Source organism: Malus sylvestris, chromosome 3, assembly GCF_916048215.2.
Source record: "Malus sylvestris chromosome 3, drMalSylv7.2, whole genome shotgun sequence".
Taxonomy (NCBI): domain Eukaryota; kingdom Viridiplantae; phylum Streptophyta; class Magnoliopsida; order Rosales; family Rosaceae; genus Malus; species Malus sylvestris.
In genome coordinates this window covers 5,715,192-5,842,897 of record NC_062262.1, presented here as the reverse complement: position 1 = coordinate 5,842,897, position 127,706 = coordinate 5,715,192, and the positions used below count along the sequence as shown (strand labels likewise).

At 37.0% G+C, this 127,706-nt stretch overlaps 9 protein-coding genes, 4 long non-coding RNA genes and 3 pseudogenes across 15 annotated transcripts; 8 read left to right on the top strand and 8 right to left on the bottom strand.

Moving 5' to 3' along the window:
• Positions 1-6,183: 6,183 nt before the first annotated feature.
• LOC126616181 (uncharacterized) lies at positions 6,184-7,524 on the top strand. The gene is made up of 2 exons (XR_007621053.1): positions 6,184-7,219; positions 7,331-7,524. It is a non-coding gene; the product is annotated as an uncharacterized LOC126616181 (long non-coding RNA).
• Positions 7,525-8,231: 707 nt separating this feature from the next.
• On the top strand, positions 8,232-9,925 carry LOC126617051 (inositol 3-kinase-like). Its single transcript, XM_050285122.1, has 2 exons — positions 8,232-9,277; positions 9,386-9,925. The coding sequence occupies exons 1-2, from the start codon at positions 8,420-8,422 to the stop codon at positions 9,680-9,682; spliced, it is 1,155 nt and encodes a 384-aa protein (XP_050141079.1). The 5' UTR covers positions 8,232-8,419; the 3' UTR covers positions 9,683-9,925.
• Positions 9,926-11,947: 2,022 nt separating this feature from the next.
• On the top strand, positions 11,948-18,068 carry LOC126615364 (SMR domain-containing protein At5g58720-like). The gene is made up of 11 exons (XM_050283189.1): positions 11,948-12,793; positions 12,912-12,937; positions 13,201-13,314; positions 14,804-14,865; positions 15,563-15,795; positions 16,044-16,120; positions 16,192-16,248; positions 16,641-16,708; positions 16,802-16,908; positions 17,005-17,075; positions 17,568-18,068. Exons 1-11 carry the CDS (start codon positions 12,226-12,228, stop codon positions 17,688-17,690), a joined length of 1,506 nt encoding a protein of 501 aa, XP_050139146.1. The 5' UTR covers positions 11,948-12,225; the 3' UTR covers positions 17,691-18,068.
• An 11,717-nt stretch (positions 18,069-29,785) lies between these two features.
• On the bottom strand, positions 29,786-31,371 carry LOC126617430 (2-oxoglutarate-dependent dioxygenase AOP2-like). The gene is made up of 3 exons (XM_050285498.1): positions 30,899-31,371; positions 30,456-30,789; positions 29,786-30,330 (listed from the first exon to the last, which is right to left on the bottom strand). Exons 1-3 carry the CDS (start codon positions 31,354-31,356, stop codon positions 30,088-30,090), a joined length of 1,035 nt encoding a protein of 344 aa, XP_050141455.1. The 5' UTR covers positions 31,357-31,371; the 3' UTR covers positions 29,786-30,087.
• A 10,655-nt stretch (positions 31,372-42,026) lies between these two features.
• LOC126617433 (protein DMP7-like) lies at positions 42,027-43,805 on the bottom strand. The gene is made up of 2 exons (XM_050285500.1): positions 43,392-43,805; positions 42,027-42,882 (listed from the first exon to the last, which is right to left on the bottom strand). The coding sequence occupies exon 2, from the start codon at positions 42,796-42,798 to the stop codon at positions 42,151-42,153; it is 648 nt and encodes a 215-aa protein (XP_050141457.1). The 5' UTR covers positions 42,799-42,882; positions 43,392-43,805; the 3' UTR covers positions 42,027-42,150.
• Positions 43,806-45,744: 1,939 nt separating this feature from the next.
• On the bottom strand, positions 45,745-51,597 carry LOC126617425 (mitogen-activated protein kinase kinase kinase 3-like). Its single transcript, XM_050285494.1, has 12 exons — positions 51,230-51,597; positions 50,454-50,932; positions 49,518-49,835; positions 49,154-49,241; positions 48,923-48,985; positions 48,552-48,712; positions 48,193-48,268; positions 47,484-47,543; positions 47,264-47,371; positions 46,921-47,157; positions 46,304-46,407; positions 45,745-46,213 (listed from the first exon to the last, which is right to left on the bottom strand). Exons 2-12 carry the CDS (start codon positions 50,894-50,896, stop codon positions 45,949-45,951), a joined length of 1,923 nt encoding a protein of 640 aa, XP_050141451.1. The 5' UTR covers positions 50,897-50,932; positions 51,230-51,597; the 3' UTR covers positions 45,745-45,948.
• Positions 51,598-52,428: 831 nt separating this feature from the next.
• On the bottom strand, positions 52,429-54,873 carry LOC126617434 (peptidyl-prolyl cis-trans isomerase CYP19-4-like). The gene is made up of 7 exons (XM_050285501.1): positions 54,630-54,873; positions 54,454-54,532; positions 54,065-54,112; positions 53,933-53,956; positions 53,478-53,660; positions 53,270-53,345; positions 52,429-52,768 (listed from the first exon to the last, which is right to left on the bottom strand). Exons 1-7 carry the CDS (start codon positions 54,693-54,695, stop codon positions 52,630-52,632), a joined length of 615 nt encoding a protein of 204 aa, XP_050141458.1. The 5' UTR covers positions 54,696-54,873; the 3' UTR covers positions 52,429-52,629.
• A 1,669-nt stretch (positions 54,874-56,542) lies between these two features.
• On the top strand, positions 56,543-60,131 carry LOC126617429 (E3 ubiquitin-protein ligase APD2-like). 2 transcript variants are annotated; one of them, XM_050285496.1, is made up of 11 exons: positions 56,543-56,678; positions 56,793-57,046; positions 57,721-57,827; positions 57,912-58,037; positions 58,166-58,262; positions 58,678-58,752; positions 58,840-58,922; positions 59,021-59,167; positions 59,276-59,348; positions 59,435-59,780; positions 59,940-60,131. In XM_050285496.1, the coding sequence occupies exons 2-11, from the start codon at positions 56,794-56,796 to the stop codon at positions 60,013-60,015; spliced, it is 1,383 nt and encodes a 460-aa protein (XP_050141453.1). In that variant the 5' UTR covers positions 56,543-56,678; position 56,793; the 3' UTR covers positions 60,016-60,131. The 2 variants fall into 2 exon arrangements, with proteins under 2 accessions (XP_050141453.1, XP_050141454.1); XM_050285497.1 differs by lacking the exons at positions 56,543-56,678; positions 59,021-59,167; positions 59,276-59,348 and having other exon boundaries at positions 56,708-57,046; positions 59,488-59,780.
• Positions 60,132-61,949: 1,818 nt separating this feature from the next.
• LOC126617426 (uncharacterized) lies at positions 61,950-64,803 on the top strand. Its single transcript, XM_050285495.1, has 6 exons — positions 61,950-62,115; positions 62,202-62,782; positions 63,163-63,352; positions 63,452-63,516; positions 63,977-64,187; positions 64,356-64,803. The coding sequence occupies exons 1-6, from the start codon at positions 62,026-62,028 to the stop codon at positions 64,692-64,694; spliced, it is 1,476 nt and encodes a 491-aa protein (XP_050141452.1). The 5' UTR covers positions 61,950-62,025; the 3' UTR covers positions 64,695-64,803.
• Positions 64,804-66,678: 1,875 nt separating this feature from the next.
• LOC126617432 (probable pyridoxal 5'-phosphate synthase subunit PDX1) lies at positions 66,679-67,765 on the top strand (annotated as a pseudogene).
• Positions 67,766-72,137: 4,372 nt separating this feature from the next.
• LOC126617424 (beta-glucosidase 13-like) lies at positions 72,138-99,538 on the bottom strand. Of its 2 annotated transcripts, XM_050285492.1 has the most exons (13): positions 98,587-99,512; positions 98,395-98,464; positions 98,191-98,249; positions 97,968-98,043; positions 97,722-97,799; positions 97,501-97,588; positions 97,101-97,356; positions 96,885-97,000; positions 96,567-96,784; positions 96,444-96,475; positions 96,251-96,353; positions 95,923-96,031; positions 95,528-95,824 (listed from the first exon to the last, which is right to left on the bottom strand). In XM_050285492.1, exons 1-13 carry the CDS (start codon positions 99,163-99,165, stop codon positions 95,659-95,661), a joined length of 1,950 nt encoding a protein of 649 aa, XP_050141449.1. In that variant the 5' UTR covers positions 99,166-99,512; the 3' UTR covers positions 95,528-95,658. The 2 variants fall into 2 exon arrangements, with proteins under 2 accessions (XP_050141450.1, XP_050141449.1); XM_050285493.1 differs by lacking the exons at positions 95,528-95,824; positions 95,923-96,031; positions 96,251-96,353; positions 96,444-96,475 and adding exons at positions 72,138-72,500; positions 86,106-86,208; positions 86,299-86,330 and having other exon boundaries at positions 98,587-99,538.
• Positions 80,236-83,033, bottom strand: LOC126617437 (uncharacterized). The gene is made up of 2 exons (XR_007621359.1): positions 81,543-83,033; positions 80,236-81,470 (listed from the first exon to the last, which is right to left on the bottom strand). It is a non-coding gene; the product is annotated as an uncharacterized LOC126617437 (long non-coding RNA).
• A 550-nt stretch (positions 99,539-100,088) lies between the features above and the next one.
• Positions 100,089-101,190, bottom strand: LOC126617436 (uncharacterized). The gene is made up of 3 exons (XR_007621358.1): positions 100,922-101,190; positions 100,564-100,789; positions 100,089-100,418 (listed from the first exon to the last, which is right to left on the bottom strand). It is a non-coding gene; the product is annotated as an uncharacterized LOC126617436 (long non-coding RNA).
• A 2,266-nt stretch (positions 101,191-103,456) lies between these two features.
• Positions 103,457-119,766, bottom strand: LOC126617435 (beta-glucosidase 13-like; annotated as a pseudogene).
• LOC126617438 (uncharacterized) lies at positions 104,275-105,203 on the top strand. The gene is made up of 3 exons (XR_007621360.1): positions 104,275-104,348; positions 104,893-105,019; positions 105,104-105,203. It is a non-coding gene; the product is annotated as an uncharacterized LOC126617438 (long non-coding RNA).
• Positions 112,906-114,199, top strand: LOC126617431 (probable pyridoxal 5'-phosphate synthase subunit PDX1; annotated as a pseudogene).
• Positions 119,767-127,706: the final 7,940 nt, after the last annotated feature.

Below are 127,706 nucleotides of genomic sequence, written 5' to 3'. Positions count from 1 at the left end.
CCCTGTGGCTTTGTCCTGAATCCAAAAGGAAAAAGCATCGAAGATCAACCAACAGTTATTATCCAAGCAGATCTTATGAACAGATAATAAATTTTGGGACAATTTTGGCACATATAGAACAGAATTAAGCCGAATAGGCTGCATTGGAGTTCGAAGAAGAGTGGAACCAACGTGAGAGATAGCTAAACCTTCACCATTTGCAGTCTGAATAGTCTCATTAGACGGATATGGAGTGGACAAGGAAAGATTTCCCAAGTCTGAAGTCATATAATTATTTGCACCTGAATCAGTAAGCCAAATTTGCTGCTGTGGAGGAGGAGATGGCACTGAGAAAGAAGGATGAGGACCATTGAGTGTTGCAGCATGCATAGCACTCATTTGAGGATTGGCATTCTTTTGAAAACATGTTTCTGCAGTATGATTGGAGTTTCCACAAATAAAGCAGCCTGAGGGACCACTTGTATTTCGAAATCTACAGGTATCAGCCATATGGTTGTGCTTCCCACAGATTTGGCAACCTTGTGAAACATTCATGTTTCGAAAACGACATGTAGAAGCCAAATGATTTGACTTCCCACATATTTGACAAAGTTGAGGCTGAAACCCATAAATCTGTGTTCTTGGCAGAGAAACACCAAGAATGCCAGGTGCAGGATTTGAAGAAAAGTTCTTTTGATTACCATATCTCGGATTGAAATTAGAACCAAAACGATTTCTGCCTTTACCATTGTGATTAAAAGACCTGTATGCATTTGTATTGGAACTAGGATGATTTCCACCAGAACCTGAAAAAGACTGATTCTTGGACACCAAGTCATTGTTCTGTGCCATTAGTGCAGACAAAATAGGTGATGCAGGAATGGTTTCAATCAATGCTTCTTCAGCCAACAATTGAGAACGAAGATCTTTCAACGATATCACAGTTTCACGACCCCGAATCACAGATCTTATAGTATTAAAGTCAGCAGGCAGACCATTCAATGTAAGAATCACCATATCATCATCATCAAAGAATACACCAGCAGCAGATAGTAAATCCCGTGCTTCTTTAATCTTCTGCAAATACACAGTGATAGAATCATTACCCTTCTTTATATTTTGCAGTTCAGATTTGAGTTGAAAGATACTGGTTCTGGTGATAGTTGAGAACTGTTCTTTAAGCCTAGTCCACAATTCTTTGGAACTGGTACTACCAATCGCATAAGAAATCCCAGCAGGAGACAAGGTTGCAGTGATCAACTGCATTAATGCTTTATCATGCATCTTCCATACTCTGTAATCATCCGATTGAACTCGGGTAGTAGAACCCCCAGATAATTCTTGGCAAAATTGGTCAGGACAAGGAATCGAGCCATCAACAAAACCAATTATACTATGGCCTTCAAGCAGGAGCTCCATCTGAAAATGCAAAGCCAAATAATTTGTTTCATCCAACTTCACATTAACTGAACTTGAGACCGACGAGATCAAAGAAGCAATCGGAGACTGAAGAATCTGTAACTGAGAAGCAGTCACCATTGTTACCAATTAGGAGAAAAATCCCAAGAAATCTTGACAGATGAATAACCACAAACACTTGGTGGGTGTACTTTGATAGAGAACGAATCAAAGGAAGAAGAAGACTAAACCAGCCCAAATTTTAACACAAGAAATCACAGCAAGAAGAAGAAGTAATAGGGTAGAAGCGGAAGCAACCATAACCAAGATCGAAATCCGTCAAGCTTTCATGCTTGTTCCGGCTCTGATACCATGTAAACCACTGTGTATGTTGTTGAAGAACGAATATGCAGGAAGAAAGACAGAGAGAAATGTAGAAGAATAAGAGAGTAAGAGAGTTTAGATAGTAGAGAGAGAATCAAGAATTGTATTTTCTTTCTTGTTAGTTACAACTCACTATTACAACATGTATTTATTTGTATTGGTAGCTTACACTCTAAGCCACACAATAACCACCTTAACTAACTCTTATATCACAGCTATAGAATCTTAGTACACCTATCAATAAGTACATGTTTGATATGACTGATTACCTATGACAAATTATGAATACTTATGATATGTTATGATCACGTCAATTGCAAATACTATGTTGATTATCGTATAACGTCTTGCTTGTGGTTTAGTGGATTCATCTTAAGTTTAATGAATTTTGCTAACCTGGGCTTGATAAACGTCCTATTTTTTTATAAGTCAGAAATAGGACATGTTGAAAACGCAAGAAACATGAAAGGAAAACCATTCATGTCACTAACCTAGGCTTGATAAACATCCTTTTTTTTTTAGAGACTTTCGTAACTACAAACCTTATGTAATTGATTTCTTGTAGTTCGGAATAGATTGTATATGCTGCAATTTTTCACGTTATTGGCACATCAAATAAATTTATAGTAAAGCGTTAAAGGTGATACCACGTTGCTGGAATTCTGTAAACCTCAGCAGCAAAGTCTGTTTGTGATAATATTTTGATGTACTTCTGCAACTCCTAAATTCATGAAATTTTATTATGATATTTGTTAATATGTTTATTTTAAATCTGGAAATTTTCATGAGCAGTGGTTTGAAAATGAATTATTGGTGAAGTTTTAATCTCGGGAATGTACTGCAGAATTTATGCGACTTCTGCAGCACATTCCATTTTGATTTTATTTTTAGCCCACTTGTAGAATCGAACAAATTATGGAATTTTGGATGACAGTAAATTTATATGTCTACTTCATTTCTGGAAAATTTCATGCACATTGGAGAAAAATTGAATTTTTGGTGAATTATTTAGTCTCCGGTATGTACTGCAGAATTTTGCCGTTTCTGCAGCACATCCCATTTCGTATTTTCTTTTAGTACACTTGTAAAGTGTCAAAAATTATGAAATATTGGGAATTAACAGATTTGTATGTTTACTTATTGTCTGAAAATTTTCATGTATATCGGATGAACAATGGATATTTGATGAATTTTAATCTTAGGTATGTACTGCAGATTTTCTGTAGTTTCTGCAGCACCTCTCTTTTAAAATTCATTTTTGGCTAGCTTATAAAATTTTAAAAATCATGAAATTTTGCAAAACAGTAGTCATATATGTCTAGTTCATACCTAAAAATTTTCATGACAATCTAAAGAGAATTGAGTTTTTAGTGAATTTGCAAACTAAAGTGGTATTGCTGAATTTTTGGTACTTCAAAAACTAGTTATGTTATGCAATATTGTTTTCACTAATTTGTGCATATCCAATAGTACCAATTGTTTGACATGTTTATTTGCTCTAATATGTCCTGGTTTTCAATGCAAATTCTCAATTCTAATGACTTTTATTAGTAAACACTGATTAAATTTTGGTTGAAAAGTCTATTGGTTTATTTTGCTCAAACCAATGTTTTGTTTGGTCATTAATTTTGATTATGATGATCATTGTCTTTTGAGACAAAAATTGAAAAGTGGCATCAGTTTACTAATTGATCATTTGGGTCCTTGTCAAATAACTAAATAACCATGTTTCCTCTTTTGAGAACTCTATTGTTCAATGTCAAACAACGACATACTTTTTGTGTGTGATTAAATCTTTTGAGAATCATTGAATATCCAACAAAATGGTTATTTAATATTGTTCTAAAAGATTATTTTGAAAAATCAGAATTCTAATTTATATGGTGAATAATTTTTGTCCCAATGGGAATTTCAAGAAATCACTCACCTATTATAAATTAGTATTATAGCAAATCATAAAATACTTTTAACATATGTTCATCTGGCCAAAGCTGTTGAAGCTATATGTATTTTGTGTATTTTATGTTTTGGCTAGCTATGCAAGTATTTTCTTTGCATGATTAGTTTCTGCCCAAAGGTGTAACAATCATGCAATTTGCGTTTGGTTTGATCCTCCACAACTCGACTACTTCCATGATGAATCTTGCAGAATCGAGAATGAGTAGGTAAATTTACCAATCTTTTGTCTTAATTTTCTCTGACTTCTAAATTGGATTAAAATTATTGTTGAAAAATTTATGTTATTGAGATATCTAAGTGTTTATTTTAATCGAATTTGTTTTAGAATTAAAACATAAATTTTGAGTTTGGATTCTCTTATTAGGTTTCATTTTAATTTATGACCTAATCTTTAACACATATGTAAGTCTTCTCTGTTACACTAAAATAAAATAAAATTTGTAGTAATTGCATAAGTTTTTATGGAACTTTTAATTTGAACCTATTAAAAAAAAAATATATATATATATATATATATATATGTATTTGATCTTTATTGATTCAACTAGCCTATATTTTGTTATATGAAAACCACTTTCTCTAGTGTTTAATCTTGCAATTTTGAGTATTTGCCCAAGTGGGAGAAATAATGTATTATGGGCTTCACACTCATCAATTTTGCATGCTTTTAATGGTCATAGTTTGGTAGATAAAACCTACATTATCATACTTGTTTATATTTTATATATGCAACTAATCTTGCAAGAAATTCAAGAAGGGTTAATGAGTATATTCTGCTTAAAAGTGTTTTACTTATTAATTCTTGTTTGTTGTTCAAGAAATTGGACTTGTGATTTATATGTTATTAAGGAATAATTAATCTACTTAAAAGTGTTTTCTTATTCAGTACAACTATAAATCAATGTATAGTGAAACATGGAATTGACAAGATTGTATATACTTCATCTGCTCAAAAGTGTTGAAGTTTTCTATTTCTGTCCAAAGATGATTCTGGAATTATATGCTTTTGATGCGATAAGACAACATTTAGTTAAAGTTTTCTATTTCTGTCAAATGTTAGATGAACAAAACTAACCAAATGATTTTGTATAGTTTTTCAGTCATAAGAGTCACATCCTTACAGATATCTAGAATAAAGATGTTGAGCTCACAAATTTTATGTTCTAGATCCCATGACTAATGTTTTGCCAATGGGAGTACGTGAAAGGTATATGTTTCATTTTGTAGACATTTACAAAGTTTTGTTTTACTCTCTTAATCAGTGAGAGTAATACTAATTTATCTATATAATTTTGTCTTTGTTAATCAGTGGGAGTAAAAAATTACCTTTTGTATTGAAAATTTGAAGTCTTAGTGGCTGATACTTTAAGAGTAAATTTGATTTAAATTTTGTTCATAAGTTTTAATAAGAGGTTATGATTTTGTAAACAGTATGTCGTATTTTACTTGTTCTCTTATTATATTCGAAATTGACAGAAAAGTTAGATTTTGTTACCAACGCTGTTGAGTTCTTTTGTGAACTACTTTTGTACTGAAATATATTTTTCATATTTTTAGTTCGACTATTGTGAGCTAATGTTTTGACTATTAGCTCTTGACACCATGACTTTGTTAGCAACAAAGTGCTTTAAGTTGAATGTGTATGTGGTCTTGGAGTGCAAGGAACAAACCAAGTTGTTTTTTGTTTTCTTTGGTTCTGCATTCGATTCAAAGTGATAGGTTGCTGGGAAAGGTTATTGCATACTTATGAAGACTCAGTGATCACCATGAGTTCTTATTTTGTTAGGATGAATCATTGACATTCAAGTGGGAGAATGTAAGATTGTGAATGACAATGAATGTTGTATTGGATCATTCTGTTGTTAGCCACTTGTCTATCAAGTTGTTAGCAACCAAAGTGATATGATAGTCCTAACATAATAAGGATTATGGAGTCTTATCCCTTGCAATTAACCTAGAGGAAATCTGAGATATTTTATTACGAAGATGTAGAATCATGGTGGGACTTAAACACTAGAGAGATAGGGTCAATCTTCACAGCCAATGATAGGTCGGGTGTGTTAAAAACCCTAACGATATAAATACCATGGTTAAGTCCCTGCTTCCATACGCTTGTACTCTCAATCACGCCAAACCCTATTCACGGTAGAGAGACATTTTGAAGTACTGGAAGTAGAAGACAACCTGTGAACTCAAGCCACCATGTCTCCAATCGGTGCAGGTTAGTATCATTCATCTTCTTCTTGTAATTATCATGATGCATGTTAAATTGTGATCCTAGAACCATGTTGTATTAGTCCACCTTACAATGCAAACTTAATATTTTATAAAAACATGCAATTTGAGAAGGGGTCCACTAACAAATATTCCGCTATTGGGGAACCGCTCGAACAAGGGAGGACTGGGTCGCTTCCAACCAACGCACCTAAACACAAATAGAGACCATTTAATAAAACTCAACTAAAACATTAGAATTTGGGAAAATGAACAGCGGATTCGGATTTGGCACGTCGAAAAACCTAAGGAGGGACCTAAGGTTTCCCTCACGCACCACCACGGGGCTGCGGCCCTAGAGGCCATGTACCATTGCACGCACCGCCACGCGTCGAGATGAGTAAAAAATTTAGTGGGAAACTACGAACGATCCCAGGCGCCTATCGGCCAATGATATGGAGCACTTTTCAGAGTCTCTTTTAAGATTATTTTTTGAGTCCTCAGTATAAAGCAAGTAAGAGACCATAATTCTATACACTTTGCCAGGGCAATATGTCAGTGACAAAGCTTTATTGTACTTTTCGACGATTGGCGAGATATGTTCCCTCTGTTTATGGGCACCCACAAGAAATGATGAACCAACTTGAGATTGCTTTGAGTATAATTCCTATGAGAGTATGATCAGAGCAGCTTTGAGAGTGAAGCAGTCACTTTCGAATCGCAGCAATCAGAATCCGCTTCGGAAGTCAGTTTACTCGAGGTCGAGGTTGATCTCGAAGCACCAGGGAATGTTATTCATCTTCTACTATTGGCCCTAGACACTCACTTTCAAGAGTCGTGGTCAGGGTTTAGGATCTTATAGTGAAAGATCGGGTAATGAGTCGTCGAGACAGTATTTTAGTCATTTCACACCAGCCGCTTCGATTTGTATGCGTTGTGGTAGATGTCATTAGGGAGATTGTGTTGTAGGGAGTGATTCATGCTTTAGGTGTGGAGGCACTGGACACTATGCTCGTGATTGTCTTATTGGTCGACCAGCAGAGTATTGTATCTGGTTCGGGTTATGGAGGAGGTAGTAGCTCGGGTACTTAGAATCAAAGCCAAGAACATCATGAGAGTTCATAAATAGCTTATAGCAGTCATGCTCAAGGTAACCGCGCAGGCCGGGGTAATCAAGGTATTTGCACTTGAGGAGGCCGTAGTAGTAGTTCGGGACAGCAAGTTGCAGGACATATTAATGCTATGACACATTAGGAGGCAGAGCAATACCCCAAATTGATCACTGGTATGTTATTGCTTTTGATCGTTGGGCTTATGTTTTAATTGATCCGGGGGCTACATTTTCATTATATTTAAACTTACATATTTTAATTGCTTCGTCATCTTCGGGTGTCAGCCGGCACATGCCCACCCTAGTGTCTAAAGGATATCAAAATCGGGTCGTGTCAGGTTCCAAAATAAAGATGAACTGGTCAGGTTTCAAAATCATGTACCTTTCTATAAAGCGACCACAGAAACAAAAATGTAACACCGTTTCTTTGAATCAATTTAAAAGAGTGGCCTGAAAAGGATGTAGGCCGCTTTATTTTATTTGGGTCTTGCAATTTGTAATATAATATGCCATTTTAGAGGGTTGTAAATGAAATGGAATCACATTCCCAGGCATCGCCATTGGACAATAGCTATTTTTATTTTATTTCGATCAAGTGATCTTGGAGGAGTGGGGAATAGAACTTGAAACGTTGGGTGTACGGGGTCAATGCTCGTAACCAACTGTGTTATAAGCCGTGTGTTGTTGGATAGTAGCGGTTAGCAGTGGTGCGTTTGTAGAAGTACAACAAAAACCTGATGGATATTCTGTTGTGTCAACAGCTTTAGGGTAGTGAATTGCGGAACTTCACACTTTCATTTACTCCATATGCATTCCTCTCCTTGTTCATATGCTTTGACTCTCCTTGTTCATTTTTATTGAGATATTTTAGATTCGACTCTCGCTAGGAGAATTTGAATCACATTATTTCACTCACACTCTGGAGAAATTTTTTATTATGATGAAAACATAGGTGGTACATTATGTGTTTTTATATAAGTAATTGAAAATTGTATTATTTAAGTTATTAACCTTTTAACACACATATTTCACCATTAATATAATGAGATGTATCATTTCATGTTCTAATCGTACTAAAAAAATCTCTCTCTACTTCGTGTAAATAATATCGTTTGTTAAAAAATAATTATAGTGACAATTCCCAATGGTCCTCCCCTTTCCGCAAACCAAAGTAGCAAAGACGGAGGGCCGTCAGCAGCGGTCAGCCTCCCGCAATCTCATCCTCATGCAGTATAAATCTTTACGACACCTGCACATGCAAAAATCCAAAACTTTGTCTTCTTTCCCGTCATCTCTTTATTCTCTCTCTCTCACCCATGATCCCTAAACCCACCTGCGGATCACACAATCGAATCCAAACCCGCCAAACCCCACATGGGTCGAGGCCCGAATCAACCCAATTCAGCTCCCCGGGTCCTAATCGCCGGCAACTACTGCCACGACGTTTTATTCAAAGACGGCGTCGTTTTGGCCGAGACTCCCGGCGGGGCCGCCTCCTTCATCTCCAATGTCTTCGATGGAGTTTCCGTTCCCTACAATTTGGTGTCCAAAGTCGGGTCGGACTTCGCTTACTCGGTCCCGCGTGACCCGATTGTTGTACCCGATTGCAATACCACTCTCTTCCACGCGCATTTTGATTCCGGCGTCGGCGGTGACGAACGGCGTGACCGGGTTCTGCAACGGGTAAGAGCTTGCGGCCCGATTAGGCCCTCGGATCTCCCCGGATACAGATTTGATTTCGGAATGGCTGTCGGTGTTGGCGGCGAGATCACCGTTGAGACGGTGGAGAAGTTGGTTGAGACTTGCAGCACTGTGTTTGTGGACATTCAGGCTCTGATTCGAGCTTTCGACGGAGTCGACGGGACCGTGAAGCTTGTGGGTTTGAAGGAGAGTGGCTTCTTCCACCTCTTGCCTCGAATTGGGTTTTTGAAGGCTTCGGCGGAGGAGGCGTTCTTTATGGAGGTGGAGGAGGTGAGGAAGCTCTGCTGTGTTGTGGTGACGAACGGGAGGCGTGGGTGTAAAGTTTATTGGGGAGACGGCGAGGTGGAAGTTGGGCCTTTTCCGACGCACCAGGTTGATCCGACGGGCGCAGGAGACAGTTTCCTTGGTGGGTTTGTTGCCGGACTTGTTAATGGCTTGACTGTGCCTGATGCTGCATTGCTCGGCAACCTTTTCGGGTCACTGACTGTTGGGCATATTGGATTGCCCAAGTTTGATTCCAAGTTATTGCAGGTTTGTCTCTCATTTTTCATTGCCATTGTTGTTGCTTCGGTTTTGGATTGCAGAGGACGTCTTGTTTAACAAATATCTAATTGTAGTCTCTCACCTGATGGCTTGCAGAGAGTTCGTGAAGAGGTGCAGAGGAGAAAAATGCAGTGCGGTAATTGCCGCGAAAGAAAAGATGACAGGTTTAGGTTTGTGAACATAGCAGGACATGAGCAATTTCATGCATCTCTAGGGGCAGCTAAGCAGACAACAAAGTGCCTTGCTCAGGAACCTCAATGGGATCTGCCAAGTTCTCCTCCCAAGTCAATGGAACGGGGTGTCCTCCCTCAATACGCGACACAGCCTAAATTGTTACCGGTCTCTGTCAATGAAGAACCAGTTCAAATCGTTGACACTGCCGGTAAACCATGATTCTCGACAGTGTAGCAGTAAGTTTCTTCATCCATAACCTTATGCTGGATCACGTAATAATGTAATGTAGAAATCTATTTGCATAGGGTAGGCGGAATTGCATCATGTCGAACCCAGATGCGTGTATCTTTACTTTTTAGATCGATGTACAGTAGAACCCCAATGCAAAAAAAAATACAAAAAAATAATAATAATAAATAAAGGGAAAAGAAGAAGTTGCTTTCTCTAAGAGAATTTTACTTCGAGTAGCAATTAGTCATGAATTTGGTGGTTTTCTTTCCAAATATCGGATCCCCTTAGAGTATCAACATGCGAGTATTTTATTTCGATTGAGAAATGGCGGAAGGTGCAAATGACCTTTTATTACAATGGTAGAAAATAGTTGAGCTCTTATATGACGATGTGGATTCGAACCCATCGATCGCTAATTTAACAAAATTTATCGTTGGACAAAAAAACAAAGATGCGGAAGGTGTAAATTGGGCCGGGCCTATCCGAGCATTATACGGGCCTGTTGGATGGAATTGTAGCCCATTAAGCTGTAGTCAGTTTGGGTTTTGGTTCATCATATAGTGCCAGCAGAATCCCATTACTGTTTAATCATGGCCGATGGTTTCATTTGATTTATTTAATTCGATGGTTAAAAATAAAAACGTGTGTGAGAAGTTACAAATAGTGAAAATCACATCTAACTGGTGATGAACATTCACTTTTGCATATGAAGTTATCAGTCATGCATTTGACAGGTGTCCATCCACTTGAATCAAAACTTTACACAACGGAAAAGATGCATAAACCAACGTTCAACATCAGCAGCCAACGCCACCACTAGTGTCTCTGCTTTTGTAAAGTTAATACAAAAGAAATATGCTTTTTAAAGTTTACCTAATCTAAAATTCTGGTCAAAAGGGCAATCAATATAAAGAAAATATGGTCCCAGACTCAACGGCCTCTATTTATCTCACTTACTAAGACTTAATTACTGTAGTCCCTTGAAAGATATTTTGTTCAACTTTGCCCTCTCTAAATTATTTTTTGGTCTCTAACTTTATCTGCTGCTGTTAAAGTCGTTAACTAATCCAATAAATGTGTTAATGTGACCAGAGTTTTGAAATTGATATCGCAAAAGTGCATAGAATGTTGAAGCTAATCTTGTAAAGGCGCATGACTTTGAAACTGATTTTTTAAAATTGAAGAATTAATTTTTACAAATTTAAAATCAGTTGAAAATTTTGTACACAGTGAAATTTTAGAATTTTAATTTACTTGTTTTTTAAGGAGGATTCTCTCTTATTATATCTCCTCCTATTGAATGGTTACGTTTAAGTCACATCAATATTTTATATTGAATTTTTTTTTATAAAAACAATAAGATAAAAAAACAAAGTGTGAGAGGATAGTGTTCGATTCTCATCAGCTCCCTAATAATAACACTTTTTTTTAACCAACTATATTATCTACACTTTAGGGAAAATGGTGGACTTAGACTCATAATGAGTTAGCAATAATGTGGTTCAAACTAGCATTTGCCGAGAATTGAACCTAACACCTCTCATGTACAAGTGAAAAAGAATACCACTGGACCGTAATACTAAATGACACTTAACCTAACATTTCTATCGTTTAACCAAAAAAAAAGAAGTTACTTAATATTACGGTCTAGTGGTATTCTTTTTCACTTGTACCTGAGAGGTTTCATGTTCGATTCTCGCCAAAAACGAATTTGAACCACATTATTATTAACCCATTGTGAAACTAAGCTCAATCTCTTCATCTTATAAATAATATCATTTGTTCAAAAAACAAAGGAAAAGAAAAGGAATGAGAATATAAAAATAAAGGAAAAGGAATGAGAATCAATAAAAAAAGAGAGGAGGAAAATGAATGAAAATAAGAAGGGAGAGAATCTTACTAATTTGTTTTTGATATGCCCGGCCCCACAGATTCCCCGATAATGGACAAGGATTGTTTGCCCTCCTAGTTGTGGTGCTCTTCTATGCCCTCCCTATTTTGTGCGATCACAGTTAAGCCACGTCAACATTTTATATTAATTTTTTAATGAGATAATAAGATAAAAAACAATAAAAATATAAAATATTAACGTAACTTATCCGTGATTGCACAAAATATGAGAGAATGGAAGAGCACCACAACTAAGAGGGCAGACAATCCTTATCCAATTGGGATAAGTCGGATTATTTTCCTTTTGGTTCAGGGAAGTTTAAAACAGCTGTCCCCCAATACCAAAAAAAAAACAAACAAAAATATCCTTGTCAACCATTCGCCAACCCCACCCCCACAACTACCACCTCCATCTGATATTTTGAGAAATCCCCGAATTAGCCATATCCGCTTCTCTAATTCTCCAATTCTGCCCCCGCTCCGCCTCCGCAATCTAGGGTTTCTGATCTTATTCCTTGCCCACCGGCCGGTCTCAGAAACCCTAATCCTTGGATTTTCGCGTTAGGGTTTTATATCATCAGTCTCCAATCGTCGGCATCGTGACGGATTCTAGTCAAACCCTAGCTGTTTCAGCAGCGGCGATGAAGCACACAAGGAGGATAAAGAAGAGGAAGAGCTCGGCGAATCCGACGCGGGTCGCCAAGGAAGACGAAGAACAGAAGGTAATCCGCGCACTTACGGAAGTTTTCTCGTCGGTATCGCTTGACGATGCCATTTATGCGTATCGCGAAGCCGATGGCGACGCGAACAAGGCCGCGGAGATTTTGGAACGGGCGGTGGCTGAAACCGAAAGTTCTGAAGAGCCGTTCACGAGCTCTACAACGAGTGGTGGATCGGACGCGGGCTCGAGCTCGGGTTCGGGTTCGTCGGAAGGGTTCGAGTCCGGTTGTATTCAGAATTTGGTGAGCGAGAAGGGTTTTAGGGGTAAGCAGAAGAGGGTTGTGGCGGCCGCCGGAACGGTATCGACGGTTTTGGGTAAGGAGTACGTGAGCTCGATTCCCAGGAGGGGTCCAACGTTGTCAGAGATGTCGAAGCGGAAGGGTTTTGGTAATGGAGGTGCTGCAGGGGAAGAGGAAGCTGAGCAGTTTCTTTGTTCTATGCTTGGAGATGAGTCTGATCTGAGCTTGGCGGTTGTTAGAGACGTCCTTTGTAAGTATCCTCTGTTTGTTTTTATGTTTATGGTAGCGGAAGCGATGAATTAAGGATGAAATATCTTTTAGTCGTGGAAATAGGGTTTCTTGTATGACCTGAAATTTTGCTTTTGCAGGTCAGTGTGAGTATGATGTTGAAAAGGTATTAGGAGCGTTGCGAGTTAGAAAAGTTTTCATCTTTTCTGTTCTCTTCTAAGTGCTGCCTTATGCCAAGGAAGATGAGTTAGTTGTGGCTAGCTTGTATAGAGTTTCTATTATGTTTCCGTCAGTGTTTAAGATGATTGCAGAACAGTCATCAGGTGTCACGGGCATTTTAGAAACTTGGTCCGAGCTAAAAGAGAACCCATAATTACACCTATAGGTTGTTGCTGTTGTAATCTGATGATTATTTATGTGCTTCTTCAGGCCTTGGATGCATTGCTTGAGGTTTCTTCTTCGTATGAACAGTCCTGTAGTAGGTCTGACTATAGTATGTTTTTTAAGGAAGATAGTAGACACCCCTTCGAACAGTCTGATGCTGTAAGTATGCTTTTTGTGTTCTTAAATGTGTGAAGATATTTGGTAAACATAATAGCGAAGGTTGTGCTCTTAGTTGTTTTCAGTGTGTGGAACATTATTTGATAGCTCTCATGCATGGTTAACCTCACATGTTTATGGTGGCATTCTCTGATTTGTTGTTACGGTGTGAGTTTATAGGTTTGTGCTTTGATGCAGGACAACCTCAATTTTGGGAGGATGTCAGTCTAGTTTGAGTCTTGTTGAATTTATGAGTTGTAAAAAGAAAGCACAGCAGATATTTGAAAGAAAGATAAAGGAAGATTATAAGGATTGAAACTACTAAGTCAGTAGTGCTGACTTCGCACCTGTAGGGTTTCTAGGAATCACTCCTAGAGGCCGTAGGCATCACACCTAGGGTTAGGTTGCATCATACAAACCTAGAGAGAAGCAAAGCTCCAGCAATTCTATTAGATCTTTAAATCTTTCGCCAGAGAGTTGGATGTAATTTATAAAGACGTAAACCTAAAATCCTTAAAGAAGAAGGAAATAATCCTTGTAGAACAAGGAAAGTAAAAGACTAATGGGCCTGCTGGAACCGGCATCCTGTATTTTTAAAACCCTAGACAGTAAAAGACTAAAACTCACTTTGCCCACATGACAGACTTTAGGGCGGCCTTCACTCTTGTTCTTCATTGCTTATGGTAGTTGTGTTTTATTGATACCATATTTTGTTTCGTATTCGGGAGCATCTCTATTTGCTTTCTTGTACTTAGTTTATTTTTTTTCTAAGAATCTGTTCTTATCAGTCCCTCACCAGAAGTTACTAGACGGGCCTGTGGAAGAACAAATACTCCACTGAATGTTCTGCTCTGCTTGGCCTCGCTTCTTTGCAAGTGGGGGATTGAGTTTCTGGAGGCTGGGATTGTTTCAACTCAATTCAAGTATACCTGACTAGTGCGATGTCACTTAGAATTTTAAACTATCAGATCATTTCTGGACTTTTTGGTGTATATTGCATTTTTAAATTGCAGCAAGCAACACCACCTCCTCCCTCCTGTCTCTCAAACACACACATACACATGCATACACACAATGTACATACAGACTGACAAATAGAAAGTTAGGTTGGGGGTTTGACAGATCAGGATGGGTCTCTTGGTTTAGTTTTGACTCTTTTAAATCAGTCGTGCTGCCCTGGATTCATTACACTTTTAAAACAGTTGAAGAGGACTTAGTTATTACCACTTTTCTTTTTTGATAGGACGTAGACGTTACCCTGGTTTTCCAGAGGGTTGTCTTATTGAAATTGAGATGTGTTTCTGTTGTTGTCCGTAAGAGATTAGTATGTGGCTTGACGCGCTGGCTTATGAAGGATAGTCACTGGCAGTGTAGTTCATGTTATTTTTTATGAATTGTTATTTGTACATATTTTGGCCCCTAAAACGTTTGTCTACTTGTTAAAATTTCTTTCCCTCATTACATATGTATTGATGGCATAATTTTGTGACAGCTGACAGATAGGGCATCTGATTGCACTTCTCATTCATCTGAATATGAGCAGGATAATATATGGTATGCTGGATACACTTGCAGGCAAATTATTCTAATTGACTCTTCTTTTTACCTCTATTTATTCTTGATGAATGCTTAAACCTTACACTGTAATTTATAACCCTAGCTGTTGTTTATTCTATTTTAAAGGAAAGATGTAAGCTTTGAGTATGCTTAAAGCTTATCAAAATGTAGTACTTTCGTGGTGTTCTACGGTCATGTTGTAGTGTGTGGCCATATAGGATTTTGATGGTTAGGAACAATGTTTAATATGTTAACCAGCCATCTTGCATCAGGATGTGCACTGTAATATTATGTTCAAACATTAAGAGCCATGCATTTAGTTAGCATATGATGTTAGCTTATCATGAGAACCTTTGGACAAGCGGATTATGTTATTGGAGAATTCACTCATTTTGGTTCCTTTGAGGTATTTCCCGGAGATACAGTTGATATTGTCCAAAACTAGATGTCCAATTGTTTTTAATCTGGATGGTCATAATTTGTTCTTCAGTCAATCCATTTTGTTTGTGCTAATTATGTCAGTAAGTATTTCATTCACCATTTAAATGCTATTATGCAGCTTTTAGCCAAATATGGCACAATTTAGACTTTTCGTAGTCCCTTTTGTAGGCCAGAATTTTCAGCTCAATTTCTTTGGTTCATTGCTTTGAGGATGTTAAAAATTTAGAACCTGATGGTGTTTTCTTTGTTTTAGGAATTATGGGAAGGTACTCACTAATTCTGAAGCTCATTCTCCTGTTAGCCCCAAAAGTACTCCGGCAGAGCTCCCTCAAAAGGTGTTGGAATCTTTGTTTAACATCTCCAAGAGTCCCGAATATGAACCAAAAACCATGAATTGGAAGAATGTTGCAACTAAATTGCAGTCATTGGCACCTGGGTATAATGTTTGCACTTCTAGTGCAGCAGAAGCACAGCAGGACACTTATGGTACTAAACTTTCGATCTCCTCACGCTTCTTTGCAGTTGCATCTTGTCCTGTGCTAGGGGTTAATTTCATTTTATATTAATGGTTTATTTATTTTCAGAATGAATGTTTTGATTTATTTATTGAATGTATCCTATTGTTTCTTGGAATGAACTGTTATCTATCCCAAAAGTATATAAAGTTCTCTATCTACCCAGCTATAGCAATGTCTTTATCTTTGTTGTCCTCAATTTTTTTGTCTTAAATGTAGTTAAAGGAGATGAATATCATGCGTTCAGAGGAACTGCAAAGGAGCACTGGGATTCAGTGAGGTCCTATTATCAGAAAGTAAGAGTTTTAACACCTTACTTTCAGTGGTTATTTTAGTAACTTACTGATGATGGAACATTTTTTTGCAGGCTGCAACGGCATATTCAAGAGGAGCACGGGAACATGCAGGTTACCTCGCTGAGCAGGTTTGGGCTTCTCTAAGAGCATAACATTGTTTTTGTTGTTTGGGAAGTGTGCTTTCTTTGTATTGAAAAATATGATGTGCTTTGAGGCATGCATGTCAACTTTTGCCATTGATGGTGGAGTGTCTGGCCAGTGTGTTTTCTAGATTTGTGGACTTTCCATCCAACAAAGCAGCATTGGTTTCCCTCTATCAATTTCCTTATCTACTCAATGGTGTAGGATAAAACAATATCCTAGGTTGATGCCCCTTTGAGTATTAGTCTAAGGTTCTATTTCCAAGAGGGCAAAAGCCTCACGGACAAGTGTTTTGTAATGTATTTAGTTATATTTTATAGAAAAGGAGTTGAATTCAAGTTGAGTTATAAATGTTACCTCTTATCTTTTGATTTGCTAGGGGAGGATACAAACTAAATTGGCACAAGTGGCTGACGAAAGGGCAAGCCAGGAAATCTTTAAAGCTAGGTTGGTGCAATACTGGCTTGAAAATATTAGTTGTCTTATTCAACTCTCACATTTCGTGTTTGTAGACAAACTAACTAATGCTCTAATCTGCAGAAACAAGGGCATAGAAAATGTGATAACAATTGATTTGCATGGGCAACATGTCAAACAAGCCATGAAACTTTTAAAAATCCATCTACTGTTTGGGACGTATGCACAATGTAAGTGTTAACAATTTTCTTTTTGCTTTCCCTTTGAACAAATTTATTCTGCAATTTTATTTAGCATGGTCAATTTACTTGCTTGCTCTGGTGCAGCGGTTCAATTCCTCAGGGTTATCACAGGGTACGGGTCACATGATTATGGAAAGTCAAAGCTGAAGCAATCGGTAGGGGTTTCAAATTCTCTGTGGCATGAATTTCTTAGGGAAATAGTGGGGTGCTTGGTAATGCATATTAAAATTTCATACCGGTGCCCGTCTGTGCAAATAAAATGTCTCTTACTTTATGATGGTGCTTTTTTGTATGTTGCTAGTGTAGTTTTTGGTGTTATTTCACTCGATTGCATATTGATTAGGGATTCTTTTTGAAGCGGTTGAACGCTAACAACGGTTTTCTTTTTGGGAAGTTTGAGTTTTCATAACAATTATCCAGAGTTTGTTTTTTCTTTTCTTCCGCTGCCAATATGTGGGTATATAGCATAATAAATGAATGTAACGATCAATGAATTTTACCTTGCCATCTTTTTATGCAATGATTGTAAGAAGAAATGTTAGAACTATCCAAAGTATATCTTGGTTTCTTTAATTGGATTATTTGATCTCTTATCCTTATAAGTATAAGCTTCGTTCAATACTTTTCTTGCTGCTTGCATTGTACAGGTCATTGAACTTGTTGAGAATGAAGGTATTCAATGGAGCGAAGAGAATCGAGGAGCAGTATTAATTAAGCTAGGTTCACATAGAGAGTTCAGCTTTCTGGATGCGGAGAGTGATCCCGACTAACCTCCTTTAGCATGGTTACCAGGCATGATCCCTTTTCATAGTTACTGAATTAAATTACCTCAAAAACTAGTTTGTAAAACCCACCACAGGTTGTGTTTGTGGTCAATGTTGTTGTCAGTCAATAGGGAGGTAAAGTGTAGTCGCCTTAATGTTGTGTTGGAGGCCAGGTTAACAGATGTCCATATTCATCTCTTTTCTCTAGGTCGCTAAATTATTTAGACGCCTTCATTGAAGAAACTAGCTCAGCTCAAGTTGCTCGTTGTACTTACTGTGTGTAGGGCATGTATATAACTTGAGAAAACTGTATAAATTTAACCGAGTTGACAATGACCTGAAACTGAAACAGTTTGATCATAACATGCATTGTCGTTTGATACTTTTTCCTGGTTCCTGTTTTGCATGCTCGTAAGTTATGTTTTCGCGCCTCATATACAATTAAGACAGGCTCTTCACATGCCAATTTCAGTATTTTAGATAGAATTTGATGGATTTGGCAGACAGGAGGTAAAACAGAACACTTAAAACATGGTTTAGAGGGAGCCATCCAACCGTGTTACATGTTGTCTACGGCAGCAAGAAATACAATAGGCAGAGTATTCCCTATCGGGTCTTCCTATCCTTCCTGCTGCTACTCTGGCTAGACGGAGCTTGTGAGCAAGAGTTCTCCCCCGGAAAGCGGCTTTCTATTCTATGTTAGAGTCAAAATGTGTTGGAATCGAAGTGAAATTCGTGAACTAACTTCACAATATAACGATGATTTGTAAGCCTGGTGTTATTGACGCTAAAGGTAAGTTCCTCTTTCGAGTCTTTCCTCTTCTTCCTCAAATTCACATGAAGCCCCAATTTTTGGTTTACCCAATTCTCGAGGATTAACGTTCATTAACCTTTAGGTTTAATATTAAAAGTTGAGACTAAACTATAAAAGCACGTTCATTTATTTTGGGGTGTGATGCTCACACATCTTATTTTACTTCTCACGCATCTTTTTAATTTTCGGTTGTCGGATCGTATGAATTAAAGAAAATCAACTGACATAAATGATCAAGAGGTGTGTGAGAAGTAAAGTATGGTGTGTGGATAGCACACCCCATTTATTTTTCATGCTTGATATTAAATCGAATAATGTATTCTCTTTTTTAGTTAGAAAAAATGAAATTTTAACGAAAAACTCTTGGTATTGTTCATTTTTACACTAAAAAGTTAATCATGGTACAATTCATTTTACCCTTTATTTTGTTTTTATCGTTAAAACTTAAAGTTTCGAGTCATTTTTATTGTTTTTTCTTTAAAAAAATTGGAAAGAAGAATGCAATAACTTTATTAGGACATTTGGTATACGAAGTTTTTTTTTATTTCAGAGTCATACATGAAGTCTTAATTTTGGAACAATCTTATACATCCGTTAAGCTGACTATTAAGTTAGTCGTTAACTGGTGATGTAATGCTCACGTGAATATTAAAAACTTAAATAATTTTGTTTTTTTTTTTGAACAAAAAAACTAAAAAAGTGAAAAAAGAAATTTTCCCCAACCCATTCCTCCTGTTGCACTCCCTTGCTCCTCTTACAGCACAAACCCAGCAACAACTGCGTCCTCACTGTTGTATTTGAACAAATTCTGGGTCGTCGATCGGGAGGTCCAGATGGTGGGTGGGTAGGCCAATTGTTGAACTGAAGGTTTTCAACAAAAGGTGTCTGAGAGACTTCAAGGACGAAGACAGAGAAGGACTGGAAGGGAGGGGAGGTGAAGAGGGTGGAGAGGGATGACTTATTGACCACAAAGAGTCGAGCTTGTAGATGTGGGGACCTCGGTGGGGTGGGCTAGGCGGAATCTAGGGCTGGGGTAGGTGGCGGTGGCAATGTCTTGCCCGTTCCCACCTTTGCCGTGTTTGACATTCTTACAATTCGCCGGAACCGAAGCCTTTACGTCTCTCCAACCGGAGTACAATTATTGACAGCCGCACGATTTGTCTTCCGTATTCTCCAACCTCGCTCAAATTTGCAGACTCACTTTCGCTCGAGCTCCGACGAATAGATCACCACAACTACGCCTCTCCTGTTCTCAACTCAGCCAGTTGCTACTCCTCTCCATCGTCGGAATCGCCATGATGAATGCCAGAGAAGGGGAAGAAAGAAAGGTTCTGCAAAAACCCAAGGAGAAGCACCCATCCCTACGGCATTTTTTATTTGTTTTTTCTTTAATTTTTAAATTTTAGTTTTAATTTTTTTAATATCATGTAGGCCCATATTAACACGTGGTACGTAGGCATTGTCCACTTGGACGTTACATCATTAGTTAATAGCTGACTTAACAATTAACCTAACAGATGCATGAGACTGTTCCAAAATTAAGACTTGAGGTGTGACTCTGGGATGAAAAAAGCTCTATGTACCAAATGTTGAAAATCACGAAACTTCAAGGTAATAAATTGATATTAACCAAACTTAATTTATTGAGTAGTGAAAGAAAATATCACATATTCCATGCAGTGTAGAGAAGCTGCAGCAAGAAGCCACCAACAAAGATATGGTCGGTGGTTTCCAATTCCATGGAGTAATTTTGTGCGATATAAACACAAGAAGTTAAACAATAATGGCAGTAGACAAGATCCTTCCCCAATAATTGGGGCTGGAGTACCATTAATAGTGGAAAAAAAAAACTTTTGTAAGGCTGGTTTAAGTGGTGAGATATGTCGAGAATCAAATTACTTTTAGCAAGGTCATCTGTATTTATTTTGACCCAAGGAATGAATGGGGATGGCAAAAAACAGGAACTCTAGAAGGAGCTTTATAGGACTCAACCGAAATTTCAGGAGACTAAAAGTTTCTTATCCAAAAGATGTATTTATCGATTCCTCCTTCCCGCCTTCCGAAAACTTGTTAAGAGCTATCAATTTCTCCATTAAATTTTAATTTTAGCTGATTAACTCCCTGGATTTTAATAATCGGCAATTTCCTCCCCGCCGTTAGATTTTGGAAATTCTCATCCAATTTTGCATCTATCTTGGCATATGCATAGCACATGGCAATAGTCAGAGGGCAAAAGGGTAATTTTATCCCTAAATATGGACAACATATTGGTTTTTTTTCTTCTTCTCTTCTGTTAATTCACTTCGCACACTTTTGTTTGAATTTTATCCCTAATGTGGACAACTATGAATCTTCTCCATGGTCTTGCATTTTCAGCAATATGTTGGTGTTGTGATGCCATTTTGTTAGTCTTTTTTGTGACTTGATTCATATAACCGTCTTGATTCACCTATTTCATTTCAAGACCCAAATTCAAATAAGAAAAGTAATTACTCATCTCAACAAATTCATTACTGGAAATTGGCCAATTATAAACATATAGTGGACAATCAGCTAAAGTTAAAGTTCAAGGGGGAATTAGTTAATTATAAAAGTTCAAGGATGTAATCAGCTAAACTAAAGTTCAAGGCAGAAAATTGTCAATTATAAGGCCATCTCTATCCGAAAGAGCTAAATATAACTTCATGCAGAATTATAGCCCTACGAAAGTTTATTTTTGAATGAACAATATCAGGTCATACTCATATATCATCTCCAATTGCATGAGATAACCATAGCCCCCTCAATAATTTATTAATTTTAAGTTTATACTTTAAAATTATTGGTTAATTTAGTTAAACTATTTTTAGATGATTTCAAATCTAGCCGTTGAATTTTAATCAATTATTGCAACTGATGAATATTGCCCAAAAAAGAGACTAAGACCTAGTTTGGGAGTGAGGTGCTTAAAAAAAAGCACCTATGAAAAAAAGCTGTGAGGGTTTTAGGTGTTTGGTAAACTGAAAAAAAAGGGCTTATTTTGGAAGCTGCTGTGAGAATAAGCTGAAATCAAAGGAAAAAGCTGAAGCTGCCATTTGTAGCTTTGGAAAACTGGTTTTTTTTCAAAGCACACGGAGCTACAGTGCTCCTTTAATGAAAAGACCCACTATCAGACTACTTTTTTTTCCAAAAGCTTTTTTACAAAAAAGTTTACCAAACGCTCTGCTGATTTATTTTACAGCCGCTTATTCTCACAGCACAGCCGCTTATTCTCAAAACAGCTTTTTTTCAAAGCACAGCAATACCAAACCAGCCCTAAGAGGGGGGGTTACATTTGGCCAACTTGATGCCCTTTTGGCCAACTAATGGCCTGCTGGGCTTTATAGAATTATAGCCCAACCATTGGTTGGATATGAGTTTTTGGGCAAATTAGGTTATTTTTTAGCTTTTAAACCTTTAACCCTCTTCATTAGAGATGGCCTAAAAGTTAAAAGGGGTAATTGGCTGAACTTAGGAAATTGCAAGGTCCTTGAACTCCAAGGCTAGAGTAGAATGACAAAGGCGTGAAAAGGAAGGAGGCTTACTTTCTAAATTACCATAAATAAGAAAAACCCTGATGCTTGCCAGACATTGTAAAGTTGTGGAGAAAACCGCTTTGATATAAAAACAAGCCATAGATCCGAGAAGGAACCTGTATGTAGAAAATTATCTTTCATGATAGTTTCTATATAGTCTTTGGTCAATAAGACAATTGAGCATTGGAAAAAAAAAAAAGAAAAAAAAAAGATAGTTGAGCACATAATGCCATGGTAGGACTGCGGCGAGGAGGCAGATTGTCTGCCCTCCTGTTTGGGTGCCCTTCCCATCCCCTTTTATTTGTGCGGTCACGGTTAAGCTACGTCAACATTTTATATTGATTTTTTTATAAAGATAATAAGACAAACAACAATAAGAATTTAAAATGTTGACATGATTTAACTGTGACCGCACAAATAAAAGGGGATGGGAAGGGCACCCAAACAGGAGGGCAGACAATCTGCCTCCCTGCAACGAGGGTGCCGGTGGTGTTGACACAAACATCCTCAAGAACTTCGTAGAGGATGATGATAAACCTACATTTCCTCCAGGTCAGCACACCACTCCATGTCAGCAATCCATGCAGTTCGATCTACCTGAGTCGTGTACTGCTAAGCCATGTGCTGCTGACTTGACCTGAGTCATGTGCTGCTAAGCCATGTGCTGCTGACTTGAAATGATTACTCTAAATGGAAGCCATGAGACCTTGTCGAAGATGCTGATGAAGATGGACAGAAGAATATTGTATAAACTCACACAGCTAGACAAACACTTTCGGGTAGTTGTTTATTGCATGCGTGAGCTTTATTATTGCATGCGTGTATGTAAATCTTGTATAAAGAACATGCTGCTGTTGAAGAGCAGTAAGGATTGAATTCAATTGAGATGAGTTTATGAAATCAGTCTCTATAAACCTAGTTTAAATTCTTTCATGGTATCAAAGAGCTGAAAGTCTTACGACACAATCTTTTTTTTCCATGGCTTCTCAATTTACTTCTCTTACCCTCCCAAATGCCTCCCATTTTCTCACCATCAAACTTGATCGTACCAACTACCCCCTTTGGCAAGCTCAAATGCTTCCACTTCTTCGTAGCCGAAACCTTGTTTCCTTTATCGAAGGAACCAGTCCATGTCCCTCTGCATTCTTGAAAGATGCGGATGGTAACCTCACTGACGCAGTCAATCCTGCGTTTGAAATCTGGGTTCAACAAGATGCCACAGTCCTGTCGTGGATTAACTCCTCTGTTCACCCCACTATTCTTGCTGCCTTAATTGGGAAAACTAGCTCCCATTCTGCCTGGACGACCTTACGTGAACGCTATGTTTCGCAGTCCACCGGTCGTCTCCTTCAGCTTCGTAGTGAGCTGATGAATACTCATCGAGGTGACTCTTCCATTTCTGAATTCTTGGATAAGATTAATTGTCTTGCAGATACTCTCTCTCTCTCTGGTGCTCCCGTTTCAGATTCGGACATTGTTGCCATCATTCTTAATAATGTTGGTCCTGCTTATGAAAGCACGGTTGCCTCCGCCCAAGCCCGTCACGAGGCGATTACGTACAGTGCTTTGGAAGCACTCCTTCTTGGGGCTGAACGCCGCCAGAAAATGCATTCTGCTTTCACTGCAGATACCGGCCCTACTGCATTTGTAGCCACCCGTAATGGTGGTCGTCCATCTCCTCCCTTTAGAGGCCGTGGCTCCTCCTCCGGGCTTCGAGGTCGTGGCAATGGCAATCGTAGCTCATTTTCCCGTCACGGATCATCCCATGGCTCTCCATCTCGCCAACATGATGGCCTCCTTGGTCCTGCTCCCTCTCAGACCTCATTTCCTAATGGCAGGATTCAATGCCAAATTTGTACTCGCTATGGCCATTCCGCAATTGACTGCTACAACCGTCTTAACATGTCCTATGAAGGGCGCGTTCCAGCACCAAAGCTTCAGGCTTATGCTGGCAGTGCTCCCACCATCCAGAATTGGCTTTTCGATTCTGGAGCCAATGCCCACATAACTAATGATCCTGCTCAGGTGACGAATGCTCGACCATATCATGGTACTGATCAAGTGAATGGCGTCATTGGAGGAACAGGTTTGAACATCTCTCATGTTGGTAACACTTGCATTCGTACACCCCAAGCCCTTTTTCAGCTTCCAAACACATTACTTTGCCCTAATGCATCCACTAATATCATTTCCATTCATCGCTTCACCACTGATAATAATTGTTCTCTAACTTTATTCCCACACGCCTATCGTGTTCAGGACCTTCACACGGGGAAGATGCTTTTCCACGGCCGGAGTAACAATGGATTCTACCCCTTCTCAACAGTTTCATCATGCACTAAAGGAGTCTCTGCATTCATAGGTGCTAGGGTGTCCAATTCCATTTGGCACTCTAGATTAGGTCATCCATCTTTTCATGTTTTGCAAAGTTTAATTTCTAGCAATAAGTTGCCTATCAATGGCGTTGTAACAAGAGCATTTTGTCAGTCCTGCCCTCTGGGCAAAAGTCACAAGTTACCTTTTCGTTTATCTAATTCAAAATCGTCATTTCCTTTGCAATTGGTCCATTCAGATGTATGGACTTCTCCTACTGTTTCAATTAATGGTTTTAAATACTATGTAGTTTTTATCGATGATTTCTCTCGATATTCTTGGTTGTATCCATTAAAATTCAAATCTGATGTCTTTTCTACATTTGTTGCTTTCAAGAAATTAGTTGAAAATATGTTTAATACCACCATTAAATCTTTTCAAACTGACGGGGGAGGTGAGTATCTTAGTAACAATTTCAAAGCTTTCTTGACTCATCATGGTATTCATCATCGCTTATCTTGCCCACATCATCCTGAACAAAATGGAATTTCAGAGCGTAAACATCGTCATCTTGTTGAAACTGGCCTCACTCTTCTTGCTCATTCCTCATTTCCCACATCCTTTTGGGATGATGCATTTCATACCGCCAATTATTTGATAAATCGTTTACCCACTAAGGTTTTACATAATGACTCTCCCTTTCAAAAACTCTTTCACAAATCTCCTCAATATGATTTCCTAAAGGTTTTTGGGTGTGCATGTTTTCCTTATTTTCGACCCTATAATAGTAATAAACTTCAGTTTCGTTCCAAACGTTGTGTTTTTCTTGGCTACTCTTTAAATCACCAAGGTTATAAATGTCTTGACATGTCTACAGGAAATTTTTTTGTGTCTCGTCATGTTGTATTTGATGAAACTTGTTTCCCATATAAAGAATCCATTACTCCCGTGTCTCCATCACCAACCATTTCCACCGACACTATGACATTAGACATAGGTCCATCCCTCCCATACCGCCCACAGTCACCTCCCATCCCTCCTAACCCTACTCCACCACCTCTACCCTCAACCGTCACTCCCACGCCTACCCCTCCCTTAATATTACCTATCCCTACTCCCCCTATATCCACTCCTCTAGCACCCACGAATGCAAGTCACATTCCTTCTACATCCTCTTCTTCTCAGAGGATCCTTCCACCTACTCATTCTATGACCACACGTGCCAAGGATGGGATTCACAAACCTAATCCCAAATATGCATTTACTTCTACTGTCACTAATCTTGTGCTTGAGCCTACTTGTTTTACCCAGGCTAACAAATCTCCAGAATGGCGCCAGGCCATGGCAGAAGAGTTTACTGCCCTCTTACGCACTGGAACATGGTCATTGGTTCCCTTTGTTCCCTCCATGAATGTGCTTCCCAACAAATGGGTATATCGGATCAAACGACATTCTGATGGTTCAATACAGCGGTATAAGGCTCGATTAGTCGCCAATGGCTATCACCAACAAGATGGTATTGATTATGACGAGACGTTCAGTCCGGTAGTTACTCATGCAACCATTCGTCTCGTCCTCTCAGTTGCTCTTCACTTCAACTGGCCTATCACACAACTTGATGTTCAGAATGCTTTCTTACATGGTTCTTTAGCAGAGGTTGTTTATATGCGGCAGCCTGTAGGATTTGTGGACTCTCAGTTTCCAAATCATGTCTGTCGCTTGCACAAATCACTATATGGTCTCAAACAGGCACCCCGTGCCTGGTTTCAATGTTTCTCCCACCATCTTGAAGATCTAGGGTTTCAGGCATCCCTCGCAGATTCGTCGTTGTTCACATATTTTAATGGGTCCACTGTCATTTACTTATTGATCTACGTTGATGACATCCTTGTTACGGGTAATAACCCTTCTCATATCTCTCAGCTTATTCAACAACTTGGTCAAAAGTTCTCCATGAAGGACTTAGGTCCTTTGCATTATTTTCTGGGCATGGAAATTCAGCGGACACCCACTGCCATGTATCTTACTCAATCCAAGTACATCCTGGACCTTCTCAAAAAGACAAATATGTGTGATGCAAAACCTCTCACCACTCCCGCTACCACTGGACGCAAGTTAAGTCTCTATGAAGGTGAACCTTTATCTGATGGCACACTTTTTCGGAGTATCGTTGGCGCTCTCCAATACCTTCTCTTCACGAGACCGGATATTGCTTTCGCCGTCAATCAGGTCTGTCAATATATGCATTCTCCCACCACTACTCACTGGACTGCTGTAAAACGCATACTTCGATACTTGAAAGCCACTCCTGATCACGGCATTGTTTATAAACCTAGCTCTCTCACCCTCACTGCCTTTGCTGATGCCGATTATGCCGGGGATCCTGACGATCGGCGCTCAACTGGGGGTTATTGCATTTTTCTGGGTCATAATCTCGTCTCTTGGAGCTCCAAGAAACAGCGTGGAGTGTCTCGATCCAGCACTGAGGCCGAGTACAGACAGCTGGCTTATACGGCAGCCACTTTATCTTGGTTCCGCCATATCTTTCGTGACCTGCACCTTTCTCTTTCTCCACCACGGTTGTGGTGCGACAATATCAGTGCCCTTGCTGTTGCCTCTAATCCTGTATATCAGGCGCGAATGCGACACGTTGAAGTTGACTACCACTACGTTCGCGAAAAGGTCGTCCGCAAAGAACTACAAGTTGGCTATGTTGCCACTGCTGATCAAATTGCAGACTTTCTCACCAAAGGTCTATCCTCTCCTCGTTTCCGTTATCTACTCTCCAAGCTTCCCGTGCGTCCACGCCCGCTTCGCTTGCGGGGGCGTGATAAACCTACATTTCCTCCAGGTCAGCACACCACTCCATGTCAGCAATCCATGCAGTTCGATCTACCTGAGTCATGTACTGCTAAGCCATGTGCTGCTGACTTGACCTGAGTCATGTGCTGCTAAGCCATGTGCTGCTGACTTGAAATGATTACTCTAAATGGAAGCCATGAGACCTTGTCGAAGATGCTGATGAAGATGGACAGAAGAATATTGTATAAACTCACACAGCTAGACAAACACTTTCGGGTAGTTGTTTATTGCATGCGTGAGCTTTATTATTGCATGCGTGTATGTAAATCTTGTATAAAGAGCATGCTGCTGTTGAAGAGCAGTAAGGATTGAATTCAATTGAGATGAGTTTATGAAATCAGTCTCTATAAACCTAGTTTAAATTCTTTCAGATGACAGTCTTCAGATTCTGATCAAGTTTATATGCCAATTTGTGAGCTCTGGTTACTAAACTTATGAATTCTTAATTACTTCTTAAGCATGAGCATTGTGAATATTGTTTTTCTTGGGGAATTAAAGGGTTGAATGGAGTGAAGTCAGTGGAGTGTGAGTTTTATGGGGGAGTTAAACCTGCATTTAGATGTTTGGAACTTCAGAGGTTCGACCACATGCGGGAGTGGCAAGAGTGGTCTTCCGAACAAGATCATGGGGATTTTCCTAATCTTCCTGATCTAACGAGGATAATACCGTTAGACTACTTCCCAAGGCTGGAACGGCGACGTTGTATAATGTGGATGTGAATATGGAATCCCTTGCTTGTTCGCAAGAATGCAATAAATTCCGTATTGAACTCTCCTATCCCTCCTTGAGTTGCAAATATCATTGCCTAATCTGGTATGTTTTGCATTTGCCTAGGTGAAGGTACAAATAATATTTGCACGAGAGGCCGATGAAAAGGCAAGCCAGGAAATCTTTAAGCTGGGTTGGCTTGAACACATTCATTGTCTGTTCTAATTTTTTACCTAATGCTGTTATTGTTGGTGTTAAAACTTGGACGGGGTTTAGACTGTGTTCAACACTTATTTTCTCTGAGTGTTGCTTTCAGTCTCGGCGTCAAGGGATGACTCAAGAGAAAGAGAGAATAACTATGCCACTGTTGGAGGCTGCCAACAAACAGTGTTTGTATTCGAGTGTGTGTGTGTGTGAAAGTTGCGGGTAAATCTAACTTCTTAACCAAATGATTATGCACCGAGTGGGATGTTGGTTAAGTTAAATTCTTTTATGTGTCTCAAGTGAATGAGGACTTAAAATTCAGTGTAACTTCGTGTATGCTTGCAAAAAGTAAATGAAATCAAAATATGAACTAAAACGAGAAACAAAATGTAACCATTTCATTGTGAAATCAAGATTACAAAAGTAAAATTTAGGCCGAGCCGAGCTACACAACTTGAAATGTAAATTGACTGGAAATGTAAAGAAAGTTGTAAAACTCTAGCAGAATTCAAACCATGAAGGGCGAGATAATGCTAGAAAAGTCTACCGAGATCACTGGTGTCAAATTGGACTTAGTACAAAACATGCGCCTCATAGAGGAAATCAGGGTGGTTGGAATTGCAGATCAACTGAATCATACCTTGGAGTGCCAAAGCTGTAAAGGTTTAGATCTCATGAATCATAGGTAGTGTTTGCTTCAAAGGAAGAATTTTAGATTGTAGCTGAAGAGCTAAGAGAATTTTGCTGAAGACCAATTGAGTATGTGTTAAAAAGTAGTGGGGTTGATCTTAGAGATTGAATTTGATAAAGGTCTTGACCTTGAAGGTCTTTGGCTCTATTTATAGGCAGGGGAGAAGAAGCAACCTCGATCATATTGCTAAGTTGGAGCAGGGGTGGATCAATCATCTGTCGTTGATAATGATTGTAATTCTTGTTAGGTGGCCTACAACTGCGTCTTCTGGTGGTTTGCAGGATCGTAGTAGTAACCTCATTGTGGCGAATGACGTGTGCATATGCATTTAAGGGAGCGAGATATTCTCCGGCTCTAATCGTTTGTACGACATATGCACTTCAGATGAATTTTTGTGTGATTGTTTGAGCCCTAATTTGGACATCGAAGTTGGTGTACCGAGGTCGTGCAAATTTTGTGTAAATACAAATGGATGGGCTCCATAGCAGACCTTATCTTTATTTATGGCCCAAACAGTGATCTGCAAAAACAAGAGCATAGAGATTGCAATAATTATTGATATGCACGTGCACCATGTCGAACAAGAGGGATCCCTGTTTTTCTAAAAATATAGGAACATCCTCCTGATCGTTGAATTGATTTTAATGAAATTGTGTGGTTGAGATTAAATCACAAACCACATAATCTCAACCACACAATTTCATTAAAATCAAATCCAAATATCAAGTTGGTGTCTCCATTTTTTTAGAAAAATGAAGATCCCTCTTGTTAAAAGGATTCCTCTCTATATATATATATATATATATATATATATGAAGTTATGTTTCGCTCAATACTTTTCTTACTGTTGGGTGTTGAAGGTACCTTGGATGACTGACAGGAGTTGGAGATGGGAGGGTTAGATGCCGTAAAGTGGATGAGACGTGAGAAAAAAAAATTGAGAGAACACATCGGAAAAAACAACACAACTTTATTTATTCAACAACGAAGAAGAAAAGAAATCACACATTACATTCAATAGTGAAGCTGCAGAAGAAGCCTCTGGTACCTCTACCAAGACAAGGATCTAAAAACATTGATGCATAAGGATTGAGAGATTTTTCAGTGCGTGGAAACACAGAGGGTACATCAATGTCATTACATAAATGGTAGAACATTTGAGAAATAAAACTTCATTCCGCTTATACAATGAAATGTAATATACCATTCCGTATTTTGTACACATTAAAAAATTTCTCGTGAGGATCAAAAGAGATCTCAAATACCACAGTAGGCTTTGATAGGATGCTTAATTTTCTGTGCCTCCTCAGTTTGAAAGAAACGAAGGTAATCAAATTGATCAAATGGCTTATATCGTAAGGGGTGTTTGTCATCAACTAGCTCTTCAGGTACTTGCACAATCCCATTTTTATATGAGAATAATGCCACCGAATATCTTGTTTTCTCCTCTTTCATGATGACTTGATGCTCACTTGCGTATACCCTGTCGTTACTCCATGCCTACCAAATGAAAGTAGAAAAAAAAGTTCATGTGCGTTTGCGCCTGGCACCTGAATTCTGTAAATTACTATAGTTTATAAAAATATAAGATAGAATTATATGATATGCGAAAGTGATCCACGTACCATGAGTACATCGGCTGCAAATACTATAAAAGATGAAGGTGAAGAAGGTGCATAATCAATCCGTTGGCCAGCCCTTGTTTTGATCTGCAAACCATTGACCTCATTTTGATGCAGTATGGTTGTGAAACCCTTGTCTGTGTGAGGAAAGAGTCTCACGTCACTCTTATCCGTCTGCTGTATGGCCTGTATTTGATATTCAATGCATCTAAGCTGGTAAGTGGTTGATGCCTTGTGAGAGTCATAGAGCCTCTGCACCCCATAAATATCAAATACCATTCTTGTCACCATTTGATCCAATTCTATCAACATCCTTGAGAAGGAATGAACACTTTCACTGGTTCAAAGAACAAAGAGTTGCGCAATGTTAGGCACTATGTATACCAATGTTGAAATTTAGTTACCAGTAAAAGAAAAAGGAAATTTAGGAGTGAGAAACAAAATACCGAAAACGTTCATTTCCTGCAGGCCACATGATACTAGTGAACTTTTGAACTCCTTCTACAGTTTCTGGATTCTCAATGCCAGTGGAAAAATCGTGAGGAAAGAGCGGATTTCGGCCAAAATAGCTGTGGAGAGGCTTATCACTGGTCTTCTGCATTTTAGTTTCTAATGGAAGATCACAAAAATCTTTTATCGCAGAAAAAATGGAGTTTTGAGTTTCCAAAGTATCTTTTTTGTAAACAGCTTCAAAGCAGCCGAACTCTTCCAAGGCATGCTGGACTTTTTTGCATGCCAAGAGCCATGCATCTGTTCCAGGCTTCATGTTTTCACTGGATAAGTCCACAACGGGAACCACAGGAGGCTGAGTTTCTGACCCCATATTTCTCTCTTGAACTCTCCCAATTATTAATTTAGTCTTCAGGAATTGCTTCACTGATAGATCTAGCAATGGGATGAACATGGTATCATTGTAGACAAATTTATAGCCATATAATGATAAGTTTAGGTGGGAGCAGGTGTTGTGCTTAATTTTTTTAGTACAATTATTAGATGGTAATAATTGAAGGTCACATGTAGCACTAAGGTCATGAATTTAAAAGTGGGAGGTTTTAAGTCCCGATCTCTTTTTGATAGCGTGTTTGATTTTTAATTACATTGTTTTACTCGTCACCGCCACAATTAATCCCTAGCTGTTCGGAAAATAAGAAATGGTGCCTAAACCTTCCTAGGCATCTTCCTAGGAGCTTGCTTAGGTTGCGATTCTCACTTAGACTAAAAATAGATAACTTTTCATTTTGCATATTATTTTTTTAATAAAATGTAAGAGATTAGTTAGATATTTGGACGAACACTCATTATATGTCTATTCATCATGTTTTTAATATGTTCTAGTTATTCCGTTTTACAATTTCTATATGGGTTACTTGGAATCAAGTCCAAAAAATTGAGGTGTGGTTGGATTTAGTCCAATTTCCTATTTTTTTTTTTCAATTTAATTTAATTTATTTATTTTGGGGTTAATTAATGTGTCATCATATATGTGACAGATATACCATAGATTGATAAATTACATTTAACCTGTGATACAGGTATCTACGAAAATAAGTAAAATTTAATCTACCTATCATCCATAAGCATAGTTCAAAAAATTTTCATCTTCCACATATTTATAAATTCATACTAGTATATATGTTGATATATTTATAGTACTTACAACATAGATTAGTTAACATTGTTAACCTGTGATGGAGGTAGAAGGAAAATCTGAAATGCGAATTAGGAGCTGGAAAAATGAGAAACAATATTTAGTTCTTATATTTAACCCTAAATTGAGTAAAACAAAACATATAAATAAGGGACAACATTTATCACAATAATAAAAAGATAATTTAAAAATTGATATGGATAATCAATGAATGGACCTAATCCAACAAAGTAGGGGTGGACATTAGTCGGATTGGGCAGGGTTGACACTCAACCCGTAATAAAAAGATAATTTAAAAAATTGATATGGATAATCAATGAATAGACCTAATCCAACAAAGTAGGGGCGGACATTAGTCGGATTGGGCAGGGTTGACACTCAACCCGTAGGCCGACCCATGATGGTTGGACCATCATTTGGCCAAACTGACACCTACCAAATATACTTATTCCGACTCGCCCAACCCAATCTATTTTCGGGTGAGTTGGGCGGGTTTGCAGGTAAACGATGGACTATAGTTTCAGATAATAATGAGTTTCTGAAAGCCAAAAAAATTGAATACTTAACCAGGAACTTGTAAGAGAAATCAAGGATTAAGGTGAGGAAGTGAGAGTTGGGGACGAATCGACGGCAAATTCCGTTTGCAGGCTTGGTGCGTCGGCAGGGGAAAAATAGATAGAGAACAGGGATTTCAATCAATTGCTTGAATTAGGGAGATGATAATTAAAAATAATAAATGGCTTATGATCATTTAGTAGTGTAGGCACCACATTTCTAAGTCAAAGTCAACAATAAGACCACTTCACATGTAAACATAGTGCGCTTAGGGTGGCTTCGGCCCACTACATGTTAGAATTTTACATACAAAACTAGAGGCTTAAAAAATAAACAATTTGAATCATTGAAATACATTACAAAATAAGTATTACAGAAACATGCGTAAAATTTTTTTGTAAAAAAAATAGTGTCGTTGATCTGCCTCTAACCACTATTATTTTTATTTTAATCAAACTTTATTTTAATCAGTGACATTTTGACCTAAAATGGTTTAATTCTACTCAAACCTTTAATATTTTATATATCAATAGCCATCTCGTGGAAGGAACATCTTGCGTTATTTGACCAAAACAATAGGAACATTTTTTCTTGGTTTGCAAGACTATTTCTCCACTGGGCGCGGGAGGAAAAAGCCAAAATGCCGTTAGAGTTTTTTAATCGGCCGCCTCGACACATTTCCCTCTCTCTGGGGCATCGTCCGGGCACTTCGATGGTGATAGCAATTCATAATTTTGACCTCTAGCTTTGACTCTTTCTTTCTCTTACAATGCATTTGCACATAGATTGAATTTATTAAACAATGGGAGCGTATGGATTGGGAACGGTTTCTTCAGGAATACAAGCATTACCTAGTGAATATGACTCTTCGAAGGGCCATTTCTTTTGTGTGTGTTTGTTTGACAAATGATGGAATATTTATGGAGGAATTCGAACACGAAAACTTGAGTGCAAGAATGGAGGTTCTTAGCCAACGAAGTTTTCCATTTCTTTTGTGTTTCAGATTTAATAAGATATTGTCTACTATATATTGCATGGGTTTTTTAAAATTTTATCAAATCGGAATTCGGAGCCTATAATAATACACCAGTTTAGACAATAGACTTGTATAACGTTTGCATGTTTAAGGACAATTTTATTTTTTGAACAACAATATTATCTACACTAATGGAGAGGAAGTTGAGTTTAGCCTCATAATGTGCTTCAATAATGTGGTTCAAATTCTCCTTTGGCGAAAATCAAACCTAAGATCTCTCATTTACAAGTGAAGAGGAATCCCACTAGACCGTAATATTAAGTGACAAATACAACTTATTTAGTTCATTGTGTTTTGGGGCTGCATGGAGGAGGCGGTTTTGGGGTTTTTCTTTTTGTTTGAAAAAAAAAACATTATATATTATTTAAAATATTGTAGAAGAACAATTTATTTATTTATTTTTACATGCGTGGCATATCAAAATGGAATAGGTGCGTACGGATAATGCTAGAAATATCAAATTTTTTAATCTAAATTTACAAATCAAATGATGTGGTTATTGATGATTGAATTATTAATTAAGTGCCGATTAATGAGTTTGTTTCTTATCGGTGACATATCATTTGGTTTGCAATTTGATTTAAAAACTGGGTAAGGTTAGTGAGATTAAATTTGTAGACAACATTTTGGAAACTAAATAATATGGAAGTTAATGACTGATTTATTACTGAAGCGTTGATAAACGTACTCATTCATAATGGTGACACATCATTTAGTTTGTAAATTTTATATCTAAATTTTGTCTTCCTAATCGTACCGTTTAAAAATTGATATTTTTAGCAATATCCGGTACCAATGATGATGGTTTCTACATGGCCCACTTTTAATCTAAAAATATAAAATAATATATTGTTTTGAACAACATAAGATTAGCCCAAAAGTCGTTGACACTTGCCTCCAAACACAAACACAATCTCTTTATTTATCTATTTATTTGATTCATTGTGTTAGGGGGAAGGGATCAGGATCCTCTCCTGAGCAAAGAGGATCCTCCTAATTAGGCCTATTGGACCGTTCAATTTTTATTCAATGACTACAAATAGATGATTTCTCTAAAAGTTATAATAATTATAACCGTTGGATAAAAATTGAACGGCCCGATGGGCCTGGTCAGAAGGATCCTCTCCATCTGCTCAGGAGAGGATCCTGATCCAGGGGGAAGGGCGGCTTTTGGGTTGTTTTTTTAATTTATTTGGTTGAAAAAATATATTATTAAAACATTGTAAAAAACAATTTATTTATTTATTTTTACACGCATGGTATGATCACGTATCAATAACGAAAGCAATGTTTTGTACACATATCATGCCCAATATTGAACTAAAATTTTGACAAACTTAAGGGCAGGCGAAACGGGACATAAGAACGTGATTAGTAAGACAAATTGGGTCAAATGACTATCGGTCAAAGAATGTGCAAAAACTTAAATGAATCTATACTATACAACATTAGAAGTACAATGATCCATGAGGTGTGCTATCTACGCACTTCTTTTTACTTCTCACACGTTCTTTGTTAATTTATGTCATTTGATCATTTTTAATTCATCGTATCCGACGATCGAAAATTAAAAGAGTGCGAGAAATAAAAAAGGTATTCACGGAGAGAAATATTTCTGGGCCAAAAAGATTAGAAGGTCGATGGATTGTTTCTCATCAACCAAGTGCATGACAAGCTCCACACCATCGACAACCGGACTCTCCAGCAAATCCGGCCAACCATGCCACATTACGTTTGAACTAACCCAAAATACAGTCATTTTATAGTACTATTGTTAATTTGCTGATATCCTGCCCTTAAGACTTTCTCTATTATATATCATACATGTAAACAGATTTGAAGAAATTGGTAATATTTGGGGAGACGGAAATTAGGCGCCGCACGGTGGCCTGTGAGGTTTGACACCGATAGCCTGTGGGGTTTAGCCAATACCTAGTAGTGGGAGCGTCTCCATTCTCTACTCACATGTACTTTTATTCTCTTTTTCATGTTAGTTAATTAACAATTTAACAAGTTTGATTGAAAAAGTTGGAAACTTATTATCGAGATTCCAAAAATATCATCATATACTCCAATAAAGTAAAAGTGAGGAGAAATTATACTAGTGAATAATGCAAGAAGAATGAAGACAAATAGTTTCATTTGTTTAGGTAACATCATTTTATTCTTTTTTCCTCCTGTTCATGTAGAATGACAATTCAACCTGTTAAACTCAATAATCGTAGATAACTGCCTGAATGAGGCGGATTAGGTGATAAAAACTTGGGTATTTTTATGAGATGGGGAAAAAACCATGGATATTATTTGATTGCAGTTTCGAACATGGTTATAGAGGTCCTCCATCCGTAATGGTTTTTGAATTTGTCCCAATATTATACAATATAATATAATATAATATAATACTATACTATATTATAAATAATATAATATTTACAAGTATTTTTGATAATTTGCTTCATCTTTCTCCCGAGTAGCTATTATATTTGCTTCTTTTTTATGGGATCAATTTACCTTAATTTGCCAGCATAAAACCTCTAGAAGGTACTGTTATGTTTTTTGATGATTGATGTAAATATTTAATGACGGAATTAATATTTATTAAATTATAATGTGCCAGTTGAATAAATAATTTTTTTTGCATTGATGAAGATGTATATAACCGTTAACCGATTTAAAATTCATTAAGTAGTGGATATGTTTATGGTAATCTCCGATGGTTAATTTGTGGTTATGGATATAGTTAATTTTCATTGTGCTTCACCATGATCGTGCTTCTCCAGACCAAAAAAATCGATTGTGCAGTTAGCCAACATACCAGTATTTAGAGGAATGGACGCCCAGTTAGATCCAAAAGAGATTTAGCGCACCAAAATGAAAGTTAAAATGAAGCTGTTTGGGCTGAGTTTAATTAGGCCCAGACGCTATTGGGCGGCAAGCCTACAATGGTCAGGATGAGAAGGTTTTGCAGGAAAATGTGCTTTTCAATGGCAAAAACTTGTAAATAAGAAAGAATCAAGTGTGAACTCACCTCTTGCCGAAGACAGCCACATCAACCACTTGATAGAGAGGGATTAAGCCAGAAAAGAAAGGGTAATCTTTTATAAAGTAGCTGGAGAATCAGTGGAATAGGAAACTCAACTCAACAAAAGAACTCCCAGCAAAGACCCTTAAAAGCTGTGTCATTTTCCTTATATTTCTTTTGCAGTCAAGCCATCCCCTTCATAGTTATTTGTTGTAGTATCCAGCTCAAGTTGTATTTACTTAATATTACTTCTTCGTAAGCCAGTTCATCCTTTGCAACTTGCTAAAAAGGTGCGCAACAGACTTTGCCCAACACGGTTGAAACTTTGCCAAACTTTGATATTTGTTTCCTGTTGTACCAAATATTGCTTTCTTAATGCTTTACCATGTTATTTGAGTTTGTTTTCAATGGCTTTTAAGAGTTTCTCATTCCAAGCTACCATTTATTTGTTTGCACTAATTACTTTGTTTCTCCTTCCTGCTCAAGTAATCTTTATAAACTATTGTTTTTTACTCATCCGTAAACAATCCTTTGAACCAAGAAGTTTTAAGTAACTTGTGGCGCAAGAATTCAACACAGTACTGTTTAAATAACTTGCATATGTTGGTCTAAGTCAACGGTGACACACTCAGCACACTTTAGTTTTGATAAGAGAGCTTGAGAGCCTACCAAAGGCTCCATAAAGGCACCTTCCAAACTAATCACACAATTTGCAAGTTGTGTGAGGCACATTCTAAGCCGAACCGAAGCTCCTCTTTTGACCATGCAGATCCGCAGTCTAATGGCGCCAACAAATCGTCGAGGTCAAAAACCATTTCTTCACCGTTCTCAAAAAGAAAGTCTTCATCCTTCAAAAGCGACTCACCACCTTCGCTGACCAAGCTTTATCGGCACATAATCATGATCAGAATAATTTTGTGGGCATCGTACTACCGTCAATGTTGCTTATGCACTGCTGATCATGATTAGTAGCGTCACTAATCATCTTATAATTGCTTTCATCGATGGTATGGGTGATCACACTAGTAGTATTCTGTGATCCCACTTCGTTTCTTGCCTTTGTTTTCGCTGGCTTCTCCTTCACTTGTTTTCTTGGCTTCGTTTTTCCCCGGCTTCTCGTTGGCTTCTTTTCTTGCTCTCTTTTTTGCTGGCTTCTCGTGCACTTGTTGGGTTGAATTTGAACAATTCTTCTTGTTTCTACTCCTAGAATTCTTTTTTGGGAACTTTAACGAAAAACACCCGGTACTGTTCATTTTAACGAAAAACCACATTTTTACACTAAAAAGTCAATCCTGGTACTATTCACTTTACCCTTTATTTTGTCCTTATCATTAAAACTCAAAGTTTTCAAACCCTTTTCATTAATTTTCCTTTCTTTTTAAGTCGCCAAAGAACCACCTTCCCATTTTCGTGATCGGATTTATCAGCGCCACCAACTACACTAGGAAGAATACTGTAGTCTTCCAAGAGCCAGTCACCGTCCCTTCCTTCTCATACCGCAAATTCCTCTTTTTCCCTTTAGGTTTTTCTTTCTGTAAATCGTTAATCAGCTTTGAGTTGGATTCGCTCCACGTACCTCCGGCGGAAATTTCACGTTTGATGCGTGCCTCGCTTCTATTCTTGAGTTGGAAGAAGAAGTACAAATCTTGACCGTCAAGGCACCATCTGCCGAAATTCTCCCAAACCACCCACGGCGGAGTCTTGTTGAAGAGGTCGAACTCTTAGATAAGAATAGCAGTACGCCATTGACGACTCTATTGGCATTTGATACCGTTAAGATCAGACTGCTATAGCCAAAATTGTTATTTCGTCAATAAATTTTTAATAGGAAATTTTAAGAAGAATTGTTATTTCATCAATAAATTTTTAATGGGAAATTTTATTTGAACAGAAGAAGCTATTTTGTCAATAAATTTTTTATAGGAAATAAGAGGTTAACGCTTTAAAAATCTCATTTGACACTCTAAACTTTCTATAATTAGAAAAAAAAATACACGAGAAGTGTAAAACAAGATTTTTGAAGTGTTAATAACATTTACATTCCTTTTATAAAATAACATCTCTAATTGATTTTTTTTTCCAAAGAGACGTCATTTGCCCCCCTCTTCCCACCATGAGCTCTATAATTGCATATATTATAGGGAGTTTTAACGAAAAGCTCACGGTATTATTCATTTTAACGAAAAAAGAAGAAGAAGTTAACACTTTAAAAATCTCATTTGGCACTCTAAACTTTCTATAATTAGAAAGAAAAATACACGAGGAATGTAAAACAAGATTTTTGAAGTGCTAATAACATTTACATTCCTTTTATAAAATAACATCTCTAATTGATTATTTTTTTCCCCAAAGAGATGTCATTTGCCCCCCTCTTCCCACCATGAGCTCTATAATTGCATATATTATAGGGAGTTTTAACGAAAAGCCCACGGTATTATTCATTTTAACGAAAAACCATATTTTTACACTAAAAAGTCAAACCTACTACTATTCATTTTACCCTTTATTTTGTCCTTATCGTTAAAACTCAAAATTTTCAAATTATTTTCATTAGTTTTCCTTATATAGGACTAGCATGTTCATGGTTGCTTTTTTTCTTTCTGCTACCAAACTTGGACGTTTGCTTTCAATGGTGTAGCCAGAAATTATTCGGCAGGTGGGCTAAGTTAAAATTGTTACTACGAAATCAAATTTTTAATCCTATGTTGCCTACATAAAGTTATATAATAATAAAAACTTGAATGTAGTAATTTGAAGCAAGAATTTTGTGCTATGTTTTCTAGGTTTTTAGCCTTCAAAGCTTTCAAGTGAATAAAAATAAGGAACCATTTGTGCTATAGAAGTTTTAATTTATTACTATTAAATATAATATTGGTTAAAGTGATGAGTTTATTTAACACCTATTAGCTCTTATTATTCTTAAAAACAACCTTACTAATAAAAAAATTCATCTGTTAAGTGGAATATGACAATTAAAAATCACAAACTAACCCAAAAATTAATATTTTTGAGCTTGAAGAACCAAACTCTCCCTGTGCTATAGCCTAGGGGAGCCTTGTACTTAACTCCGCCCTTTGCTTTCTCCCTCTACCAAACCAAGACACATCCTCTCTCTCAACCAAACCAGTTATTTGGGTTGCCATCAACACCACCACAATAATAACACCATTACCTTCTTTTCACAAACCAACTTTTCTCTCTACAAACTTTTGTTCTCTCGAAATATAACAACTCCATTGTTAACATAACTGTTGGAGGAAAGTTGGCTATCCCACTTTTCCCACTTATTGTCAGATACTGGAGAACGCAATCATGATTCTTTTTTTTTTTGGTTCATACAACAAAGCACAAAGATTTAAAAAACCAAAAAAACCCTGAAATTAAAAGAAACCAATTATCAACTTTTCCAACAGCAAGTAGTTGTAACTTACTTTTCTTGATTCGAAGAATTACAGGAAGATTATTTTAGCTAGATCACTTTTTCACATTACAATTTTTCCACCGTGAGTTCTAAACTTAAAATATGATAGAAAATAAACTAAAGAAAAGGAAATTTCAACATATCTATCAAAACATTTTTAATCATCTTCAAGAGCCACAATATCATTAGTGACTACATTCTCTAGCCCTTGAAGTTGTAAATTGATCAGTATAATCCACTACACATTCTTGTCCAACCTTGTTGCTTTGATCAGAGGCATCATCAAATTCTTGTTGCTAAAAAATTAAATGACAAAATTATGGTTACAGTCAGAAACCTTTAAGTTATGACTCACAACAAATGGACACAAATTATAAGCAATTATACTGAATTTGATCGAATGAAATTTGAAATATCATCCAAAGGTCACACAAATCTCAGTAGCAATCATTCTAATTTTGTAATGCATAAAAGTGGTAATTTTAAATTGTTAGTAGCAATCTAGGTGGTGGTCTAGTGTTAATTAAGGTGTAAAGATTATTAAGGTCCTTGCAATGTCTGCAAGTTTGCAAGTCCTTGCAATGTGCTTGGTGCTTGAAGTAAAAAATTGAAAGAACTAAAAATTCTTGTAAAGTCGAAAAATTGAAAGAACAAAAATCTTGGTGCTTGAAGTTTTGCATCTTTCCAATTATCACAAAAGTAGTATAGTTTCCTTTTATATTGTGTTTTCATCTCGAAAAGAATCTCAAAGAAAGAAAAAGAGATCTCATGAACAGACGCCACCCGTGGTTAAGGTTGATGAGGTTGGGCAATTTTTATCTGCACCAAGAATCAAGTTATGTCTTTGCAGTATTAATCAAAAGTCCTTGCAATCGTGTTTTGGGATGTAGACAAACACTGGCATAGTAAAACAAATACAATGTAATATTAAAGTATGAAATTTGACCTAAAGAAGAAACAAACGAACAAAATATCCATAAATCGAGTCATACCTTAGTTAGAGGAATCAAAACTTCAAAATCACCATCCATCAATAGAAAAGCTTGTTTTTCTCTATAAAAAACTATTAGGGTTTTAGCCGGAATGAACATAGGATTAACAAAGGGTGATGCTAGGATTTAATTATATTATGTGGATTTATTGATAAATTTGAGTTTTATTATTAATTTTATTTTGTACTTAATAGTAATTATGCAATAGGATAAAATAGACAATTAATATTTAAAATTTAAGTTGAGTGTAGAAAAAAATTATATGAGTTTAAATAAATTTTTTCTTTTTTAATTCATGGACCAAGCCTACAATTCGATGATGGCTTCGGAACTAATGTTCTGATTTTCCTTTTTTTTTCTTTTTTTTTTATTATGTTGGAAAAAAAACCTTTTGGGGATTCTTGATAAGACTCAATACTAGAAACATTAGGAAGAACTGTATTACTCTAATACCCCCATCTACTATCTACAGTGATGCTCACACACCATTTGTTCTCACACCACAAATTTCGCTTTAGCCTCGTAGGGTTTCCGTTCATCACATCCTTAACCCTCTTTGGAGGCGCCATCTCTCCAAGTACCCTTGGACTCAATCTTGTGACTAATACGCGAAACATCCGAGCTTAAATTCTTGAGCTCGGAGAAGACACACAAGTTTTGATTGACGAGGTTTTTTTTTTAATTTTAAATAATCATATTAAGAAGTTTTGATTGACAAGATAAGGTATTCCAAATTTCTCCAAAAGATTGGACTCGAGCACACAATAATGTTTTTGTATGCTACCATTAATGACCCTTTGGCTTTTGTTTTCTTGTAAAGGAAGTAAATGACTCCCAATACCATTATCATAATTTAACCGTTGTTATGTTTATTGAAGTTTTGATCGGAAAAAGGAGAAAGACGACCTGAAAACCTTGCTTTTGATATGCATTAAATATTGCCAAGAATTTTCATATATTTGACATATATGATAAGAAAAATAATTAACATGATAAAATTTTCCTAGACTTTTATCCTCTCAAGCTAGCTACGAGAGAGAGGGAAGCCAATTCCATGGCGTCTGGAGGGGAATAAAACAAACAGCAAGCTGCATACGATACCAGTTCCGACATGGAACGCCACAAAAAGCTGCCTGGCCTCCTCCGATAGCTTGGGGTAGAGGCAATTGACGACATTTTTATCCAACATTGCCACCGCAGCAAATACAAGTATGGACATGAAGGCATGGAAAAAATCTATGAACTTTAGCCTATATTTAGCTGCCTCCTCCGGCGAAAGTGTGATTTTGGACCCGTCGAGGATCCACAACCCTTTAAATGTTGCCAACCCATATCGCACCTTGCCTCGTTCGTCCCTCAAGCTATCGGTCAAGCACAAAAGGAAGCAGGTAAGGCTGCAGAACGTTAGGAGGAGCAGAGTCACGGTTTGGTTGAGGATGGCCGGGCACTTCCCTTGGCATGTGAAAGCGGGGGAGAACATTTGGAACACGAGGACGGTCCCCGTGGGGAGAAGATTAGACAAATGGGCCGTGGCTTTGAAGGTCTTTCTAATGGCCTTTTGTGCCGGGGTTTTTGGTTGTTTTGGCTTTGGGGCAGTTGAACTTGATCCTTCTCCTCCTCCTCCTGCATTATTATCCAAAAGTGGTTGCTGTGCTTCCTCGACTGCTGCCATGTCAATCCGATTACTGTTGAAGCCTTTTACCCTTGAAGCCTTAGACTCTTTCCCCTCCTCGAAAGAGCTAGGTCAGCCTTCCTCCTGCACAAATAGATCGAACCAACGAAGAACGATGAGATTAACACTGGTTTAGTAAATAATAAAAGGAATTATAAATGGTTAACGAAACTGAATATTGAGATTAACAAAATTAGGATTTGTTTTTCTGTTTGGTTTTGGCAAGTGAATAGTAAAAACTAGTGATCAACTGCTTTCATAACTGACCATGCCTTCCAGAAACTCTTGTAAAAATTAACGTTTGTTTGGGAGTTTCATTTGATTGGAGGGGACCAATATGAAACGTTCGAATTATTTCAAAAGAAAACTAATAAAAAAAATTTGAAAATTTTAAGTTTTAACCAGAAATTAAGTTATAAGTTTATTTAATAGTTAGTACAAATTCAACATTAAATCAGCCCAAGCAATTAGTTTCCAATTTTACCCTTGACTTCTACTCTTGACCCGTTTAATATTCTCTCTCTTTCTCTCTCTCTCTCTCTCTCTCTCTCCCTCCCTCTTTCTCAATCTCTACCCAATTTCCATTTTCGTACCTTGAGACAGTTTGAGCCTTGAGGTGCCCAAGCAAATATATGAAGCAGCTCCTCCATTGTCGAAGAGAAGTGAGTAGAGGGACAAGGAAGGGCGGCAGCCCCTTTGCTCGTCGAAAATTGACAGTGAGAGTGAAGATTCCGCCCCTCTGATCTTTCAACCCTGCCGGAATCTAGGTTTGCTCTTGGTTTGCAGCACTGCGTTGATGCTGCTGCGTTTAATTTTTTTTTTTTAAATATCCAAGCCCTTCTAATGTTTCTAGCATGAATTGTGGTCATTTATAGAAGTTTTGCTGCTGCGCTTCAGCAATATTCCGCCCATCAGTGGTAGAAAGTTGAAACTTAGATGGAGAAAGCTAGAGAGAGAAAGAGAAGGACCAAGATAGAAAAGGATGATGGATGTAGAGAACACGCGGGTTCTAGAGAGTAGTTTTATTATTTTAAAAATGTAGATTCAATAAAATATTGTAGTCTAATAAAATGATTGATTTGATTTACAATAAAAAAAAATAGAAGGAAAAAACCTTGTTTTTCTATTGGGACACAGTTTTATTTTTTTTTATTTTTTTTTTACCGAAAAAATAGTGTAAAAATGTAATAGGTTCCACCAATGCCAACCGTATTCAAATATGCATGGTTGGAAGGTGTGGAAGCTATAAGGTAGTGTATACGCTTCTTATATTGGCTTTAGTATTATTGATTGTAACCACTTTTGAAAACTAAACCAAAATAATACACACTATTTATGTAATAGAACAAAATAAACACCATTGTTAGAATTATAGCAAAATAACCATATTATTTTTGAAACTGAACCAATATAACCTACACTATTTCTGAAACTATAGCAAAACAACCACAATATTCTGAAAATGAATCAAAATAACCACACTATTTCTAAGACTGAACCAAAATAACCACACTATATCTGAAACTACTGCAAAATAACTCACACTATTTCTGAAATTGAATCAAAATAATTCACACTATTTATGAAATTACAGAAAAATGACTCACTATTTATGAAACTGAACCAAAATAACTCATATTATTTCTGAAACTATAGCAAAATAACCACACTATTTCTGAAACTATAACAAAATCTGAAACTACAGCAAAATAACCCACACTATTTCTTAAACTAAACCCAAATAGCCCACATTATTTCTAGAACTATAACAAAATAGCCCACACTATTTTTGAAAATTAAACCAAAATAATCTACATTATTTCTAGAAGGAAACAAAATAAACATTATTTTTGAAATTACAACAAAATAACCCACATTATTTTGAAACTAAACCAAAATAACCAATATTATTTTTGAAATTGAACAAAAATAACTCACATTATTTTTGAAACTGCAACAAAGTGACACCTATTTTGAAACTGAACCAAAATAATGAACTTTAAAACTATGAGATTTGCAGTCTTATGAGCCAAGATTTTCACTACGTTGTGTTTAGATAAGGATTTTGAAGAGCACTAACGAGTTTTAAATTATTTCTTTACTCTTCACAACTACTTAACTTATTTCCCTGATAATATCATCTAATTGCATTGATAAGAGAAATACAAAAAGAGACAAAAGGGTGAGGGCACAAACGTCCAAACCCAGATAAAAGATAGAAAATAAAGGTGATATGACCCAAAAACAAAAAGAAAAAAAAATAAAGATAGATTTGACCCACATGAAAAAGAAAAAACAAATGTGACAGACAGATATATGAATATAACCAAACAAATATTTAATGGAAATGTGGCCCCAACAAAGTTCACATAGTTCAAGGCCTAATGGAAAAATTCATCTTTTTTATAGAATGGACTGACAGAATGAGAGGCAATGGCTGGAAAAAAGAAAAATTAGTGTTGCACGTGAGCTTCTTTATTATTAATGAGGCTTTAGCTTTTATTCTTATTATATTGTATTTTGTCATTTTTATTAAATTTCAAGTCTTATATTAAATAAAGTTATAGGTCAGTTTTTGGTAAAAATAAACTTATCTCAATCCATTTTCTTTAAAGCTCCCTTCTTTCAAACAGGGTTGGACTTGCAAGGTCAACCACATAATATTATTTTTATGCAGATGTTAAAAGAAACTGAATTTTGAACACGACGGAAAAAAGGATCGATGAACCCGCCCGCTATCCGTGGATATCATCACTACGGTTGTCCGGCTGCTGCCAATCTCCCACCAAAACGGTGTGATTCCGGCATTCGGTATATTTCGCCACGAACGAGTATAAACATGAAATGTTACAAAAGTGACCGGCTTCCGGCTTCCGGCTTCCATTTACAGCAACGCGGATAATACGTCGTTACGGGATCGCAGAGTCCCCTATCTTCCCCATGCAATGAACGTTTAAAGTTGTCCATCGATTCCCACGTTTTCAAATTCCCTTTTACATAACAATACGGAAAGCAACATAAACAACCAAAATTGCTATAGAGGGGGCGCGCATGAAATGAATACTTCCTTTCAAAGTAGCGCGACTCCGGTTCATCAGGCATTGTGGGGAAGACAACGGACAATTTATGTTCTCTTTAGTATATTTACATTCAAAAGGGTCTTGCTCTTGGTGAACTGCCGAGCGTTTGAGCTTTAAGTAGCGTTGTTTCCTGCCAGGGATCAAGAGTGTACGACGTAGTAGGACTTAGCTTGTTATACGATGAGTAGTCGCTCAAATTGTAACTACTTTGTCCCATCATGGCATAAGTTGGATGAGGAGGAGAAAGTAACGAGCTCTTGTGTGTCTGTCCATATTGTCGTAAGGGGCTTGAACAAGGAGATACAGGCAAAGATGTAATCATCCTTATATTCTCGCTGCATATCGAAGATTGATAAGAGTTATTTAACATAATAACACGCTCGACAGACTACATCGATGGGGATATGACAGGAAAATATATTTACCTAGGGCTCCGCCAATCTCTTGAAGTTGCGATTGTGGGCTTTGCTGTGTGATCTGCATCACTCAAGGTGAAACTTGTTCTGTTGGAGTGTAGCTCTAATACTGGCTGCTCAAAGAAAGAAATGAGAATGAAATCACGTATGGCAAGCGCTTAAGTTTGATAGACACTTGTCGGAAATACTAGTTTAACGATTCAAGACATAACATTGATGATGATATGCGAATAATTCGTTCAACAAATTGCAGTTACGTTTTATTGTAACTTCTCCGAATAGTCTCAAGCACTTTAAGACTATAGGCCAGCAAAGAAACTAAATTCCACACTTCTTTCTATAGGAACACATTTTCACACTTTCACCTCCTTCACACATTATGCACTTAGTTTCAATGATTTGACCAATATATAACATTATTTACGCTAAAAAGTTGAAACAATTGAAGCAAGCAGAACCTTCTATTAAGCGCATGCGCACACACGCACACTATGTTGCCTGAAAATTGTCCATTGTTTAATAGGTTTTTCTATAGCCGCTTTCTAGCTCCAAAGCGAGTATCAATTCGTAATTTGGCCCACAAACTAAAAGCTTAAAAAAATGCAGTAGAAAGTTATAGGCTTTACCGGCGTCCTGCTTCCGTGAAAAGCATATGGGAAGGCATCCTTGGTTACTTTGATGTTAGAAGATCTTGTCGTTGTTTGCTCCCTAATGAAAGGGTGGTCTAGAAGTCCAGAAGCCGTAGGACGCTCCGATGGGTTCCGTTGCAAACATAGCCTCACAAAACTCTTTGCCTCGTTTGAAAGATGATCAGGAATATGTGGAATATCTTTGCTGTTTCCAATTTTAAAAATTGCAGCCACCTGTTGAATTTGATGTAAGGAAACAAGTTTTGGTGCAACAAAAACTTTGTAGCTGATGATAACAAAGAAACTTGTAAAGCAATAGGTTCTGAACAGTATATCGCACCCCTTCGTACTGGCTCCAAGGAGGTTTAGAAGTTGCCATTTCAAGAATTGTACATCCTAAGCTCCATATATCCACGGCAAGGCTATAACCGTTCGTATTCATTACGACCTGAAATTAACATTTCATGAACATGAAAATTCCACTACAGTGAACTGGATACTAACAATACAAAAGAAAAAAGAGGGAAAAAGATGTTGAGATAGAGAGAGAGAGAGAGTACCTCTGGGGCCATCCAATAAGGACTTCCCTTGAATGACAGCATTGAAGCACAATTTGTGATCTGATTCAGAAAATAAAATCATCAGATTTCTCAAATTTGATTTAGAAAAATGACTAGGAAAACTAACAATTACATACTATTCTTCTATTTCCTTAGTCAAATGCCACTCTTAGATACTTAAATCTATGTGCTCAAGTTCGTCGAAACAATTTCCCTCTTTATATTGTCTCTAAGAAACAAGCATTATTGCTCATTAGTAACTCATTAAAGTATAAAGCAGCAGATAAGAAATACAATGATGAAACTTATTAACCGCGCTTCAATGTGCAAATTAGAGAAAATGATAACTCCCAAAATTGAGGAGAAACCAAAGCCCAAAGTGTAGTCTGATCTTACTGTTTCCCCAATAACCTCCACTCTATATCCTCCATATTTTAAAATATCCTCTTGAACCAAAGCACCTGATAAATAGCCAACAGACCACCTTGTGTAAAACCTTATATTTCTTTCCCTCTAGCAGTTTCTCACAAGGAAAACATATCCTTGTGAAATTAATCTGTCCTGGTTTCCTGAATGCTAAGACATATTGTATAGTTAACAGTTTCATTCTTACTCTTCCTAGACACATTCATGTTTGAGATAAATTAGCAATTCTACACCTTCATTACTTCACTAAGACTTCATTGTGCAGAGGATAGATGCAATTTACATGTTTAGCCATGCCAAAGTCTGCCAACTTGATTTCACCATTAGGACCCACTAATATGTTTGCTCCTTTGATGTCCCTGCAAGGAAAAACAAATTAGTAAAAATATTATAAAGATATAATACAACTGTCACAACTTTAATTAAAAAGATATAATAAATTATTATCAGTGCAAAGTAGGAAGGTACAAGATGAATAAAAATATTGTAGGATTCTGAAAAAGACAAAAAATTAGATTTAGTAAGAAATATTGCCAACCAAGAAAAAAGGGAAGACAAGTATTCACATGCCCGACCACCATATGACTGAAAATAAGGGAAGGGGCGATAATGAAGACATTACAGGTATTAAAACTCATATACCTATGAACTGTATTTCTTTCGTGTAAGTAGGCAAGACCAGATACAATCTGTCTGGTATAATTTTGAATCACAGGTTCCTTAAAGGCACCATATTCTTGTAGTAGTTTATAAATTGAGCCACCAGACACATATTCCAAATAAACAGAGAGTGCATCTTCACCCTGAAAAAGACAAGCCAAAGTTGATATTAAGCTAGGATGCAACGTCCAAATCAACAACTAACCCATTCAATTGAAAATAAATAACCCATCGCTCTCTTTTCCTATCCCCACACCAATGTATGTGTTCAGGCAATGGCATGTGTTTTTAATCTTTGATTGCTAATGGGCATGCATGTTTATCAGCATTTAAAGCAGTATATTAGCCCTCACCAATTCACTTCCATAATATCGAACGATGTTTGGATGTGAGAGCTGACTAAGCAAATTTATCTCCTGCCAACAACAAAAAGTTAGATGCAACCAGTCAGCACCAACAATCAGATAAGAGAAATTTCTAGCCATGTAAATTTACTGTAAATGCTCAGTGACAGCTCGAAAGACAAACTCAATGGGAGTAAAGCATCATGCCTGATATTTTCAGAGCTAGCTGGACAAAGTTACCTGGTTCAGTTGCTTAAGACATTCTTTTAATGATTGATCATCTGTAACAAGCCTGACTTCTTTAATTGCACACATTTGCCCACTTTCACTGTCAACATCACAAATAAAAGTTTAGGAAAAGGAATATGCATACTTGGTAAGAAGGCGTCTTGTCTGCACTCCAATTATTGCAAAACAGTTATTTGGTGCCCTCATTTTGGAATCCATTTTGTTTCCTTTATATATTCCGGGGTAATGTGCAAAGTGCAGGCATACAATCATTTTTGTGCCTGAAGTTTTTGTTTCCTTGCCCAAAGAATAAATATTCAATTTAGTTCCCAAAACTTTCTTTATCAATCAATCCACACACAAAAGTAAAAATCACCTGTTAAATCCGACATAAACATGGCCAAAGGTCCCTCTTCCTAAAAGCTTTCCCTTCTTCCACTTTGATAGCGCACAAGTTGAGTTTTCAGTCACTGGACTAGTTCTACTGCTGGGCGAGGCAAAAGGGCTAGTTGGAGAACCCGGAGGGAGCGGAAGAGGATGACACACACTTTTGCCATCTTCTTGCTTTCCTGTTGGAGACTCCAAACTCATGGCACATAATCGTGGATGAAGAGGAGATGTTGGACTAGTTGGCCCCCTAGACCTAGGACCTGGGCTTTTCGGCATCATGCTGGCCTTTGGATCACCAATAAATCTGTGAACAATATAGGACATCGATAAGATTCAACATGCCATTATTCTTTATATTTGTTGCACATAAAAAATACTCCAATGATCCAATCATCTTGTGGGAATATAAGAATAAAGCCATCAATTTAATACATATTATGTATGACTTCTGATAGTACCAAGTCCTAATTCTTACCATAAACACACACATCCATAATTATTCTAGTAAGATTTATAGCTCAAAATAACTATGTTAATCATCATGATGTGGTTAATGCTAAAAAAATGGCCTCATACAAAGACAAGACAATCAATCATCATGATGTGGTTAATACTAAATAACTCCAAAAGTAGGAGACAATCACTGGAATTTGGACACCAAAAACTCTATGGAGGGGGCAAGAGTATTTAGCTAACTGATTACTAAGTTGATATCCAATAAGTATAATAAATTCACAAATGAAACAGTTAAATCACATACATATGGAATGGAACTGAACTGAACGTTTGAATTAAAGTTCTTACAAGCATGAATTGAATTGATTCCAATTGAATGAAAACCCAGCCAAAAGTCCGAAATTGTGCAAAAACAGAAAAATGTCTAATCCGAAAAGGCAGGGGTTTCGTGGAGAAAAAAACCAACCTATAGCTGGAAGCAGCACCGCATTGAGCAACCGGTGGGTCGTCAGAGCCAGAGGAGCTGACGCTTGATAAAGAGGCGGACCCAGATCCTAACCCATTCCCCTGATCATTTCCCAAAGGCAAACCCTGCAGGGACGATACCGATGGGCGAGGCAGGGGATGAGCCGCTCTCTCACCGCCGTCTGAGTCAAAACCCAAAAAGCCAGAAGAAGAGACACCAACAGGGCCAGCAAATTCCCTGCTGGCTCTGGGTGATCTCCGCGTTACATGCTCATCGAAGCTCCTCGGCCTTTCGTCCTTCTCCTTGTTCTTAATATCGTTACTGGTCGAAGATTTGATGACAAAGTTGTTGCTGTTGCGGTTAGAGTAGGGGTTTTTATGCTGGACTGCCTTCTCTTGCTCTTCTTTGCTCTTGCTTGATTTTCTTCCCCACCAAGCAGGCATTTTTACCTCAATTTCTCTATTTTTACCTCAATTTATCTATTTTTAACATAAAAAAAAAAGAATTGAAATATCAAATAATTTTGCTGATTTTCTTCACACCAATACTAAATTATCAGACCTCAACGATCAATTTCAAAAATTGACACACAAAGATTCAGACTTCGAAGACGAATTTCAAAATTCCTAAAAATAAACATCAATTTCAGCTGCGAGAACTTCAAATCAACATGAATTTCAACAAAATTCCCAAAATCAGAAGCCCGAAACGAACAAATTCTCAAAACTCAACCCCCGATTGCAATCTCAATCTCAATCCAAGACCAAATTACATACCTTTTAATCGAATGGAGGAGCTGGCGGCGGAGCTCCAGACGTGAACGGCTGAGCGCGACGGAGGGAACTAGAAAATATTAGGGGCGGCCTATAACATCCTCCGCCGTCTGAGGCTGAGGCTCTCTAAAAGTAAGAAAATTAATTTAATTCAATAAAATTTAATTCGATTGAGAAGAGAGAGAAGAGGACTCAAACACGGAGGAATCTGAGATAGAAAAAAGAGCTTGAATTTGGGGTTTGTAGCTCGTTTTATATCGCACGAGGAAGAAGAAGAAGAAGAAGAAAAAACGGAGACTTTTTCCTTCAGAGAGAGAGAGCGTGTGTGGGACCAGTGGAGGAGAGAGAGAGAGCGCAAGTGTGAGGAACAGCTCAGCGAAGAGGGAGAGGACAAAAGAGAGAGTTTGGAGACGGCAGCCGGTGGTTGGATGAAAGCGGGAGAAATGACGCGTCAAGTTCCTAGTTGCGAGATGACATGCATGCATGCATCCATGCATACATAAGTAGCAGGTGAGTGTATCATGAGATGATCATGCATGCATGATGTATGCATGTTATATGTTGGCGGAGTGGACTGCGTCAAAGGGAGTATGGGAAACCTGTGGGCGGGTGAGGTAGTGACCATGACTAGTGAGTGTAATGCGGATTTGGTATTTTTGTTAAAATATTCTAAAAACAAAACTGACCGCATGATTCATAACATAAACCATTAATACTCACGACGACAGAAAATGATTTTCGAACTTTATTTTTTCTCGTGTTTATAGCCACTTGATCCAGTTAATTGCAGGAAGTTAAGTGATAAACTAATAAAAAGTGCAAGAGGCTAAAAATAAAGTGCGGAAATCATTTCTGTAAATAAGGTATATGTTAGTATTCATGTAATGTTGGGGATGACGTGCCGCACATTGCAAAATTATTGCAATACAACTCGATCATTACGTTGCATGACTACCTAGATGGATTGAGTAAAAAAATGTGGCATGTTAATTTTATCCTACTTGACATTATGATATTAAACTAATACGCCACCCTAGTAGTGTAAGTGTAACCAGTCTATTTAAGTTCCATTAAGTTCGTCGTCAGTAAATCAATTAAGTGATGACATCATCATCATGTCATGTGCTAGATTCACCTTGCTTTGCTTAGGTGGAGTAAGTGATTTAAAGAGATGCATTTTTTGAACACATGATAACCGTCGCTTAGACAATGACGCCACTATGACTAAATTTTAATTTCACTTTTCTCTAGTCTAGTAGGGTTATGTAGATGTTAATCGAATTTAAAGTAAGAACACTATCGGTACATGAACTATAACATCTTCATCGGTCTTACACGACGAAAATCAAGAAGTCGGAACAGTTATTGTCACTCGGTACATGGAGAGACTACGAGAGGAACGTCTAGAGAGGAAGTTCACCACTGTCGGCAATCACAACTTTGCTCTTGGGGGTGCCACTCTGATTTCCTTCAGCTTCAACCTTGTAAACCACATCCATTCCAGACAGCACCTTTCCGAATACAACATGTCTGCCATCCAACCTATAAGCATTCAAATACGGAATCAAACTTCAGCTTTGATAAGTATACATGTGTAAACCAATGGCTGTTATTTGAAAGCAGTAGTAGACCGCCTCCTTGTCAAGGGATAGGTCTTCAAATCAAACGACTAATGAAATCGGTAGTTGAGAACAAGTTTAAATGAGCGCAAATATGGTGTTATACAATGTAAAGGTCTGAAATTTAAGAAATGCGAGATGGAATCAGTAGAAAAAGGGGACAGAATGAACTCGCCATCTGTGGATACCATCACTATGGTTGTCTGGCTGCTGCCCGACTCTCACCAAAACAGTGGGAATCAGGCGTTCCCTGTAAGCACTATTGGTCTCCACAAGAAAGCAAACCAAAATCGCTTCCTCTATTCAAACCCAACAAGTGGCAGAATTATACAATTTAAGAAAGCAATGCATCAAGCAGAAGAAGATAGTCATTCTAGAAATATTATTCGCATTTTCAAGTATGCATGGATGCACGTAGAATTACCAGTTAGTTGTCACAGTTGTGATGAAGAATTGTGAACCATTGGTGTCGGGACCAGCATTTGCCATTGACAAAAGCCCTGTACAAAAGAGTAAAGAGCACTTAGTTCACTCCATAATATAGGTTCAAACTTCAGTATTATATTAGGTGCTAGCCAGTAGCCATCCATGCCACTGGAAAAGAAGGCAGGTGGGATGGGTTATTTGTCTACCTGGGCCAGTATGCTTTAGCTTGAAATTTTCATCAGCGAACTTCTCTCCATATATTGACTCTCCCCCTCTTCCATCACCTAGTGTGAAATCACCTCCTTGGATCATGAAACTGGGTATAATCCTGTGGAATTTGCTACCCTTGAAATGGAGAGGCTTTCCACTCTTTCCAACGCCTTTCTCCCCTGAAATATATGGGGGGAAAAGAAGGATGAAAATTTTAAAAACAATATTATTGACTCTTACAACTTTCTAATCACTATGTTCTGGGGAAAATGCAGTATGCAGAAAATTTCTATGTAACAATAAATATTTGCATCCTTCCTGAGTTACTGAACTTGAAGGCCTCGACCAAGGACCATTTCATATACATTGCTGATGATAGACCCCAAAAAGTAGATACTACATATCAACTACTAAACTTAATACGTGGAAATGAAGATGAGTAACTGGTTACCTGTGCACAGAGCTCGAAAATTCTCTGAAACACCAAAGGAGTGAATTAGTAATGTTCTGAGATTGTTAGCTTTAGTTTAAACACATAGAAGTAGAACCTACAAAATGGGAGTGATATTATTCAATTTAATACCTGCAGTCTTGGGAACCGCCTTCCCAAAGAGACCGATCACAACCCGTCCTGAAATACAGCGATCGAAACAAGTATCAATACAGATTAGCCAGAAACAAAAAGCACCACCATAAAAAAAAAATCCCAATAATTCATCAAACTATGGCACTCAAATTTTCATTTGCAACACTATATGCACATAAACATTTCTCCAACTCCACAGAAACAAATCCACCTCTACGCAAATGATCATCCTTCGGCTTTCGGTTCCAAATTGAGCTCACACATCATGCAAATCGAATATCAATACCAAATTTGGGATTAAAATACCTTAATTAAATTGAATTTTGAGCAAATGGGTCGAATTTGTTCTAAACATTAACAAAATTATTGCAAATTAAACAGCATACCAGCTGGCTTTCCAGAAATCTCGACATCAAAGTAAACCTTGTGGGTCACTTCCTTCAGATCCTCCTTCGACTTCTTTGCCTGATCAAGAATTTACACAAAATTTCAAGATCAATCCTTGAAAATGCAATTGAATCAAACAAAATTATAAATTCAAACAAAAATGTTAATTTTTTACCTCAATGAGAGCTAGGGTTCCGAAGAGGACGAGGGTACAGAGCATCAACGACGTCGTTCGACCCATCTCTTTGCTTTTTCAGTTCTGCAAAGTCTCAGACTCTCCTCTCACTCTCCAGATTCATTGATTTGTACTGAAGTGTATGAGTCACAGGTTTAGCAGTTCAGCCAATAGTGGTCTGACACGTATGATATTAGGAGAATGCGAACGTCAGTCGCGGTTACGCGCATGAAGCATTTTCAATTTACCGAAAAACTCAGGCCCACGCAAGACTAGTGGTAGCATTCATGATAATGGGTTACTTAGGCCTCGTTTGGGATTGAGGTGATTTTAAAAAAAGTCATTGTGAAAAAAAACTGAGGGTCATTTTTGTGTTTGGTAAACTGAAAAAAAATGGCTTATTTTGGAAGCTGCTGTGAGAATAAGCTGAAAATCAAAGGAAAAGCTGAAGCTGCTATTTGCTGCTTTGAAAAAAAGCCAGTTTTTTCAAAGCATACGGAGCTACAGTGCTCCTTTAATGAAAAGACACACTATCATCCTGCTTTTTTTTCCAAAAACACTTTCACAAAAAAGTTTACCAAACACTCTACTGACTTTATTTCACAGCCGCTTATTCTCACAGCACATCCGCTTATTCTCACAGCAGCTTTTTTTCAAAGCACAGCAATACCAAACCAGCCCTTAGACATTTTAGTTAAAATGATCAATGAGAAGAGCATAATTCTTTATTTTGAACTCTAAAATCTGAAATCGATAAAAGTGATGGTTGAGTTTGTCTACCATTAATCATTTAAGTCATTCCATAAAAAATCTTCATTAAACAATGATGAAAATAACAAAAATACTCTCAATTTTTGTTAAATCATTTTGGCAAATTGTTCATTAAATTGACTGCATTTTTGTCATTTTGGTCATTATTTTAACATAAATTTTTACGGAATGATCAAAATGATTGATGGTAGACAAATTCAATGACCATTTCTATTAATTTCAAATCACGGAAACCAAAATAAGAAATTATATCAATCTCAAAAATCATTTTAGCTAAAAAGTTTTTGCATATCATGAGTTATATATACGTAGAAATTCGAATCCGTATTTGTCAGATAATTGAAAACTTACTAATTTGTAATTCTTAGAGTGGTAGACAACCAGTTTCAGGTTACTATCCTTTGCTTCCTAACCTTTTGGTACCAACTACACATTTGATTGAAGTTAAGCTTTTCTTGATTTCATTGTACTCCCATTTTGGTCTTCATCCTTGATATATTTGGAGCTCGTGGATTATCCTTATGGTTATTGATATTTTTATTCAACTCATTATCTTCTAAATTTAAATTGAATATTTGGAGCTCGTGGATTATCCTTATGGTTATTGATATTTTTATTCAACTCATTGTCTTCTGAATTTAAATTGAATATTTGGCATGTGGTAGCATTGAAGTTTATAAATTTCAATCTTTACGAGAAGTAAAAATGAGTGTGTGGATAACACAACCTTATTATATTCCAACAACAAACCCAAAAGAAATGAAGAAATTGACAATTGAGAAAAAGTTTAGACATGGACATAATTACAGAATTTTTTACTGGATATAGGATTTATCAACAAAATCACTATCCAAGCAAAATTTTAAACAGTCAATCTGATTATGCGTCTTATCTAACTGCTTAATGTGTCACATTAAATATTTACTAACAAACATAACCATATGGATAACTATGCAATCAGAACATCAATGATTAATAAAACATTCGATAATTCGATATTGAGTGATCGAATAGGCGACAAAACCGAACTCAAGATTCTCCCCAACTCACATGCTTGAACCTCGTTGATAGGCTCCACTTCTGAGGGACCAGAAAACCAGAATTCCAATAAGAAAATAATAGAACAATCAGATGACACATTAACTAACCGTCACACACCAACTACCATTCCTACCCAAAATGGAACCAAAACACGACTTTTTGGTGAGCTTCGCAGCCTCCTCACCACCGCCTTTGCTTCCTCAATGGATGCTGCCTCCCAAAACTCCCATCACCCAGGTAAAGTCTTAGAATCCAAACTAAAAAAAAAAAATAATCATTCTTTCCTTCTTCTTTTCTCTTTTTCGTATAAATATAACCAACAAATGTCAACGTTGAACTTTGTGCTTTCAGCATGGAAACCCCAGAACCAGATCGAAGAGAAGATCAATCCTTTCCATCATCTTCTTCTTCTTCGCCATCGAGCTCACGGGTGGAAGAAGAAGAAAGTGACAGACGTTCAAATGGGGACAATTTTGATGAGCAGCAGCGGACGAGAAGGTCTAGGACTTATCATGTGAACTTGTTGTTGTACGATGTAGAAGCGTCTGAGGTGAAGGATGATATTTGGTCGGCCCTTGCTGTGCTTGTCACCTTTTGGTTCTTTGGTCAGTTTCCCTCCTCATCAATCACTGGTTTTTGTGCACTGCTTGTGTGAATTTGTTTCATGTTTCTTTTTAATTAGTTTTGGATTCGGGACGAGAGAAACTTACCTATAATTGGGACGCCACAGCGGTCGTATTTCAAGTCAACTAACTACTGTTACGTTAGAAAGTTAAATAGAGAAATGATTTTTGGACATCATTTTCTCCTCATGCACATCTATGTGTATTTTTTACTTTTAGATTAAATAATTCAGAAGAGAATGAAGAGACAATAAAAAGGATGTGCATAATGAAAAAATAGGTATGTGAAGATCATTTCTTTGAATACATGGTAGTGTTTTGTTGGTATGAAATACCGACACAATGATCTGTAGCATGTAGGTGCGTTCTTCTTGAAAGAAGAAAATACTTCTGACAAAAAGTGAAACCAAATTTTTGTCCAGTCAAACCCTTTTGCTTGTTTCATGTGTAGTTGAGGAGAGGCTTTTGAGTTTGGTTCTTTCATAAAATGGACTGAAATTATATAACTTTCAATTGATTTATAAGGCTTTTCCTCTTCTCTTTTTTAAGTTTTTCCATATATTGTTATGTACTGAACTCGTTTGTTAATGACTTGAGCATCTGATTAATATGGTTTGTTGGTACTACTTTTGGTTTTTGATGTTCGTCACGCACAGCATCTATGACTATGATTCTTGGTTTCTATGGATCCGGCAATCTACAATTGGGCCCGAACTGCTCGCGCTTGATACAAACTAATCCGTTCTTTGTGCAATCGATTAAGGTGATCAACCGCATTTCATCTTGTAATTCTTGTTTAGTAAAGAACTGGTGTGCAGTAAAACTTATCTGGTCTATAAAACAACAGGCACAGGAGCATGATGAGCAAAAACTTGGGCCAGTGTTATATGGATTCAACAAACCTCCTCCCTTGGATGTTGAAATAGCATGGACCGAAACACAGCATACGCTTGTTCCAGCCAATTTTCACAAGGCAAGATCTCCCTTACTTTCCATGTAACATCGAATGTTAAATCATTTTGTCCTTCTCTCATATTACTCTAACTTTTTGTCCTCTGCTTTGATTGATGGGATTAAAGTTTATTTCTTTTCATGTAACAGGCATGGATATACTTTCTAAACAAAGGGTCTGGTTTGGATATTACTTACCGTGTGAAGCCTACAAGTTCCTCGCCTTTAACTCTTGTAATAGCACAAGGTAATTCCCAACTTCTGATTTGGATTTCTTGTTTGTTTTCTATCAAAGTACCTCGTAAATGGTTATCTAAACTTAACGTACAAAGGTCTAGGATTTATGTCGAATCAAATAGTTGTAGATTTGGGATAATATTCTGTAGCAGCTTCTTTACTCTCCGGAACTTGGGATAGTTGTAGATTTAGTAAAATTCCAAAACATCTCCAATTTCTGAGTTGTCCTTCCTCTCCTACTCTTAAATCTAACCACTTTCCCATGAGGCCAAATGCTTCTGCAGAAGGTTTATCTAGCGTATATGATATGGGGACCTTTTGTTTTTCGGTTCTTTTCTTCTTCTTTTTTTGTGCCGGTGGTGGTAGAGGTGTTAGTAGAACTCAATGTATCTTCTGGTGTTGAAAACTTTTATCTAAACCTGCAGGTAGTGAGAGCCTGGCTGAATGGATAGAGGATCCATCATATGGTAATGCAACACTGTCTTGGAATATAATTTATGGTGAGATTCATCACTCAAATTTCTATTCTCTCTTTCGGAACCAATTACAATGTTCTGAACTTCTACGTCAACCTGTTTTCTTCACAGGAAGTGGTAGGATCCAGCAGGAAATTCCAAAGTCTTCTACTTATTATATAGCAGTAGGAAACTTGAACCCTGAGAATGTTGAGGTAGTTATTCAAATGTTTATTCCACTGGAAATAATTATATGATTGATAATAATTAGTTTCCAGCTTTATTGAGCTTCCAATGTTGATATATAACACAGGTAGAGTTGGTATTCAACATAAAATCTATTCTTTATAACACAACCGAGGCGTATTACAAATGCTCTTTGTATAACCGGTTATGTAGCTTAAAGCTTTCCCTCTTGGGGGCAAAAGTTGCTGTCATAACTTCTCCAGGTCCTAAAGAGGTAATGTAGAAGACTCATCCCCGAGTTTTGTTTTTCTTCTGTCCCTTTCGGGCGGTTGATACAGTTTCCGTCACTTTACCATGATAAATATGTTTCCTGAATCCTTAGGGTATCCCTAATGATGATTGGTATGTAAGCCTGTCCTATGGACCGCGATGGGCCATGTATTTTCTTGTAGCAGGTTACTTCTTGTTATCCTTCATATCCTTCTCGTAACATTGGAAAATAAATCGTTTTATTTACATCTACCACTTTGTTTGCTTGTAGGCGTTATGACTCTGCTCCTCTTAACAGCCTTTATATTTTATAACAAATTCCAGAATTCTAGTGAAGACACAACCGAAGTTCAAGCAGAGGAGGGACAATCCGTGCAAACCCCGCTGCTATCACCCAAAGACGATGATACTTTGAGTTGGGGTTCGTCGTATGAATTTATTTCCAATGAAGAAGATTTGGATGAGTGCCTTGCAGTGAGTTCCCTTGAAGGAAGTTTAACAAATGAAGGAGATAGCAACACTACTGGGCGTCTTTGTGTCATATGCTTTGATGGTCCTAGGGATTGCTTCTTTCTTCCTTGTGGGCATTGCGCTGCCTGTTTTACTTGCGGGACAAGGTATACAAATCTGAATCAATGTCGTAGTCTTCTGCTTATAACCCTTTACGCGAAACGTTAGATATAATGATTTTGAACATAACCTACATACACTTGCAACATTTTTAACTTCTACCAAATCAAAGAAGAGTTAGATTTCTAAACGGATTAATGGTGCAGGATTGCCGAAGAGGCTGGTACGTGTCCCATATGCCGTAGAAGGATGAAGAAAGTGAGGAAGATTTTTACAGTTTGAGCTTGTGTGTATATGTGAACCAAGTTTGCAGGAGCTCCCTTGAACCATAGTTTTTATGATTCTTTGTGGATATTTTTTCACTAACAGATGAAGTAGTAGTTTCTATTGTACTATAAGGCCTTTCCTTCTTCTTTTTTTTTTCTTTTTTTTTTCTGTACAATTATGGTTTTTGGCATGAACCTTTTGAGGAGGTTTGCAAATGTGATTACCCCACATGTAATTTGTGCATAAACTAGAGTTAATTTTGTATAATTCAAAATTTTCACACATTATCACAACCACAAGCAAGAGTGGAGCCAGGATTTTTTTCTTGGTGGGCTCGTTGAAATTGATACCATAAAATCATATAATAATCAATATAAAAGAACAACAATAGAATATAAACAATTCTCAAAATCATAACCCTAACCGACAACTTCAAGGACCATATAAATAATTAACTTACTAAATAAATCAAGAATAAGTAAATAAAAAGATTAAGAATGTACCAAAGGTTCCATTCATTGGAAAATCAGAACAAAAAGTAAGGAATTGCAGAGATAGAGATTTAATTGTGAACTAAAAGAAAATTCTTTTTCTTTTCTTGAGTAAGAAGTCAAAGGTTAAACCAGATAAGATAAATGGTCTTTTTCTTTAACGAATATGATAGAGAGGGAGGAGAGATAAAACTAATTTATTATTATCAACATAAAAAGTATTATTTATTACATATCTTCTATTAAATATACATGAAATAATAACATGTATTGGAGATGAGTGGGCTATATAGGCTATATGCATTAACATAAGCCATTAAAGCATGAGTTTAAAAAAAGGATAGTGTTGTTCACACACCGTTATTGATTTTTTTGTCATTGATCTTCATCAGTTCATTTGATCCGAAAGCTAAAAACTAAGAGAGATGTGTGAGAAATAAAAATAGATGTGTAAATAACACTACATTTATAGAAAACCTCCCTGGGCTACGGCCCACCTTAAGCCTTGTAGGTGACTTCTCCTGTGACCACAAGAATTACAACTGTAATCTCTCCAAAGTACAAATAATGTATTTGAAAGAAATGAGTATCGTTATTATTCATGTATTTACTAGCAATCAAATGATTTGGCTATGTCATTCTTGACAATTTAAGGTATGATGTTTATCCGACACACATTTATTCTCATCCTCAAACCTTCTAATTCTCACACGAAGTAATTAAACATACTCTAAAAGTTGTGCTAGGGACAATTACCAACGTCGGCTGCTAAGTGATTGCCAGCCCCTCAACAAGCTGTGGAACTCACATCCATGAATGGTTGAGTAAGCGAACGACTGTTGAGCATTTATCTTCCCTAATTGAACTTTTCATTTACATTTACACTATTTTGAGTTAGATATCTGAATTTTAACTTATTTTGACGACTTGATTTAGTTCGATTATGTTGCTGAAAAATGATCTCCTACAACCAAACCAACCGCGCAAATTTACCAGATCAAATCGGCTCGTGCCCATCCCTTAAACCTTTAATAAAATAATAGGAAAACTAACGAAAAATTAAAAAAAACCTTAGTTTTAATGAAAAATGACAAATAAAAGTCTAATGAATAATTTCAAAAAAAATGTTAAAATGTAATTTTTCACTAAAAACGAACAATACTGAAAATATTTAGTTAAAACTTCCAAAAATAATTTGATGGGTGATTACTGATGATTGAGCCTTAATGGACCTTACCAAAGTTTTAAACTCGAATGCTCTGTGAAGCAGGTCCGCTTCCCAGTTTATAGCGCGTAGGGTCGTCCCCCGCCATCCATTTTTTCCCGCGAAATAAACACCAAACGCGGGGAAAGCCGGTAAACAGCTACAAAAATCTACCCACGTGGCAAACGCTGCTTCCTGGTGGGACCCAACTGAAACAGAAAAAGCTTGGACGTTAGCTCAGCCACACCTAGTTCCACGCAGCTACAAATTTACAAGGCGATCAGTAGCAGCAGGAGCACTGCAGCTCATCCACCGCCACCGCATCCGATCATGGCGGCTCCGAGATCCGCCGCGCCCTCTCACATCCTCCCATCCGTCATCGCCCTCTCCCTTCTCTCTCTCGGCTTCGTCATCTACAAGGTCTCAAACGCAGCGTCGTTTTTTCCGGTTTTTCATTTTTTGTTTATTTTTTCTAAAATATTTCATTGGGGGATTTTGTCGAACAGGTGGACGACTTCGCCACTCAGACCAAGACACTGGCCGGCCACAACCTCCAGCCGACGCCTTGGCACTTCTTCCCGCCAAAAACTTTCACCGACGAGACCCTCCACGACCGAGCCTACAAGCTTATCCACTGCTCATATCTCGCCTGCCGCTACAAAAGCAACGAAGTCCCTGAACGACGCCGTCCTCCGTCGTTCCGTGCGAAAGCCCCGAAATGCCCCGAGTTCTTCCGTTGGATCCACCACGATCTGGAGCCCTGGGCCCGGACCCGGATCTCCGCTGCCCATTTGGAGACCGCCAAGCAACACGCAGCGTTTCGCGTGGTGATTGTTGACGGGAGGCTGTATGTGGATTTGTTCTGGGCTTGCGTGCAGAGCCGCGCCATGTTCACCATTTGGGGTTTCCTGCAGCTCCTTGCCAGGTATCCGGGTCGGGTTCCGGATGTGGATATCATGTTTGATTGCATGGATAAGCCCATAATTAACCGGACCGAGCACGAATCGATGCCTTTGCCGCTTTTCCGGTACTGTACGGACGGTGATCATTTTGATATCCCATTTCCTGATTGGTCCTTCTGGGGTTGGTAAGAATCATCATTCTTTGATTGTCTTCATATTCACATTAATTGTTAATTTTCCAAGTTTATAGTTTTTTTCGGGTAATTTTTCGTGTTTGCGTATGCTTTATGAATGATTCAATGGGAAAGAACCTGAATTTGTTAATTGTTCGTGTGTGCTTGAATTACTGTAAAAATTTCTGAAAGTATATAAATTACTGTATGCTTGTATGCATGCATAAATTACATGCTGGTTATTAGGCGGATTGATTTACCAAGATTGACATTGTTTGCTAAACGTTTACTAATTTGTATGACATGAAAGTGTTTCATTCATTTGGGCGTCAAGTGCGTTGTTATGGTTTTATTTGTGCTGATTGTCTTTATAGTTTATGATTACTGCACAGGCCAGAGCTTAACATTCATCCCTGGGAAGAGCAGTTCGGGGAAATCAAGCGGGGTTCTCAGGAAAGAAGTTGGAAAAAGAAGGAGCCTTTCGCATATTGGAAAGGAAACCCAGATGTTAGTTCCCCTATTCGTACGGAGTTACTTAACTGCAATGACACGAAGATGTGGAGAGCACAGATTATGCGTCAGGTTGAGTTAAAACTGCATGTTGATCTCTCTTTAACTTGAACTGTAGAAGTGATAGGCATAAGACCAGACCTGACATTGTCTTTCTAATATGAATCGTAGGATTGGGAAGCGGAAGCAAGAGCTGGTTATGAGCATTCCAAACTATCTACGCAGTGTAATCATCAGTAAGTACAGCTTCTAAAAGTGATGGTTTATCATCATATTCTCAATATATAGTCCAACTGATTAGCTAGGAAGATGTGGCGTGATCCTTTATTATGTATTGGCCTAGGATATTGTCCCGCAGTTGATATGTTGAGTCTGCTTTGTAGTCCTCTTGCTTTTGTCTATCTAGTTCAATTTTCCGCATCTATGAAAATGATGTAGTTTGCAGTTTATAGTTTTGAAGTTCTGAAACCTTGGCAGCCTTTAACATTCAAGGAGGATTTGACATTCTCTTTTGCGTGTTTTCTTTTTATCTAGTGGATCTTGACTGTTCCAATGATCCACAAAATGTTTCCTTCTCTTCTTTCTCGTCGGTTGACGAGTAGCTGTTATGTATAGTTGTACTCCGTTGATGTCTTATTATCTAATTGGCATATGGATTTGATCCTGCAGCTCAGAAATCTTTTCCACTTTTTGTAGGTACAAAATCTATGCAGAAGGCTATGCTTGGTCTGTCAGCCTAAAATATATTGTATCATGTGGTTCTCTTACACTCATAATAACCCCGCAATATGAGGATTTCTTCAGCCGCGGTCTCATTCCTAAGATTAATTATTGGCCCATCTCCCCTAACGCTATATGCCCGTCTATAAAGTCTGCTGTTGACTGGGCTCAGGGGCACCAATCTGAGGTATCTTTCAACTGTTAGTAGTATTCCATATCATGTTCTCGTTCCTGTTGTTACATTTTGCATCAGTAATGTACAATTCAGTTTTACCCCGGCTTTCCCTTCAAGTTTATATCTTCTTATGAAAAAACAACATAATCGAGGCTACAATATACTCCAATGGCTGAACAGGCTAAGGCAATGGGACAAAGAGGGCAGGATTTCATGGAAAGCCTAAGCATGGATCGGGTCTATGATTACATGTTTCACCTCATCATGGAGTACTCAAAGCTGCTGGACTTCGAGCCAGACATTCCAGCTTCTGCTATGGAAGTATGTACAGAATCCCTGCTTTGTCTTGCTGACCCGAAACAGAGAGAGTGGCTTAAAAGGTCTACCGCGTACCCTTCTCCTAGCCCGCCGTGCACTCTCCCGTCGGCTGATAGTAATCTCATCAAGAGATGGAAGCGGAAAAAACAAGAAACGATGGACGCTGTGGAGGACATGAATCCGAAGGGACGGAGACGATGAAACTAGGATATATGCTGGCGTAGTGTAAGAATCATAATTCTTTGAGTTTTCAGTTTTGTAATTAAAATACTATAATTATTCTCTTCTCATGAAAAGGGTATTATTTTTAGTTTTTTCTTTCTTTTTCCTGACGTTATGATGCTTGGATCAATGTCGATTGCGTGAGTCCACTGCGGCTAGTTCCTGGTGGTCTACTCTCCGAATAGCCGCGAAGGTGGTCATTATCCGGAGAATGACCTATGTGATACACGAATCGAGTTATTATCGGGTCACATGATAAGAATCTATTAAGATTATGGATTTGAGTCGATATTATTTGTTAAGATAACTAGTATTATACGAATGCGACAAACACAATCCGTTTCTCAGCCTAAAAATGTTTGTATTTTTCCATTGATATTGGGTGTCACAATGGTAGAACGCTATATAGATTGATACTATTTTAAAACTCTTGAGAATAATGTGAGAAAATTAGAAACTCATAGCCTATTTTAAAAATTATCCCGAACATAGAGAGTTTGAAATGTAATAAGTTCTTATTTTATTTTTACTTTATCAGTAATATATTTAAAATACATGTAGAATACGTGTGTATCACTGAAACTAGTGTGAAAATTTCGTGATTTAAACGTAAAAAAGATAAATAAAAAAAAAACGTAATTTAATGAATCAACCGTATACTAAAAACTCCATTTTTTTGCCAAAAATAGATACGGAACATCTGAGTAGCAGAGTGTGCGTGTATCCCTGTTCCATTCCATTATTTATTGGGTAAATTACATAGTAATCCCTTAGGTTTGGGGTCTATTACAATCCCATACAACATCTAAACATTTCACTTTCATATCTCATGTACCATTTTATTTCAAAATAATACATCCGTTAGATTTTCCATCCATTTCTCTGTTAAATGCTGACGTGGCTGCCACGCGACAAAAAAAATATTTTTTTTTAAAAAAAAAACCTAAATCTTCCAAAAACAAATTAAAAAAAAAAAAAGCCAAAACAAAAACGCAACTGAAAGCTGCAACCCTCAAGCCCAGAAACCCGCACCTCCCCTTACCCGCACCTCCCTTCCCCTTTACTCGCACCTCCCTCCTCCAAGCCCAAAAACCCCCACCTCTGCTTACCCACACCTCCCTTCTCCAAGCCCAAAAACCCCCACTTCCCCTTACCCGCACCTTCCTTCCCCCTTACCCACACCTCCCTTCTCCTTCCCCCCTCCCTTTCCCCAGTCACCGGCACTTGCCCGCCCCGCCACAGACCCATACCCCCATCCCCACATGACCCACCTCACCCTCGCATCCACACCCACCTCTTTTCTCCTCTACGCATCCCATTCCTTAAATCCACACCCATTCCTCCCATTTTCACCTCACGGAATTTGGGTTTTTTTTTTCTTTTCTTTTTTTTGGGTTGCAGGTACAGGGGTCTGCGGAAGAAGACGAAGATGGGGGAGAAGAGAGATGGAGGGGAGGAAGACGGAATCTGTTTTGGGGGTTCACGAGGTGCACATAAGCACCTCTAAATTAAACTTCAGGGGCGCTGGGGCTAGGGTTTTTGGTTTTTTTTTTGTGGGGGGTGGGGGTGGGGAGGGTCGCTGGGATGGGGTTTTCTTTCTGGATTTTTTTTGGTTTGGGGGTTCATGCGGTGTTTCAGCTTTTTTTTTTATTTTTTTTAAAGAAGATTCAGGTTTAAAAAAAAAAAAAAATTTGCCACGTGGCACATATTTGGCAGCCACGTCAACACTTAACAGACTAATGGATAGAAAATCTAAAGGATGTATTATTTTGAAATAAAATGGTATGTGAGGTATGAAAGTGAAATGTTTTAAAGATGTTGTATGGGGTTGTAATAGATCTCAAACCTGAAGGGTTACTATATAATTTACCCTTATTTATTTTATACCATTTCCATATCATCATCTTCTTCCCCTTCACTTTCCATTCTCCACCACCTTTCTCCTCATTTCTCGTGAAATCTCACATTCCACCAATCCCCAAAGAATGGCTGACAGAAGCGGTGTCATCACCGTCTACGACAAAGGCGCCATATAAGAAACCACCACCAAGTCTTCCCCATTCTCTGTCAAAATCGGCCTTGCCCAAATGCTCCGCGGTGGCGTCATCATGGACGTTGTCAACCTCGCCCAGGCCCGCATTGCTGAGGAGGCCGGTGCCTGCGCCGTCATGGCCCTAGAGCGAGTCCCTGCCGATATTCGATCCCAGGATTGTGTCGCCCGAATGTCCGAACCCCAGCTCATCAAGGAGATCAAACGCTCCGTCACTATCCCCGTCATGGCCAAAGCTCGCATCAACCATTTCGTCGAGGCCCAAATCCTCGAAGCCATCGGTGTCGACTACGTCGACGAGAGCGAGGTCCTCACCTTCGCCGACGAGGAGCACCACATCAACAAGCACACTTTTAGAGTCTCGTTCGTCTACGAATGTCGGAATCTTGGCGAGGCGTTCCACAAGATCCGCGAGGGGGCTGCGATGATCAGGACAAAGGGGGAAGCCATCACCGGAAACATCGTAGAGGCCGTTCGGCATGTGCGTCACGTGATGGGGGACATTAGGGTCTTGAGGAACATGGACGACAATGAGGTGTTCGCGTACGCGAAGAAGATCTCGGCGCCGTACGATCTCATGATGCAGATGAAGCATCTCGGGAGGCTGCCGGTAGTGTATTTTGCTGCCAGCGGCGTGGCGACTCCTGTAGACTCGGCGCTGATGATGCAGTTGGGGTGCAATAGGGTTTTTTTCGGTCGGGCGTGTTCAAGAGCAGTGACCCTGGCCGAAGAGCCCGAGCTATTGTGCAGGCTTCCACCAATTACAGTGACCCGGATGTGTTGGCGGAGATCAGCTGCGGATTGAGCGAGGCAATGATCGAGATGAATCTGAACGACGAGAAGGTCGAGTGGTTCACATTTCGGTTTGACTGAAACAGTAAGATTCAAGTTTGGAGCTTTCTTCTGGTGATCCCCAAAGGACCAAAAGCTAAAGGTTCCAACTTTTAGAAGAAAACGAACATTGCCCATACATACCATTTTACATATTTTGATTTCTTAGCCATGGTACGTAAATTTAAATTTCATGACTCAGTTGGATTTATTTATGGAATTTTTTTTTGGGGATACTTTGGATGCGGTCCCTAATCCTTAACATTCTTTGACTAAAACCTTAATAGTATTCAAAGTTTGATCAAAGTCCATTGACTTTGTACACCTCATTCTATTACAATTAATATTTATATTTTTATAGTTTTGACATTAATTGTTTGATATTTTATGAGATCTATAATCCTATAAATTTAAAATCTCTCATTATAATACTATTAGAAATGGTTACAATAAAAAAATTCAAACATTTTGATTGAATAAATGGATAAAAACTATGTGAAAATAAGAAATAATAAATGGCAAATGAATGTATCCATAGTGTTAAAAAAAATTGGTACACTTCACATATAACAAAGTGGTACATTAATAAAGAAGAATGGGTACATTATAAATAAATTAGGGTACAGATAAAAGATTAAAAAATCATAAGTACAAATGAATTTAAAAAAAATATAGGCGCTAAAAGAAATTAATACATGGGTACAAAATAAAACTAAAAAGAAAATACTACAAATTTAAAAAAGTGTTGCAAATTAAAAGTGGGTACAAACTAAAAATATAAATATATGATACAAAGTTTAGGCATAAAATATAAATATGCCATATGTAATTTTTCTATCATTGATTAAATATACACGTGACGGTATACATATGGGTACAAACACAAATAAAACTTTAAAAAATATGGGCACAAAAAGAAACTAAATTATGGGTGCAAATTAAAAATGAAAAAAAAAATTGGTACAAATTAAAAATAGGTACAAACTAAAAATAAAAATATATGATAAAAAATTTAGTCATAAATATAAATATACTAATTGTAACATTTTTAACACTAAAGGAATATATTTAAAAATAAAAATATTTTATTATTCAAATAATTAATGATATTATTAATACCCAAGGACCTTTATCAAAAATTGAAAATGAATAGGATTTTAATCAATGGAGTAGCAAAAAGAAGGATGTGAACCTAATTTCTTTTTTTTTTTCTTCTTTCTTTCCGGATTCTGCATTAATTCAATGTGTTTTGCTCAATTTTAGCTTGATTGTTGATGAAGCATTAAGACATTTGATTTTGCTAATGCTATTGAGCTCACGTCATGTCATTTTCCACTTTCTATTTCTGTTTCAGACATTAGCTTTTCCTTTCTCTAGTTCTAAGGCTATCTCCAACTGAAGGAAGGTCAAATGACTATATTTAGCCCTATACAAGAAATTATATTTTCATGAACAGTGTCAGACCATATTTTATACCATCTCCAACCGAGAGGACCACAAGGGCCACAGACCAAAAATAGCCATTTGACAAAAAACTCATCTCTAACCGAGGAGGCCAAAGGGGCCAAACATAATTTATTATTTTAATTGAATTAATATGGTTAATTAAATTAAAGGGTAAAAGACAGTTTACTACCCTCATGTTTAGTGGTTTTCAACATTTAGTACATCAATTTTTTTTCATCCCAGAGTCATACCTAAAGTGTAAATTTTGGGACAGTCTCATACATCCGTTAGTCAAACTGTTAGTTCTCCCGTTAAGTGATGACGTGGCGCCCTGATTGGGCGCCACGTGTCATTAAAAAAATAAAAAATAAAAAAAATATTAAAAAATATTTAAATAATAATAAAATATATTTTTTTCTTCTTCTCTTCTTCTTCTTCTTCTTCTGGGTTCGGTTTCTCTCTTTTTTTTTTTTTTTTTCTTCCTCCTCCTTCTCCTTCTCCATCCTTCTCCTTCCTCCTCATTCTTCTTCTCCTTCTTATTCTCCCTTCTCCTTCCTCCGCATTCTTCTTCCTTCTTCTTCCTTCTTCTTCCTCTTCTTTTATGGGTTCCGTTTTTTTTTTCCTTCTCCTCCTTCCTTCTTCTTCCTCCTGTGTTAGCAGGAACTGATTTGGGGATGTGTCTGAAGAGGAAGAAGAAGGAAGGAGGAGAAGGAAAAAAACAGAAAAAAAAAAAACCGAACCCAAAAAAGAAGAGGAAGAAGAAGGAAGAAGAAGGAGAAGAAGAAGGAGAAGAAGAATGAGAAGGAAGAAGAAGAAGGAGAAGAAGAATGAGAAGGAAGAAGAAGAAGGAGAAGAAGAAGGAGGAGGAAGGAGAAGGAAGAAGAAGGAGAAGGAGGAGGAAGAAGGAAAAAAAAAAAGAAAAAAAAGAAGAGAAACCGAAGCTAAAAGAAGAAGAAGAAGAAGAAGAAGAAGAATAAGAAGGAGAAGAAGAAGGAGGAGGAAGGAGAAGGAAGAAGAAGGAGAAGGAGGAGGAAGAAGAAGAAAAAAAGAAGAAGAGAGAAACCGAACCCAGAAGAAGAAGGAGAAGAAGAAGGAGGAGGAAGAAGAAGGAAGAAGAAGGAGAAGGAGGAGGAAGAAAAAAATAAACCGAACCAAGAAGAAGAAGAAGAAGAAGAGAAGAAGAATTTTTTTATTTTATTAATATTATTTTAAATATTATTTTTATTTAAATAAATTTTTAATATTTTTAATGACACGTGGCACCTAATTATGGCGCCACGTCATCATTTAACGGGAGAACTAACAGTTTGACTAACGGATGTATGAGACTGTTCCAAAATTTACACTTTAGGTATGACTCTGGGATGAAAAAAAATTGATGTACTAAATGTTGAAAACCACTAAACATGAGGGTAATAAACTGTCTTTTGCCCTAAATTAAACTACCATATTAAAATAAGGTTTTCGAACATATTTTGAGTGTCACTTGTCGTCAAATAAATAAACCTCCAAATTTTTTATTTTTATATAATCTCAATAATTTTTCGGATAGGATTTCCAATGACACGTGTCGCTAAAGTGAGTAACTCTCCAGATTTCTTATCTTTATGCAATCTTAATAATTTTTTGGATAGGATTTCGAGTGTCACGTGTCGAGATGTAATAAGTTGTGCAAATTTTAGATAGGATCTTTCTTGAGGTGGATCTTGAAATAACACCCACCATTTACAAATTTCCCAACAACCGTGATGAGTAAAGGGTTTTTTCATATCCTCCATATACAATTCCTCCGCTTGGTGTACTTAGAATTAAATGTAATATAATTAAATATTTAAAATAACTTGTGAAAACACTTATTTCGTCGTTGTTTCGGGGATTCGATGGAGTGGTGCCTTCGTAGAACTCATAGTACTTTTTGGACGTACGAGTTCAAACACCTTCACTTGTTTAAGAATTACTCTTGACACTATCTTCCGAGACCCATCTATAAGCCCTGCTAAGAGCTTCATCTTCTTTTTGGGTCCAAACCTTTCCTTTCATTGTACATGTGGCCATTTGAAAATTATTGAAAAAAATAAATGAAAGATTATTGGAAGAGGTAAGATAGTATGGAATGGTGAGAAGGATGTGAGAAATGGTGTAGGAATGACTTAGGTATTTATAGGAAAAAAAATTAGCATTTTTTTTTTGAAATTTGTCCAAAAACAAAATTCAAATTCCAATGGTAATCTAACGTCAACTAGCCATTGGCTGTCAAGTGGGTTGCGTTGCAGGGCTGGCTGACTGGCTGGAAATGGCCAACTCGTTGGCCTAATTTTGGTTTTTTAGCCCAGTGGGGCCCACAAACCCTTTGGCCTAACCCTCGGTTAGAGATGATTTTCGTGTCATTTAGAGCTATTTTTAACCCTATAGCCCTTTGACTGGGTCGGTTGGAGATGGCCTAACCTCCTAAATTGTTCTCATTTTTCTTCAAAATCTCATGTTCTTCTATGTTTTGAATCATCAATGCGTAAATGTCGTGATGGGTTCTAACATGCTTGATTTCATCAAGAATGTCCTTAATTCATGTGATTGTGGAATTTAGGTGTAAAACTATGTGTGTTGTATGCGAATGCGGATTTATGGTTTGAAAGGTTAATCAATACGAATGCATTACCTCACTGGTGTAACTCTAAGAAAGAATGGTGCGATGTGAACTACAACATGAACTATTCTTGACGAATAGCCTATGGCGAGGCGTTAAGAAGATAAGTTTCTAATGAACGCGTCTATGTGTAGATGGCGACATGTATGCAAGATGAGCCTCTGTTAGGCGTAGAGAAAATATGTGTATGATAGTTGTAAAGAAGATGAACAATTGTTCATAGTCCTGGTAGGGAGAGTAAGCCTATCAAATCGGGAATCTAGGATAAGATATCCAATCTTCTTACGATTATGATTACATTATCTAATTTATAAGATATCCTAATTTGACTTGAATTAGGGTTTTCTTACTTAGGAGACAAGTAACATCTTCAATGTGTAGTATGTCAGACTAAGGACTACGTTCATGGGTTACGAGTATTCCGGTCCCTCTTGCCACCAGAGATGCCACATGTTATAAGCCCAGAAAATCATATTCCCACATCCTGTATGTTATAGGGACCATTTTTTATTTTGTCCATACACAAAGAAACATCCATATATAGTTGGCATATTTATTTTACAAAAGAGGAAGAACATTCGTAAAGGAATACAATTATGAAAATAGGGAAATGATATGCTTGGCATATTTATTTCAAGAACAACAACCGCAGCAAGATATCTTCACCATTATCCAAGGAAATATTTGAACCAGCTTGCTGAGAGTTTTGGGTGCCTCTTAAGTCCATCATTGTAATCGTAAGGTGTATCCAGAAGCCCATTCAAAATTGTCCGTCAATGACCATGCAAAGTATCCCTTCACATTTACACCATCACTGCACAAAAAAGGCGAATTTCAAATGTAAGTATGTCTAGTGTAGTGATAAGTAAAAGATATAAGTTAAACCTTATTTAACTTTTCAAAAGAACTTACTCGATTGCTTTTCGAAGATAGACGAGGTGGTGATAGTGGTAATCAATTCTGTGGGTATTGATAGGAGCATATTTATGCAACTTAATTAGCTTGTTTCTTGGCATTTATGTTGTTAGTTCGTAGTTATTTTAGTATTTTAAGTTATTTTCGTGTGTTCGTAGGTCCAAAGGGTTAATGTGGCAAAGAAGTGCATTTTGGAGCATTTTTGGGCATGAAATGGATGACATATGCTTGGAGCAAAAGGAATGGACGAAATTTGAAGTTTGTGCATCATCATCTCCCTATAAATAACCATTTTAGCACACTCATTTCACCCAACACATCCATTCACCTACCACTACATCCACTCATTTCACCCAACACATCCACTTATTTCAACCACCCAACACATTCACCTACCACTACATCCACTCATTTCACCCAACACATCCATTCACCTACCATTACATCCACTCATTTCAACCACCCAACAAATTCACCTATCACTACATCCACTCATTACCACCACCCACTACATCATTTCCCTAGCCTATAAATACATCCATCCACCCTTCACCATAGGATATAGATCTCCATCCAAAGACACTACATTTTCACATCTCACAACTCCATACACTTACACTTTCATCCCTTTCCGTGACCTCCATTTAGCCACTCCCCTTTCTTGTGCCGCAACAAGGTGGTGAAAAAGAAGGTCCTTGGCGTTTCAAGCTTGAAGATTGGAGCGTTTTAGGTGTACTTCGTTATTGCTTTCAATGTCTACTTTGTTATTTTTTGATTTTGTTGCAACTATGAGTGGCTAAACCCCTATTTAGTTAGAGGGAAGTTTGAAGCCATGAACATGCTTGAGATATGAATTGATTTCTTCCAATTGTGATTGCAATTCAATTATCTATTTTATTCATAACTGATTCTTGTATGTTTATTAAGGATGCATACTTAGTTTTCATGCATGAATTAGATGCTAGAATATAAATGAGTTTCACCTAATCGTTACAAGTTTATATTCATGAGTAGTGAAGGTTGTTTATCACAATCGTGTTAATTGAATTCTTGGCAAATGTATCATGCATTCATAGTTATAATTGCCTCGTCAACACTTATGCTTTTCATTGCAGGTAATGATATCTGATTGTATCTCTATTATGCATTCATATAGGGGACTTTTAGAGAATGATTTGGGTTGTTGCATGCATTCATCCAACTCAATGAGTAAAGAAAAATCTGAGGGTTAATTTGTGCATCACAGTTAATCTGGGGTGTTGAGTATCATAGTTTATTGAAAAGCAATTGGAAATCGATTCATGTACAAGTGTGTCATGTGTGAAGAACGGACCTCTAACTAATCCACCCATCATTTTATTTCTCAAATTCATTTTATAATCTGTCTAATTTTATAAGTTGTTTGTTTGTTTCGAATTCATAAAACCCAAAACCCCCCTTTTACTTTCTTGTTTCAAAGTGTTTAATTTATGTTTTGGTTGTGTTTTAGAGTGTTTTGAGTCAAGTCAAAACCATAAATTCATCCAAAGTTGTGTTAGAGTCAAAATCTGCCAATTTTGTGTTTTTAGGCAGTTTTGAGTGTTTTAAGTTGTTTTGAGTCTAGTGAACTTGTTTTGAGTCTTTTGAGTCTATTCAAACGTCTTTAACTTTTTTTTGATGTTTTTGAGTTAGTTTAGAGGTTTTAGCAAGCCCTCCTAATCCTCGGTTTAGAACGATCCCTACTTGCATTTATACTACAATTTGACAACAATAGGGTTTAATTTGAGTGCTTAACTTTCTTCGCATCAAATTTTGGCGCCGTTGCCGGGGATTAGCAATTTTGCTAATCCCTCATTGTTACTTTTTATTTATTTTGGTGTGTTTTTATTTTAGTTTGCTGATTGGGTTTATATCTTATTTTCAGGTACTAGTTTATGACTCGTAGTTCTCAACATATTAGTGCAAACATCTCGGAGTTCGACGACGATTTTGAAAGAACTTTGAGAAGAAAGAGGAGGCATCTAGAACCTAGTGAACCTAGTTCAAGTTCAGAGGCCGAATCTGAATTTGAAAAAGAAGAAAAAGAAGTCATGGCAGTGGACAATCGTACAATCAAAGAACTCTCGGCCTCGGGGTTGGCCAATGCCGCACCCCTTTGCATTCAATACCCCATGGCTGCTCAAGGCAAGACCAATGAGTTCGAATTGAAGTCAAGCTTGTTGCATCACATTCCTAAATACCATGGGCTGTGCATAGAAGATCCAAACAAGCATCTTAAAGAGTTCGAAGTGGTTTGTTCAAGCATGACACCTATCAATGTCGATGGGAACATTTTGATGATGAAGGCCTTTTTATTCTCTCTCTTGGAAAGGGCTAAAGATTGGCTTTATGAGTTAGCACTCGGAACGGTCACTTCTTGGGAAAGCATGAAGAGGGCGTTTTTAGAGAAGTTATTCCCTACTTCGAGAGTCATTCTCTTGAGGAAGAAGATTAGTGGGATTCAACAAAATCAAGGTGAATCGTTTCCCACATATTATGAACGTTATAAAACTCTTGTTGCTTCATGGCCACAACACCAAATGAAGGAGGAGCTGCTCATTCAATACTTCTACGAAGGACTCCTCCCCATTGAACGTCAAATGCTAGATGCCTCGGCGGGTGGTGTATTGGTTGACATGACTCCGGTGGCTGCTAAGACTCTAATTGCAAACCAAGCACACAATGCACAACAATATGAGGGTGTTGGACAAAGAGAAGGCCCACATCAACATAGTGTGAATGAGGTAAATGCAATTTCTGAAATTCAATCACAACTTGCTAATCTTACCTCTCTTGTGTCTCAGGTTGTAATTGGGTCAAAACCACAAGAAAATCAAGTTTGCACCGTGTGCTCCATCCAAGGGCATCCATCCGAGAAATGCCCTTAGTTGATCGAGAATGGTGGATGGGAATTTGCTAATGCTATTGGATTCCAAGGCCAAAATCAAACCAGATACGATCCATACTTGAACACATACAACCCCGGATGGAGAGATCACCCTAATATGAAGTGGAGAGAGCCCCAACAACCTGCACAACAAGGGGGATTTAGGCAAAACCCTTTGGGTTCCCACGACCATATCAACAAAATTAACCACCCCCGGCCCAACCGAGAACAGGTTCGCCCATGGATAATGATCAACTTGTTCAATTGCTAACCAATGTGGCGCAGGGCATGCAAAATCAAGCCAAGAAGGTGGAAGATTTGAAAAAACAAATGGGATAAATGGCTGAATTCATAGGGCAATTCAGTAGAGAACAAGGCAAGTTACCAAGTTCAACAAATGTGAATCCAAAGGGAGGATTCGAATCCACCAAAGCCATCATGTTGTGTAGTGGAAAATAAGTTGGAAGTGAGTCCGACACTCCCAAATCTGCCCAAAAAGAGGATGAAAAGCTACAAAACCAGGAGGGGAGCACTAGCACACCCACAGAAATAGTGAATCAACCGTTGCCCGAGGCCCCTATCATTCCTAAATCGGCCAAACAAGGTAAGTTGAGTTCAAATTCACTTAATACTAATCTGACTCATGTTCCTTTTCCTCGTAGGTTCATACAATCGAAGAAGGACAAGAGTGAGAAGGACATTCTTGAAACATTTCGGAAAGTGCAAGTAAACATTCCACTCCTTGAGGCAATTAAACAAGTCTCGAAATATGCCAAATTTCTTAAAGAGTTGTGCACAACCAAGAGAAGAATGTCGAACAAAGAGGTAGTTAAGGTAAGTGAAAATGTTTCAGCCGTATTGCAATGTAAACTGCCCATAAATGCAAAGACCCTCGGAAGTTTTACGATTCCCTGTGTGATTGGCAATACTCGATTTGAAAATGCAATGCTAGATTTAGGTGCATCTATAAATGTTAGGCCTTACTCTATATATGCATCTATGAACTTGGGTGAATTGAAAAAGGATGGTGTGATTATACAATTGGTTGATCGTTCTAACGCATACCCAAAAGGTGTTTTGGAGGATGTTTTAGTACAGGTGAACCATTTGATCTTTCCGGCTGATTTTTACGTTTTAGACATGGAAGATTCACTCCATTCCACCTCTTTGCCGATTCTTCTTGGTAGGCCATTCATGAAGACAGCCCGTACAAAGATTGATGTATACAAGGGAACTTTGACGATGGAATTCGATGGGGAAGTTATCAATTTTAATGTTTCTGAAACTATGAGATATCCCGTTGATGATCATTCTTGCTTTTCTATTGATGTTATTGATTCTTTGGCGCAGGAGTATCTTGAGGAATTGAACGAGGATGTCCTTGAAATAGCCATTACGAAGGGCATAGAACTAAAAAACCAAGAACTTGGGGCAATGCAAACCCACGGCCAAATTGGGGAGCCCAAAGCCGTGCCCTTTAATGAGGAAGTTGTGGAGGTTGTGGCTGCCATTGAGTCGCTTCCACGACAATATGGTAAGGTTCCGCTCTCAATTTCAAGTTCAGTTTTTACTAAGATGTTACCTTCTGTTGATTAGGCACCTACTCTTGAACTTAAGCCGTTGCCGGACCATTCGAAATATGTGTTCTTGGGAGATGATGAGATATTGCCCGTCATTGTTTCTTCAAGTCTCACGGCACATGAGGAAGAAAAGCTTGTGAGGGTGCTACGAGAGCACAAAACAGCTATGGGGTGGACCTTGGCCGACATTAGGGGAATTAGCCCCACCACTTGTATGCACCGCATACTTCTTGAGGAGGGGACTAAACCATCCCAAGAGGCTCAACGCTGTCTCAACCTCCTATGATGGAAGTTGTGAAGAAGGAAATAATCAAGCTCTTAGATTGTGGCATGATCTATCCTATCTCCGATAGCCATTGGGTTTCACCAGTTCAAGTCGTTCCCAAGAAGTCTGGAGTTACCGTTGTCAAGAATGATGAGAACGAGTTGGTACCTACACGAATTCAAATCGGATGGCGTGTTTGTATTGACTATAGGAAGCTAAACGCTACAACAAGGAAATATCACTTTCCTTTGCCATTCATCGACCAAATGCTTGAAAGGTTAGCCGGTCGTGCGTTTTATTGTTTTCTTGATGGATATTCAGGAAATAACCAAATTATGATAGCACCGGATGACCAAGAGAAGACCACATTCACATGTCCCTTTGGAACTTTTGCCTATGGTCGCATGCCATTCGGCCTATGCAACGCGCCTGGCACTTTCCAAAGGTGTATGGTAAGTATATTCTCCGATTATGTTGAGAAGATAATTAAGGTATTTATGGATGATTTCAGTGTATTTGGGGAGTCTTTTGATAATTGTTTGGATAATCTGACCTTGATCTTGAAACGATGTGTTAAAACTAACCTTGTGTTGAATTGGGAAAAATGCCACTTTATGGTTAAACAAGGTATAGTTTTAGGCCATATTGTTTCAGAAAAAGGAATTGAAGTAGATAAATAAAAAATAGACCTTGTACGTCACTTACCCTCTCCTACTTCGGTTAGAGAGTTTCGTTCGTTTCTTGGCCATGCAGGATTCTACAGGCATTTCATCAAGGATTTTTCCAAAATGTCCAACCCCATTTGCCGATTGCTTAAAAAAGATGTGCCCTTCCAGTTTGATGAGGAGTGTGAATCAGAATTCAAGCAGCTCAAAGAGAAGCTCACTTCGGCCCCTATCATTGTTCCTCTCGATTGGAGCCTTCCTTTCGAGCTTATGTGCGATGCATCCGACTATGCATTAGGCGCTGTTTTGGGGCAAAGAAAAGACAAGCAGCCGCACGTTATATACTATGCCTCTCGAGCGCTCAATGATGCCCAATCGAACTACTCCACAATAGAAAAAGAACTTCTAGCTGTTGTCTTTGCTTTAGATAAATTTCGATCTTACTTAATTAGAACTAAAGTGATTGTTTATACTGATCATGCAGCTTTAAAGTACTTACTAACAAAGAAGGAAGCAAAACCGAGGCTCATTCATTGGATGCTTCTTCTTTAAGAGTTTGACATCGAAATCCGAGACAAGAAAGGAAGCGAGAATGTGGTGGCTGACCACTTAAGCCGAAGGTCCATGAGGAGCATAAGCATAACGTGCCTATCCCTGAAACTTTCCCCGATGAGCAGCTGCTGTCCATTGAGGTAAGTGAACCATGGTATGCTGATCTAGTGAATTACTTAGTGTCTAAACAAGTTCCTAACACTCTCACCAAGCACCAATGTGATAAACTTCGAAAAGATGCACGTTTCTATGTTTGGGATGATCCCTATTTATGGAAGTATTGCTCTGATCAGATTTTACGTAGATGTGTGCATGATTGTGAATTTCTTTTGATCCTAAGATTTTGTCATACTTATGCTTGTGGTGGACATTTTGGCACTCAAAGAACGGCATTAAAGGTTCTTGAATGTGGATTTTATTGGCCTACATTGTTTAAAGATGCTAGAACTTATTGTCTAACGTGCGATCGGTGCCAAAGAATGGGAAACATAGGTACCAAGGATCAAAAGCTGCAGCAGCCCCTATCCTTTGTTGAAATTTTTGACGTTTGGGGTATTGATTTCATGGGTCATTTCCCTCCATCTTGTAGTTTCACTTATATCTTGCTAGCTGTTGATTACGTTTCAAAATGGGTGGAAGCAAAAGCCACTCGTACTAACGATTCTAAGGTTGTTGCAGATTTTGTGAAAACTAACATTTTTGCTAGGTTTGGAATGCCTAGAGTTCTCATTAGTGATGGAGGCTCCCACTTTTGTAATCGAACCATTGAGGCTTTGCTCAAGAAGTAAAACGTTACACATAAGGTTTCAACACCTTATCATCCTCAGACCAATGGGCAAGCCGAGGTTTCAAATAGGGAGATCAAGCAAATCCTTGAGAAAACTGTGGGGCCAACAAGGAGGGATTGGAGCTTGTGCTTAGACGATGCATTGTGGGCTTATCATACGGCCTACAAAACTCCCCTTGGCATGTCCCATTTTCAGCTCATCTATGGTAAGCCATGTCATTTGCCCGTCGAGTTAGAACACAAGGCACATTGGGCTGTAAAGACATTCAACATGGATATAGATGTCGTCAGGGTGCATAGAAAGCTCCAATTAAATGAGCACGAGGAGATTAGGCACGAGGCGTACGAGAATGCTCGGATTTATAAGGATAAGACCAAGGCGTATCATAACAAGATGCTTCGTACAAAGACATTCTCCAAGAGGTAGAAAGTGCTCCTCTTTGATTCCCGCCTTCGATTATTCCCCGGTAAGTTACACTCTAAGTGGATTTGACCCTTTGTTATTACTAATGTTTTTACCCATGATGCAGTCCAAGTCCAAAGCATGAAAACCGGCCATGAATTTAAGGTGAATGGGCATCGTTTGAAGCCCTATTACGACCTGTTTGAGGAGCATATGGTGGAGGAACTATCCCTCCATGCCCTGGGCTCTAAAGATGCTTGAAGGATGGTAGTCGTCCGGCTGCAAGACGTTAAAGAAAGCGCTGATTGGGAGGCAACCCATGTATTCAAATAAGGAAGATCTATGAATCGCTCCACAATCAGTTTTGCGTTTCTAAAAACCTTCACTCTACTGCGTTTATTTTGCCTTGATTGTCATTTTTAGTTGTTGCTTGTTTGATTGCTTTTGGTGTGGATTTTTGTTTGAAACATTGACAAGTAAACAAGTGTTTTTACATTGACTTTAGTAGAAAAGGAACATTTGGTAGAAAAATTCAAAGATGTGCATACAAACAAGAAGGAGCCTTCATTGGTCAGGAGGTGTCGTAGCTGTCGAAGGAACATCAGAAAGACGAAGCGCCAGAGCTTGATTGTCCGAAGCCTCAACACTTGGAGAAGCGCCAGAGGATGAGGGCAGAGGTTGCCTCGAGAGTAACGCCATAAACCTTTGATGATCATTTCGAGCCCGAACTTCACACTCCTGCAGCTGGTCCAACTTCATTTTCATGCTCGTTGAGTAACTAGTTGCTAGCATATGCAACTCTTTATTCTCGTGCCTAAGCCCTCTGATCTTCTATCGAAGACTAGCCACCTCAGCCATCAAAGACTCAACCTGACGAGATTAAGCAAAAAGGCGTTGGCCCATGTTTGATACTGAGCCTGCACATTGGACGCTGAAGGCCAAAGAATCTTGAATGGCCTGCTCGTCAGACCGCTTGGAAAACATCCTACTGTCTCTCGGAGTAAGAAGATTCCTGGCAACCACTGCAGCCATTGCATCATTCCTCATCACAGTGTCTCCAACTGTAAGAGGACCGTTAGAGGATATGAAGGGCGACTGCCAAATGTTGCCTGGAGAAAACAGGTCAATATCTTCTCCGATATTCAAGTCAAAACGACGGTCAGATGGGAAAGACATTTCTGAAAAGTGTTGAAGAAAATGAAGAAGTCGGACAAATTAAAATCTCAGATGTGAAAGAATGGAGTTTTTACAGGCGATAATTCAAGTGTGTTTTTGAACATAATGCATGCCTCTATAAAAACTCAGAAATTGAAGAGCAGCGAACTCAGAAATCGAAGAAGCGTCTGCTCCGAAATCAAAGAAACGCCTACTTCCTCAAAAGCTAGGCTTACTCAGATCCCACGGGCCGATCTCAGAAATCGAAGAGGCTACAACTTTTTCAGCCTCATCAGCACCCGTCACACGCAAACTCAGCTTTGCAGAAATCACGACCAATTTGTCGAAGCACCGATCCTAAATATCGAAAAAGCGCCAATCTTTTTCAGCCTCGTTAGCAGCTGTCACATGCAAACTCGGCTTTGCGGAAATCACGGGCAATTTGTCGAAGCACCGATCCCAGATATCGAAGAAGTTTCAGTCTTTTTCAGCCTCGTCAGCAGCTGTCACATGCACACTCAGCTTTGAGGAAATCACGGGCAATTTGTCGAAGATTTCTGATGAAGAAGAAAACACGTGAAGCGATACTATTCAATCACCCAATGACGACACGAGTGAAAGAATAATACCTCTACAGGTATTAAAGAACTTCCTATAATTGTCCACCTTCACCCTCCATTGCAAGGCAGACATACTCGACTTTTCTTCATCTCTGAGAATGCATTCCCAACGAACCCTCTCGAGTCACTCAGTGTTCCTCATCCCCTGGGATACCTCTGCAAACAAATCTTTAAGAGCAAAAGTATTTCATATCATGAAAGTAGAAAGCAAGAGTATCTCATATCATGCATTCTCCATGTCATTTTCCTTGTCTTTGTTCTAACCTCCAGGACAAGGAAAATGAGAGCAATCAGCCAGCACTTGGTATCAATCTTCCGATCTGGAACTGACTGCTTGGAACCCCTTCCTGATTGCTTACATGGTATTGCTCTCGAGTACTCATCTTCCACTGCTGATGTACTTCCAAAGAAGCTGCCACATCTACCTGGAGAACAAATAAGGCAAGCGAAAATGATACCAGCAGCAGAAGGAGTCTGAAATGAAGAACTCGAGAGCTGCCACATCTGCCAGGAGAGCAGATAAGGAAATGCAGCCTGCACAATCAACTCAACAGAAAGAATCTGAGTTGAAGAACTCGAGAAGCTTCAACAACATCGACAGAGAGCAAAGATTCACCGTACAATTCCAATCTAATTCAAGATCAAAGCTGTGGAAAGTCAACAAGATCATCTACCTCCATAACCAGATTTACGTTCCTAAACTCTACTCTTTCTTGTTTTTACCTTGCTATACTTGTCATGTTTGATTAGTTGAGTTGTTTGCTTATTTGAGTGTTAGTCTATGTTTGAAACATTGAGGACAATGTTTGGTTTAAGTGTGGGGGGGGGGGGGGGGTAAAAAAAAATATTTTGAATGATTGTTTTTTTAATTCACCTATCACTTACAATGTTGTTTCTCACTGTTTTTAAGTGTTTTTAGTGTATTTTGAGTTGTTTTAAGTGTGTTTTGGCATAAAAATCCAAAAATTTGATAAAAAATTGAAAAATTGTGTTGAAAAAGCCAAAAAGAGTTGTTTTTGTGTTTTGTTTGTGTCTTAGGATACCTTCCAACATAGTGATGATGATTTGGTTTTTAAGTGCATGACTGTTAAAGAAAGTTACAAATATGGATGGAAGTTTCATATGCTCTTGGGTTTATGCTTGGTTGTAGTTATAGTTTACAAATTCACATGTAATCACAAAGGAAAAAAAAAAAAAATCAGTTTTTGTAATATGCTTGAAAGAATGAACTCAAATTAACGCTACAACCCTGTGAGACTTGAGCTTAAAACGTTCTCTGAAGAGTTAATAATCCGTGCATCGTTGTTTTCTAAAGTTGGTGCATGATCTCATTATTTCTTTGCTTAGTTTCTACTTAGAATGCATTTTCATCATTATAATTCCAAATATTAGAACTTATGCCTGTTCCATTCAAAGCATAACATTGATATGCATAACACATATTCAAGATGAAGTTGTTTAGTGAACCAAAGCCAAATAGCCGAATCCACCTTTGTCATTTGTTTTGTAGGTTTAAACCCCGTTGAGCCTTGTTTAGCCTATTTTTCTTTGTTAATCACATCATATAGGACTATCCATATCCTTGTTCTTGAAGTATAGTGGAGCATAACTTAGAAAGAATTCATTTTGATCAACATTATTGCAGAAAACAAGTGTGTGGGAATTTAGATTTCAAAGTTGTGTTTTTTTTTGTGTGCCAAAGAAATTGGGCACGACAGAGAGAAAAATTCGTGGAAAAAGAAAAAGAAAAGAAAAATAAATGCATGAGTTGCATGAATTTTCCCTTGTGTTTAAAAGTAGATTTCTGCATTCTAAAGAGAATTCTAAGTATCTAAATCGTTACTTTGCTCACTATTGCTTTAAGAACGTTTGTTTACCCTTACCTTTCTTTGTTAGCCAACGCCCTTAACCCCGTTACAACCCTTGACTTCCATCTTGAGTATTGTGTATTTCAATATGTGGAGTTTGAAATTGGTATGAGCATATGATATCACTGGTTCTCGCTTCTAAGTAGTGGCAATCCGTTCATGAGATCATATATATACATGCATTAATAATTCCAGAAATTGTTTCTTTGTCGAAAAACATATGTGAGTACTAGTCTTCTTGTTTACATCAATCTTCTCACATATACCTAGTGTAGGGTGTGTAGTCAGAAAATCTGAGTGAAAATTGAGTGCATATCTAGTAAGGAATTGAGGGATTTCTCTAAGGCATGTTACTACATTCAAAATGTTGTTTTAATTGATTAAAATGTAAGCTAGTGAATGATGACTATGATTAAGTAATGCTCGAGGGTAAGGATTGCTTAAATCTATGTGAGTGGTGATCTTTGGCATGTCATATTTCATTGAAAATCTCTGAGGCAAATGTTGGAAGGTATAGGTTATGTTTTGTTTGTTTCGTTTGTTTTGTTTTGCTCGAGGACTAGCAAAAGCTAAGTGTGGGGGAATTTGACAGGAGCATATTTATGCAACTTAGTTAGCTTGTTTCTTGGCATTTATGTTGTTAGTCTGTAGTTATTTTAGTATTTTAAGCTATTTTCGTGTGTTTGTAGGTCCAAAGGGTTAATGTGGCAAAGAAGTGCATTTTGGAGCATTTTGGAGCATTTTTGGGCATGGAATGGATGACATATGCTTGGAGCAAAAGGAATGGACGAAATTTGAAATTTGTGCATCATCATCTCCCTATAAATAACCATTTTAGCACACTCATTTCACCCAACACATCCATTCAACTACCACTACATCCACTCATTTCACCCAACACATCCACTCATTTCACCCAACACATCCACTCATTTCAACCACCCAACACATTCACCTACCACTACATCCACTCATTTCACCCAACACATCCACTCATTTCAACCACCCAACACATTCACCTACCACTACATCCACTCATTTCACCCAACACATCCATTCACCTACCACTACATCCACTCATTTCAACCACCAAACACATTCACCTATCACTACATCCACTCATTACCACCACCGACTACATCCTCTCCCTAGCCTATAAATACATCCATCCACCCTTCACCATAGGATATAGATCTCCATCCAAAGACACTACATTTTCACATCTCACAACTCCATACACTTACACTTTCATCCCTTGCCGTGACCTCCATTTAGCCACTCCCCTTTCTTGTGCCGCAACAAGGTGGTGAAAAAGAAGGTCCTTGGCGTTTCAAGCTTGAAGATTGGAGCGTTTTAGGTGTACTTCGTTCTTACTTTCAATGTCTACTTTTTTATTTTCTGATTTTGTTGCAACTATGAGTGGCTAAACCCATATTTAGTTAGGGGGAAGTTTGAAGCCATGAACATGCTTGAGATATGAATTGATTTCTTCCAATTGTGATTTGATAAGTTGTGATTGCAATTCAATTATCTATTTTATTCATAACTGATTCTTGTATGTTTATTAAGGATGCATACTTAGTTTTCATGTATGAATTAGATGCTAAAATATAAATGAGTTTCACCTAATCGTTACAAGTTTATATTCATGAGTAGTGAAGGTTATTTATCACAATCGTGTTAATTGAATTCTTGGCAAATGTATCATGCATTCATAGTTATAATTGCCTCGTTCAACACTTATGATTTTCATTGCACGTAATGATGTCTGATTGTATCTCTATTATGCATTCATATAGGGGACTTTTAGAGAATGATTTGGGTTGTTACATGCATTCATCCAACTCAATGAGTAAAGGAAAATCTGAGGGTTAATTTGTGCATCACAGTTAATTTGGGGTGTTGAGTATCATAGTTTATTGAAAAGCAATTGGAAATCGATTCATGTACAAGTGTGTCATGTGTGAAGAACGGACCTCTAACTAATCCACCCATCATTTTATTTCTCAAATTCATTTTATAATTTGTCTAATTTTATAAGTTGTTTGTTTGTTTCGAATTCATAAAAACCAAAACCCCCCTTTTACTTTCTTGTTTCAAAGTGTTTAATTTCTGTTTTGGTTATGTTTTAGAGTGTTTTGAGTCAAGTCAAAACCCTAAATTCATCCAAAGTTGTGTTAGAGTCAAAATCTACCCATTTTGTGTTTTAGGCAGTTTTGAGTGTTTTTAAGTTGTTTTGAGTCTAGTGAACTTGTTTTGAGTCTTTTGAGTCTATTCAAACGTCTTTAACTTTTTTTTATGTTTTTGAGTTCGTTTAGAGGTTTTAGCAAGCCTTCCTAATCCCCGATTTAGAACGATCCCTACTTGCATTTATACTACAATTTGACAACAAGAGGGTTTAATATGAGTGCTTAACTTTCTTCGCATCAGGTATCATTGAGGGATTGCGGAAGTGACAATGTGGGATCATCGAACTCATCAACGCTTGCAATATAATTAATTTTTTATTTGATGTTTTTTATTGACGAAGAGGCGAAGAATTATAGATTCATCATTTCATTCCTATCGATTCAACATATTGCTAAATGTTTGGGAGTTCCCATCTAGTTTTATATGTAGATTACTTATAGATGTCAACTGCATTTTACACCATGTACATGTGAAGCACTAATTATTTAGTTAATTAAAGCTTAAAAATAATTACCGTTCTCAGTAATGTAAATGAGCGGATCATTATATTTGTGCTTTGCGTAGAATAAAATCTCTCGAATGCCTTTTGGACAAACAACTAGCCAGCTTGAAGAAGCCTGCAACCCCATTTTATGAAGGTAAGTTAACTAAATGAAAAACAATTACTCTTTGAATGCAAATAGTTTAGCTAATTGTTCGATGCGTACCGGAGGACCAAGGGGGACTCCATTAAGCTCGGCTGCCACAACATTTAGGAATATGAGATTTTAAATATTTTGATGAACTTAAATTACTCAAATTAAATAATTGGTTTCTCATTTTGTACTCACTTGATTCAAAAACGCGAGCATCGGTCAAGAAGCTTGCATTTGCATAATTATTATGAGGTTGATCGCTTGAATAGTGAGTAGTATAATAATTCATTCCAACAAAATCAAATGACCCTTTTATTAACTTGGATTCTTCTTCTGTAAATTTAGGTAATCTTTCTTTAACAAGAACTTGCATACTGTGCGGATATTGGCCGCTTGTCAATGGCTGCATAAACCTACATAATCATTGAAATTTCATCAATAAATTTTGTAATATTATCATTTAAATGAACAGTTAATTGGGTTGATATATAAGTTTGGAATTATTAATAAACTTGCCATCCAAACATAAAATCCAAAGATCGTTTTGCAGCATTCCGATGACGCGTTGCGTTAGAAACTGGCACAAACCAATTTGTCGCTAATGTTATTCCTATCACGCCTTCTTGAAATGCCTGCACATCACCACCCAAACTTGATTAGTTACAGTATGAAAAAAGGTAAATTAACCCTATCTCATTAATTTAATATTACAACATTGAGTATTAATATGACTTGATATTTAGTCTTGTACACTTTAACAGCATGTGCATGAGCGAGGAGGAAGTGGTGTGCTACTATATAGGGTTCGGTAGCCGAATCACCGCCGGTGCAGTTTAAGTTCTGCCAAGCAGAACATCGCCCGGGTGCTAATTCTCCTGATGCATAGCCAAAAGTAATAAAAGTATATGGCTCATTTAGTGTGATCCAATGCTTTACCCGATCGCCAAATAACTTAAAGCAAAGTTCTGCGTCGTCTCGAAAATGATTGCTGCAACATGGAAAATTAAAAATCAGTTGCATGCTGATTTTGAAGGTTTATGCATTATAGCAATATACATTTGAATATCTAAACGATCAATCATCAAGAAGAGAAAGAATTATTATTAATTAGAGAATCAAAGTCTACTACTTACACAATTTGACGGTTTAAGAAACCACCATATTCTTCTTCTAAAGCTTGAGGAAGATCCCAATGAAAGATTGTCGCATATGGCGTTACACCTGTGCATGATCAATAAAAGCAACACGCTTGATTATATAACATGTAACTCTTAATATGTATATATGTATATGTGTGTGTCTGTATATATATATTTGTAAGGTGGGATGATATATGAGATTAAGCAGTTGCATCACCTTTGTTTAGGAGTTCATTGAGGAGATTGTTGTAGTATTGTACTCCTTCCTTGTTCACACCCCCACTTAGCTTTCCATCTAATTATATAATTAAAATTAAACAAGAACATAAGCAAATACATTCGAAAGGGGAACAAAATAGGTTAAACTACAGATATTATTGGTTATATTACTCAGAGCAAAGATCATGCATGGACACACTACTTCGTCCCAACTAATTAATGCGAATGCGGATGATCAACTTACTTGGTAACAATCTAGACCATGAGATAGAGAACCTATAAGCATCCAATCCCATAACCTTCAAAATCTTTACATCTTCCTATATAGAATAACGCAATATGTATTATAAGAAAATGCCTCATCTTCAACCTCCTTAATTTTCTTAAGGCCGTAAATTCTTTAATTCTCCTTATACTATTGAATAATTCAGAAGGACTGGAGTACAAAGTTAATGAAATTTTTGAACCTTATAGCGGTGGTATTGATCATCAGCCACGTCCCCAGTGCTTCCATCAATGATTTTTTCTGCAATTAACCATGTAAAATTTTCATTATCTTCATAAACCTCATGGTTTAGGCCTCGTCCCCCACCAATGTCTAACCCTTGTAAAGGTTAAGAATAAATCTGTATTAATCAAGGTTCAATTTAATCTGGCACCGGTGTAGGTACCTGGATACTGGTGGGTGAAGTTATCCCATATGCTTGGTCCTTTACCACCTTCATTCCATGCACCTTCATACTGAAATTAATTTACACATATAAGAGTACAAAATGAGCATGTTAGTATTTTCCTGCACGTATGCTAATAGGTCTGACATTAAATAAAAACCCTAACAACTTATTAAGTGTAGAAACACTAACTTGGTACGATGCTGAAGCTGAACCAAATACAAAGCCTGATGGAAAACTGCTTCTGTTCAGGGAAGCACTGTTATAACGACTAGGTATAATAGCAATAGTTTTACTATCTGCCGCTGCAAAGCCAGTTAGTAGTAGCACACCCAACAGCAGTGACAGTAACCTCATTGCCATTGCTAATTAGGGCTTTTGGTGAACTGGAATGGTTTTGGCCTTCCTCGCGTGGCGTTTATATAGAGAAAGTATGTATGAGGAAAACATGTAACCGTTAATATTTAATTAAGAACGTGGATCAATACAGATAATAAATAATTAGTAAAAGTATAGATTGTAAATAAGTACCAAAAGTGTTCGATATCAATTGGCTAGACACATTAGCAACATTATAAATAATTTAGAATATCACGAGAATATACCCCTATATAATCTAATCGTGATAAGGTCATGACTTGCATAGTTGCATTAAGTTGCCCTATATAATCTAATCGTGATAAGGTCATGACTTGCATTAAGTTGGGAACGTGCACATAGCGTACATGAAACTTAATATCTTTGAGATTTCAATGAACAGATTATGGTGAGGTGAAAATTTTATTAGGGATGGGGTAAAAAAAGCAGGGGGTGAAAGTCTATTTCTTCACGTTTTTCCTCCAAACCTATTGAAATGTGTAACAAGTTAAGAGGTATTGCACATACAAAAACGAATTAAGTACTTGTTTGTGGGAACTGGATATACTGATTTGTTAATATTAATGATGTTCCATATTTTGTAATTATTTTAGAGTTAGATATGTTTACTTCCTGCTTGGAATTTGACAATTTGTTAAGGAAATTCAGCTGGTCTCAGTAACATAATAAAAGACTACAAAAGTGTTCAGAGGGCTGACCACTACACCAAAACTGTCAAAAAGTGGATTGAAATAGAGATGTATCCCTATGCTAGTTTGGAGGGTTCATGCCTAATCCATCGCTACCGCAAAATTGTCAAAAAAATTAGTTATATTGTAGAAACTGTCAAAAAGTGGATTGAAATAGAGATGTATCCCTATGCTAGTTTGGAGGGTTCGCGCCTAATCCATCGCCACAACAAAATTGTCGAAAAAATTAGTTATATTGTAGTTATGATAGCAGGCAAGGGGAACAAAAAGGTTCCATAGTTCTGGTTCTAGACTTTTAAGAGAGTAATTAGAATACAAGAGTGTAAAGGGTAAAGTTTTAGTTCTAGTTCTATACTTTCTTGGGGCAAAGGTTTTTATACACGAATTCACACATCCATCTTGAATAAAACTTTTATTATTTTTTTTATTTTTAAGAAACATCTGCGATACAAGAGAATTTTATTGGTAACGTAAGAAAGTGACATCTAGTTAAAAGGGACATAAACTTTACCTCTCATAATACAAGGAAAAAAAAAAGAAGCTTTACTGAATAGAACTTGGACCTAACTTTAATTTAACCAAATACTACGATAAACTATTATTTAACCAAAAAAACTTAAAATTTAATCTTAATGACAAACTATTCATATACCAGCCCTCCAAACGTAAAAGTTGGCGACCGAACTAAAAGCTGAACACAATAATATTTTTTTTTTGAACTTGCACCTAACGGAAAGCCTGTTACCTTATTAAATATGAAGGTGATGAAATGGCGTCCACCATCCCACTTTCATTATTCCAACTACCACACGTGCCAAACTAATAAATAAAATCAATTGTCCTTTGTTTCACTATGGGTATGTAGAAAACTTGATTTTTAAAGTGAGCTTTATAAGATTTTTCTTTTTTTAATTCATAAAATATAGCTATTTATGTATGTTTTTCTAATTCATAGAATATTGCTATTTTTGTATGTAAAAAGATTTAATGGTCCTGTAATTTAATTGCAGTCAAATTGTTTATTTATTTTTTGTTGCTCAAGACAGTTTTGATACATTTCTCAACGGTCCTTATTTCAATTTTTTTTCCAGACACTGCTCCTGACGGAAGAATCCCAAAAGGGCCATGAATACTAAAAAGGAAAAACATATTTATCAAAATATTATATGTTTTTGAAACCCACAAAAAAAAAACACCATAATTTAACATGAGAGAGAGGAGAGAGAATAGAGAAGAGGGGACTGAAAATTTCATGAAGCTGAATTCAAGCTGTTATACATAGCCAAATCAAAAGTAATCCATATATATATAGATTCTACTATTAAATAGCAATATATATGACCACCATTTTTTGGAGAAAGACGTGCGATCAATCAAGATTCAAGATTGGGTTATTTTGTCAAAACTTTGTCTTTATTTTGTTCATTTTCAAAAATAGTGGGAGTTATTTTAGTTTAATTTTTGAAATAGTACATGGTTATTTTGGTTCAGTTTCAGAAATAACGTGGATTATTTTTCTGTAGTTACCAAAACAATGGAATTTCGTTAATCGGACATCACATATGGAATTGGGTATCAAGTTTAACCTAGGAAGGTCAAGGGATGCCTCGACCCACGCGCCTCCGTATCCGGCTATTGACCGCCCCCACTCGCCGGAAAGATAAACTATTTCTAAAAATTCTCAAACTTCACCGAAATGAAGATCTCAATGAGTAGAGCAAGTTTTATACCTGCGGCCAAGTCCAATTTGGCCGGGAAGAACTTCAAATCGCCAAGAACTCGCCAGAACCCTAGAATTTGGGTGTCCTTTAATTCGATCAATCCGCAACACCACGGCCCCTAAAAATGTTTGGGCTTTGTTCTTGACCTCCAGAGAAGTGTTTTTGTAGTGGTGATTGAAGGTAAATGTTTAAGAAATGGGTGGATCGCCGCCTAGTACCCACGAAGTCGTGTGTCGGCCTTCACAAAATTAGAACCAAAACTCTCTGTTTTTGGGCTGAAATGGTGGATGGGAGGCCATATGAGTGATTTTCAGGTGATGGTGGTGATCAACGAGAAAAATGGCTGAAATTCGTCGGATTTGGAATCGGGTCGAAACTGGGTTGTGCACGGGTTGAAAGGGAAGGGTTTATGATCCCGTGCCTCTCACTCCTTTCTCCTTTCTTCCATTCTCTTCCTCCCATTGGTCCACTCACCTCCTCCTTCTCTGGTTAGTCCACCTCCTATCAGATGGGGACTTCCTCCCCCTTACCACCTTCCTTCCCTTTCTTCTCATTTTCTGATTGGTCATCTCTTTCTTTTAACTTAGTGGTCCCTTATTTCCTTCCCTTACTTCTGATTGGTTACCATTCCCCATGGTATAAAATATTGATGATATCGGAAATATCGGTAGTCCAAAAACATGGAAATTTCGATGGAAATATCGGGATATTATCGATATCGATAAAAATTGAATAAAAACCACGGAAATTGTAAGAAAAACTTGGAAATTTTTATTGAAACTTTGGAGAAAGTTTATTTAGTCAATTATCTATTAGTTGATCGTAAAAAATTAGAAGGAAATGCATTGCATGATGGATTTAACTAATTTAAGTTGATTATACAGCGAGCTGGCAAACATTATAAGTGTAGAAAATATGTAGTAATTAATGAAAAAAAGATTAAACACACCATAATCATTTATGTATAATGATTTACTACAATATTTTACACTTTATACATTGCATGGTAAGATACATGAGTGATTTAGTACCACATAAAGTTCCTATGAGGTTCAAATTTTCACTATCTTCATCATCTCTATGTGTAGAGTAAGTTTATTGTGAAGAGTATTCATCAAATGATAAATCCTCAAAATAGTTTTGCATGTAATTATTAACATGCCACTCATATAAATTAATAAATATAAATATTTTAGCATATTATCACTAAAACATAAGTGATATATCGTGGTTAAGGTGTTGGAGGAGTAAAATGGGAGGGGTTCAAATCCCTTTTGTGTTTTTTTTCCTCCTTTTTTTCCCCTTTTTTCCCCTTTTTTCTTTTTTTTTCCCTTCCTTTACATCGATATTTTCGATATTTTAGCGATATTACACCAATATTTTGCGATATTATCGTCGATATTGTCGATATTTGTACGATATGTACATGGATATGTTCCGAAATATCCGTGATTCGAAAAAACCGAAATATCCTCGATATTTCGTCGATATTATCGATATTTCAGACTATGCCATTTCCAAATAGTGGGAGTTCAAATAATTTATAATCTAAAATGTAAGTAATCAATTTCAAAAGTCTGTAACTATACCGTTATAATCCGGACTCGCAAACGGTCTTCGCCTATGCGTTCATACCATTGAGTACTACGCAAATACGTCAAAAGAATAAGTCATACACTTTTTTAGACGATGGTCAACAGAAGTCAAAATCCTTGCCTTTAGGGCATTTTCGTCAATTCATGCTTTTAAAATTAATAAAAACGTAAAATTAGGAACGGGTTGTCACAGTATGAGTTATTTTAAGGAAAATTAATGAAAAGGGTTTGAAAACTTTGAGTTTTAACGATAAGGACAAAATAAAGTGTAAAGTGAATAGTACAATGATTGACTTTTTAGTGTAAAAATGCGGTTTTTCGTTAAAGTGAACAGTACCGGGAACTTTTTGTTAAAGTTCCCAAATAAATTACGTTTAAAAAATAGTGTCAATTATTTTAATTTTTTTGTTTATCTTGAAAAAGAGTTAAGTATTATAATGGAGTAGAAGCATAAAGGCATCCTTCTCCTTCATGATAAATTCCAAACGTTAACGCGAATAAGGAAATTTAAGGATTCTGTTTAGTGTGGGTGAATACATATAAACGCGACAAAGTATAAAGGCTTTCCTGTTTGTAGCTTGATTCATTCCTTGTTTTAATATAGTCGATGATGTTTTCCTCAAGTCATGCATCGATTCCATCCCCTTATATATGCAAGAGATGAAGAAGCTAATTAATGCTAACAAAAGTAAAGAATGTAAAGGAGAAAAAAATAAGAGAAAAAAGAAAATAATATTGCAGTCCTATCGGATTAGGAATGTGATTGTGTAAATCATAGTGTATCTAGGAGTATCTTGTATATTCCCTTTAGTAGTTTAATTCCTATTAGAGATGTAATCCCATTAGGCTACGGATTCTACCTATCCAACTACTATCAATAAAGGTATAAGGGGATGATACAACATACAACTTTGAATTACATCTCTCTTTTCTCTCTATTGCCGCCGACCCCTCTCCCTCTATGTCCTTTGTACAGTTCAGTCAAATAGGCCTACAACACGTTATCAGCACGCTCTTGGCAGAAGCTAAGGAACTAAAAGATCGTGGATGAGGCTTTTTTCTACAAATTCAAAGACTTTCAATTGATTTCTGCCAATCAGGTTCTTCTAAAATAAATTAAGATATTTGAAAAAACCTTGAAGCATCAAATAGGATTTCGAGTGCCACGTGTCGAGATGTAATTAGTTGTGTAAATTTTAGACATGATCAAGTCTTTCTTGAGGTGGATGTTGAAATAACACCCACCCTTTACAAATTTCCCAACAATCGTGATGCGTAAAGGGTTTTTTCATGTCCTCCATATACAATTCCTCCGCTTGGTGTACCTAGACAATATAATTACGAAAATTAAAGGAAATTAATTTATGAAATTAAATGTAATATAATTAAATATTTAAAACAACTTGTGAAAACAATTATTTCGTCGTAGTTTTGGGGATTCGATGGAGTGGTGCCTTCGTAGAACTCATAGTACTTTTTGGACGTACGAGTCCAAACACCTTCACTTGTTTAAGAACTACTCTTGACACTATCTTCCGAGACCCATCTATAAGCCATGCAAAGAGCTTCATCTTCTTTTCAGGTCCAAGCCTTTCCTTTCATTGCAGATGTGGCCCTTTGAAAATTGTTGAAAAAATTGAATGAAAGATTATTGGAAGAGGTAAGATAGTATGGAATGGTGAAAATGATGTGAGAAATGGTGTAGGAATGACTTAGGTATTTATAGGGAAAAAAATGCTAATTTTTTTTAAAAATTCGTCCAAAAAAAATAAATTAAATTCCAATGGTAATCTGACGTCAACTAGCCGTTGGCTGTCAAGTGGGCTGGGCTGCAGGGCTGGCTAGCTGGCTGGAAATGGCCAATCCGCTGGCCTGATTTTGGTTTTTTAGCCCAGTGGGGCCCAGAAACCCTTTGGCCTAGCCCTCAGTTAGAAACGGTTTTCGTGTCATTTAGAGCTATTTTTAACCCTACGACCCTTTGACTGGGTCGATTGGAGATGGCCTAACCTAGTAAATTGTTCTCCTTTTTTCTTCAAAATCCCATGTTCTTATATGTTTTGAATCATCAATGCGTAAATGCCGTGATGGATTCTAACATGCTTGATTTCATCAAGAATGCCCTTAATTCATGTGATCGTGGAATTTAGGTGTAAAACTATGTGTGTTGTATGCGAATGCGGATTTATGGTTTGAAAGGTTAATCAATACGAATGCATTACCTCACTGGTGTAACCCTAAGAAAGAATGATGTGATGTGAGCTACATCATGAACTATTCTTGACGAATAGCCTATGGCGAGGCGTTAAGAAGATAAGTTTCTAATGAACGCGTCTATGTGTAGACGGTGGCGTGTATGCAAGATGAGCCTCTGTTAGGCGTAGAGAAAATATGCGTACGATAGTTATAGAGAAGATGAACAGTTGTTCATAGTCTTGGTAGGGAGAGTAAGCCTATCAAATCGGGAATCTAGGATAAGATATCCAATCTTCTTACGATTATGATTGCATTATCTAATTTCTAAGATATCCTAATTTGACTTGAATTAGGGTTTTCTTACTTAGGAGACAAGTAACATCTTCAATGTGTAGTATGTCAGACTAAGGACTACGCTCATGGGTTACAAGTATTCTGGTCCCTCTTGCCACCCGAGATGCCACATGTTATAAGGACCATTTTTTATAGGGACCATTTTTTATTTTGTCCATACACATGTTATAAGGACCATTTTTTATAGGGACCATTTTTTATTTTGTCCACCCGAGATGCCACATGTTATAAGGACCATTTTTTATAGGGTTTTCTTACTTAGGAGACAAGAAAATCATATTCCCACATCCTGTATGTTATAGGGACCATTTTTTATTTTGTCCATACACAAAGAAACATCCATATATAATTGGCATATTTATTTTACGAAAGAGGAAGAACATTCCTAAAGGAATACAATTATGAAAATAGGGAAATGATATGCTTGGCATATTTATTTCACGAACAACAACTGCAGCAGGATATCTTCACCATTATCCAAGGAAATATTTGAACCAGCTTGCTGAGAGTTTTGGGTGCCTCTTAAGTCCATCATTGTAATCTATATAGACGAAACCAAATCGTAAGGTGTATCCAGCAGCCCATTCAAAATTGTCCGTCAATGACCATGCAAAGTATCCCTTCACATTTACACCATCACTGCACAAAAAAGGCGAATTTCAAATGTAAGTATGTCTAGTGTAGTGATAAGTAAAAGATATAAGTTAAACCTTATTTAACTTTTCAAAAGAACTTACTCGATTGCTTTTCGAAGATAGTCGAGGTGGTGGTAGTGGTAATCAATTCTGTGGGTATCATTGAGGGATTGCGGAAGTGACAATTTGGGATCATCGAACTCATCCATGCCTGCAATATAATTAATTTTTTATTTAATGTTTTTTATTGAAGAAGAGGCGAAGAATTATAGATTCATCATTTCATTCCTATCGATTCAACAGATTGCTAAATGTTTGAGAGTTCCCATCTAGTTTTATATGTAGATCACTTATAGATGTCAACTGCATTTTACACCATATACATGTGAAGCATTAATTATTTAGTTAATTAAGGTTTAAAAATAATTACCGTTCTCAGTAATGTAAATGACCGGATTATTATATTTGTGCTTTGCGTAAAGTAAAATCTCTCGAATGCCTTTTGGATAAATAACTAGCCAGCTTGAAGCAGCCTGCAACCCCAATTTATGAAGGTAAGTTAACTAAATGAAAAACAATTACTCTTTGAATGCAAATAGTTTAGCTAATTGTTCGATGCGTACCGGAGGACCAATGGGGACTCCATTAAGCTCGGCTGCCACAACATTTAGGAATATGAGATTTTAAATATTTTGATGAACTTAAATTAGTCAAATTAAATAATTGGTTTTTCATTTTGTACTCACTTGATTCAAAAACGCAAGCATCGGTCAAGAAGCTTGGATTTGCAGAATTATTATCAGGTTGATCGCTTGAATAGTGAGTAGTATAATAATTCATTCCAACAAAATCAAATGACCCTTTTATTAACTTGGATTCTTCTTCTGTAAATTTAGGTAATCTTTCTTTAACAAGAACTTGCATACTGTGCGGATATTGGCCGCTTGTCAATGGCTCCATAAACCTATATAATCATTGAAATTTCGTCAATAAATTTTGTATTATTATCGTATAAATGAACATTTAATTGGGTTGATATATAAGTTTGGAACAAATAAACTTGCCATCCAAACATAAAATCCAAAGATCGATTTGCAGCATTCTGATGACGAGTTTCGTTAGAAATTGGCACAAACCAATTTGCCGCTAATGTTATTCCTATCACGCCTTCTTGAGATGCCTGCACATCACCACCTAAACTTGATTAGTTACGGTATGAAAAAAGGTAAATTAACCCTATCTCATCAATTTAATATTACAACATTGAGTATTAATATGACCTGATATTTAGTCTTGTACACTTCAACAGCATGTGCATGAGCGAGGAGGAAGTGGTGTGCTACTATATAGGGTTCGGTAGCCGAATCACCGCCGGTGCAGTTTAAGTTCTGCCAAGCAGAACATCGCCCGGGTGCTAATTGTCCTGATGCATAGCCAAAATTAATAAAATTATATGGCTCATTTAGTGTGATCCAATGCTTTACCCGATCGCCAAATAACTTAAAGCAAAGTTCTGCATAGTCTCGAAAATGATTGCTGCAACATGGAAAATTAAAAATCAGTTGCACGCTGATTTTGAAGGTTTATGCATTATAGCAATATACATTTGAATATGTAAACGATCAATCATCAAGAAGATAAAGAATTATTATTAATTAGAGAATCAAAGTCTACACTTACACAATTTGACGGTTTAAGAAACCACCATATTCTTCTTCTAAAGCTTGAGGAAGATCCCAATGAAAGATTGTCACATATGGCGCTATACCTGTGCATGATCAATAAAAACAACACGCTCGATTATATAACATGTAACTCTTAATATGTATATATGTATATGTGTGTCTGTATATATATATTTGTAAGGTGGGATGATATATGAGATTAAGCTGTTGCATCACCTTTGTTTTGGAGTTCATTGATGAGATTGTTGTAGTATTGTACTCCTTCCTTGCTCACACCCCCACTTAGCTTTCCATCTAATTATATAATTAAAATTAAACAAGAACATAAGCAAATACATTCGAAAGGGGAACAAAATATGTTAAACTACATATATTATTGGTTATATTACTCAGGGCAAACATCATGCATGGACACACTACTTCGTCCCAACTAATTAACGCGAATGCGGATGATCAACTTACTTGGTAACAATCTGGACCATGAGATAGAGAACCTATAAGCATCCAATCCCATATCCTTCATAATCTTTACATCTTCCTATATAGAATAACACAATATGTGTTATAAGAAAATGCCTCATCTTCAACCTCCTTAATTTTCTTAAGGCCGTAAATTCTTTAATTCTCCTTATACTATTGAATAATTCAGAAGGACTGGAGAACAAAGTTAATGAAATTTTTGAACCTTATAGCGGTGGTATTGATCATTAGCCACGTCCCCATTGCTTCCATCACTGATTTTTTCTGCAATTAACCATGTAAAATTTTCATTATCTTCATAAACCTCATGGTTTAGGCCTCGTCCCCCATCAATGTCTAACCCTTGTAAAGGTTAAGTATAAATCTGTATTAATCAAGGTTCAATTCAATCTGGCACCGGTGTAGGTACCTGGATACTGGTGGGTGAAGTTATCCCATATGCTTGGTCCTTTACCACCTTCATTCCATGCACCTTCATACTGAAATTAATTTACACATATAAGAGTACAAAATGAGCATCTTAGTATTTTCCTGCATGTATGCTAATAGGGCGGACATTAAACGAAAACCCTAACAACTTATTAAGTGCAGAAACACTAACTTGGTAAGATGCTGAAGCTGAACCAAATACAAAGCCTGATGGAAAACTGCTCCTGTTCAGGGAAGCACTGCTTCTGTTCAGGGAAGCACTGCTATAACGACTAGGTATATTAGTTAGTAGTTTTTCCACCGGCCTCTCGAATTCCTCACTCTCCCTCTCACTTCCAACCCCAGTAGACCCAAACCCACCAGCCCCTTCAAACGAAAGCCTCCCCTCACTCGCTCCGAACCCGCCCACCTGACTCACCAACTCCCCCTGATCCCCGGCTTCGCTCTCCACCCTGCTGGCCACCACCCCTTCCTGCTGGTCCGTACTGTCGGAGCTCTGAACCGGAATCACATCGCACTCTTCTCGCTTGACCGCCGAGTTCAAAACCCTCCTGCCTTTCTGTTTGTTTCTGGGGAAAGTTGGGTTTTTTGGGAGTTTGGAGGTCAAGATGGGTTTTGGGTGAGCGGCAATGCGTTTTCTGGGTTTGGGGTTCGGGAGAGAGAGGAAGCTCTGAGCTGCTATGGAGTGGATGGCGGCCATGGCTGACCGTTGGGACAGAGTCGGGAGGGGCACCGAGTTAAGTCTGAACATTGTATCTCGCCGCGTTGGGACGGGGAAATGCGATTGGTTTGGATATGGTAGCTGTGGCGGGAGATGCGATCAAGTGCGCTAAGGAATATAATTTCAGTTTGGGGAGCCGTTGGGTTTTGTAGATGTTCTGAGATGAACCGATGGAGGTTTTGTGGTTGATCTTGAAGAGGGGTGCAATCGTGTAGGATTATAATTGGGTGAAAAGAGGGTGGTGTAGATTTTTATGATGAGGTGCTGTGTTGAGGATGTTGTTTTGTTTTTTAGGGAGAATATGGTGATGAAATGCAGGCCACATGAAAAAGATGATTGTTTGTTAAGCCAGACAAAATGGATAAATTAACAAATTTGAGAGATGCAAATAATTGGACTTTGACCTGAATATTCCCAGGAGAACGATGTCGTGCTGCTCTTTTACTCATACCATTACTCTTTTTTTTAAGTTTGGCCATATAAGCTGACGATATGGTAGATATGTCCTATTTTAACATATATTTTTCTAATATCTCATCATGTATAACATGTGTTACTTGATGTACATTTTTTTCTAATATCTAAAAAATTTGATACCAGTCAATCGATTCCAGATAGATTTCCAGATAACTTTGCAACACATGTTTTTTGCTGCAATTTTGTATGCCATTCAAGTTTCCATGGTCCTCCTTAACACAAATGTAGTCTTGTTTTGTTGTTTCTCAAAGTTTTTGTTATTTCATTCATGGAATATGATTGATTCAGTTTTGTCTCGTCAAATTGAGGAATCAGAGTTTTATTAGTTTAAACAATCTTGAGCGTCTTTATCTATTGCTAATATAATCGATGTTGGATGTTCACATTGTAATAATGTAACTGTCAACCAAACCATTCATATTACATTTTGCAAGTAATTTTCAGTATAAATTGTGAAGGAAAGGACGTCGATGGAATGAAGACTCTCAACTTCCAACCAAAACAGTGGGAGTGTAATTAAGTTGTTGAATGAGGTAGAAAACATCAGATAAATGTTCTTATAACTATTTGCATGTATAACATTGGAATTTGTATCATAAAATGCAAACACATCCGGCAAGTGGCAATGCTAAAGCTTAAGGGAAATTTTGGAAATATCTCGGTGCCAAAAGCAAAAGGCCACCTATTATGGTGTTCACACCTTTCCTTTCTTCAGCTCACTGCCAACAGGACTTCTACGACAAGAATAGACTTTCTCAACTTTCTTTTTGTTTGAGCCCTAACAAATGGGTCAGCAACCAATGAGTCTGTACAACCATAGAAAGCCATGAAATTGTTTGTTAGTAACATGAGTTGATGTTTTAAAAACTGTAATCGGATTTACGAAAAATGGAAGACAACGAAAAAAGAACATGTGAATGACTAAAAACAGTAATCAAAATTATTCATTACTTCAGCAAAATTAATCAGAATTTCAAAACACCAATTTTGTTTTATATCTTCTTGTTGCTTCTGGTGACATGGGAACGAAAGGAGGATGGTGGTATGTTGTTGCCGCAGTGAATCAGGGAGTCAAAGCTCTTTGCCCGGAATTTTCTTCATCCTCTGCCCCTCCCCTCCATCAAGGTTAGTAGGTTAGAAGTTGATTTGAAATGTGGAATCAATCCAAGAACCTAAACTGCAGCCAAAATCATATCCTTTGTAAACAAAGAGTTGAACATTTCCTGATAACCCAATTGGATGAACAAATAACTTTTATCGAATTTACAAAAGTTGAAGAGAACGAAAACTGAAAAGATGAATCACTAACCCGATGAAATTTTTTGATTTTTGGAGAAAAATTTGTTCCGAAAGCTCAAATCTTTTACTAATTTCTGTCACTGAGTTTGTCGATCTTTTTTTGTTTGGAATGAACTGAAACCACACAGCGAATTCCTGAAAATTAAAATTAGCCTCCTTCCGATTACACATCTCTAAATATTGGTGGTATGCAGGTGGTTAGTGTTGAACCTTCCCACCAAACTCAGATCGTGGAAATCTTTGGGAGAGAAAATTGCCCACTACTGCTTAGCAGTTTGAGAGGCTTAAGCACGTCTACTTGTTTTTCTTCTTTTTTTTCAAATTTCTGTTTTCTTTTCCAATACTTTTTAAATTTTTTATATTTTATATTTTTATATTTTCTTTCTACTGTAACCTTTTTTATACTTCTTTTTTACATATATGGTAAATATATTATTTTTTTTTAGTTTGTGTTTTTAAACTGCCCACTACTTCTTAGCAGTTTGTGAGGGTTAACTGTTAAGCACGTATGTTTATAGATTTTATTTTATTTTATTTGTTTTCTACCCAATTATGGTGTTTTTACGACTTTGTCCTCATTTTCTAAACTTTTGTGGTTTTTAATTGTGAATGAAGCAAAGGGCAATATTGGGTTTACTGAATGTTTCACCAAACTGGGGCTCTCACTTTATATATATATATAGACATAAAGTGAGAAGGATAAAAAGGTGAAACATTCAAAATACCAAAGATTGTCTGTCAAAAATTCTAAAAATTACAATTGAACCATAAGAATTTAAAGTAATTCACCACATTTTAATTTTGAATGAATTTTAAATTTAAAACTTTAATTAAAAAAAAACTCCCATGTTAGTGGGTAGTTTCATGGTTTTGCTTTTTTTTTTTCTGAATAATTTTTTAATAAAAATATAAAATAGTTAACTTAAAAAAAATTAAAAGACATAATCTAATATAAAAAGGTCAATTGCCACACGCGAATGCGTGTGGCAAGAGGCTAGTAAAGAGAAAGTATGTATGAGGAAAACATGTAACCGTTAATCTATATCTATATATATAAAGTATATATAAAGTGAGAGCCTCAGTTTGGTGAAACATTCCAAAATACCAAGAATATCCTTATATTTTCTTCACAATCAAACCCAAAAAAAATCAGAAAATAAGGACAAACTGGTAAAAAAAACCAAATTCATCATCCCAAAGGGTAGTTTGATAATAGTTCTCACTCTTTCACAACTACTACAACACGTTCCCGCTGTTTCACAACTGCCCGTGCCAATTTGCATCAAACTCCGCTCCTCCCTCTTAACCTTTGGCTAGCGTAAAACTCCATTCAATTTCTTCCTCCATTAGTTCTTCAATCATCTCACGTATTCAAATATTATTTTTGTTTTTTTTTGTTTATGCAGTTTTAATTTATTTGGGAACTTTTTTAGTCCCCTAGATTCTTCTATTGCTACTCAATTCCGAGATTTGATCGTGCTTTTTTGAATTGCAGCATAAAGAGGTGATGAGGCTTTCAACCCATTTACAAAGGATATATCCCAATGCCATTGGGTGTTTGAGTGGTATTTTCGTTTCTATTGTCTCTGTCTTTTTTATCATATCAATTCACAGGCAACAATGGAGTCCTCTCTCTCAAATCGTCCTAATTGGTCCCTTTATAAACTCCTTTTATTTGGGTTTTACAACAATCTCATTATTCATTTAGCCTATATAAGAGGAGTATTTACACAAGCTCATTGTTCACAGCCGTTTGGTAATTGTTCCACTGGTAATTCTGATGTGAATCTCTCATATGCATAACATGTTAATAGCACATGGCATGGCCGTTGACATCTATTGAAAGGTTAATCAATACGAATGCATTACCTCACTGGTGTAACCCTAAGAAAGAATGGTGCGATGTGAACTACATCATGAACTATTCTTGACGAATAGCCTATGGCGAGGCGTTAAGAAGATAAGTTTCTAATGAACGCGTCTATGTGTAGACGGTGGCGTGTATGCAAGATGAGCCTCTGTTAGGCATAGAGAAAATATGCGTACGATAGTTATAGAGAAGATGAACAGTTGTTCATAGTCTTGGTAGGGAGAGTAAGCCTATCAAATCGGGAATCTAGGATAAGATATCCAATCTTCTTACGATTATGATTGCATTATCTAATTTCTAAGATATCCTAATTTGACTTGAATTAGGGTTTTCTTACTTAGGAGACAAGTAACATCTTCAATGTGTAGTATGTCAGACTAAGGACTACGCTCATGGGTTACAAGTATTCCGGTCCCTCTTGCCACCCGAGATGCCACATGTTATAAGGACCATTTTTTATAGGGACCATTTTTTATTTTGTCCATACACATGTTATAGGGACCATTTTTTATTTTGTACATACACATGTTATAAGGACCATTTTTTATAGGGACCATTTTTTATAGGGACCATTTTTTATTTTGTCCACCCGAGATGCCACATGTTATAAGGACCATTTTTTATAGGGTTTTCTTACTTAGGAGACAAGAAAATCATATTCCCACATCCTGTATGTTATAGGGACCATTTTTTATTTTGTCCATACACAAAGAAACATCCATATATAATTGGCATATTTATTTTATGAAAGAGGAAGAACATTCCTAAAGGAATACAATTATGAAAATAGGGAAATGATATGATTGGCATATTTATTTCACGAACAACAACTGCAGCAGGATATCTTCACCATTATCCAAGGAAATATTTAAACCAGCTTGCTGAGACTTTTGGGTGCCTCTTAAGTCCATCATTGTAATCTATATAGACGAAACCAAATCGTAAGGTGTATCCAGCACCCCATTCAAAATTGTCCGTCAATGACCATGCAAAGTATCCCTTCACATTTACACCATCACTGCACAAAAAGGCGAATTTCAAATGTAAGTATGTCTAGTGTAGTGATAAGTAAAAGATATAAGTTAAACCTTATTTAACTTTTCAAAAGAACTTACTCGATTGCTTTTCGAAGATAGTTGAGGTGGTGGTAGTGGTAATCAATTCTATGGGTATCATTGAGGGATTGCGGAAGTGACAATTTGGGATCATCGAACTCATCAATGCCTACAATATAATTAATTTTTTATTCGATGTTTTTTATTGACGAAGAGGCGAAGAATTATAGATTCATCATTTCATTCCTATCGATTCAACAGATTGCTAAATGTTTGGGAGTTCCCATCTAGTTTTATATGTAGATCACTTATAGATGTCAACTGCATTTTACACCATATACATGTGAAGCATTAATTATTTAGTTAATTAAGGCTTAAAAATAATTACCGTTCTCAGTAATGTAAATGAGCGGATCATTATATTTGTGCTTTGTGTAGAGTAAAATCTCTTGGATGCCTTTTGGATAAACAACTAGCCAGCTTGAAGCAGCCTGCAACCCCAATTTATGAAGGTAAGTTAACTAAATGAAAAACATTTACTCTTTGAATGCAAATAGTTTAGCTAATTGTTCGATACGTACCGGAGGACCAAGGGGGACTCCATTAAGCTCGGCTGCCACAACATTTAGGAATATGAGATTTTAAATATTTTGATGAACTTAAATTACTCAAATTAAATAATTGGTTTCTCATTTTGTACTCACTTGATTCAAAAACGCGAGCATCGGTCAAGAAGCTTGCATTTGCAGAATTATTATGAGGTCGATCACTTGAATAGTGAGTAGTATAATAATTCATTCTAACAAAATCAAATGGCCCTTTTATTAACTTGGATTCTTCTTCTGTAAATTTAGGTAATCTTTCTTTAACAAGAACTTGCATACTGTGCGGATATTGGCCGCTTGTCAATGGCTCCATAAACCTACATAATCATTGAAATTTCATCAATAAATTTTGTATTATTATCATATAAATGAACAGTTAATTGGGTTGATATATAAGTTTGGAATTAATAAACTTGCCATCCAAACATAAAATCCAATGATCGATTTGCAGCATTCCAATGACGTGTTGCGTTAGAAACTGGCACAAACCAATTTGTCGCTAATGTTATTCCTATCACGCCTTCTTGAGATGCCTGCACATCACCACCCAAACTTGATTAGTTACGGTATGAAAAAAGGTAAATTAACCCTATCTCATTAATTTAATATTACAACATTGAGTATTAATATGACCTGATATTTAGTCTTGTACACTTTAACAGCATCTGCATGAGCGAGGAGGAAGTGGTGTGCTACCATATAGGGTTCGGTAGCCGAATCACCGCCGTTGCAGTTTAAGTTCTGCCAAGCAGAACATCGCCCGGGTGCTAATTCTCCTGATGCATAGCCAAAAGTAATAAAAGTATATGGCTCATTTAGTGTGATCCAATGCTTTACCCGATCACCAAATAACTTGAAAGCAAAGTTCTACATAGTCTCGAAAATGATTGCTGCAACATGGAAAATTAAAAATCAGTTGCATGCTGATTTTGAAGGTTTACGCATTATAGCAATATACATTTGAATATCTAAACGATCAATCGTCAAGAAGATAAAGAATTATTATTAATTAGAGAATCAAAGTCTACTACTTACACAATTTGACGGTTTAAGAAACCACCATATTCTTCTTCTAAAGCTTGAGGAAGATCCCAATGAAAGATTGTCGCATATGGCGTTACACCTGTGCATTATCAATAAAAGCAACACGCTCGATTATATAACATGTAACTCTTAATATGCATATATGTATATGTGTGTGTGTGTGTATTTGTAAGGTGGGATGATATATGAGATTAAGCAGTTGCATCACCTTTGTTTAGGAGTTCATTGATGAGATTGTTGTAGTATTGTACTCCTTCCTTGTTCACACCCCCACTTAGCTTTCCATCTAATTATATAATTAAAATTAAACAAGAACATAAGCAAATACATTCGAAAGGGGAACAAAATAGGTTAAACTACAAATATTATTGGTTATATTACTTAGAGCAAACATCATGAATGGACACACTACCAGGGCCGGTCCTGAGTTTTTGGATGCCCAGTACGAAAGCTCAAAATGTGCCCTTTTTTAATACTAAAATATATGTTTGAAAAAAAAAATATTTAACGAGGGCTGGAACCCAGTCGAAGCTAGGGGGCTAGGCCCTCACGCCCAAATTATATTATTTGAGAAAATATACAACCAAGGGGGGGGAATTTCCTATCATAAATTTCACATGTTGGTAATTTTCGATCATAGTAGTGTGAGGAAAATTTTCTAGAGAGTTTGTCCTTAGGATAAATGATATTAGTTTCTCAAATTGGTCTCTTTTCTACAAGTCTCTCATTTCTGCATTAAGACCATCCCAAACTCTTGGATCATAAATGTTTAAATGGAAAATAGGTTCAGGAGATTCAATATTTTCCTCTACACCAATATGATCATCATCAACATTTAAATTCACATCACCACATTTTCATGGTCTTCAGACGCATCAGCAACATTTTCTTCTAAATCACTACTATTTTCATGATCATGAGACTCCGCAACAACATTTTGTGATTCTTCACCAACATTATTTTCTCTCAAATTTTCAACTGACTCATTCTTTGTAGAGAAAACTTTATGAAGAGATCCTCTTAAACTTTCGGCAATTTCGTTATCCTTTGCCTTTTTTTTCCTTTTCATATTACCAGAGAGTTGTTTCCTAAAAGACATGGCTTCCATAATTTGTTTGCAAAAATTACCTAAACATGATATAATAAAAATTTCCTATCAAAATTATCATTCCAACACATATTATATATTATAAAAATACTAACACATAGTCTAACATATTATAAAAATTGAACCTAAAAATTGGGTTTGAAATGAAATCAGTAATTCAATTCATCAACAACAACAATTCTATACATCAATTATCATATAATTCTATGTCACTTGCAAAATTTTATATTAAATTATGAATTGATAATTCAAATTTTAAAAATTAGTTTACCTCAAAACTCAAAAGGGTTGGTGGTGAGTGAATGCTCTTGGCACTTGCACTTGCAGCAACCAATGAATGGTGAATGGGCTTGGCGCTACTGAGGAGAAGGGACAAGGACCTCCAGTCCTGCAGGAGATTGCAATTGAAAAGGGACTCAGACGGCAGGGAGGGAAGTGGGGAACCAGGGGGGTGGGGGGGTTGGGGGGAGGGGGGAGGGGAGGATATCGGGAAAGGGGAGTAGGGATATGGGAATATAGGGTTTGTGGGGACCGAGTGGTCCCTTTAAATGTCGTTTTGTAATTTTTTTTTTATATATATAAAATTAAACCTGGGCCTTTTTTTCACTTTTCTTGGGCTCTTGCCCTCCAGCCCCTATTTGGGCTTTGGACCTTTTTTTTTTTAATACCTAGTTATTTGGGTTATTTTTTTGGTGCCCCCTTTAGTTTTGGGCCCTGGACAGTTGCCCCTGTGGCACTGGGCCTGGGCCAGGCCTGCACACTACTTCGTCCCAACTAATTAATGCGAATGCGGATGAGCAACTTACTTGGTAACAATCTTGACCATGAGATAGAGAACCTATAAGCATCCAATCTCATATCATTCATAATCTTTACATCTTCCTATATAGAATAACACAATATGTATTATAAGAAAATGCCTCATCTTCAACGTCCTTAATTTTCTTAAGGCCGTAAATTCTTTAATTCTCCTTATACTATTGAATAATTCAGAAGGACTGGAGAACAAAGTTAATGAAATTTTTGAACCTTATAGTGGTGGTATTGATCATCAGCCAAGTTCTTTTCATTAAAGCCTCTCTTTTTTTTCCTTGTATTATGAGAGGTAAAGTTTATGTCCCTTTTAACTAGATGTAAATTTCTTTCGTTACCAATAAAATTCTCTTGTATCGCAGACGTTTGTTAAAAATAAAAAAATAAAAAAAAGTTTTATTCAAGATGGATGGCAATTGCTAATTAGGGCTTTTGGTGAACTGGAATGGTTTTGGCCTTCCTCGCGTGGCGTTTATATAGAGAAAGTATGTATGAGGAAAACATGTAACCGTTAATATTTAATTAAGAACGTGGATCAATACAGATAATAAATAATTAGTAAAAGTATAGATTATAAATAAGTACCAAAAGTCTTCGATATCAATTGGCTAGACACCTTCACAACACTATAAATAATTTAGAATGTCACGAGAATATAGCCCTATATAATCTAATCTTGATAAGGTCATGACTTGAATAGTTGCACTAAGTTGCCCTATATAATCTAATCGTGATAAGGTCATGACTTGCATTAAGTTGGGAACGTGCACATAGCGTACATGAAACTTAATATCTTGGAGATTTCAATGAACAGATTATGGTGAGGTGAAACTTTTATTAGGGATGGGGTAAAAAAAGCAGGGGTGAAATTCTATTTCTTCACGTTTTTCCTCCAAACCTATTGAAATGTGTAACAAGTTAAGAGGTATTGTACATACAAAAACGAAGTAAGTACTTGTTTGTGGGAATTACTGGATATACTGGTTTGTTAATATTAATGTTGTTCCATACTTTGTAATTATTTTAGAGTTAGATATCTTTACTTCCTGCTTGGAATTTGACAATTTGTTAAGGAAATTCAGCTGGTCTCAGTAACATAATAAAAGACTACAAAAGTGTTCTAGAGGGCTGACCACTACACCAAAATTGTCAAAAAGTGGATTGAAATTGAGATGTATCCCTATGCTAGTTTGGAGGGTCCGCACCTAATCCATCGCTATAGCAAAATTGTCAAAAAAAATTAGTTATATTGTAGAAACTGTCAAAAAGTGGATTGAAATAGAGATGCATCCCTATGCTAGTTTGGAGGGTTTGCACCTAATGCATCGCTACAACAAAATTGTCGAAAAAAATTAGTTATATTGTAGTTATGATAGCAGGCAACGGGAACAAAAAGGTTCCACAATTTTGGTTCTAGACTTCTAAGAGAGTAATTAGAATATGAGAGTGTAAAGTGTAAAGTTTTACTTCTAGTTCTATACTTTCTTGGGGAAAGGTTTTATATACACGAATTCACACATCCATCTTGAATAAAACTTTTTTTATTTTTTTATTTTTAACAAACGTCTGCGATGCAAGAGAATTTTATTAGTAACGAAAGAAAGTTACATCTAGTTAAAAGGGACATAAACTTTACCTCTCATAATACAAGGAAAAAAAAAAGAGGCTTTAATGAAAAGAACTTGAACCTAACTTTAATTTAACCAAATACTACCATAAACTATTATTTAACCATAAAAACATAAAATTTAATCTTAATGACAAACTATTCATGTACCAGCCCTCCAAACATAAAAGCTGGTGACCGAACTAAAAGCTCAACACAATAATTTTTTATTTTTTTTTCAAACTTGCCCCCTAATGGAAAGCCTGTTACCTTATTAAATATGAAGGTGATGAAATGACGTCCACCATCCCCACTTCCATTTTCCACTGTCGTCCACCATCCCACTTTCATTATTCCAACTACCACACGTGCCAAACTAATAAACAAAACCAATTGTCCTTTGTTTCACTATGGGTAGGTAGAAAACTTGATTTTTAATGTGAGCATTAGAAGATTTTTGTTTTTTTAATTCATAAAATATAGCTATTTTTGTATGTTTTTCTAGTTCATAGAATATTGCTATTTTTGTGTGTGAAAAGATTTAATGGTCCTGTAATTTAATTGCGGTCAAATTGTTTATTTATTTTTTGTTGCTCAAGACAGTTTTGATACATTTCTCAACTGTCCTTATTTCAATTTTTTTTCCAGACACTGCTCCTAATCCCGTGCCTCGCACTCCTCTCTCCTTTCTTCCCTTCTCTTCCTCCCATTGGTCCACTCACCTCCTCCTTCTCTAGTTCTTCCGCTTCCCATCAAATGGGGACTTCCTCCCCCGTACCACCTTCCTTCCCTTTCTTCTCATTTTCTGATTGGTCATCTCTTTCTTTTAACTTAGTGGTCCCTTATTTCCTTCCCTTACTTCTGATTGGTTACCATTCCCACATGGTGCGAGTTCAAATAATTTATAATCTAAAATGTAAGTAACCAATTTCAAACATCTGTAACTATACCGTTATAATCCGGACTCGCAAACGGTCTTTGCCTATGCGTTCATACCATCGAGTACTACGCAAATACGTCAAAAGAATAAGTCATACGCTTCTCTACACGATGGTCAACAGAAGTCAAAGTCCTTACCTTTATTGCATTTTCGTCAATCCACGCTTTTAAAATTAATAAAAACGGAAAATTAGGAACAAGTTGTCACAGTATGAGTTAGTTTGTCGTGGTTTTAGAAATAGTGGGAATTATTTTAAGGGAACTTTAACGAAAAGTTCCCGGTACTGCTCACTTTAACGAAAAACCACATTTTTACACTAAAAAGTCAATCATGGTACTATTCACTTTACCCTTAAATGGAGATGTATCCCTATGCTAGTTTGGAGGGTTCGCGCCTAATCCATCGCTACAACAAAATTGTCAAAACAATTAGTTATATTGTAGAAACTGTCAAAAAGTGGATTGAAATAGAGATGTATCCCTATGCTAGTTTGGAAGGTTCGCACCTAATCCATCGCTACAGAAAAATTTTCAAAGAAATTAGTTATATTGTAGTTATGATAGCAGGCAACGAGAACAAAAAGGTTCCACAGTTCTGGTTCTAGACTTCTAAGAGAGTACTTAGAATACAAGAGTGTAAAGCGTAAAGTTTCAGTTCTGGTTCTATACTTTCTTGGGGCAAAGGTTTTATATACACGAATTCACACATCGATTTTGAATAAAACTATGTTTTTTTTTAAGAAACGTCGGCGATACAAGAGAATTTTATTGGTAACGAAAGAAAGTCATCTAGTTAAAAGGGACATAAACTTTACCTCTCATGATACAAGGAAAAAAAAATAGATGAAAAAAGGGGAACATTAACCATATCCCTCTAGAAACAGAAACAAGAAAGATACAAGGAATGTAGGAGGGGGACATTAAACCTAACCCATCTAAAACAAAACTTAAAAAGTAATAACGTGTGAAACAAGCTGCAAAAAAATAATAAAAAAAATTTAAAAAAAAAAGATCATTAAGGAGGAGAGACAAGCATGTAGGTTGGGATATTGAGAAAAATTGTTTGGAGAAAATGAGAGAACATATGCCATACTAGGGAACAGTGGCGGATCTAGGATTCTCACATTGGGTGGTTACCACCCAATGTAAAACGTCCAAAAAAAATGATAAACTTACAAAAACTAAATAATAATATTTTTCATTCATAAATCAAAGTAAAAACAAAGCTAGGTCATCATGAATAAAATCCCTTCTTCTAATTTGTAAATACTTGCTACTTAGTACTACGATCTAGTGGTATTCCTCTTCACTTGTAAGTGTGAGGTTTTAGGTTCGATTCAGGTTCGATTCTCGCCAAATGCAAATTTGAACCACATTATTACTAGCCCATTGTAAGGCTAAACCCACCCCCTCCCCCTTTGTGTAGAATAAAATCCCTTCTTCTTTCAACTGGTAGTAGTATTCTATATCATGTTCTCGTTCCTGTTGTTACATTTTGCATCAGTAATGTACAATTCAGTTTTACCCCGGCTTTCCCTTCAAGTTTATATCTTCTTTTGAAAAAAAAACAACATAATCGAGGCTAAAATATACTCCAATGGCTGAACAGGCTAAGGCAATGGGACAAAGAGGGCAGGATTTCATGGAAAGCCTAAGCATGGATCGGGTCTATGATTACATGTTTCACCTCATCGTGGAGTACTCTAAGCTGCTGGACTTCGAGCTAGACATTCCAGCTTCTGCTATGGAAGTATGTGCAGAATCCCTGCTTTGTCTTGCTGACCCGAAACAGAGAGAATGGCTTAAAAGGTCTACCGCGTACCCTTCTCCTAGCCCGCCGTGCACTCTCCGGTCGGCTGATAGTAATCTCATCAAGAGATGGAAGCGGAAAAAACAAGAAACGATGGACGCCGTGGAGGACATGAATCCGAAGGGACGGAGACGATGAAACTAGGATATATGCTGTCGTAGTGTAATAATCCTAATTCTTTGAGTTTTCATTTTTGTAATTAAAATAGTATAATTATTCTCTTCCCATGAAAAGGGTATTATTTTTAGCTTTTTCTTTCTTTTTCCTGACTTTATGATGTTTGGATCAATGTCGATTGCGTGAGTCCACTGCTGCTAGATCCTGGTAGTCTACTCTCCGAATAGCCGCCAAGGTGGTCATTATCCGGAGAATTACCTATGTGATATTCGAGTTATTATTAGGTCACTTGATAAGAATTTTTTAAGATAATGGATTTGACACGATATTATTTGTTAAGATAATTAGTATTATACGAACGACAAAAACATAACCCGTTTACTCGGCCTAAAAAATGTTTGTTTTTGTCCATTGATATTGGGTGTCACAATGGTAGAACACTATATAGATTGATACTATTTTAAAACTCTTGAGAAAATTAGAAACTCATAGCCTATTTTAAAAATCATCCCGAACATAGAGTTTGAAATGTAACAAGTCCTTATTTTATTTTTACTTTACCAGTAATATATTTAAAATACATGTAGAATACGTGTATCACCGAAACTAGTGTGAAAATTTCGTGATTTAAACGTAAAAAAGATAAATAAAAAAACGTAATTTAATGAATCAACCGTATACTAAAAACTCCATTTTAGGAAGAGTAATGATATTCATACCATGTTTTTGTACTACATTTTCATACCACCATAGGTGGCTATCCACATCACACGCCAACTAAGGTGGTATAAAAATGTGGTACAAAAACATGATATGAATAACATTACTCTTTTAGGAAAAATAGAAGTTGCCAAAAATAGATACGGGAAATTTGAGTAGCAGAATGTGTGTGTGTATCCCTGTTCCATACCATTATTTATTTTATACCATTTCCATATCATCATCTTCTTCCCCACTCACTTTCCACTATGCACCACCTTCCTCCTCCTTTCTCGCGAAATCTCACATTCCACCAATCCCCCAGAGAATGGCTGATAAAAGCGGCGTCGTCACCGTCTACGGCAAAGGCACTGTAACATTACACATCGCCTAGGGAAGTGGATCCTGTAAGCCTTATATGTATATTCCCATCTCTACCTATCGCAAGGCCTTTTGGGAGCTCATTGGCTTCGTGTTCCATTGGAACTCCGAAGTTAAACGAGTTCGCATGAGAGCAATCCCATGATGGGTGACCCACTGGGAAGTTGCTCGTGAGTTCCTAGAAACAAAACCGTGAGGGCGTGGTCGGGGCCCAAAGCAGACAATATTGTGCTATGGTAGAGTCGAGCCCGGGATGCAGTGGGGGCCTGGGCCGGGATATAACAGGCACCATATACGAAACCACCACCAAGTCTTCCCCATTCGCCATCAAAGTCGGCCTAGCCCAAATGCTCCGCGGTGGCGTCATCATAGACGTTGTCAACCCTGCCCAGGCCCGCATCGCCTAAGAGGATGGTGCCTACGCCGTCATGGCCCTGGAGCGCGTTCCTGCCAATATCTGATCCCAGGGTGGTGTCGCCAGAATGTCCGACCCCCAGCTCATCAAGGAGATCAAGCGCTCTGTCACTATCCCCGTCATGGCCAAAGCTCGCATTGGCCATTTTGTTGAGGCCCAAGCATAATTTTCGACGAGGAGCACCACATCAACAAGCATAATTTTCCAGTCCCATTCGTCTGAGTATGTCAGAATCTCGGCGAGGCGCTCCGCAAAATCTGCGAGGGCGCCATGATGATCCGGACGAAGGGGGAGCCGGCACCAGAAACATCGTAAAGGCCGTTCGACACGTGCGTCACGTGATGGGGGACATCAGGGCCTTGAGGAACATGGACGACAACAAGGTGTTCGCGTACGCGAAGAAGATCTCGGTGCCGTACGATCTCATGATGTAGACGAAGCAGCTCGAGAGGCTGCCGGTGGTGCATTTTGCCATTGGTGGCGTGCCAACTCCCGCAGACGCGAAGCTGATGATGCAGTAGAGGTGCAATGGGGTTTTCGTCAGGTCGGGCATGTTCAATAGCAGTGACCCTGCCCGGAGAGCCTAGGCTATTGTGCAGGCTTCAACCTATTATAGTGACCCGGATGTGCTGGCGGAGATCAGCTGCGGATTGGGCGAGGCAATGACCGGGATGAATCTGAATGACGAGAAGGTCGTGCAGTTCGCATTTCGGTCTGATTGAAAAGTAAGATTCGAGTTTAGAGCTTTCTGGTGATCTCCAGATGACCAAAAGCTAAGGGTTCCAACTTTTAGAAGAAAACGAACATTGCCCATATATACGATTTTACATATTTTGATTTCTTAGCTGTGGTACGTAAATTTAAATTTCATGGCTCAGTTGGATTTATTTATGGATTTTTTCTTTTTTCTTTATTTCCAGATTCTGCATTAATTCAATGTGTTTTGCGCAATTTTAGCTTGATTGTTGATGAAGCATTAAGACATTTGAGTTTGCTAATGCTATTGAGCTCGCGTCATGTCATTTTCCACTTTCTGCTTCTGTTTCAGACATTAGCTTTTCCTTTCTATAGTTCTAAGACTATCTCCAACTGAATGATGGTCAAAGGGCTATGTTTAGCCCTCTACAAGAAATTATATTTTCATAAACAATGTCAGACCATATTTTATACCATCTCCAACCGAGAGGGGCAAAAGGTCATAAGCTAAACATAGCCATTTGACAAAAAACTGATCTCCAACCGAGAAGGCCAAACGGGCCAAACATAATTTATTATTTTAATTTAATTAATATGGTTAATTAAATTAAACTACCATATTAAAATAAGGTTTTCGAACATATTTTGAGTGTCACTTGTCGCCAAATGAATAAGCCTCCAAATTTTTTGTTTTTATAATCTCAATAATTTTTCAAATAGGATTTCGAGTGACACGTGTCGTTAAAGTGAGTAACTCTCCTGATTTCTTATCTTTATGTAATCTTAGTAATTTTTCGGATAGGATTTTGAGTGTCATGTGTCGAGATGTAATTGGTTGTGCAATTTTTAGATAGGATCAAATCTTTCTTGAGGTAGATCTTGAAATAACACCCACCCTTTACAAATTTCCCAATAACCATAATGAGTAAAGGGTTTTTTCATGTCCTCCATATACAATTCCTCTGCTTGACGTACCTAGAAAATATAGTTACGAAAATTAAAGGAAATTAATTTAAGAAATTAAATGTAATATAATTAAATATTTAAAATAACTTGTGAAAACACTTATTGGTTGTAGTAATTGGCTCTGCTTTCATTTCTCCTTTCGTCGCTTACCACGGCTTGATGTCATTTATTCAAACTTGGTTGAAGATGTTTTTTTCATCTTGAAGAACAACTCTCGTGGTTTCAGTGGAGTGGTGCCTTCGTAGAACTCATAGTACTTTTTGGACGTACGAGTCCAAACACATTCACTTGTTTGAGAACAATCATTGACACTATCTTCCAAGACCCATCTATAAGCCCTGCAAAGAGCTTCATCTTCTTTTTGGGTCCAAGCCTTTTCTTTCATTGCAGATGTGGCCTTTTGAAAATTATTGAAAAAATTAAAAGAAAGATTATTGCAAGAGGTAAGATAGTATGGAATGGTGAAAAAGGATGTGAAAAATGGTGTAGGAATGACTTAGGTATTTATAGGAAAAAAATAGCTTTTTTTTTTAAATTCGTCCAAAAAAATTTTCAAATTCCAACATTAACCTGACGTCAGGTAGCCGTTGGCAGTCGAGTGGGTTAGGCTGCAGGGCGGGCTGGCTGGCTGGCTAGAAATGGCCAACCTGCTGGCCTGATTTTACCTTTTTGACCCAATGGGGCCCACAAGCCCTTTAGCCTAGCCCTCGATTAGAAATAGTTTTCGTGTCATTCAAAGCTATTTTTAGCCCTATGACCATTTGGCCGGGTCGGTTAGAGTGGCCTAACCTCCTAAATTGTTCTCCTTTTTCTTCAAAATATCATGTTCTTCTATGTTTTGAATAGTCAATGCGTAAATGTTGTGATGGGTTCTAACATGCTTGATTTCATCAAGAATGTCCTTAATTCATGTGATCGTGGAATTTAGGTGTAAAGCTATGTGTGTTGTATGCAAATGCAGATTTATGGTTTGAAAGGTTAATCAATACAAATGCATTACCTCACCGGTGTAACTCTAAGAAAGAATGGTGCGATGTGAGCTACATCATGAACTATTCTTGACGAATAACCTATGGTGAGGCGTTAAGAAGATAAGTTTCTAATGAACGCGTCTATGTGTAAACGGCGGCGTGTATGCAAGATGAGTCTCTGTTAGGCGTAGAGAGAATATGCATATGATAGTTGTAGAGAAGGTGAACAGTTCTTCAGAGTCCATCTTCATAGTCTTGGTAGGGAGAGTAAGCCTATCAAATCGGGAATCTAGGATAAGATATCAAATCTTCTTATGATACCTATTTCTAAGATATCCTAATTTGACTTGAATTAGGGTTTTCTTACTTATGAGACAAGTAACATCTTCAATGTGTAGTATGTCAGACTAAGGACTATGCTTCATGGGTTACGAGTATTCCGGTCCCTCTTGCCACCCGAGATGCCACATGTTATAGGCCCAGAAAATCATATTCCCACATCCTATATGTTATAGGGACCATTTTTTAATTTTGTCCATACACAAAAAAACATCCATATATAATTGGCATATTTATTTTACGAAAAAGGGAGAGCATTCATAAAGGAATACAATAATGAAAATAGAGAAATGATATGCTTGGCATATTTATTTGAACCAGCTTGCTAAGAGTTTTGGGTGCCTCTTAAGTCCATCATTGTAATATATATAGATGAAACCAAATCGTACGGTGTATCCAGAATCCCATTCAAAATTGTCCAACAATGACCATGAAAAGTATCCCTTCACATTTACACCATCACCGCACAAAAAAGGCAAATTTCAAATGTTATTATGTCTAGTGTAGTGATAAGTAAAAGATATAAGTTAAACCTTATTTAACTTTTGAAAAGAACTTACTTGATTGCTTTTCGAAGATAGTCGAGGTGATGGTAGTGGTAATCAATTATGTGGGTATCATTGAAGGATTGCAGAAGTGACAATGTAGGATCATTTAACTCATCAATGCCTGCAATATAATTAATTTGTTATTTAATGTTTTTTATTGACAAAGAGGCGAAGAAATAGATTCATCATTTCATTCCTATCGATTCAACCGATTGCCAAATGTTCGTGAGTTCCCATCTAGTTTTATATGTAGATCGCTTATAGATGTCAACTGCATTTTACACAATATACATGTGAAGCATTAATTATTTAGTTAATTAAGGCTTAAAAATAATTACAGTTCTCGGTAATGAAAATAAGCGGATCATTATATTTGTGCTTTGTGTAGAGTAAAAGCTCTCGAATGCCTTTTGGATAAACAACTAGCCAGCTTGAAGCAGCCTGCAACCCCAATATATGAAGGTAAGTTAACTAAATGAAAAACAATTACTCTTTGAATGCAAATAGTTTAGCTAATTGTTCGATGCGTACCGGAGGACCAAGGGGGACTCCATTAAGCTCGGCTGCCACAATATATAGGAATATGAGATTTTAAATATTTTGATGAACTTAAATTACTCAAATTAAATAATTGGTTTCTCATTTTGTACTCACTTGATTCAAAAACGCGAGTATCGGTCAAGTAGCTTGCATTTGCAGAATTATTATGAGGTTGATCTCTTGAATAGTGAGTAGTATAATAATTCATTCCAACAAAATCAAATGACCCTTTTATGAACTTGGATTCTTCTTCTGTAAATTTAGGTAATCTTTCTTTAACAAGAACTTGCATACTGTTTGGATATTGGCCTCTTGTCATTGGCTCCATAAACCTACATAATCAATGAAATTTCATCAATAAATTTGGTATTATTATCATATAAATAAACAGTTAATTGGGTTGATATATAAGTTTGGAATTAATAAATTTGCCATCCAGACATAAAATCCAAAGATCAATTTGCAGCATTCCGATGACGCGATGCTTTAGAAACTGGCACAAACCAATGTGTCGCTAATGTCATTCCTATCACGCCTTTTTGAGATGCCTACACATCACCACCTAAACTTGATTAGTTACGGTATGAAAAGGCAAATTAACCCTATCTCATTAATTTAATATTACAACATTGAGTATTAATATGACCTGATATTTAGTCTTGTACACTTTAACAGCATGTGCATGAGCGAGGAGGAAGTGGTGTGCTATAGGGTTCGGTAGCCGAATCACCGCCGGTGCAGTTTAAGTTCTGCCAAGCAGAACATCGCCAGGGTGCTAATCCTCCTGATGCATAGCCATAAACAATAAAAGTATATGGCTCATTTTGTGTGATCCAGTGCTTTACCCGATCGCCAAATAACTTAAAGCAAAGTTCTGCATAGTCTCGAAAATGATTGATGCAACATGGAAAATTAAAATCAGTTGCATGCTGATTTTGAAGGTTTATGCATTATAGCAATATACATTTGAATATCTAAACGAACAATCATCAAGAAGATAAAGAATTATTGTTAATTAGAGAATCAAGGTCTACTACTTACACAATTTGACGATTTAAGAAACCACCGTATTCTTCTTCTAAAGCTTGAGGAAGATCCCAATGAAAGATTGTCGCATATGGCGTTACACCTGTGCATGATAAATAAAAGCAACACGCTCGATTATATAACATGTAACTCTTAATATGTATATATGTATATGTGTGTGTGTGTATATTTGTAAGGTGGGATGATATATGAGATTAAGCAGTTGCATCACCTTTGTTTAGGAGTTCATTGATGAGATTGTTGTAGTATTGTACTCCTTCCTTGTTCACACCCCCACTTAGCTTTCCATCTAATTATATAATTAAAATTAAACAAGAACATAAAGCAAATACATTCGAAAGGGGAACAAAATAGGTTAAACTACAGATATTATTGGTTATATTACTCAGAGCAAACATCATGCATGGACACACTACTTCGTCCCAACTTATTAATGCAAATGCGGATGATCAACTTACTTGGTAACAATCTGGACCATGAGATAGAGAACCGATAAGCATCCAATCCCATATCCTTCATAATCTTTACATCTTCCTATGTAGAATAACACAATATGTATTATAAGAAATGCCTCATCTTCAACCTCCTTAATTTTCTTAAGGCCGTAAATTCTTTAATTCTCCTTATACTATTGAATAATTCAGAAGGACTGGAGAACAAAGTTAATGAAATTTTTGAACCTTATAGCGGTGGTATTGATCATCAGCCACGTCCCCATTGCTTCCATCACTGATTTTTTCTGTAATTAACCATATAAATTTTTCATTATCGTCATAAACCTCATGGTTTAGGCCTCGTCCCCCATCAATGTCTAACCCTTGTAAACCTTAAGAATAAATCTGTATTAATCAAGGTTCAATTCAATCTGGCACCGGTGTAGGTACCTGGATACTGGTGGGTGAAGTTATCCCATATATATGCTTGGTCCTTTACCACCTTCATTCCATGCACCTTCATACTGAAATTAATTTACACATATAAGAGTACAAAATGAGCATGTTAGTATTTTCCTGCATGTATGCTAATAGGTCTGACATTAAATAAAAACCCTAACAACTTATTAAGTGCAGAAACACAAACTTGGTAAGATGCTGAAGCTGAACCAAATACAAAGCCTGATGGAAAACTGCTTCTGTTCAGGGAAGCACTGCTATAACGACTAGGTATAACAGCAGTAGTTTTACCATCTGCCGCTGCAAAGCCAATTAGTAGTAGCACACCCAACAGCAGTGACTGTAACCTCATTGCCATTGCTAATTAGGGCTTTTGGTGAACTGGAATGGTTTTGGCCTTCCTCGCGTGGCGTTTATATAGAGAAAGTATGTATGAGGAAAACATGTAACCCTTAATATTTAATTAAGAACGTGGATCAATACAGATAATAAATAATTAGTAAAAGTATAGATTGTAAATAAGTACCAAAAGTCTTCGATATCAATTGGCTAGACACCTTCGCAACATTATAAATAATTTAGAATATCACGAGAATATAGCCCTATATAATCTAATCATGATAAGGCCATGACTTGCATAGTTGCATTAAGTTGCCCTATATAATCTAATCGTGATAAGGTCATGACTTGCATTAAGTTGGGAACGTGCACATAGGGTACGTGAAACTTATAGCGTACGTGAAACTTAATATCTTGGAGACTTCAATGAACAGATTATGGTGAGGTGAAAATTTTATTAGGGATGAGGTAAAAAAAGCAGGGGGTGAAAGTCTATTTCTTCACGTTTTTCCTCCAAACCTATTGAAATGTGTAACAAGTTAAGAGGTATTGTACATACAAAAACGAATTAAGTACTGGTTTGTGGGAATTGGATATGCGGAGGTAGAATGGTCTTCATCAGATATGCTAAAGTGAAATGGATCTCGACGAGCGAACATTCTGACTATGTATTCATTAACACAATTAATTACTGTATATTGAATTTTTAGAATATCTCCGCAAGGTCCTGAATGAACTTTAAAAATCCTATGGTGCTGGAAAAATTAATGCTACGAAACTAGTTTTATGATGGTTTTTCTTTCTAGTATAACTATAACGTCGGAAAAAAATAAAAATAAATAAAAACACAAACAAGTAACAGTTTGTGGGGGAAATACCGCGTTGAATTTGCAAGATCCTTTGGATGCGCAAATATATCTGCAACGTCCTGCTTTAAGAGGAGGCAGATTCTCTGTCCTGCCACTTCCCGTACCCTCCTGTTTATGTGATCATGGTTAAACCATGTAAATAATTTATATTACTATTTCTTTTTGTCTTATTATTTCTATAAAAAAATAATATAAAATGCTAACGTGGCTTAACCGTGACCACACAAAACAAAAGGGCACGGGAAGTGGGAGGGCAAAGTAGACCCAGCAGTTTTTACACAACACAAAAATAACGGGTTTCGGGTCAACACGATAACTTATCGGATCATTATCAGGTGACTCATTAAGAACTCGTTCTTAATGGGTATACACGCAGGTAACACATGGGTAACCCGTTAAGAAAAAAATTATTTTGAGAATTTTATAATTTAATTAATAAAAGATTTATTATAAAATACAATAACCATATTAATATATACAATATATTCTATATTAAATATATAGTTTTATATTATTATTCTATATAAGTTTTTAAAAAAAAAAATTTAGTCATTGTTTATTTTTATTATGAGAGTTCCTTATTATCATTACTAGAATAAATTTTACTTAACATGTTGATGTTCAAAATTAAAATAAACTAATATAGTATTTGTATAGGCAAGAACTAAAAAGACATACATACAAGTATGAAAAATGTGAAAGAATATATTAACACTCGTAATTCATCATTATTCCTCTACGAGTTGATAATGGTTACACTTACATTATCGTTTAAATTTTTAAAATCCTCCAAACCTTCATGAATAATATTTTTTTATTTGAGGGAAAAATTAATAAAATAAATAATAATTATTGTAGAAGTGTAAAAAATATTAAAAAAAATATACAATCATTCATAGTGATAAACTTTACAACTTTCATGAAGGGGTCAGCTTCGAAATCCAACATTATAATTCATGAACCTTAAATTTATATTTAATCGTCAATTGTCATTTACACTTTATTCTTCTTACTGAATTTCATTTTTTAAATTTTCTTTTTTTGAAAACATCATCATATGGCGGATGTAAGAAGAGGAACGGTTCAGATCTTTGATATCACGTTTCGATATTTACGGTTAACTGAAATATGAGTCGATGTCATATAGTTTGTAGAAACTTTATAAACATCAAGCAATATTTTCACTAACCGTAAAACTCTGAATATAATATCAATGATCCAAATCGTTCATCTTCCTGCTTCCTCTAATAGATCAAGTTTTCAAAAAGCAAAATTTGATGAAAACAATGAAGCATAAATGTAAACAACAATCAACGATTAAATTTTGATATATGATTTATATGATTATAACGGCGAATTTCGAAGTTAAGCTCTTCATGAAAGTTGTAAAGTTTATCATTACGAGCATTTATATATTTTTTTTCAATATTTTTTAACACTTCTACATTAATTAAAAAACTATTAAAGACTTTAGGTAAGTGAAAATATACTTAAAAGAAAAATGTGTTTTTATGTTTTGAATGTAATAATATGGTATGTATATACTTATTTAGTATTATGTTTTTCATTTGATTATTTATTGGTTTAAAATATATTTTCCTTAACGGGTAACGGGTCGGGTCATATTACCTGTTAATATTATTGGGTCGGATTATTTTAACAAATGTTACACGACACGACACGACCCGTTAAAATATCGAGTATGACACAAAAACACACAAATGCCAGGTCTAAAGCAGAGAATCTGCCTCCGCTTTAAGAAGCTTATGGTGCATAAAAAAATGTCAAGAGAATTTTAAAATAGTTTTTGCAGAAAATGGTTCCTGAAAATCATGATGAGCCTGACGAGCATGGTAGATTGTGAGTTCATGAGGACGTGTACAATATTTTAATGAAAAATATATGTTCTTATTTTTCTATTTGACTCGACATTCGACATAATACATGTAGGGTTGTGCTATTTACACATCAATTTTTACTTTTTACACATATTTTGTTAATTTTTGTTCGTTGATATTCTTCAATTCATCTGATCCGACGGTCAAAAATTAGAAAAGTGTGTGAAAAGTAAAAAAAAGTATGAGGATATTACACCCCTACATGTAACCTATAAATTTTTAGAAAAGACTCTTAAAAGTAGAAATTCCAATGAACTTTATGTAACGTTATGTTTTTTGCTTAATGTTTAATAATAATATTGGTATGATACTTCACGTTAAACTATAAGATGATAGATAGTTCATAGAGAGTTTCACTTAAAAAAAATCTCCTTAATACCTCGTATTTATCAATGGAGGTGTATTCAATTGAGAATTTGAGAGATTATGGATTTATAAATCCATGGAGTTTATGGGAGTTTAATTGATTTATACATATTCTATAAAAAAAATTAATTTAATTCCCTCGAAATCTCAGGGGAAGAGGTGAGATTTGTGAATACTTAAATTGCATTACGAAATCTCTCCAATTCCTCAACTTTTTAAAATCCTTTAAATAAATTCCTAATTGAATACACATAAAATATTATAAACTTCTTTGATATCCTAATTGAATACATTCGGATTTCTAAGAATTTTAATAAACTATCTTAAAATCTTTATTGAATACACGTTGAATTTCAGAGAACCACCTAAAATCCTAATTGAATACCTCTAAATTCATTAAATGAATTAAAATTCTTTAAATTTTCAATTGAATACACCCTAAACCCAAAAAAATAAAAATCAAACATTGCAAACAATACTTGCATTTTGGTTTGTTAATATTAATGCTTTTCCTTCACAGGAAACAAAAATATTTAAAGGCATGGTAGATTTGCCAAAACCATGTGCGATATCATTGAACGCTAAAAACTAATCTAAATGGTAAACCTTGATATTTTATAAGAGTTAATTAATTAGAACAATGGTCTTTTAACTTTAGTTGAAATTGGAGCTTTAATCTTCAAACTAAAATCCCATAAATATTTGTCCTTAAACTGATTACAGCGTGTAGCAATAATCATTTTGGTTTACTATGTTATAATTTTCCTCCATTTTTTCTTCTTTAACCCCTTTGCTTTGGATAAAATTTCTAACTGTGAATGATCATTGCTCTACATTATGACAAATTCATGAACCAATACTTATATCTTTTTAGATCAAGAACCAAAGCTCTAATTAGACCAAAATTTGTAACCAACAGTGGTGGATATAGGATTTTGTGTGTGGGAGGGCCTCTCACATATATAGGTAATTTGAACTTAGAATATGAGAGATGGAGTAATTTGCATAAAAATTGAAAGACCCTAAATTCAATAAGGAAAACAAAAACATTGTACAAAACCCAGAAACCCGAATATGAGGTAAAAAGTAAGCAAGATTTTTTTTTTTTAAATATAAGTCAAAGCCAAAGAAAAGTTAATGGGAAAATGAAAGGAAGTAAAGACTGCACTGCAATCAGAGGGATGAAGAGAAAAATGAGGTCTGGCCTGGAATGAAAAAGAGTTTAGAGTGAGGACACATTTAATTTTTAAGGGTATTAGATTGAAATGCAGCAGCATTTGTTAAGTAGCAAGAAGAAAAAACAAAGGCAAGATGGGCCATGGATCCTTTTGGTCCTTAAGAGGACTTCCACCGAGGGTGGGATAGGTCGGCACACAACCAAAAAAATGGCCTAGCACCTAGGGAAATCTCTCTAGCCCACAGGATTGCCTAGCACCCAGCTCAAGTTGGTCTCCAGGCCAGCCCAAAATTGACAGACCTTGGGACCGGCCTACATGACGTCAGGCTGACGTCATGATCTGAAATTGGTGATGACGAACTCCATCTTCGGCGAGGAAGACGGTTGGACGACGCTACCTTCGAGGACGAGGCTGCCGACCCGAAACTTGTTTTTGAGGACGAGCTGGTCTTGGAAGCTGTTGAGAAAGATGATATACAAATCCGACGATGCAGCTAAAGGTCAGGGCGTAGGTCCAGAAGCTGCGGGTTTGAAGCTGGCGAGCCCGGGCGCCGATGTCGACCAATTTGGGGCGGGTCATACTGCGGAGGGCGGTGGAGAAGAAGCAGAGAGTGAAGGGGAGGTGGGTATTTGATGGAGGGTGGAGATTGGGGGGATGGGTCGACGTGCTCTGGTCTGAGGAGCATTTTTTGGGAGAAACTCAGAAAGTAAAATTCAAATTATTATTTTTTATTATTTTATAATTAAAATTAATAATATTTTAATAAAATTGACTAGGCTATTTAGTTTTAGGGGTAGAGATGTTTTGGCCTATTACTATTCATTGGGGTCTATTACTGTTCACTTGAGTGGATAAATGCGCTAAATGCTGGCACAAAGTTTTTAGGGATGAAATTGCTCTTAGTGGCTCCACTACTGATAACCAATGCTCTAATGTTCTAATTCACACCTATTAGATACATCGATTATTTGTCCAATACTTTCTTTTTAATGCAATGATAGGATTTCATTGATAGAGCCAAAAGGTTTTACAGCGAAAAGCCACAACAAAGCAGCAGACAACTAAAAACAAACTGGCAGAAACTAACGACGATCTTTCAACTAGTAAGTCACCAAAGTTTTCCAAATGGATTAGAAACATTAGACGCAGCCTTAGCAACCTTTTCTTGAGATTCACGAGCGACGTGATCATGGGCAGAACCACTAAGGGACCTGACCTATTCTGCCTTTTTTTTCTTGCTAAGCTAACACATGTTGTTGCTGCATATCAATCTAATACCCTTAAAATTCAAGTGAATCTTTAATCCGAACTCTTTTCCGTTCCAAATCAAACCTTATTTTTATTTGAATCCCTCTCATTGGGGCACGGTCTTGCAAAATATGAGAATCCTTTTTCTTAAGGGATATCATTTTCTTTTAGTGAGGTGATATCATATCAACTAGTACTAACTTGATGTGCCCTCGTACTTGGATTCAGGACAAGTACATTTCTACACGTCAAATTTAAATTAATTTTCTCACATTGCACTCCAAAACTTGAAATTTGATAAATTTACATCATCTGTTAAATTGTAGTCATGGCGGGTCAAAAAAGGGACACATCCAAAAGGGCATGCCATGCATCTACCAAAAAAGAAGAAAAAAACATAGCAACCCATTTCCATATTTTGTAATTATTTTGGAGTTAGATATGTCTACTTCCTACTTGGAATTTGACAATTTGTTAAGGAAATTCAGTTGGTCTCAGTAACTTAATAAAAGACTACAAAAGTGTTCTAGAGGGCTAACCACTACACCAAAACTATCCAAAAGTGGATTGAAATAGAGATGTATCCCTATGCTAGTTTGGAGAGTTCGCACCTAATCCATCGCTTCAGTAAAATTGTCAAAGAAATTAGTTATATTGTAGTTATGATAGTAGGCAATGGGAACAAAAAGGTTCCACAGTTCTAGGTCTACACTTCTAAGAGAGTAATTAGAATACGAGAGTGTAAAGGGTAAAGTTTTAGTTCTGGTTCTATACTGACACGCCCCAACCCTGATATTCCCTGATTACCAGGATAGACATGTGCTGGCCGACACCCGAGGGTGACGAAAGCCATTAATTGATACAAAAGCTAAGAATAAGAAATAAATAAGGGTTATGAATTTAAAATACCATGAACTAACAATTTAGGAACGTGTTCAGAGCATACAACTAAACCTAATCACTAAAAAGAATTAAGATAAAATTAAATGAATAAAGGAGTGAGTGGACCAAGTTTACATATATAATAAGTCCTGAATGGGAGCACAAAACAAAGGTGAGTGGACCAAGTTTACATATATAATAATAATAAAACAGTTATCAAGATACTAACCCCCACGGTTTATATATAATGAAAACTATTAGCATAATAAATGAAGGATTTAATAAAAATCCTAGCATGCCAAAATATCTCAAAAGCCATATTGCGGAATATCATCGCAGAAATCAAAACAGTAAACGTCTCATAAATCGTCTCGTAAGCGCGGTGTGCTGCTAGAAAGATCACTGAAAATATAACTCCCGGCCCAATGCCTGCTCCGTGGTCTCTGCGCCCGTAGCCAGAGATTACCAACTCCCGGACCAATACCTGCTCCATGTCCCTCAGCCCGTAGCTAGGGATTATTTCTCCCGACCTAAATGCCAACACCAGTTACTCGCCCCAGGCGGCATAGTGTCTACTAGGTACGCACAAATATTTACGCCTCTCATAAATAACCACTTCATAGTATAAAGTCATCCATCGTCTATACTATAAAGAGGGGTTTCTAAAACATGTTTTAGCATCCTATCGTCATCCATCGGATAGTCTACCAGTTCATGGTTTTTATAGAAAATACGATATATTAAAATATAGCTCAAACTAGGCTAACAATTTATTTCCTCACCAAAACACGAGACGAAAATCAATAAATTCAGTAAACAAGATTGATATAAATCAATTCGCAAAATTCATAGGCATGCTAATCATTTATGCAATTGCTATAAAATCATGTAATTTTAGAAATGGTCCACTCACAGTACTTAGCCGCCAAAAGCTGCGCCACTAACGAAGACGGAAACATCACAATAATTGCCCCTAAGCACATTAAATGGTACAATTAATAACACTATATAATAGCAATTGAATTTGGGAAAACAGACATTAGAAACGGATTCAGAACGTCGAATTACCTTCAGAAAGGTCTCGGACGAAAACCCGAAAAGTCAACCTTAAAGTCAACGTTGACCGGGGGTCAACGGTCAAATTAGGTCTAACGGGTTTTAAGCTTGAAACCCGGATTAGGATTTAGGTTAAATAGGATTAGGATCTATTGGGTTTGAACTAAATAAGGGAATTGAGTTGGATGGGTGAAGCCCTAATAGATTTTAGAACCCTAGGGTTTTAGGGTTAAAAGGGTATTAGGGTGGAAAATTGGTGGTTTGGGCTTAAGCCCAAACACACACACATGCACGGCATGCACATGCATGCATAACATGCATATACACACACGAACACATGCACTTAAACACACACACACACACACACACACACCACAAAGGCCTTAAGGCCTTATTAAATAACAGAGTTTTAAGCCCTTTAAAAGGAACTGGCCCAAGGCCAATATATATAAGGCCCGAGGCCTTATGAGGTTTTAAAAACGATAAATAACTAAAAT

Bases quoted from the DNA above. Each gene is read 5' to 3' on its own strand.
- LOC126617051 (XM_050285122.1), top strand. From the start codon at position 8,420: ATGGGTCGAGGCCCGAATCAACCCAATTCAGCTCCCCGGGTCCTAATC. The intron at 9,278-9,385 runs GTTTGTCTCTCA...GATGGCTTGCAG, and splicing joins TTGATTCCAAGTTATTGCAG to AGAGTTCGTGAAGAGGTGCA.
- LOC126615364 (XM_050283189.1), top strand. From the start codon at position 12,226: ATGAAGCACACAAGGAGGATAAAGAAGAGGAAGAGCTCGGCGAATCCG. The intron at 13,315-14,803 runs GTAAGTATGCTT...ATTTTGTGACAG, and splicing joins CCTTCGAACAGTCTGATGCT to CTGACAGATAGGGCATCTGA. The intron at 14,866-15,562 runs GTATGCTGGATA...TCTTTGTTTTAG, and splicing joins TATGAGCAGGATAATATATG to GAATTATGGGAAGGTACTCA.
- LOC126617430 (XM_050285498.1), bottom strand. From the start codon at position 31,356: ATGTTCATCCCATTGCTAGATCTATCAGTGAAGCAATTCCTGAAGACT. The intron at 30,790-30,898 runs GTATTTTGTTTC...TCTTTGAACCAG, and splicing joins GCAGGAAATGAACGTTTTCG to TGAAAGTGTTCATTCCTTCT. The intron at 30,331-30,455 runs GTACGTGGATCA...TTCATTTGGTAG, and splicing joins TTGCAGCCGATGTACTCATG to GCATGGAGTAACGACAGGGT.
- LOC126617433 (XM_050285500.1), bottom strand. From the start codon at position 42,798: ATGGCAGCAGTCGAGGAAGCACAGCAACCACTTTTGGATAATAATGCA.
- LOC126617425 (XM_050285494.1), bottom strand. From the start codon at position 50,896: ATGCCTGCTTGGTGGGGAAGAAAATCAAGCAAGAGCAAAGAAGAGCAA. The intron at 47,372-47,483 runs GTACTCTCTCTC...TGTTAATTTCAG, and splicing joins CTTATTGGATGGCCCCAGAG to GTCGTAATGAATACGAACGG. The intron at 47,158-47,263 runs GTGCGATATACT...CAAATTCAACAG, and splicing joins CTTGGAGCCAGTACGAAGGG to GTGGCTGCAATTTTTAAAAT.
- LOC126617434 (XM_050285501.1), bottom strand. From the start codon at position 54,695: ATGGGTCGAACGACGTCGTTGATGCTCTGTACCCTCGTCCTCTTCGGA. The intron at 54,533-54,629 runs GTAAAAAATTAA...ATTCTTGATCAG, and splicing joins GAACCCTAGCTCTCATTGAG to GCAAAGAAGTCGAAGGAGGA. The intron at 53,661-53,932 runs GTAACCAGTTAC...CATATATTTCAG, and splicing joins TTTTCGAGCTCTGTGCACAG to GGGAGAAAGGCGTTGGAAAG.
- LOC126617429 (XM_050285496.1), top strand. From the start codon at position 56,794: ATGGAAACCCCAGAACCAGATCGAAGAGAAGATCAATCCTTTCCATCA. The intron at 57,047-57,720 runs GTCAGTTTCCCT...CGTCACGCACAG, and splicing joins TGTCACCTTTTGGTTCTTTG to CATCTATGACTATGATTCTT. The intron at 59,168-59,275 runs GTAATGTAGAAG...CTGAATCCTTAG, and splicing joins CTTCTCCAGGTCCTAAAGAG to GGTATCCCTAATGATGATTG.
- LOC126617426 (XM_050285495.1), top strand. From the start codon at position 62,026: ATGGCGGCTCCGAGATCCGCCGCGCCCTCTCACATCCTCCCATCCGTC. The intron at 62,783-63,162 runs GTAAGAATCATC...ATTACTGCACAG, and splicing joins GATTGGTCCTTCTGGGGTTG to GCCAGAGCTTAACATTCATC. The intron at 64,188-64,355 runs GTATCTTTCAAC...ATGGCTGAACAG, and splicing joins CTCAGGGGCACCAATCTGAG to GCTAAGGCAATGGGACAAAG.
- LOC126617424 (XM_050285492.1), bottom strand. From the start codon at position 99,165: ATGTTCAGACTTAACTCGGTGCCCCTCCCGACTCTGTCCCAACGGTCA. The intron at 98,465-98,586 runs GTTAGTGTTTCT...AATTAATTTCAG, and splicing joins CAGCTTCAGCATCTTACCAA to TATGAAGGTGCATGGAATGA. The intron at 97,001-97,100 runs GTCATATTAATA...GGTGATGTGCAG, and splicing joins TGTACAAGACTAAATATCAG to GCATCTCAAGAAGGCGTGAT.